The 144,179-nt window shown below is 40.4% G+C and overlaps 3 protein-coding genes across 9 annotated transcripts; 2 read left to right on the forward strand and 1 right to left on the reverse strand.

Annotated features, from left to right (window-relative positions):
• Positions 1 to 14,797: 14,797 nt before the first annotated feature.
• On the forward strand, positions 14,798 to 29,390 carry elapor2a (endosome-lysosome associated apoptosis and autophagy regulator family member 2a). The gene is made up of 22 exons (XM_044194743.1): positions 14,798 to 15,097; positions 16,600 to 16,720; positions 18,935 to 19,124; positions 19,202 to 19,349; positions 20,054 to 20,143; positions 21,104 to 21,209; positions 21,315 to 21,467; positions 22,588 to 22,676; positions 22,782 to 22,962; positions 23,051 to 23,179; positions 23,867 to 23,957; positions 24,056 to 24,158; positions 24,242 to 24,379; positions 25,582 to 25,845; positions 25,939 to 26,112; positions 26,225 to 26,411; positions 26,654 to 26,750; positions 26,841 to 26,942; positions 27,054 to 27,180; positions 27,576 to 27,754; positions 28,372 to 28,540; positions 28,641 to 29,390. Exons 1-22 carry the CDS (start codon positions 15,008 to 15,010, stop codon positions 28,707 to 28,709), a joined length of 2,997 nt encoding a protein of 998 aa, XP_044050678.1. The 5' UTR covers positions 14,798 to 15,007; the 3' UTR covers positions 28,710 to 29,390.
• Positions 29,391 to 32,595: 3,205 nt separating this feature from the next.
• grm3 (glutamate receptor, metabotropic 3) lies at positions 32,596 to 70,555 on the reverse strand. Of its 7 annotated transcripts, none has more exons than XM_044194746.1 (15): positions 70,407 to 70,528; positions 68,509 to 68,544; positions 65,229 to 65,298; positions 58,538 to 58,597; positions 54,348 to 54,911; positions 52,900 to 53,043; positions 50,108 to 50,377; positions 49,008 to 49,617; positions 41,504 to 41,746; positions 41,195 to 41,384; positions 39,881 to 40,190; positions 39,575 to 39,768; positions 39,324 to 39,456; positions 37,184 to 37,361; positions 32,596 to 36,231 (listed from the first exon to the last, which is right to left on the reverse strand). In XM_044194746.1, exons 5-15 carry the CDS (start codon positions 54,663 to 54,665, stop codon positions 36,155 to 36,157), a joined length of 2,667 nt encoding a protein of 888 aa, XP_044050681.1. In that variant the 5' UTR covers positions 54,666 to 54,911; positions 58,538 to 58,597; positions 65,229 to 65,298; positions 68,509 to 68,544; positions 70,407 to 70,528; the 3' UTR covers positions 32,596 to 36,154. The 7 variants fall into 7 exon arrangements, with proteins under 7 accessions (XP_044050681.1, XP_044050683.1, XP_044050680.1 ...); XM_044194748.1 differs by having other exon boundaries at positions 65,229 to 65,293; positions 70,407 to 70,523; XM_044194745.1 differs by lacking the exon at positions 68,509 to 68,544 and having other exon boundaries at positions 70,407 to 70,555.
• Positions 70,556 to 109,466: 38,911 nt separating this feature from the next.
• On the forward strand, positions 109,467 to 141,874 carry sema3d (sema domain, immunoglobulin domain (Ig), short basic domain, secreted, (semaphorin) 3D). The gene is made up of 18 exons (XM_044194756.1): positions 109,467 to 109,744; positions 117,497 to 117,754; positions 120,886 to 121,046; positions 123,269 to 123,331; positions 123,501 to 123,620; positions 123,702 to 123,795; positions 124,344 to 124,472; positions 126,523 to 126,659; positions 128,562 to 128,676; positions 128,932 to 129,001; positions 129,104 to 129,248; positions 129,877 to 130,099; positions 130,528 to 130,616; positions 130,957 to 130,998; positions 131,677 to 131,834; positions 134,029 to 134,093; positions 134,301 to 134,440; positions 139,562 to 141,874. The coding sequence occupies exons 2-18, from the start codon at positions 117,547 to 117,549 to the stop codon at positions 140,024 to 140,026; spliced, it is 2,424 nt and encodes an 807-aa protein (XP_044050691.1). The 5' UTR covers positions 109,467 to 109,744; positions 117,497 to 117,546; the 3' UTR covers positions 140,027 to 141,874.
• Positions 141,875 to 144,179: the final 2,305 nt, after the last annotated feature.

Below are 144,179 nucleotides of genomic sequence, written 5' to 3' on the forward strand. Positions count from 1 at the left end.
TGCCACAAGTGTTGCTGAAGTTGTGACCTCTTCAATATGAATTATTTGACGTGGTTTAAATTACAATAACTGAATTATATTTTAACATTAGTTTTTTAACCCCTTTACATACTTCCCTCCTTATCTTTCCCTTAAAGCAGCACTGTTAATATTTTTGTATTCACAATGGATCAAATGACTAAGTACAATGGGGTCTCTCTTAGTGGCAAACCTGTAGATAATTATCACCCATCTGCTGTTCTCCTCAGCTCTACAGGGTGTTTTAGCATCTTTCAGCTCATTGTTTTGGTTTTACGGCCCACACCTTTACTGTTTAGATTCACTCTCATTGCTCTCATGACCCTTGTTTCCAGCTGCGGTGTTGTCAGTCAAACAGCTCTGATAAACCCACTGTACGCCCAGCACCAAGCAGCAGACAGTCAAAGTGAGCAACTAGCCAGTGGACATAGTGCAACAATTAGGCTTAACAAAGTTACTTCTCTCTAAAGTTGATGGAGACCAAAACAGATCTAAAACAGTACATTTAGGACTTTTATTCATGTGATGGTTGGAAACAAAACTCCAAATGAAAGCTAATGTAGTTATGTGTCTTCTGGATGTGTGAATAGGCTAAAAACATATAACATGTTTGCCAGAACATCTTTATGTCAGTGTTATTTTTACGGCTTGTTGCGCTGTCCCCAGTTGGCCAAAACACCCCCAAAACAACCAATTCATGCTGCTTTAAGTAACTTTAAGCTATCATATCACCATCATATGTGTTCTCTTGTTTCAACACTTCATTGAAGCGATATCATGTTTAAACTGAGTGAAATATTGAAACCAAAGGCTCAGATTTTTATGGCTGCATCATTCCATCAAGTGGAAATATTCCAGATGTGCTGTGAATTATTTTATACACATTTCTACAAAATTCAGCCTGACTATTTGGTATCTTTGGTAAGTTTGTGATCTCCACTATTTAAGCATATTCTATGGGTTTGAACAATGTTTGGCTGCATGGCATTTGTAATTACTCAGGACTATAGTGTCCTTCAAAAATGATGGCTCTTTTTTTTTTTTTTTTAACAACTTAGGGGTGAAGTTTTCATTATTCCCTAGGGCAGATCTTTTCAGCATTCTTCACTTTGATTACAACAGATCAGTTTGCTGTGTGTTATTGTCACAGACTGAATATCCTGAGCATTCTTTGTGATAAAGCGTAATCTGCTTACTGATGAAGGGTCAGTGGATCTGCTTATCCACCATCCTTCTGCTAAATCCGCTCACCGAAACCCCTGGTGTCATGGTGATCTGTCAGTATGTGTTGCCCTGCTTATTTCAGAGGGCACACATCTTTCTAAGTTGTTGTACAACTACGAGAGCAGGCCTACTGGAAATGACAAAAAGAACAGAAAACGGCCCAAGGGTTGGGTTTGAAATCCAAACATGTGGGCAGTGGAACATCAGAGAAGTAAAACATTCCTAAGGACCTTCTCATAAAAGGGTGACTAAGAGTGTTGAGCTGAACAATAGGATGAGTCATGAGAGGGGTCGCTTCTGACAGAGAGGACTGCCTCTAGAGACCACGCTCAGAGCTCCCACCATACAGGAAACAGATGTGTATGCAGTGTATGTGTGTATGTGTATGCATGTGGTTGTGTATAAGAGACTAAAAGCTGTATGAAAGTCAGAGCAACAACTATCACTAAAGCTGCACAAGCCATCCTCACATGTATTTCTATTGCTTAAAGGAATAGTTTGACATTTTTGGAAATATGCTTATTTGAGAAATGAGAAGACTAAAACCACTCTCATGTCTGTACGCTAAATATGTAGCTAGAGCCAGCAGCCGGTTAGCTTAGCTTAGCATAGCATAAAGACTGAAAACAGGGAGAAACACCTGGCCTGGCTCTGTTCAAACGTAACAAAACCTGCCTACCTGCACCTCTAAAGCTCACTAATTAACATATTATAACTAACATACAATTTTTCAGTTTTACGGGGGATTATGTTTCGACTGTTTCTTGGCTGAGACCAGTAGCCAGGCAACCAGTGGAGACTCCAGGAAGTTACTGTTCACAGCCAAGAAATATTTAGATAGTAGCTAGTTAGTGTAGTTTGTATATTATCTCATCTATTTCTGATAGACAGGTTTGTCTAATTAAAACAAACACTTTCACTGCTATTTAAAGTCATGTTAAATTTAAAACCTTAACCACTACAGGAAGAAAGTAGGCCTCACTGCTATGGCAACAGGCGAGGTGAGTGAAGCAACTCCCCTTGTGATCAGCAGAAATATTGCATCTGTCAGTGGTTTCCGTTTCAGATGGTTTCAGAGAAGTTTCATACTTCTTCTTCCTCTAAACCACATCTAAGATAAAGAGATTTAGCGGGACAGTTACATTGCTGAGACACACCGTGATAGTGGTTTGAACGAAACCCCGTTTATTTCTCCAGAAAAGACACAAAATTTCCGCTTTAAACCACAGTGCTCTCTACCCTGATTACCTACACTTTTTGTTGTACATGTACACATTGTGATGCCAGCTCAAAACTTCAATATGTCCCTTCACCAACCCGTGTGGACACATGAATTAACTTGACCCTTGACTGTAAATAAATGCTGATTGGGTGATTTGGACAGGTTTGGACAGTGAAGGTCATGTTGTTACTTCTTCCATGTGTAAATGCAGGGTTTCCTCACTGTCACTTACTCACTGACAGCTTTACTTCCCCCTCCTCTCTATCTCACACTGCTGGTATCTGAAGACTAATTTCTGGGACACATGTTTCTGTTATCATCCCAGGGTTTCCCACAATTCTTGTGTGTGTATGTGTGTATGTAGGTTTGCATGTGAGGCCCCTTGTTTTTTCTTTGTCAGGCCTCCAAGGGCCTCCACTTTAAACAGGATATGGCAGTAATCTGAAAACCATGGTGACTGAGAGGTCTTCCTGTAAGCGAGGGCAGGTCTTAAAACTGAAAATAGTGAATCTTTTTTGGCAAAGGTTTGAGGAATATTCTTTTCTGGGCAAGATGTAAACATAAGATAAGCATGTATACTCATATCAAATTAACTGAAGACCTTAGTGGTGCAATTTTTTATGCTCAATTTTTGTGCATGTTTGTTGCTCAGTGGTGAAAAAAACTGACACAAAATGAGATGCAATAGCATTTGAAAATTCACAAGAAGAAAGTAATTTATTCATTGCTGTTGTGAAGAATGTAAAGCCATACTTAACACACCAGTACAGGAAAGGAGTAGATGGTAAATAATTTCATGTAATTGTAGTGTACATAAATACCACCCCCATGTGTGTGACCTACTTCTGAATGACTGGGGGTTTACACCAGTAGTACACCCACCATATGCTGAAGCAGTGTATGTTCAAGAGCCCTTGATTACATTTGAGATACTTGTTGAAATCGTCGGCCCTTCTCTTTTAACACCAAGCCACCATTTTCTTCTCTTTCTCACTTGTCCCAAACAGACTTATTGCATTCTTTCCACTCTGTTTTCTCCCTCATGTCTGACCCAGCAACAGTTTAGGGCATATAACCTCAGTGCACTGGTGGAGAAACCACAAGATAAAACTCTGTACTGAAGTAATATTCCACATTTATAATGTGTGTTTTGGAAGAAATTGCCAATTAGGTCACTGTAAGCGACTTTGCGAGTTGTGTGTTTCTGGGCTTGCACGCATGGGTGCGCATGGGTGCCCAAAGAGGGTGTGTGTAGGCTGTTTTTGTAGCTTTAATAAAGCTGGCTGATTTTTTATTAAAATTTGAGTGACGCTCCCACTGTCTGTCTCTGAGATGTGTTCACCAGTTCTTGGGGTAACGTAATGCATTCAGCTAATCCTGCCTTTCCCTCTTCTCCCTGTGAGTGTTCAGCCAAAGTTCAGCTAATTCAATCACTGCTGGATGACTCACACCACAGTGTCCCTTTCTGCACAAATGCACACACACACACACACACACACATACACACACACCCAAACACATGCACCATGGTGTCTGGCTGGATGAGGTTTGTGAGGTCAGTGCTACGTCAGCCCCTCAGCACACTTGTGAAGTGATCTCTTCTTCCCCAGCTTCATTACCCACTCAAACTCTCCCTGTCTCTGTTTTTTATCTGCTGATGCACTGTCTTGCTTTGTCATTCACTGTTTTCTTATCTGCATTCTCTATTTCTCTCTCTTTAACACCAACCCAGACATTTCACTTGTAATGAATATATAGCAGAGAGACATAAAATGCAACAATAATTCCTGTGACAAATAAATCTCACTTTTTCAGGGCTGCCTCCCGGTGGTCCTTTGTTTTTGTTTTTTTTACTTAATCAGATATGGCATTAGAAAGGTTTTTGCCACTAGTTTTATTCTTATGCATTATTACAGTTTATTTATTATCTTATCTGTCTGTTACAACACATAGCAGCCATATAGGGTGAATTTGACCAAAAATGTATTCTATTCAAATGAGAAATGATTCACTCAAGTGTAGCAAATGAGCAAATTGAGAATACATGCCATTTCCTGCATTTGCATGCCTGCACATGTGTTCGTGTTTGCATGTGTTTGAATGTCATGCATGTGAGCACATGCAAAATTATCATGATACAGTAATTTAACTGCAGTCCTTGGATGTTGTCGCTGAGACTGTTATTACTGGTCAAGTCACCCAGATTTATTGAGCTTTACTGTACAGAGCCTTTCCACTTACCCTAATGACTGCCAACAGGAATGAAAGCAGATGGCTCTGTCATAGTACAGTGAGGATGAAATGTCCACAGAGTTGGACAAAAGTGCTCACTACTTACATGTCTATTTTATCACACAGACCGCAGACACAGTATGTTTATGTGTCTCTGGGATATAATTCTCTGCTGGACATGTAAGAAGTGATACACCACACATATGTTGAAACTATTAGGAACACTGACTTTTTTCATGGATACACAAATGAAGTAATTCATTACTCCCTGTACAATTTCTAAATGCAGGCATGAAAAGCTGTTTTTTTTACTTTGGCATGTGCACACATACAGTACAAATACCCAAATACTTAATCCTAGTTGATCATGAATGGTATGGAAACAAATAGACATAAAGAATTAAGGTGGAATAGCTTGGCCTGAGCTGGCCTGGGTAAACCCCTACAGGAAACACAAGCAACATAATAGAGGACCAGGTATCTGTCTGTCTGTCTGTCTGTCTGTCTTTCTGTCTGAGTGTTTGTGTGAATAAGCTGGATTTTCAACACACAGAGCAGGAAGGCCCTTACAACAACAACAACAACAACAACACACACACACACACACACACACACACACCATGACCACAGGAAATCAAGGTCAGTGTGACAATTGTGTGCATGTGTGTGAGAGAGAAACAGAGGAGGTTCTGTACTTACATTACCCCCTGGTGCATCATAATATCTCCCATTTTATCCTCTGTGCAGTGTGTGTGTGTGTGTGTGCTTGTATTGTTTCAATTTCTCTCACTGGAATAAAGAGACCTCAGTTGTCAGGCTTACAGTGCTCTTTGTGTTGATATAACAACTCTTAAAGAACCACATGTACTGTAGCAGATGTTCTCTTGTTTTCTCTTTCAGTGTGTGTGCGTGTGCTTGTGGCACAGAGGCATAGTTAAAGATGTTAATCCTTTAAAAGCATCTAAAACACTGTACTGGGTGAGCAAAGCATTAAAGGTAGTGTAGTTCGGTTAACCTGATCTGCCGTTTTTTCCACTCTCCATACAGGAGAGGAGTGCCTCCCTTCATTACATTAAATACATGTAGGGGGTGGACAAAATAACAGGAACACCTTACAATATTATCAAATCCAATACAATAAATCCACCGTTCAAACTTTCAAAATTAGTTTTTTTTTTGTCAGATTCTCACATATTGTCATTTTTGAGGCCGTAGTTTATGGTGTTTTTGCTCTGGACTGCATTATTTGGTGAGATGTTTTTATCTCCCAACCCCCACCCCCAAAATCCATTCTTTGTAATGTTGTCAGATGGGGTTAGAAAACAAAAGACAGAGAAATTGACTGCAGATGGGGCAGCCTTGGTTTGTGCATGCCAAGGCTTTGTTACACACCCTCTCTTGTAGGTCTACTGGCACACACGACTACACTCAAATTCACACTTACATTTGGCCACGCATGTAGACACACAATGTACACACTCAATCACATTATTAATCAGCCACTCAACTCCATCCTTTAACCAATTTGTATCCCTCCACCCCTCCCAGTGCTTTGCCCTAAAACTCATCGCCAAGGTAACCGCCAGCACTCAGTTCCTCCCAGACATCCTGGCAAGGTGAGAGAACACAGACTGCACACGCACTCTCTCTCTCTCTCTCACACACACACACACACACACACACACACACACACACACACACACACACACACACACAGACACACACACAAAGTCCTTTCCTCTGGATCACTATTTACTACAGACAGACAAAGAGAAGTCTCCCTAATCACTCACTAAACAGACAAGTTATGGAACAAAAAGTCTTTCATAATGACACGTTGACACATTGGGGGCACGACTGCGTGAACCCGTTCGTTCCCTCACACGCAGCTTACTTCTTTTCACAAATATGTTCCTCTCCACACAAAAATCAAAGTTGTTTTTCCATCAGCAGAGGATGGCTCCAGCCAGAACTTTTTCCATATCTGTGCCCAACAACTCCAGCGTGGAAGAGCTAGAGCTGGAGAAGGGAGCGGAGAGAAAAGAGGAGGAAGCTCCTGTTGTTTTCCGTACCTGATAACCCTCCATCCTCTGTCTCCCTGCCGTCCGACCTGTCAGACGCCGTTTCCTGGAATTCTGATTCCTGAGGGGAAGGGAACACAAAGGGATACTGTCAGTCACTGTAAGGTCACTTACACTGAATAACAAACACATTAATCTTATGGGCATGACCAGTCACACACCAATAGGTACATGCCTGCATAAGGCTGAATAAAGCAAGGTGTAATTATGGGGTAACAAAAAGTTGAAGCCAATGATCTTAGTACAATGGCTAATTTTAGACAAAAAACAATAAAATCCCATTTATGGGCATATTTAATAACATTGTGATTTAGATAATTCACAGGTCTATGGCATATGGGGTCACACATAGGCCGACAGCCACAGATGCAAACGGGTAATAGCTTAGCCTCAGCTTAAGTTTAATTCTCATCTGTGAAATACTGAACCATACTTTTTCAACCCAATATAGAAACAAAATGACATCACACATGATGTCACACATTATTGCAATGAATCATGCCAAGAGGAGTAAATTTAACATGCAAATAGTGTCTTAATATTGCCATAGATGGTCACTAACAACTAAGGTACAGGAATTCAGGGCTTATCACTCTTTTATTTACTGCTAAATGTCTGTATGCAACACAACAAGAAATTACTGTCAGATATTAGTACATGTAGAAGTACAGAATGATAACAGTTTGAAGCCAGTGTTAGGGTAGACAGTGATTGTTCTATACAGGAATATTCATGTTCTTTGCTCTCTGTATTGATTGTTTATAGTTGAACATGCTTTTATGAACCATATAATCATTGTTCCTGTGTGTGTGTTTGTGTGTGTACTGTGCCAAATGATATGACAGTAGTTTCTGCTCTTGATAAAGGAAGTGTTCCATAAACACATCCGGCTTTTAAGGGAGGGGTCAGAGATAAATGCAACAACCGTATTATCACACAGCGATATGGACACATACACACACGGGATATCTTAGCAAAAGACACTAATGACTAAGTCAGAAGAATCGCACACTGTGGAATGACATGCTGGACTGGCACTTAACTCAAAAAGTCACCCTCTGTTAGTCATGCTCACACACTCCTTCTCATTTCTCTTACTTGACATACTGTACAGTCTTTTTACATTATGCCTGTCATTAATTGCCAGTATTTTCACATTCATCAGTCTCTTAAGCTCTACAACAGAGGGGACATTCAGGCTGTGATTTGTCTGTGATTTGTGAGCGGTCAGCTGATAAGGAGGTGGAGTGCTACAAGGGTTAATGCACATGATCTGTTCATGCCTGTGCTCCAGTGGATCAATGAGCATTTTTTGATCCTGCTATCAAGATTCAAAGAGGAAGCAACCCTGGGTGTTACACATGATTCATATTTGCTCTGCTAAAGTAAACATTGTAAAACCTCTTTCCTGTTTCCACAGAAAGTGAGAACCATATGTTTTAAAACACTGCTACAAGTAAAAGGCGTTTTTACATAAATTGTTGAGTAATGGTTGGCTCAGTGTTTTAGTCGGTCAACGAATTTACTAAGCTTCTCATACCAAGCTTGGATCTGACTGCCACAATAAATCAACCATATGTTTAATACTTTCACGGCACATTTCTTAACTTAGACCGTATCAAAACTGACAATCCTCTGGCCTAAAACGATCAACCCAACAGATGTCTAAGCATCTGCTGATGAGATGTCTAATCAACAGTGTAAATTCCAGGATTCCTATTAAAACCCGCCCCTCCTCCCTCTCATTCTTCTGCAGCTTCCATTGCTGATCAGCATTATTGATCAGAGCCAGAGGAGCCATTGCTTACATAATGTGTCATCCCCCTCTTTGGCCAGTTTTAGTGAAGATAAATAGCAACAATACTCACACAAATAAGCATGTACGAGCACACACACACACACACACACACACACACACACACACACACACACACACACACACACATGACAAAGGCACAGAAGTGTGTTTTTAGAGAGATCAGGAGACACAGATCATGTTGAACAGGAGCTCAGGACACATTTCACTGACATCCTATCTGCAGTTACTGAGCACTCTGACTGCAAAGTGGGTGTGTGAGTGTTCATGTGTGCTTTGAGTTTCAGAGCTTCACATCTCATTGATAAGAGGATTTGATGGTATTCTGATAAGAAATTAATCAATTAAACCCAAATTGAGGGAGATCAGTGTCTACTTACACCCCATAGTCAGTGTACTAATAACTTCATTTGGGTTTTATACCCCCTTGTGGTGATACAATGCCTTACATTATATCTACAACTGCAGAAGCAGTTAAGTAGAAAGTGTACAGTGCACATCTGTAAAACATGAAATGAAATGATTTAAAAATAAATGATGATTTTAAGACACAATTTGCTTCCTGTCAAAATGATTGCTGTCATATTGGCATATTTATTAAGTAAAAGTAGCAATACTACACTATAAAAATACTCCATTATGAGTAAAAGTCCTGCATTCAAAAATGTTACTTAAGTACATACAGAAGTATTAGCAACAAAATGTACTTAAAGTATCAAAAGTAATATTACTCACTATGCAGAATGATAACTATCAGTTTTATGTGATTATATAATTGCATAATTAATATTGATGTATTTAAGCAATACTTTAATGTTGTAGTTGGTCATGGTGGGGCTAATTTATGTAATTTAATTTTAATTACTTCATATACTGCTGGGTAGTTTAAATTGTTATAATACATTATATGTTATAAGCTGATCATATGTTTTATGAAATAAATGTAGTGGAGTAAAAAGTATCTTATTATTATTATATTATATAGTATTATAATATTTCCCTCTGAAATGTGGTGGGGTAGAAGTACAAAATATCATAAAACAGAAATACTCAAGTAAATTAGAAATACCTCAAAATTGTTCTTACTGTAAATACAGTACTTGAGTAAATGTACTCAGTTACTTTCCACCACTGTTGAAAACAAAGTTTACTGACCCCAGCCTTCTTACCTTAGGCTGTCTGATAATAATGGAGGGCCTGGGGATTTGAGGATATTTCACCTCCAGCTCCGGACTGCAGTCCAGCTCCAACTCATCATCCTTTGAGCTTTGGGAGAGGCTACGGCAGGGTGGAGGTGATTCAAAGCATGGGTCGTCATCTGTGTCCTGCAGGTGGCAGATAGAGTTTGAGTTGGTACCATTTACTTTTCTGGTTCTGGTGGATTGGGTGGAGATACAGCTGACAGTCCTCTGAGGCTGTTTGTGCTGCTGCTCCTGTGGGCTGCCTGGTAGGGCTTCTGGCTGGGATATAACTGGGTCCGCTGACGGAAGTCCGTGGTTATTTCCACTTTGTCTGGAGTTGTTTGGCTCTTGAGCTGGTGCTGGATCAGTATTAACATCAGTTGAATTACCAAAACAGTGGCCCAGAGAGGAACAAGGTAGTCCGTGCATGCTGGGGGATTCAGGAACGACCAAAAGAGACAGTAAAATAAATCCTAATTGAACTGACATTTGGTTAGTCAGTTAATAGATTCTTGTACATCATTGAACACTAGAGCAGAGTATGAACAATAACCAGTAAGGAATATACATCATTTCCTTCGAGTGGGATTGGCAAATGCACTACATATGAACTTGCCAACCGTTTCCACACTTGTTAATCGATGTATGAAAAAGAAATAGCTCTTCATCCAGGGAAGACATTCAGTTTGATCCATGCTGATAAATATCCTCAATAGCTGCCCTCCATTTCAGCATGTCTTCTTGTAATGTCATTGCTGCATTAGTTATCCACTTGTCCAGCAGCAGCTGTATCATCAGTTTATTCCAGACTTAACCTTAAAAGTCCAGACTGTGTCGGCCGTCTCTCGGTCAGTAGGTCGATCTGTCATCACATTATTCTCTCTTTCTCTCACAGAAAATAGATTCCCAACCAGTGGCTTCAAACACTCTTTACAGGCGAGGGTCACTCTTTCTTCAGCCCTTCATAGTCCCTTGTCTGCCTCCCTGTCAACCTATGTGTGTATGAGAGTCTCAGGGTGTGTGTGGTTGTGTGTGTGTTGGTGTGTGTGTGTGTGTGTGTGTGTGTGTGTGTGTGTGTGTGTGAGAGTTGCAGTGTGCCAGTGGGTGTCTCATTACTTGACCAGGTAGTCCCTGGTCTGTTGTGAGTTTGAAGGCTAAGGGTTGGGCCACAGGGACTCTGGTTACCATCTGATTCAGAGTCAGTTACTAATACAGTTGCCCTACACTTCACTACTATTAATTAACGAACCCATCTGATCACAGAGCAGTGGCCTAGAGTGTAAAGGTTATTGGAGTGTTACAGATGATTGAATATGAGAGTTCAGGTTACAGGCAAACACCGTGAGCGATAGGCCTCCGATGAGAAAGAGAAAGGTGGGGTTAGAGAGGTAGAGAGAGAGAGAGAGAGAGACCTGGTGTCCTACCTCACAGAATGAGTGAGACAGGAGAAATCCAGCTGACATTGGCTGACGGCTACTTAAATATTCATACAATCACATAAAGCAGACTTGCATCAATAGTTTATCCAGCCTGGTCTACTGGAGAATATATGTATTTTTCATAAGACAACATCATGCGTAACTTTATGACAAAAATACAGAGCATATTATTGGTCGCTAGGTTATGTGTGCAGTTTTGGATTGGTTCCCAGGATTTGGATTGGTTATTTAACCAGTACAGCAGACACTGTTTCGATGCAGGATCAACCTTTATAGGCTAAAATGATTGAGAACACAAATATATATACCAATAAAACACAGCTGATAGTCTATGCAGTAGCAGGGGGTGTCTGCATTTCAACACAATAAACAGGGTCTTTGACTCTGTGCTTATAAATACCATGTACAATTGAATTGCATGTGTACTTTTGGTCCAATTGATGTATCAGGTGGCAAGTCAAATGATTAGGCTACATTTTGGTGATGGCACAGAGATGACTGAGATTAAAGCAAATACTATAGGTGTCCAGAAATTGGACAATCAACAAGAACTGCAGAATTTACCAAGTTTCCTACAGTAAAATCTGTGTCTGAAAGGGCTAATTCTGTCAGGACAATTGAAACTGTATCTCATCATTTTTAAAGAATCCTGTATGTTGGCGTATCAACAAAAGGAAGTCAAGTGGACAGCTTCTGCAACCCTTGTAGTCCCAGGATCAGCTAATTGGACAGCGGCAACACTTTAATGCAGAATATCAAAATCACCACAAATTTGAATGAAATCCGTTTGTAAAACATTTTCAAATAAAACTGAACATTATAACCTTTATAAAGAAAGGGTTTATTGCAGGACTGTTGTATTCGACTGCAGGAGTTTTAGCTAGGTGTACCTAATAAAGTGGCAACTGAGGGTAAAATCACAAGTGAAAAATGGCTCCATCTCTCACATCTATATCTGGAATTTCAAAGTCTAGATACTTTATTTTCCCAAATTTTAACTTCCAAATTTGGAGGAATTCTGCATCTGGGACATTTACATCTCATTAGTAACTCTTAAATCCAACATGGAACATTCAAAAGTAGATTTTTAGAAATTGAATATTTAATGTTCAAAGTGTTGGTTGGTTCACTTGCGTTGTTTATGTTGTTATTTTTGGTAAAATGCACAAAAATGACTAAATAGGATTAACTTGTGTTTAACTAACATACGATTTTGAATACTGTAGTAAAAATGATAAACTATTGATTAACTGTCACAGTATAAATTCTGTTCATGTTGCCCGCTCTAATCTATAACCCAACACGTTTTGTTCTTGTGTTATACTATGATGATGTGACCACCATGCAGACCAAACATCTTGTCCTGAACAATGATCTGTTCCTGATGGCTGGGAAGATGTTGGTACACTCTTTCTGTCTGATAGTTGCAGCACTCAGTCTTGTAGTTGTGGATGTGCTGTTAGGAGACACACCAGAAACAACAAACAATGACATTAGATAATGTTACTCATGTGAAGCAAAGATAGATTAATGTCTGTACGCATTAAGAAATGCAATTAATTGATATGTTGGCAGAACGACATGCAGGGTGTCTGCAGGCCATTGGATATTAATAAAACACAAGACTGAACATTGCTTAGATAATAGACCTCATTCATAATCTCAATCTCAATAAACCCTCATGTTAACAAAGTCACAATGCGTGTTTTCCCTCTCTCTCATTATAAGAAACAAAATCTGTTATGAACACACAGAGCTTTCAGTCTCTCAGTCCATCTCTCCAACATACTCTCTTACTTTGGCAGCTGTGTGTCGTGAGTGTAACACATCCTGACAAATTGAACCACAGTGTGATTATGAAACATGCATGAGCTCTTTTGTCTCAGGACATAAACAGAGATATACTTTGCACTCACTATTTAAAAACAGAGAGGGACCATATAGTTGTGAGGGTATTTAATAAAAGGCATATGATAATTTTCTGTAATTCTATGTAATGTATACATTTTCTCCAACATGTTAATTCTGATAGATAGAATACATAAAGGTAACGTACACCATGTTGGATAAAAAGAAAGCTGGATAATATTTTCCTTATGATACAGCAGCCTAAAAGGAATGACTGAGCAGCTAATGGCCATATTCTAGAGGAACTGTGAATCTTGTAAAGACAGTGACACATTTTTACAGACTTGAACAGAATTTAATGGGATTTTCTTTAAGAAATAGAACAATAGTGCCCCACTAACATTACACTGCTGAAGAACCACCTTTGCACTACACTAAACAGGGTGGTAGATGTTGGAATACACCCTTTACCTTTTTGAAATTGATAACTATCAATGTCAGGAATTCTGGGAAGACCCCTCAATACTAATATACAGTTTAGACCCATACTGTATTCACTATCAGTGGATGTAAACAATGTAGCAAGCTTGGTTGAAATAATTGCAATTGTACTAAGGAAGTCTTTATAGAAGGGCCTTAAGTGTATTCTGGAGATGGCACAGTATTTTATAATAACACAATTCTTGTGTCACCATATTTCACTCTACCTCTGTATGATACTGTACTTAATGCATTAATCCTCATTGACACAGCTGTTATTGTGTTCATTGTGTTGTGTTCATTCATCAACTATTCACAACCTCATCATAAAACTGACCTCAGTTTGCCCTTCTCCATAACAGGCCACAGCAACAGGTTCTGGACTTTGCAGCTGAGTAAATTCTGCTCACTAACCCAGACCTTCATAGTTGCCAGTAAGCAGTTCATGTCTATGAAAATCATTCCCTTTAGGCACGAAAATACAAAATCAAATTTAATGTTCTCATTTTAAGCAGATACATAACACAAAGCAGAAAATGTGATCCATCTTGCAGTAACGATGAACCGCTGCAGAGCTTGGCCTCCCTCTGGCGGTCAGTGATATGGACTACAATAGCCAGGGTTTAGGAACAATATACTGCATCTAGCCAAAGCTGTTCTCAAGATAAGCACAAAATACAGCTTGGTCCTTTAAAAATGTCTATTCTCACAGCGACATTAGCCTAAACAAATCTGCAATAATGACCTCAATAGAGACTGTTAGCTTGCCTTTAGCGCTTAATTTTTAAATAATATTTCATGTAGCCTAACCTGAATACATGTAGCTTACAAATTGTACTGCGCATTATTCTTTCATCATTTTGTCACGATAGCTAAAAGACAACAAAATATATTTTTTTCCTGAGCGACGTCATAGGAGAGTCAGAGCCGGTGGTTAAAGGTACACACACAAACACACACATACACGCACACACACACACACACACGCGCACACACAGCTGCGTCAAGTCAGCAGATATAGCCAGAAAATACCAGACGTATTACTATTGTGCCTTCAAATTTAAGTGACAAAATGGTTCATGTCTAGGAAATTGGGGGCGTTAGTGCACAAAATGAACACTGGTTTGCACATTAACAAAATTATACCACAATGATTAGAGAAAAAAAAACGGGCACGAAAAAATAACTTGGTGACCGATCATCCCTTCATCCATGCGTCGCGAGTTTTACTTTGAAAACCTTAACCGGAAGTACTATTATTCTGTCCATCTTGATTCTGATGAGGCAGCCTTGGAGCGCACGGTCTGAGGGTAATCGCAGGTGGTTAGGGTTACAATCTGCCGAAAGAGGCGACAGAAGCAGGTGTCGATTTGTATCTACCCAATCTTTAATCTGGCTCAGGTTTATGATAGAATTATCTCTCCTGGATCGAGTTTTTTTTCACCCCCCCCTGTTGATGATCCACAATGCGGTCCTCGGCTTGGTTCGTCGCCAATTGCGCTCTCATCCTCTGCACGCTGATTGACGGGGCCAAAGGACAGCGGCAGTGTAGTGAGGTGAGCGATGCCACAGTCGATCAATAAGTGTTTGTCCTATGTCACTGCCTCCGCTTTTATTGTTCTAGCTTTCTACCGGGGGTGGCAATAAGAAAAACGCACTGATTTGGCTGCTATGGCTGCACACGCTGTGGCAGTGAGTTGGTAATCCTGTGACCATATCAAATACGATTAAAAATTGATGACACATTTCCAGACGGATTTATGGTATGATGTTTAAAATCATTCCCCTCATCATCATTTGCAGCAGGTGGGGAAGACAAAATGCACCTTAATCATTGCTCTCTTTTGTAAAGAGAACAAGTTTGAACAACATGGAGGAGCATGAATCTCTGATGAGGTCTGGTGTATGTTGCACTTCATCACTCAGTGCTGTTCAGGCTGTTATCAGTTTCCTGCATGTACTGGCCTTTCCTTCCCTCTGGTCTGGCTCAGCTCAACACCTCCTCAGTCCAGAGTGGCAGCACAGTCACATTCAGACAGTCCCAATACCAACCTCTGTTTTCACACTGGCACAGAGATTACTGCAGCGAGTTAAGATACATGCCAATATATAACAGCAGAGCTGATATCTTGGTTTAAATCTCATGAAATGCATCCGGGAGTTGAGGTTGTCATGCTGAATTATGCTGTGAGATGAGTGCTGAAAGTCTGCCATGTCAGTGATTGACCACAGCTCTTGTAGGAGTCACAAGAGATAATGAGGGTTTAGTGCAACAGAGTTCAGAATACAATCCTATTCTTAGTCGATTTCTCGTGTCTTGAATCACTGCAGCTATAATGTTAAAACATCTTTCTTCTTGTCCTTTTATCATCAGTGTGTGACAGAGCTCTATCACAAGGCACCAGTGAAAGTCATTCCACACACAGCAGCCTGCATGCGCCGTTGTGTCAAAATCTGCTTTGGCTCAAGGAGCAACATTATGTAAACTCTGACAGAAATTAGGCCACCCTCCTCTGTAGACAGAAAAGTTATGAGAAGCTCTGTGGAGGCGAAAACATCGAGCTAATGGTTTTCACTTCAGATCACAGAGTAAAACTACATTAAGTGATAATCAAATGTCTGAGTGTTCATCCTGAAAATGTGAAAAGTTGCTGGTAAAACGCCTCCACTTTTTTTTTACCAGCAGCCCACTGCTGCCATCACCCCTGTTCCCATCGCCGTGGAGATGGTATGTTGTGTATCCAGAGCAGAACAGTGGCTGTGGCTTGAGATAACACAGTAGCAGGCGGTCATGTTTTGTAAGCCTGAGCAGCTGGATATATAAGTTAATTTCTGCGGTGGTTGCTAATGCAGTAGCGCCATCCATTTAGTCTGCTCTGATGTGCAAAACATTCTCACCCAAAATGAGATGACTCAGGGCTCTGATTTGGGTGGAGGCCTCTTGCGGTGTGGTGTTTACTGACCTGCCTTTGGCCTACATTTGCTCATTGTTTGAGTCCAAGACTGTCGTGGCAACTGATTTTCTTATGCAGATGTTTTGCGTGTGTGCAATTGGCAGACGGACTACTACTATGAGTACACAGAGTGTGACAGCACAGGATCTCGGTGGAGAGTGGCCATCCCGCAGAGCCCTGGGGCCTGCACTGGACTACCGGAGCCAATACGCGGCACAGAGTGCAGTAAGTATGAGTGAGTGTGTGTGTGTGTAAGAGAGTGAGCGCTGATGTGTGTATCTCACCTTCTTATCAGTACCCTGGAATTTCCACCACTACAACCTGACTGACCCTGTTTGGATATCTTCCAACCAACCACAGAGCAAAGCCACAGGCCAATAATCTCACTGTCACATAATTGCTCTGCTGCTGACTCACTTCACAAGCCACATCATTAATGGGCCATGTTGTTGCTCACAATAATTGTATGCGTCTTAATATGGGGTGCAGTAACTGAGGAAATCTGTCCAATCAGAGTTTCTTAGGTATAAACTATTAAAATAAAAAGACAGTTGTTGCTTCAGCGGCCCATGTAGGTAATTATTACAGTATTTGTCAGTGATAATGTTTTGCAATGGAAAGTAAAAGGTGAGGAATAGGGAATGTTTACTAAGGTACTAGGTAAGGTATTCGCAGACCTTATCACTGCCTTATCACGATGGAGCCAGGAAGACAGACTTTAATTGTGTAAAAACACACTAATGTTCTACAAGGTGGTCATACAAGTTTGATCTTTGTTAGACCTCCCTGGAACAGGTTTGCCCTGTGCTGTTGCAACACCCTGTCACTAATGGCTGAATTGAGATTGTCACTGGTGTGTGTGTCACTCACAAAATAGGGTGCATGTTAATGGCCAGGTAGTGTTTCTAACTTTGATATTTTACATATGTATAGACTGCATAAAATGGAAACTATTCTCATTATAATAATGGCTTATTATTAGGTGCAATAGCTTGTCCTGAGGAATGTTAATTTACCTTCATTGTTAGACTTCAACAACAAATTGAAGAGTTCCTTCCACATTGCTTGTAGATGTTTGCATGCTCATGTTGCATACCTCTGTAAAGGCAAAACTCTTAACACCTTTTGTTATTGTGACATTTTTCTGTTTCCTTCTTCCTGTTCAGACTCTGACAAAATTCACTGGGAGAGTACCAGACACTTGTTTCCACATGGCAAACTATCTTAGATATGATATATCAATGCTCTCCATGTAATCAAGTTAAAGGCAGAATAGGTAGGATTTTTCAAGTGCTGTTTGCAAACACAGGAGTTGGCCCCTCCTCAATCGGTCAGAGAGAGAGAGAGCGAGCTAGAGAATGAATGAAGAGAGGGAGTGGCGTTGGAGAGTGAATCAGAGAAAAACCCCTGTTATTTTCTGATTGTTTCACGGCGATTACGTTCTAAAGCACAAATAAAATCGCACACACCTCCGCACAACCCTGCAGGAAGGAGCCACATTGAATGCATCCGAAGCCAGGCCTCGTCCTGTCCGCTCTGTGGCCTCTCTGCACTGTGAGTGAGTGTAGCTCAGCCCCGCCCTCGGTCAAACAGACACACAGCCCTGCATACACGGCAGAGGAGCGTTGGAGACAGCGATGTCGCTACTTTTTTCCCGACCTGTCCCGACCTCGTAGCCTGCACGCTGTTGTTGGCTGGGGGCTACACACCACTGCCCAAAGGTTGACGCCCTGTAACATCCCGAACACAGCAAACTAATAAGAAACTAAGAAAATACAGGCAGAGGGCAGGGTCTCTGCAGATACAGACACCGCCACACACTTCTAGTGGGTCATAAGTGATGATTGAGAGGGATTATTTTTATATGCGTCTATACATAGTTTTTTTTTTTTTTTTTTGGAAAATCCTACTTATTCTGCCTTTTAACTGTTACCAGTTAATTTTGTCACCATGAAAATTTGTGCCACAGCAAACTATCCTTAAATCAAATCACACCTCCAAGAACTTCCTGTTATGCACATTAACACACACTACTTACCCTCATAGTGTACTACACAAATTGCATACACGTGCACTTTTTTTTTCTTGCACTGGTTGCTTTGAAGCATAAAGAGGCATCACAATGGCATTTGACCAGCTCAGGTATGAGGAAAAGCTGACACAGGACATTGTAAGGTGGCGATGGCTCAGGGGGAAAAAAGCGCAGAGACAGACAGTGTGTAACAGGATGTAAGGATTAAGTTCCCTGATCACTGGGGCCACATTATACTGAGTTTGTGTGATTTTTTTATTTTTTATTTTTTTATTTTAACTTTTTTTTTTAATATTGTGTGTATTATTTTTGCAGCAGAATGCAAAGATGGTGGGGGAATTACTTTATTCAACGTAATAATCAAATTCTTCCCATCCCTCTGTACATCCTCTTTCTGTGTCCGGCAGCCTTCTCATGCAAGGCTGGGGAGTTCCTGGAGATGTCGGCTCAGGAGTGTACCCAGTGTGCAGCGGGAAGCTACTCCCTCGGCAGTGGTATCCGCTTCGACCAATGGGATTCCATACCTGCTGGATTTAGTAGCCTGGCAACATCCTTGGAAAACAGTCCCCGCGGAGACGACAGGCTCATCTGCAACAGGTGTGTGAGTAGGACGCAAGAAAAACTAAAAGCCGGATTTTAAGTGTAAAATTAATTTTACATCTTTTTCCTTGCAGTTCTTCCTGGGTGCCTCAAGGAAACTACCTGGAGTCCAACAGGGATGAATGTACGGTCTCTCTCATCTATGCTGTGCATCTGAAGAAACAGGGCTCTGTCAGCTTTGAGTACCAGTATCCAGACAACAACCTGCTGTTTGAGTTCTTTGTGAGTTTCAAACATTCATTAGCTTTTATCTTTATACTCCTAGGAAAATTCTATCTGTCTGTCTATCGATCTATCTGTTAAAGTGGATGCTGAGTGTGTATACATAGTGTGCTTGTGTATACACTGCCAGTAAAATTACACCCTGTAGAGTACTTCAGTATTTCTTTTGTTAAATCTCAAGCAATTCACTCATCACAAATGCCATAAATATGTAATGGGCACAATGCAAATTTTAATGCTAATGGAAAAAAGGTTGATCTAATTGGAAATAGCCCATGCATGCTGGCTCACTGACATGGCTTACTGCTGGGACACTTAGAACAGAGCCATAATTAACGTTATTAAATGATGAGTCTCTTGATTAGTGCTTAATTGAAGGCAAGTGTGCTGTTAAGATTAAGAGAATTTTGGTAAACTATAGTAAACTGAGTAAATTTTTTTATTTTGTTAACATTAATTTTCCATTATGAAAGGCAGATGTATTGCTTATTGTTTAATAAAATTGCCCACACAAAAATGTAATTCTGTCTAGAGACAAAAAGTCACATCAATACTTTATATACTTAATACAATACTTTAATACAATTTATTGTACTCTGTATCAGTGCATGAGTGTATATAACAAATATTATAGTTATAAAACGTTACCTTAAAAGAGGTGAGAGTTTCAGCTGAAGGACACTGATAATTTGTGTGTGTTTTAGATCCAGAATGACCAGTGTCAGGAGATGGATCAGTCTGCTGATACAAAGTGGCTCAAGCTCACCAATCATGGTGATTGGGCAACCCACACGGTAAGTGTTTCATGCCGTAAGATGAACAATAGCCACGGAGGACAGATCTTTGGCAGCTGGCCTTCGTCTCCCAAAATAAACGTGTTGAACTCAGGCTGAGCAGCAAGACGTGGGTGGATACAAGCAGGAAGCCTGTTAGTACACAGAGAGTGGCTGGCATCACTTATTGTTCTTGCCAGTATTTTTCCTGTCACTGTTTCTATGTGTATCTAGTTCAGTTCCTGCACTGCGAGTAAAAAATTGTTTAGTTAAATTAGTTAGTAATATTGTGAGGAGTCATAATACAGTATGTGGATCTTAAGAGCAAATACTAGTTTTCTTTAGTTTATGGTCAGGCTTAATGAAATAAATATTTATGTGGGCTAAAATGTGGTAACATTTTTTATTTATTTTTTTTGCTGGTTGCAGCCAGCTAGATTGAACTTGATGGGTCCAAGAAAATGATTTGCAATATAAGTTTAATCAAAGGAAGTTTAGCAATTCAGTCTGCATAGTTTTATAGCAGCATAATTTATTCAGTTTATGCTTTATACACAACAAATTAGGTTTGATCACAGGCTTCTCTGTTGAAGTTTGATTACACCATTTCGCCAGTAATGCACCTTGAAATAATAAATTAAACCATTTGAAGTAGAACTGAATATTGCTGAATACTTCAGTTACATAACATTATTCTCATATACATTAAAGCACCTTGCATGCATGACATTATTGCTGAATAGGTACTACTGACTGTTTTTTAGATTTTATTTTCAGAATATTCATTGTGCAGCTTTAAGTTTTTATTTCCTTTTTTAAATGACATGGCCATATGCAGGCTAGGCTCAGCTCTAGCATTTGAGCTGATCTCTTTAAAGTCATTTTAAGATGGCATATCTCATTAGTTGAAGCTACATAAAGCAAACCCAGATTTCTTTCTCTGTACTGGCCGTGTTCAGCTTGAAATCATGTGTATTCTAGGTGAACCTGAAATCTGGCACCAACATCCTGTACTGGAGGACCGGTGGGGTCTTGATGGGGACCAAAGTGGTGAAGCCTGTTTTACTGAAAAATGTTCAAATAGAAGGTTGGTAACAACCCCCCCCCCCCGGCTGTAATCAAAGACAGATCAATACACTAATTAGATATTTATTTTCCTTGGTATTCTTTATCTGTCATTTCCTTCTACCAGGAGTCGCTTACACATCAGAGTGTTTCCCATGTAAGCCGGGGACGTTCAGCCGTGTCCCAGGCTCCTCCACGTGTGATCCCTGTCCTCGGGATACCTACTCTGGCCACGGTGCCAGCTCCTGCACCTCCTGTAACACTACCACTCAGTATGCAGGTAGGAACACACTCTAACACGCAGAAAAAGATGTGCACGTATTCAGAATTTCAAATCTACTGTATGTTGAACAACACAATGAAACTGCAGTGCAGTATTCAGTGTAGCCTAATTGTTATCAGTGCTGCTCACAGAAGCACATAACACAGCCAAAGGATAGACCGAGAGCTTGTCCTATTTTCAGCCACATTAATCAAACTTTGAAGGAGAAACATGCTTGTTAGTTCAACGCAGAGGGTTTGTGTGATTGCAAGGGAGTTTGGTGATGTGTAGCAAGTATGCTCTTGTATTTTTCATAAAGCTCCTATATTAATTTTTACAAATTTGTTTTCTAATATACTATTTCTGAGGATAAAAGTAATGTGCTCCCTAGCTGTGCTATTTTAGTACATTTCTCAACAGCGATTTACTTGTATACATTTCCACATGTAAAGCAGTCAGTGTTTGAGAGGCAAGGCCAGCTCTTCCAAATCAACAGAAGCAAGTAGATGTTCTTAATTATAATAACAGAAATCTGGCTGACTGACATGACAGTTTAATCCATTTGTGATATTTTAACCTGGTCTAATGAAATTAAAGTCTAATGAAAAGACTGTTCAGTTGTTTATTGGCAGGTTGACATTCCTATCATATGATGCTGTGAATGCATGTACTGTTTAGTAAAGTCACTGAGAAGTGACTGTGAGAAGGCTAGAATATTCAGAACATATTGCACATTTAATTCAGTACACCTCTTCATGCATATTGTATGACCACTATGAGTCTCCTGCCAAAATGGTTTTCTTTAAGAGCACACTATTCTTTCCATTCTTCTATTATTTCTTGCATTGCATTCACATCTTGTATCACATATTTTACGGTTTGCTTTACTGTACTGTATTTCAACGGAATGGTTCTCTATTTCATTTGGATTCCTATGTTTTTAATAATTTAGCTTGATGTCCTTTATGCTTTGTAGTGTCTTTGAGAGGTTATCATTTATTAAAGTACTACAGTATTTGTGGGATTCTGGGTAAATTATAAAATGTATTCTGCACTTGCACTTTAAGTGACAGTTACTTTATTTTCTTTTGCTAATGGAGTTTTATTTAGCCTTTTATTACCACTTTTCTTTCCCAAGCTGAGGGATCTGCTGTGTGTAAGGACAGACCTCCATGTTCCAGGAAGGACTATTTCCAGATCCACACGGCATGTGACCACGAAGGCAAGGTGAGAGAAAAGAGGCCACCTCTAGATTAAACACCCCGAGATGTCCCATTCTGTAATCACAGTTTCTGCTCTGTTCCATCACCCTCCATCGCTGTGTAATTTCAGACGCAGGTCATATATAAGTGGATGGAACCTAAGATCTGTCTGGAGGGTGTGACTGGAGCTGAGTCGTTGCCTCCAAGTGGAGAACGAGAGCCCTGCCCCCCCTGTAACCCCGGTTTCTATAACAATGACACGGCCACCTGCTCACCATGCCCACCTGGGACGTATTCTGATGGGATGAAATGTACTGAGAAGTCTGTTGATTTTGTATTTGTCACTTGTTTTTGCTTTGTGGTTTCCTAATTGTGTTTTTCATTGTGTTCATCCCCCAGCGTGTAGTCGGTGTCCGGCAGGCACTGAGCCCACCTTGGGTTACGAGTATAAATGGTGGAATATTCTTCCTGCAAACATGAAGACCTCCTGTTTCAATGTGGGCAACTCTAAATGCGACAATATGAATGGTGGGTGTTTGTCCAGTAGTGCTCTCTCTCTCTTTATCTTCAGCTTGGCCTTTCTTAAAGCTATGTGCCAACATTGTGGTGTTCGCTTTCTTGCCGAAAGTAAGATGAGAGGATGAATACCACTCTCATGTCTGTACGGTAAATATGGAGCTGAAGCCAAAAGATGGTTAGCTTAGCTTAGCATAAAGACTGGAAACAAAGGGAAACGGCTAGCCTGGCTCTGTCCAAGGTTAACATATATAACATGTTATATCTTGGACTATTTCTGGGCCCGGTGCAGTAACTTTCTGGAGTCTCTGCTGGTTGCCTGACAACCTCACAGGGCACTCCAGGAAGTTACTGCGCCTGGCCCAGAAATAGTTCGGCACATAGCCCCTTGTAAAATCCCAATGTGTCATTTTTACACTTTGGTTTTTGTTTGGACTTGTAGCTATTTCCCCCAGTTTCCAGTCTTTCTGCTAAGCTAAGCTAACAGGCTGCTGGCTGTAGTTTTGTATTTACCATACAGACGTGAAGATGGTATTGATCTTCTCATATAACTCTCTGCAAGAAAGAGAATGATAGTGTTTCACAAAATGTAGAACTATTCCTTTAATGTGGATTGATGAGAGTGAAACCAGTCAATGTTATCTAAATGTGTATATTTCTTGAATTGGCTGAGTAATGTGGATTTGCCCTGTCCTTTAGGCTGGGAGGTGGCAGGTGATCATATCCAGAGTGGAGCAGGAAGCTCGGATAATGATTATCTCATCCTCAACATCCATGTTCCTGGCTTCAAGTAAGTACAGTCATGTTGTGTTTTTCAGTCTCCATCACTCTCGTCACTGTTTCTTTTTGCTGTGACTGATTCCACTCTTTGTCTGTATCTGCCATCAGGCTCCCTACGTCTATGTCAGGCCATTCTGGGACCGAGTTTGGTCGCATCACATTTGTATTTGAAACTTTGTGCACAGCTGACTGCGAGCTCTACTTCATGATGGTGAGAATAGCTCTTGACAAATGTTTGCTGCTACTTACACATTATTATGTAAGCGAGGTAAATGAAGTGAACATGTTTTTTAGGATGTAAACAGGAAGAGCACTACTGTGGTGGAGTCATGGGAGAGAACGAAAACGAGACAGTCCTACACACACATCATGACAAAGAATGCCTCGGTTTCCTACACATGGGCTTTCCAGAGGACTAACCAACCTTCAGATGTAAGTATGAGTTAACTACTTTCATTTATACTTTCATTTCCACCCTGAAATGATTTCTTAAAGGATATCACCTAGCCTAAGTTCACATGTATAATAGCACTCTGGATCATAAATAAAGACAGATACAAAACACTGTGAGAATACTGTGTTTTATCATGTTTTAAAAACATGGTTTCTGCTAAGGATAGAGGATGTTTCCTCCAAATGTGGCAGCTGCCAGACTCCTCACCACCAGTCTATGGAAATTATACAGACTAAGAAGAATAAACACAAGCAATCTACTTAGTTTCGTCTTCTTAGTGAGTTTAGAGAGCTTGGGCTTTTTGGGAACCACTGACTGTTGAAATTCATGGTCAGGATGCAAACGCTGAGGAGTGAAACTGTAAGATGTTACATTTACAGTGACAATGAAAATATTACAATGTCAAATTTGTCGCTGTATAAGTGACAATATTCTCCTTATTGCCAAATTTATAAATTTGCAGTAGGAAACCATGATCAGCAGAAGGAAGACAAGCCTATATCCAAGTAGTTTTATGTTGTTGCATATCCACAATGAACCTCGGTGCTGAGCTGTGGAGGTCAGGCCACTGACCTAGGATTTCACTTGGTTCTTCAGAAGATCAGGAAACCTGGCCTTCTGTCTTGTGGTTGAACCTTCATATTCATTGTCTTACGTACAGAAACAAGAAAGCTCTGAAAGCCTTTTAGTCTTGTAAATCCACTCCACATTTGGTACACCTAACACTCCCTTCTGTTGGGTATTAAAGATAATTTCTGAGGTGGTGTTAATGTTTAAACCAAACCACAAATCAAACAGACTACTTTATCACAGTGCTCACTTTGTACCTTGCACAATGCATGAACATTTGGAAAAAAGGTGTTTTTTGGGGTAAGGCATCCAGTCCAGATGGCTCCAACTTCATTGGCAGAAGTAGAGGTGAAGCTTGCATCCTTAAATTGCGCTTTTTAAATCACATGCTTTGCAGGAATGTGGGCATTTCAAGTGAGGGCTGAACTACATTTTGTACAAAGCACCAACACTGAATGTTGTGATCCACTCATGTGTAGGGTTGGTGCAAAAAGTTGGTTAGATTTTGTATAAACCTCTTGAAACTCTCAGCACCTATTAGCAACAGGCATACTGAATCAATGCTTCAGTTCATTTTGTGCCTGTTTGTCTCTCTCCGGTACTCTCTCAGGTACGTAGGAATGTCAACGACGTGGCGCGAATCTACTCCATCTCAGTGACCAACGCTGTTGATGGGGTGTCCTCTGGGTGCCGGGCCTGTGCCCTCAGCACCCAACCCTCCAGCTCTGCGTGTGTGCCGTGCCCACCTGGACATTACATAGACAAGCACACCAGCCAGTGCACAGAGTGTCCACGTAACACATACCTCGTCTCTCACTCCACACCGGGCCCAGACGCCTGCAAACCCTGTGGACCAGCCAGCAAGAGCAACAAGGTTTGTTGGTGTTGGGAAAGCAATCGAGCTATTCTTATCATTCGTTTTTGTGAAACTTTTTGATACCTGTATTTGTGTTTTTGTTGTTTACAGGACCACAGTTTGTGTTACAGTGACTGTCACTTCACCCACACAGAGGGCAATGTCACTCTGACTTATGACTTCAGCCTCCTTGGGTCTGTGGGATCACTGATGAACGATCCGAGCTTCACCTCCAAAGGAACCAAGTACTTCCACCAGTTTAATATCAGCCTGTGCGGAGGACAGGTGTGAAGAGATAAAAACACACATACACACACAAAAATATAGAATATAGTGGCCTTTTAAAAGTTTGTGTGTACGAATGCAGTGCCTTTGCCATTTGCGTTTTTTCTTTAAGGGTCCGTTGGCAGTATGCACAGACAATGTAACAGACCTATCCATCACCGACTCCCAGAGAGAGAGAGGCGAAGCAGCCAACACTGTCAAGACCTTCATCTGTCAGTCAACAATAATCCCCGCCAACGGACGAGGCTTCCACACAGCGCTCTCCTCTCAGTCCATTAACCTTGCGGACACATTCCTTGGTTAGTGAATATAAGATGCAGACAGTGGTAGTTTGGAGCGATGCATTTGGTATGTTCTATACTTTGGTCATTGCTTTAAAAGATAAAAAGAAAAAATACAATGACAAGAATAGGTCTGGTCATGTTGGTCTGTTAATGTTAAATTCATGTTATAGAAGAGAGAAAATAAAGACAGACAAACAAAGATGCATTAATTGTACATACACACATTAAATCAGTCTTTCTTTGCATATTATTAACAGGAGCGACGGTAGATAATACACTTGATGGAATAAGGGCGAGACCGGAGCTGTACCCTCGGACCTCCAAGAAAGTCCCTGATGTCAACTTCTACTACAGGTACCTCTCTTATTTCAGATATTTCTTTCTACTTCAAAAACATTTATTGCTCTAAGGTTTTATCTTGCTTTCTGTATTTTTGTTGTTAAGGTCCTTGGAGGTGACTTCATCTTGTGAGTCAGGTCGGAACGCAGTGGTGACACTTCGCTGTAACCCAGAGAAGAGCACTAAAGGAGAGCGCTCAGTTCCCAGGTACTACATCTGTAGCACTGTTTTCTCTGGTTGCCTGTCTAATATCACATGTGACCTTTATCTATGCTGCGATGTGGTGTAGAAATGACAGCTTGTGCTTGGCTATTACAGTCAGTGCCCTGCAGGAACATGCGATGGCTGCACCTTTCATTTCTTGTGGGAGAGCTCAGGAGCTTGTCCCACATGCACAGAGAGAGACTACCATCAGATAGAGGGAGCTTGCAAGGGAGGACACCAGGTGTGTGTGGACATAGTTATTCCATAAGTACTGGGATTTGTTTTGGTTCTTGAGTAAAGCACATTGGATCTGAAATGAAATGATGTGCTGACTTTCAGCTTTAATTTTTGAGTGTGTTTATGCACACATCCTATGGACTGTGTAGAAATTACAGCCTGTTTTACCCCCTCCCCCTGAGCATAAAAAGGTTACGATTCCAGCACTGTTCACCCAATATGGATGCAAATACCCTTAAAGCTGAAAGTCAGCAGTTTAACAGTCTTTGTTTCACTTGAAATGCAGTGTGTTAGAGTAAAGCCAAAACAATTTAAAACACTCCACTGTCCAAATAATTACAGACTGCACATATGCTCACATTCGTATTTAGTGTTATATATGTGTATGTTTATCCTCAGGACCTGCTGTATTTGTGGACTGAGCCGAAGCTGTGTATGGGAGGCATGACCTTGCCTGAAAAGAAAACGTTGCCATGTGAGGGTATGGAATTCTGGGTACGGCTCGGTGGAGGGCTGGGAGCTTTCACTGCAGTGCTGCTTGTCTCCTTAACCTGCTATTTCTGGAAGAAGAACAAAAGGTACAGTGTCCTCTTTTCTTCGTACATGCTTTTCTTTCGATCTCCTTCCTTCTTTCCTTTCTTTTCCTACTCCTCTGCTTTCTTCCTGTATTCCCTCTTAACTTCATCCCTCCTTATCTCTTTTCTTCCTTCCCGACTCCCTGTCTTCCTCCTCACTGTCCTTCCTTTTGTCTTCCCATCTTTTCTTTCTTCCTCCCTCTCCCTATCACTTCCTCTTTTCTTCCTTCATGCCACATTCATCCTTACTAATTTCTTTTCTTTTTTCTTTTCCTACTCCTCTACTTCCTTCCTTATCTCTTTACTTCTTTCCCTATTTCTCCTCTTTCTGCTTTTTTCTTTCTTTCCCTGTCCAACTTTTCTTCCTTCCCCCTGCCATTCTTCCTCTTCACCGTCCTTCCTTCCTCTTGTCTTCCAATCTTTTCTTTCTCTTTCCTTACTTTCCCAGCCTCTTTCTTCCTTTCCTACTATATTCTCCAAACTCCCGTTGTTTGATCCCATCCCTCCTGCCGTTCCTTCCTTGTCACATCACAGTTTTTGTCAATATTCATGAGGACAACAGTATTCCTCTTCTGTTTCTTTTCCTACAGTATTGATTCTATCACTTGTCTCTTTGCTAGGTTGGAGTTCAAGTACTCCCGGCTGGTGATGTCTGCTAATAAGGAGTGTGAGATGCCAGGAGCTGACAGCTGCGCTGTGATGGAGGGAGACAACGAGGGAGACATGGAGGATGAAATTGTGTACACAAAACCTTCTCTACTTGGTAAACTCAAAGCCATAGCATCCAAGGTGAGAGTCACAGCATCATTTTACTTTTACAATAAGAAAATCTCACTATGGTAAAAGTCTTTTAAACTATTGCAAAATGAATGTTTGTTGTTGATTTTAGGGAAACGGAGAGAAGTATGAACATGTGCAGTTAAACTCATCTCATTCGAAAGCGTTGGTATGGAGCTAGAGGCGGTGTTAAAGTGAGTGGGAGTGAGGGGAGAGATCGGACCCTCAAGAGACTTTCCACTGCACAACCCCTTTAACCAACCACCCCGATTATGAGCTGTGGTACCTGGAATACCAACTGTGTGTACATACACGCATATATACACACACACACACACACACACACACACACACACACACACACACACACACATCATGCACCTAGAGCCAGGTTCAGAGAAGTCACACGAACATGGTGGCCTTAAAGCTTGGTACGACAGAGCCTAGTACTGTGAAGCAGGTGTGTGTGTTAGACACGTCCTGGTAATTCTGATTCAAACTGATGTCAGAAAGGCTGTTCGTAGAGCTCAGGGTAAGACAAGGACCTATTTGATTTATTTTTTGTTTATATTAATTTCAGTCTGTGTAGTGTCTAATATTTCTTTAGACAGCTGTGGTGTAATTTGCCATCAGGATCACCATAGTAAGTGTGTGTCCATCTCCCATAGACGTCTACACAGACTGGTATATTCTGGCCATATAAAGCTTCTCATCTGTTTGTTCTGTTGCTTAGTTAAAATTATTGTAATGAGGGGAAGTGTTCTGCTGACCAATTGCAAATGAAGATGTCATATTATGCGGATGAGGTTGTGGTGTTGACTGTCCATGTATGTCAAATAAATTATGATGTATTTATGTATAAGTGGACCCAGTTTAATTGATTCACTTGTCAACCAATTCTTTTGAGAAATCCACTGAAGGGCTTGGAGACAGAGGGGTCTAACTGGCATTGTGGGTGAAAAATAGATTTCAAGCAACATAATTTAATTGTTGAATAATTTTTAATGCAACACTTACAGTGACAGCGAGATGAATATTTTTAATGGAGCTCTCCTCAATCACAGAATGGTTTCAATAGCAAATTGGCAAAATAATTTAAATCTAATAGTGCAAAACTTGTGATTACATATGCTTACATGTCAGACATGTAGAGTAAAATTCCATCATTTTGACACATGTAGTTACCATTGTGTAATTGGTGTTTTAACTCTGTATGTAAAGCTATTCTGTGATGCAGCAGCTGATTTATACTACAGTACATTTCATGAATTGGAATTATTACTATATACACCCCCCCTTAACTTAGTGGACATTAAAAAGATCAATTTCTCTGAGCTTTCCTGAGAGCTGAATAATGCTTGTAGTTTTAAGCTCATAATTTGTCATTTTATTAATGAAAAATGATTTAACTCCTGATACAGTGTTAAATATTTATGACCGTATACGTTTAAAGTTTTTTCATCATTCCAAACATTTGTGTCTTGTGTGGCCCAAACTCAATGCTTCAAAAGCTTCACTTTGCTTACTAAACCATTTTATCAAAGTACAGCACTTTGGCCTGCCTTTTATATAACAGCTGTGCTATGTCAGTGGCCTAAAATGAGCTAGCCCCTGATATGATATCCTACAAGCTGAGCGCACAGCAGTTTAGCATTATTTTAACATGATGTATTACTTTTAAAATGATCATAACAGGTCAAACCACCAGTTCTGGTTCAGAATTAACTACCTTTTAAGGGGTTTCTTGCATTTGAAACAATGTGACCACATGATAAATGATCATGACGTAACCAAAAGATTTTTGTTCTGCAAACATGGATATGTTTACTACCCAGTGTCATAGTTTGAGTTTTTGATATACAGTATGTGGATGTTGTATCACTTTACACAGCTTAAGTGAAAAAAGTGTAGTATGAATTTCACATTTAAACAGGAAAGTGAGAAAAACAAATCTTAGACAGCATAATAATATTCATTTGGTGGCACACTCTGACTGATTAAATATCAGGTTCTCACTCAAAGTCCGAGCAGCACTTTAAGTGTGAATATTTTGAAGAACCAGTGGGTTAAAAAACCTAACCAATTACTTCAGTATCAGTCGCTATTTTGACCCTTGCCACAACATGCACAACGCATCTTAAATCTGACTTGGCAAGATTAAAGGTATTTGGGCTGTCCTTTTTCCTGATTTTTCTGATATTACGACTATATACTGTATATTTATATCAATTATTTTTGTTACAAGAGTATTTGAGCCCCTGTGGCTCCAATACCTCACATTGCTCAGCTCTTTACTGGCCTCTCCTCTAGAGGGCAGTGGAAAACAGAGAGATGTTGAGAGAGAACTTCTTACCTTCTTTAAACTCAGTGTAATCTTAGATTGTAATCAGTTTTTTATTTTTTTGCTTCCCTAGAATCAGAAATTAGGAGTCCAAGTGTTAACTAAACTGCTACTGGCCAACAGTGGTTAACATTAAGTACATTTACTCAAATACTGTACTTCAGTACAATTTTAAGGTACTTTACTTGAGGATATCCATTATATTGTACTACATTTCAGATCAAACACCCCCCCCCCCCCAAACTTTTTACTCCACTGCATCTATCTCATAGTTATTAGTTACTTTTCAGATTAAGATTTTAAAACACATGATTAAATACAATGCACTGTTAACGATTAAACCAGGGGTTCACAACCAGTGTGTAGTTGGGGCTCATTGTCATGTTTCACATGTCTGCATAGGACTGGGGGGAAAAAGGGGACTGAGTATACAGGGCCCTCGTGTGAGGAGGGCCCACAAAGGTACTAGAATGAATAGCCGTGGATGTGGGGAGGGGCCCACAGAGAGTGCCTACTGTATGTACAGGGTCCAGAATTTTGTGCTACGCCCCTGCTATGAGGTATTAGCAGTTCTACAAAATTTGTGATTTAAAAACTCTGTGAAATCCAAAGAGGTAAAAGTATACAACATTTCACATAAAAAAGCTAAGATTATTAGAGAAAAGTCCAAAAAATTTATACAAATTTGTCTGTTAATGTATTTGTACATTTGTCACTGTAATGCCATATATAATAATATATCAGTCACAGGACCTGATACTTTATGTACATTTTGCTGACAATACATCTGTAATTTTACTTAAGTAGGATTTTGAATTCAGGACTTTTAGTAGTAATTGGGTATTTTTACATTATTGCATTGGTAATTTTACTCAAGTAAATGATCTGAGAACTTCTTCCACCACTGCTAGTCAATTAAACATGCATGCTGCCTAACAGTTAAATGGGGATGAAAATTGGCTGTAGAGTTCAGTATATGTAAGTTATTTGTGCAATGACCTGAGCCTACCACCAGAGAGCGATCATTGCCTGGCTACAAGAAAAGAGTGAACATCTACAATAGTTCTGCAAAAGTAGGAATTGCAGGCAGTGTGATGTCGCTAGAAAGAGACAGGAGCAGGAATGATCTGCAAACATTTAGTACCTGCAATGTCTGTAATATTTTCATGAACTGAATCAACAACCTGACGTGTCCCTTGCTGTACTACAAAACCCAACTCTAGCACACTGTCAGACTGTTGCTGAGGGCAACGTAAGACAGAAAACTACTGACAGACGCTGCCCTAATGGTTTCTTTCTTTCTTTATTCTTTCTTTCTCCATGTTTATTACTGTCTTATTTAGAATTTATTTTGTCTTTCTTTTTGTTTTGTTTTTTCTTTCGGTCTTTCTTTTTTTGAGGAGGGTGAGCATACACACTGGAGTGCATTGTCCTAAGGCAGGGAGCACTCCAGTAGATGGTTTAATTGGAGTGCCATCACTTAGGGAACAGATTAGGTAGGAGTGTTAGAGACATCTTTCAACATTTGCCAACACGCTATGAATACAACCTGTGTGTGTGAAAGTGGTGGTGAGGGGCTGTTAATGTTGCTGAAGAGACAAATTTATCTACATTTGCATTCGGCATTTAGATTTCAGCTGAGATTTATAGACTATAAGCACAGACACACTGAACTACTTTTTCTGAGCAGGACAGACGAGACACAGAAGGACGAGCAGACAACAGCTGTTTGCTTGTTGTTATTTATTATGATGTCATCACAGCCTCTTTATTGCACGTATTATAAACATGGAACTATTGCTTTGCGATTGGCCAGTTCCAGAGTTCAGCTTGACCTCAGCTTCATTTCTCCGCAGAGATCCCGTCTTGTTTCAAAGCCTAGAGGCCAAGGACACATTCTGTTTTATAGTGGGGGCTACAGCACAGAGACCTTTGCAGAGCACATGGCAGTTGGCAGAGGCTGAATAAAGGAACAATGTCCGTAGCGGATGGCATGCTGTTTGAAAGGGATATTCATGAGTAAAGCCACAGTGAGAGTTAGTGGGTACATGAGATGAAACACTGAGTGTAGTGTAGTGAGAAAGGTGATGTATTTCAAAGTGATGCATTTTCTTTACATCTGAGTCCCATTTTCATTTCCCAACTCCTTTATCTACCTTCCCCTTGTCCCTTTTCCAACCTCCTCAAGGCCACCTCATTGGCATGTGCTTCAGTGGGCACCCAGATCTGAGTGCTTCAGTTTAAGTGTGGGCTACCAATCTGTTGGTCTGGCTTAGGTGGTCTTGGCTGAGACCGACTCAGCAGCAAGTTTCACACACAGAGTAGAGATGAGGTGGACACTGGTGGCTGGGGGAAAGGTTGAATGGGTGAGGTGGATTCAGAGAGAGGGGGTCAGAAGAAGAGTGTGAGACTGTTGTCCGAGACTAGTCCCTGGACTAAATGAGGGGAGAATCAGGGTTAAGTGCTCTATTTGTGCGACCATTAAAAGCTGGGAGTAGAGTACTGGGCCTTGCTGAGCCAAATCTCATCAGTCACTGCCAATTTGAATCAGCACCAGCGACAACCCGTTTTTTCCTCTTTCTATTCCTCTTCTTTCGCCCTCCCTCACCCCTCCTCTCCATGCAGACAAATAGACATTCCGGCAGCGGATGTGGCGGTGGTTGTCCATAGCAACCTGCCATGCGGGGTGTATCTTGTGGGAGCAGGACCACTGAGTGAATGGCTTAGCCTTCTGCTAACAAAGACTGAGAATCTCTGAGATGCTTTGAGCTTCCTTAGAAGTGCTGTGACTTCTGGGCTGTGGGAGTGCTTTACATAATCCAGCAGCAGCTCCCCTCTGCTCTGCCACATCGCTCTCTCCTCCTGCTCTCTGCACCTAACACATGCCCCAATGTAGGTCGGCTCGTCTTGGCGCATCCTCTGAAATTCTTTCAATCTATCATTCAGTGTGATAATCACAGGGTGCTGTTGGAGACTGGCTGTGTAAAGGTGTGGACCAGTCAAGAGATGAATGTTCAACAGTTCTGTCTGTACCGACTATATGAATTCTAACATGAAGAAACTAGATTTAAAATGCTTGTCTGGGGAAGCAAATAAATTATTCTGATCACAGATTTTGTTAGAAATATCAAGTATAACAGTCACATTTTATTTTAGACAGCATTATAGTATGTAACCATTTATCAGTTTATTAATAATTTACTATCATCCTAAATGCAACAAATCCTTGCATGAGAGGCCACTCTTTAAAATGAAGTATACTGTACTGCTAAATTAGTCCACTAATTTAGGCGATTTTCTTAGAAAAACTTTTTTTCATGTTTTTGTCATTTATTCCCCCACCTCATTACTGTCACCCACAAGAGAGTCTGTCATATTTGCAGCCACAAACAGAGAGTTCGATGGGTATGGATGTTTTGATAAATGTTATGTATGTTATGTATGAGTTCTACTCTAAAATTCAATTTTGTTAGATCTGCCAGCAGCTGACATTGTGTGCTCTGCTTCCTCTCGTGAGCCTCTCTGGGACTGCCGAAGCCAGCTGCTCCACTGTGCCTCTCAACGTCAACACATTTAACACAGACATGTAAACTGCACACTTCAATAAGTCGGCGCATCAACGACTTCATCTTAATGGTATGTGAGCTTCTCTTCCCCTTCCTTCTTTTATTGGAGCCCCTAAGTAAAACATGTAAAGTAAAATCCGTGTGCTGGGTGTCTATCAGAAATATCCATTTCATGTTTTTTTAATCACAGACTGGAGAAAGAAGGGGGGGTAGAGAGAGTCGTTTCAACCTAAGGATTCCTCAGATTAACTGTTTCAACACTTCAGGTAAACAATCAATGGCAGAAGGCTTGGTAGGGAATAAAACTAACTGGCATAGTGTTGCCCTGAAACATGTACTCAATACTGGGGTCACTTTTACATTAACCAAGCAAGGATTTGCAGCTGGTAATGTAAAACTGATCTCTTACAACCTCTACCTGGAGCACTATCAAACATACATTAAGGCACATAGCCATATTCAAAACATCACCACATACTGTATCTATGGGGCACAAAAACATAAGCTACCACTCCCCTATAATTGGAAAAATTCAACATGTGCTCAGCAAAGCAGACAGTTTCCCTCCATGTGTGTTTGAGTCATTTGCGTTTGAGTACAAATTCATAATTACCGGGTAAGACACCAGTTTGTTATTGCTGACAGAACTATCGCAGAACTGTCTGTATTGACAGTTTTGAGGCAGAAGAAATGCATTTGATGTACTATATCTTTTCAGCCCTGCTATTAGTTATTATTAGCAATCCATTACAGCAATCCTCTAACGCAACAGCAGTTTGAGAGTGGGAGTGAACATACTGCTGCTTTGGAGAACACATGTCTGGAACTATGGCCATTTAGATAAAGGGATTCCATGATTAGAAATAGAAAAATGAACATTTGTATCAAAAGCAAAATATATTTTCCTGCAAAAACAGCCACAATGGGTTCTTTATACGGATCTAGGATGCAGAGCAAATCTATCAAGATGTGAATAGATGAATTCTCAAACTGAAAATTGTGTTCTGGCACAGTGTAACTGTAAATCGATGAGTTTGATGGATTTTTGTACATGTCCGTTCCAGCCATCTTATACTATCCAGTTTATGCTTTTGTCCACATTCATTCTAGGGTTACAAGACTGTCAACATTGTGCTGTTTGAACCATCAGTAGTATAATATACAAATGTACAGATACACAATAGAAATGCATACATAATTGGTTATTACAATGAGACCTACAAAAAAGCACAAGAATAAAAAGTCTGTGGGATATTGCAGGTGAGGCAAGCAGAGCCACAAATGTGCATCCAGACTGAGGGACACACACCCTCCTACCATGATTAAGCGCATGTCTATTTACACCGCATCATAACAAAGCTATCAAAAACAAAGGCTCCAAAAATTCCTCCTAAAAACTTTTTTTGTTCTTTTGTTTCTCTACTTACAACAATGTCGATTCCATGTATGTACATCCCTAGAAAATAATTTAATTATAGTTACACACTTTCTACATTTGTGAAACAATACAGTTCTAGTCCACAAGGAAGGTTGTTTTGCTTGTTTGTGCGTGTATTTGTTCGAATGTGTACATATGTTTATGTGTGTCTGAGTGTGTGTGTGTGTGTGTGTGAGTCCATACAATGTGCATATGAGCTGAGAAATGATGGTTGAGGGGGATAATGTTTATGGATTGGCTAACAGTCGCAGGGGCAGATTTAGAGAGTGGACTGGATGTGGTCACAGAGAGGAAGTAGTGGAGTCGACAATTTCTCTCCCGTTGCACACGGTGGGGACGTGGTGGGCGCTCACAGAAGCTAGAAAAAGAGATAGAATGAGAAAGAAGAAGGTAATTACATAGAAAGACAGAAATCAAGCATTCATCATCAAATCATGTAACAAAAAAGTTACAAAAAATATCAAATAATCATAATAATGATGGAGGTCTACACATTAGTGTGGAGAGAGCATTGCCCCTATAGGCAAATTAAATGTAGTGTAATGAGTGTCACATACATGATGCAAAAGACATCCCCAAGACATCAAGATATAGTTGCTAGATGACAGTGGCTGTTTAACCATGGTGCACACCTGTGCAGATAACAAACTGCACTGCACTGCGTTATATTGATATTTGAGTCAGAGCATTTGGAAAAACTTGCCTAGAATTGCACCCAACCCTTTAATGAAATTAAAAAAATTATTTTTTGTGAGGCCAATTAAGCACTGTGATTTTGTATTTATTCTGGGGTGCAATGTGTGCTACATATACAGTTAATATATACATATTTTTAGTTGTCAAAAAAACTTTAAATATGTTAGTTAAAAATTCCAGTCACTTCTTAGGGGCATGCTTCTTTCTTGGCATCTCATTGTACTGTTCAACACTATAGCTCTGTCAGCAGGATGCCATTCTTTACAGTCTAACTAGCTCATGATTGAACCTCAATCCCATAACCATAAATGTAACCCATTTGGAGTAATAGTGGTTCATATTTGGAGACCTTCCAGGTTTAGGTCATAGCATTAAGACTATTCAAAACTGTTCTGTAGCTGTTCTATAGGAACAAAATACAGAAAAATACAGAAAACAAACATCTAGATACTTTAAAATTCAAGATTTTGCATCCCCTATATAGCAAAAGTGGAACACAGGGCTGTCCATTGTGCTGAATAATAATTTGACAGAGGCATACTAAAAAAAAAGACCAAGAGAGTGCTGCTCTAAATCCTGTCTCTTTAAAAATGAGGTAACTGCATGTAACCTACCGTGAGATGCGTATGTGGTGGCAGCCCCACTGACACTGAAGCGATTGAGGTTAAGCCTGTGGGTGGTCACATTCTTCTGGGGCTGGAACATGATGATATGGACCTTGGGAGCAAACATACAGCCAAGTACCACAAAGCCACTCAGGCTGACTGAGATACACATGGTAGTGGTCTGAACCTGCAGAGAAAAAAAGGAGACAGTAATTAGTAGCCAGACTTTGATGGATAAATCTTATGCTAATGTAGTTCAAAGTAATTGCTGTTAAGAGCTAATTTGATGATAGTAATCTGTAATAATGAACATTTTTCAAAGGCAATTTTTGAATGAGTAATTCAAAGTGCTTAACACAAAACAATAATAAATGAAAGCCGATTCGATAAACCATAGCTATATTTAGAACATAAAAATGCCTAAAAGTAATTAAGCCATCTCTTTGCATACACAGAGCCAGTGAGGTCTGTAAAGTGAGAGTATAACTATTTATTGGCAGACTTTGTTACCTTGCAATAGTCCAGAAGATAACAATTACATAGAGGATAACAATTACAGGATGGATCAATAAAAGACTTAATCAACTGAGACCACAGAGGCCAAACTTAACAGTATCTCAGTGGTAGCTTTAACATCATTCTCTGCGATTTATTGAACGAAATCAATTCTAAATACAATCTTAGGTAGATCTGGAGAGGTGTATGCTGTGTGTCCCTTTCAGGTTGCCATTTCACTGCTGTGTCTAACTCTGTGTGGCCGAAAAGTGTTAGAGTGAGTTACAGGATTGACTAACAGCAACTCACAGTACAATCACATTACTGTACAGAGAAGCACATTAGTAATCAACCCATCAACATTTCCTCTGTGTTTGTGTGTGTGTATATACTTTTGTGTGTGTGAGTGGGTGGTTGTGCAAGGCCAAAGAAATGCTTAAAGAGAGAGAGAGCTTAGAGAGAGAGAGAGAGAGAGAGAGAGAGAGAGAGAGAGAGAGAGAGAGAGAGAGAGAGAGAGAGAGAGAGAGAGAGAGAGAGAGAGAGAGAGAGAGAGAGAGAGAGAGAGAGAGAGAGAGAGAGAGAGAGAGAGAGAGAGAGAGAGAGAGAGAGAGAGAGAGAGAGAGAGAGAGAGAGAGAGAGAGAGAGAGAGAGAGAGAGAGAGAGAGAGAGAGAGAGAGAGATTTTCTACAGGGATCAAATGAGCAGCCCTGGCATCAGCACTCCTCTCTTATGCCCTTTGATACAGTGCAATGTGTGAGTGTGTATTCTTAAGATTTGTATGGATCAGGTGAACAACCATTCCCTTTTGCTGTTAAATCTGGACATGTGTCAGCAGTTTGACAGAGTCTGTCTCTTTGCCATCCTAATACTGCAGAGCTGGGACATTTGCCAGCAGGATTAGACATTGTTTAAGTTGCCACAACACCAGTGTAGTCACCCGTTTGTAACCTGTGTGCATGTATTAATCATGTTGAGGGGACAAAAAACTGCTCACACATTGACATTTTAGAGAACCCCCTCCTGTTTGAGGATTAAAAAACTTGAAGGTAAATCATAAAATCTTGGGGTTAAAGGAATAATTTGACATTTTGGGAAATACACTTGCTTGCAGAGAGTTAGATGAGAAGATTGATACCACTCTTGTGTCTGCACAGTAAATATGAAGCTACAACCAGCAGCTGACTAACTTAGCACAAACTGGCCAATACAGAGTTTGGTACATAACCCCCCCGTAAAACGACTTATTGTCATTTGTACACTTCGGTTTTTGTATGGATTAAACAAACAAGATACAAAGTATTAATTAGTGAGCTTTAAAGGTGCTGGCAGGTGGATTTTGTTGTCTTTGGATAGAGACAAGCTAGCTGTTTCCTCCTGTTTCCAGTCTCTATGCTAAGCTAAGTTAGCCAGCTGCTGGCGGTAGCTTCATACTTAGTGTATGGACATGAGAGTGGTATCAATCCTCTCATCTAACTCTTGGAAAGAAAGTGAATAAGCGTATACATATTATTTGCTGAAATGTTAAAGTTTTCCAGTAAGATTGTTGTTATATTTAGTTGGTTTGGGGTTTAGGCATGTAGCAGTTATTTAATGTGGGTCAGTGCAATGTCCAAATGAGACAAGTATTTGTGTGTGTGTGTGTGCAAGAAGATACCCTGTAGTCACTGGATGTAACATAGAAGATGGGAAGAAAGGCCAGCCAAATTATACAGGTGGTGTACATGGTGAATCCAATAAACTTGGCCTCGTTGAAGTTCTCGGGGCACTTCCTGGTCTTGAAGGCATACCTAGAGGGAGAGAACCATATTTCTAATTAAACACCATCTGGAAAAATCATAACATAAAGCATTTTAGATGGAACCTCTAACTATCATGGCAAATCGAAATTAGCTATGACACACTTACACAGTACACAGGATGACCAGGAGCACGTCATATCCCAGTGACAGCAGCATGCTGGAGTCGCGTACGTTACACTTGAGGATGACAGTCTGTCGTCGCTCTGGCAACGTGAAGCGCCTTGTCCCGGGAACTTCCAGCAGCAGCCACACTGACACCATCACTAACTGGACGGAGATTAAACTCAGACAGATGAACACCTGAAAAAGAAGGGGGGAGAGGTAGGTAAGTGCATTAAGATCCACTGTCTGTCTCTCCATCCAGCCATCCCACTGAATGCAGATGGATGGACATGATGCTGCAATCACTCACCTGAGATGACGGGCTAATGAAGCGTGGCCTCACTGCACCCGCTCCATCTTTCACACCATTGAAAATCCTGGCGATTCTGTTGGTTTTGGTAAGGAGGGCGGAGTAGCAGACAGCGAATGATGTGCCCAGGCCGAGGCGCCGCAGGGCACAGATGGCAGGAGAGGGTTTGGCCAAGAACAGGAAAGTCATGGCGTAGGACATGAAGACTCCCGAGAGGAGGATGTAACATAGCTCTCTGCCTGAAGCTTTCACCAGTGGTGTGTGGTTGTGTCTGATAAACACCCAGAACACCAGACCGGTGCACATGAACCTGTGGACAGTGGGGAAGTTATACAGCCAAAGGAGTTTCATGAAGTCACTGCTTATATACTATTACACAAGTAGGTCTGAGTTTTATATATATATATATATATATATATATATATATATATATATATATATATATATATATATATATAATATATATATAAACAAACATAGCACCATAATCCAAAAAACTTCAAACTTCCAATATCAGTATAGGTTCATATCATAATACATGTTTAGGTATGTAAAAGCACAAGTAAAGTGGTATTATGTATTATTGAGCCTCAATTGACCGTTCCCCCCGTTTGTCAGTTTAAGCTAATATTAGCTCCATGAGTTAGTTAAAAAAGATGATTTTTTTAAACATTTTTTCAGTGGACTTTTTTTTAAAACAAGAATCTTGCTAAAGGGGTCTTAAATATACACGTGATGGCTACATATATGATATGCTAAAAGACTAAAGCTGTATGTCCATGGCAAAAAGTCAGTATCCTCACCAGTTGATAATCCATGTAAAGAAGCAGCATTGTTTTTGTATTGCAGTGTAGAGTATTGTTATTGTTAGTATGATAAAGAAAAACATATGATCAGACTTGTATTCAGTTCTAATGATACAAGAGAAAAGGCTTTTAGGATGAGGACAAAGTGATGTGTTTGACAAATGTAATGCTATCTTGGGTAATATTGGTTGGGGTTGCTGGAGTGTAAATATCCCTAAATCCAATAAAAAGCAGGACAGAGCTTCTAACATTATCCTTAACTGCCTGATGTCATCCAGGACCGGCTAGTGGATAGATACTATAAAATTTAAAACTAGCCATTAAAAAAAATGTATGATTGGACGATCACTGTTTGGGGGAGGGGTTTACTGAACGGTCATTTCCCTTCCCCCATTCCAACATCCATACAAACACACACCAAACACATACATACACACACACACACACACTTCCACCTCTAAGGACCAGTCAGAATCTTACATCACGTTGACAGCCCTTTATCACTCACCCTACACAGGCGATGGAAATTGGACCAATGGCCCAGACATCTTCCCACATAATATAGTCCTCAGGAAGGTCGTAACAGGACGTTAGGTCATCAGTGGGCCACTGGCCAGGAGCACAGGGTGAGCAGGTGAACTCATCAGCCAGGTATTCATGAGGCTCACAGGCTGTACAGATCCAGCAGCAGTACTCACCTGGGAAACAGGAATATGAACAGCAGAGAGTGACAGCCTGAGATTTTTCAAAAGGCACTGCTGCTTGGTATGGTATGTGGTATAACAAAAAAGAACATTGTTGAAATTCAGTCTCCTACCTGCCTGCATTTTTTTCATCTCATTGCGTTCACAGGGGTCGCTGCACTGCGAGGTGGGCACCACCTCTCTGGGCCAGTGAATCAGATCGCTGCTCAGACTCAGAATCTCTGCCCATTCACCTACTGGCACGTAACCATAACGATCGGCAGAACGCTGGTAGCTGAAGATGTTGTATCGGCCCACGCCATCCCCCTGGGAATCAAACTTCACTGCTGTCTCACTGCCTGGAGGAGAGAAAGGGGCTGGAGGGGTGAGGTGGAGACAAAGAGTGGAATAGAAAGTGATAAGACAAGTGGAAAAAAGAGATTAAAGCTAAACAATCACAAACAATCATCCCATTGATGTTTCATTGATGCCTCTTAAAAGCAGCAGTGAGAACACAGACAATAAGCCATGGTCAGTTAAGCCTTAGGAGTCCAGAACAGACAATGAAGGGCATTACAATGGCGTTTTCATTACTGAAGACCAGCCAGTCACAAAAGTATTTGCTAAGAGGCTATAAATGCCTGGTATGCTTGGTGATGTCTGTGTGCATCAATGACCTCCCATCCTTCCCTAAGGTCACATATGGACAAAAACGCTGCTCTAAATTTTGATCTGACAACGTTTATTACCAAATGCATCATTAACAAACTGCCCATAAAGTCATATAGGCATGAAGGCAGAGGACTGAATCTCTGGGCAGTGCTATAGCTACCCACACATTGATAGAATTAGCCTCTGGGTCTCTTATGTGAGGGAGGTACACTGCTGAAACTGCCAAACTGGTTTGTATACAAGTTGTTATGAAAGGATTACCATCTACCCTGAGGATGTGGGAACAGAAAAGATTGTAAAATTGGCAGGATGCTGAAACCATTAAAAAAAACCCCCATGGAATAAAAGCAGCCATGGACTGGGAATAACTTCTTGGTGCGTTGCAGGCAGTGTTGGACCTGACAGTGCTGACACTTGGTCGTTCTGACACAGACAAAGTGTATGTCACTCCTACAGTGCCACTTCTGTCCTTACAGTGGAGCAATCAACTCTGTGCTGCTGATACACTGATCAGGGCTGAGTGTTATACGCAGCTGCCTCCCTTGTCAAATGATGATGTGGCTAGGGATAGTGCAGCGTACAGTGGGTTTATAAAGCATCTCACTTCAACGTATAACAATACACTTGGTCTTCAGTGCACAGCAGCATTGATGATACTGTGCTGCCTTCCTCATATCTCTGTCATTGGGTAACTGAAGAAATCACCGGCCAAAGTCTTTCTCCAAACGTACAGCTTGGGATCAGTGGAATGAATCAAATTACAGATTGTGAATAAACTGCTGGGCTGAAACGTGTGTATGTATGTGTGAGGATGTGCACGCACACACGCCTGTGGAAGCTCCATTAGGTTTTACTTTACAGTGTGATGGTTAAGGTATTGCTCTGAGCGCTGTGGGAGGCTGTGCTGACAGAACCAAAGCTCTGACCCTGCTGTTAGTGGTGTGTGTGTCTGTGTGAGAATCTGTGTGTGTGTACGTGCTTGCAACACTGACAAGGGCTAAAGCTGTGCTATTGTTGTGAAAGCTCAATGTGTTCAGAGAAGAATGGCGTGTCAGATGGCAGCAGAGGGGGTTAGGGTTTATGAAATCCATAAATCACAGAGACAGCACAACCCTCTATCTTTCTCCTCTCTCTCTCTGTCACAGGAAATTCTAAGTGTCAAGTCTTTGGATTTTCGGGCTAAATGTTTAGGTGACAGCTAAATGAAAATTATTTCAATAAGAAGGTGCTGATAATATCTTCAGCATCGTGGCAGATAATAAAGTCTGCTAATAACACTGAGCAATATGACAAGCTGGGCCTCCTCCTCTTAGACACCCATACACACTCACAGAAACACTTTCCCACTAGCTAATTATCATAACTGCACCTTATTAGGACCTTAGATGTGTGCTGAAGCCTAATTAGCTATATGTGGTAATTACGTGTAATACAGACTAAAGAGATAACGGCATTAGCCTACAGACCTGTTTGAGGACGCTGTATTGTCCTTGACTTCCCTCTAACAGATGACAGTCAGAGAGCAATAGACTCAGAGGACTAGTGATTCCTCCCTATAACCAACACCAGCAACCCTGCTGACGTGACAGAGCGGCTTATCAGGAAAGTGTATGAGGGTGCAAGTTAGAGCTGGTGAAGGCCACCAAGACTCCTCTGGTGATGGCAGAGAGCTGAGACAGGCAGCCCAGGTCCTTGATTGACTGTCCTGGGCTGAATTTAAAAGTTTGGTGAGCTCAGAGTTCCAGTGGCTGAAAGATTTAGATTCTGACTAAACAAGACTAAGGTTCTATAGCCATGCGGCAATGTGAGGATGTGTTTCAGCTAAATGCTAAGGTCAGCATGCTAACATGCTCACAATGACAATTCTAACATGCTGAGGTTTAGCAGGAATAATGTTAACCATATTCACCATCTTCGTTTAGCTTGTTAGCATGGTAACATTTGCTAATTAGCACTAAACACAAAGTACAGCTGAGGTTGATGGGAATGTCATTAGTTTTGCAGGTATTTGGTCAATAACCAAAGTACTGGACAAACTGAAAATTTAAAATGATGATTGTGCTACATGATATTAAAAGTTAAGGGATCACCAAAGACCAAAGTTATTATAATTCATCCTGAGGTGAACATGAATGTCTGTACCAAAGGTAATGGCCATTCATCCAATAGTAAAAAAATTCAGGAGATCACCAAAATCATTAGGCTTCATCCTCTGGGATGTACAAGATTTGGTACCAATCCATTGGGTAGATGTTAAGATATATTATAGGAAGTGAAAAATTTGATATATTCCAGGACCAAAGTGGTGGACCAACTGATCAACAGACTGTCAGACTGATGTTGCCATCAATAGAGCCATGCCGCATGGCTAAAAAGCATTTGAATTTCAGCAGATGTGCAATAGACAAGTGGGGGGTAGAGCAGCTAAAAGGACGCTTGTCCCTCAGCTACCTTTCTACAGCTTGTTTCTGTGTGATGTAACTGATGAATCATGAACTGAACCAATTCAGACTTTTGAAGACTTGAATGTGGTGACTGCTTCCTAACAGCAGTTTGCGGGCTTTCTTGCAGTGGCACAACACATACTATGACACAGCTTAAGCCCTAAAACAGTGATGACTGATGATTCTGTGTGACCTCATCCATACAATACGTCCTGCTGGCCCAGTCCAGTCTTGCTGAGACCCAGAGCAGGCTCAGCCCTGAGCACTACTCAAAGCTCTGAGTGACTTTCCATGCGTTTAAGGTGTCGCCAGCATCCAAATGTGTAAATGTCTTCTCAGCGTCATTCTCTCTAAATCATTCATGTTGTACAGCTGAGGTGCACTGGATACAGTGTATCATGGAGTTAGGTAATTGATAAATTGACATATTTTGACTCAACAAAACAAAGTGCCCTTTGTGCAGACCAACTGTGAATATATTTCATTGCATTGTCAATTAAAATCTGCTCTTCATTTTTGGTGTCAAACAGCTGGGGCCACAGAATATAAAACAAATAACAGTATAAAAAGGGTAAATAAAGTTACGTGAGACAAACTCCTGTTATAACGCAGCCTAACCAGATCCATAATTTTTGTAATTCTAGCTTAATTAGAAGCATGGTGAAAACAGGCTTTTCATTCAGAAGCTGTGAAATTAATTATGTTCTCGACCATGTCGGGCTAAAGCGAAGCCCAAAGGGGATTGTGGGTATTAAAGGCAGGGAGAGAGAGAGGAGGCAAAGGGGCTTGGGAGGAATAAGTAGGAATAAGTAATCTAAAAGTAGAGAGAGAGAGAGAGAGAGAGAGAGAGAGAGAGAGAGAGAGAGAGAGAGAGATACAGACTCAAAGAGAGAGGGCGAATCTTTGCTTTTTGTGAGCGTGTGACTAAAAATTCAAAAGCTGGCTGTTGATTAGTTGTTGGTTAGGGAATTGAGAACTGTATTTCCAAGCATCAATTCACCTGAATCCCTGATTTAATCCTGATTTAGGCTTTACAAAGAAAACACTGCGGGTCCATGCACAGACTCTCTGTTCCAGGTAAAATATATAGATGCAACGGCTCTGCATGCTAATGATGTGACCAACCTCTCTTGTCCCTCTTTTTCTTTCTTCAGAGGGTTGATGACCTTACACATCTGTGCCCCACAGACACACACACACACACACACACACACACACACACACACACACACACACACACACATATCCCTGAGCACATACAGATATGGACTCAGTGATGCACTCACATGTCACAAACTCACACACAGACAGATCACATTAGCTATATTTGTTCTCCCTGCAGATTCAGTCCCTGGGGACGGAGGCGCTGCCTGGGCCACAGACCAACAGGCCACAGGGGAACAGCGGACAGATAGGGTGGAGAGAAGGAAGTCGAAAACAAGGGAGAAAAATGTATAGGAGGAAAGGTGCGGCAGCAAAGAGCTGAGGCTTGACTGAAAGAAAGGTGGTGAGATAGGGGGGGGACAAAGAAAGAAACGGCAGGCCAAAAGCAGGAGGTGCTGGGAGGGAGGATGAGCCAAGAGACGAGATAAGGGCAAAGAAAGGAGGGAAGTGACAAGGGAGAAGAGGGAGAAGAATACGAGAAAAAAAGAGAGGAGATAGCAAATGAGAAAAGCAAGAAACTGATGTGACCGCAGCAGAGATATAGGTGGATGGAGGAAAGCCTTTAGACAGAGGAATCAATAGAGAAAAGGTGAAGGATGGATGGAGGGATGAGCAAAGTGAAGGAGTGGAGGAACAGACCGGCGCAGAGAGGCGGTGGAGGCAGGAGAGCAACCTTGTGAAGTCTGAGTGGGATGTGCTGTTTTTGAATGTAGAGAGAGTAGGACACTTTCTGGGTGAGAAAGAGAATGAAGACAGAGAGAGATTTAGAGAGACAGAGTGGCAAAGAGTGAGAGAAAGAGACAGAGAGACAGAGAGTGACAGAGAGAGAGACAGAGAAAGAGTGTGAAGAGAAAATGAGGGAGAGAAGGAGTGAAGGTTGTTCTCTATCATCTAAACGTTGCAGTAAGCTCTCTGCTCAATATGGCCCTAAAGGCACACCGCCTCTGCTAACACAGACATATCACACACACACACCACACACACACACACACACACACACACACACACACACACACACACACACACATAAACACACACAAACAAAAGCATAAAGAAGGGGGAATATCACATCTATCACCACTATTTGAACAGAAGACAGAAGCATGTGTGTATATACTGATATGTTTGCTGCAGATCGGGGAGGTGGGTGGGTGGGAGTTGAATGATGGCTTTGAGAAGTGTGTGGGTTGGGGGTGTCTGCAATTTCATGCTGTAAAAAAACAAGCATTTCAAGCTCCCTCTTTGTAAAAAAGCTGACTGTTTTGCACGTGTTTGTGTATGTGTCTCTTGCGCATACGTGCACGTGTGTTTTGTGTTCGAAGTATGTAGCAAGACCTCATAAAAATGCACAAATGTGCCCCTGTGTATATTACTAGTTGGTAGGGAGCAGTTCCCATGATCTACCAGATCACTTCAACAATTGGCAATAGTGTCGGTTTCATTACCATAGCAACTAGAGAAATGAGACTAGATGAAGTGAGCGGCATGTGAAAACACACTCCTAACCACACAACATACTGCCTTAGTGTACCACATATGCTGTCAGTAACACACAACAAAAACAGTTAAAGATACAGTCTGCTGTGTTATGAATGTAAAGTTAAGGACAGGGGATAGTAATTCAGTGTGTTGGGAAGCATGAAGATGTATGTGAGATCAAACTTTGACACAATGTAATGGGTGTATAATGAACATACATGTGTGTGTAAGCGATGGAGATTGGAGAGAGAACAGTGTTGGTTTTCCGTCTGCTACAGTTCAGACTGAGAGCACTGCGGATGGTGATGCTGCAGTATTTATACCCCACATTCAACCTCAACTCACCTCAGCTCCCTCCTTACATACTGTAGATGAAAAAATGTATATGTACAGCAGTGTGAGTGCGTCATTCAGGGCTATCCAACAACTCAAAACAAACACTGCCACAGTTCCCAATTTAACTGTACCGCCACCTTCAACACCCTCGACATCTTATCAACACAGATTCTTTGACTACATTTTTTACCGATACAGTTGTTTGCCATGCTGTCACCGTTGTCACTGACACTGAGATGTAAAGAACTCAAGATCCTTGCACATGCTGTTACTCTTTCCCTGCTGCAGAGTAAAGACATGTGCCTCATGGACATACATCAGTAGTGAAAAGAAGGAGGGAGAGCGGGAGAGGAGAATGTGAGAGAGAAAGATGATCAGACATAGAGATGTAGGGAAGTCACAGCGGGATTCACACCTTCTCTCATCTCCTCTCCAACTTACTCCACAGCATTTTTAAACTTTCTATGTGTGCATCTGCATATCTATTCCATCGCTCTCTGTATGCATCCTTTAAGGGAGTGGTTATCATCTGTGCCAACCGGAGGCTGCGACTGCAATCGCCTTGACTATTTCCTCTCCCTCTCTATCTTACTCACACTCTTCCTCTCTCTTTCCTTCTTTCTGTCTCCCTCATCTTAGGCAGAAATGCTCCAAGTCCTTTGATTTGTAGCAGAAATGAAGATGGGGAATTTCAAAGAGAATCCTCTTCTTCTGCTGACACACGCTGTCCCACTCCGGCATTGCCTCATTGCTCCCTTGTTCCTTCCCTCCCTATCTCTTTTTCTGTCTTATTCCCTTTTACCTTACCCCAAACTCTCTTTTCTCATTTTAGTCTGCCTGTCAGTCTTATCTGTAAGCTTCCGTCCCCCTCCCTCCATATGTGATGCCATTCTTTCGTTCTCCATCCATCCCTCCTGTTCTCTCCCCAGCGTCCCGTGGCAAAGCTTCCGTGTTAGTGCTGTTTGTTTGGCTGTTTTGATGTCTGCTCCTGGTCACGGTTGGTGGAGGAATAAGCACCTCTAAACCTGTGTCAGTCCCCGAGACACAGCAGTTTATTTATAACGCTTCCTTTGTACACCATCTGTCAGTCAAGCCAATCCTCTGTCTCTTCTCTCCTAACTCTACAGAGACTGACAGACAGACAGGCAGCCTGCTATAGGAGCTATTATAACACACACAATCTCATTAGTGCAAGACAGAAGAATATGGCTGACGGATTAACTGCAGCTCTCATTCCTCAAAGCAACTTTGTAGTGTCGTATCAATTACGCATGGGTAATAGGTGTCAATGGCAGGCTGGCTCTGACAATACATAGCAATTAAGCGGATTTGTCTCAGTACTTTTTATGTTCTGTGGTTTGGCTGCTTTGGCTGAGGAGAAGGACAACATCCCTGTGTTGCTCACATTCCTGTCTATTCTTTGCTATCTTTCCCCTTTCCTCCCCAACTTCCTCTCCAACATTCACTTCTTTTCACTCTTCATTCACCTTGAACACCTTATCTAGGACTCCTCACTCTCTTCGTCATGCTCCAGCTTTCTTACCTGTGAAGCTGACATTAAGAATGTAATCCCTGTAGAGTCTGCGCCCATCCAAGGCCTTCATGCTGTCGCACAGCTTGGTGGTGTTGAAGCACAGGCTCCGCTGCATATTATGGAGGGCATAAGCCATGGCGTACACCGCGTTCACCACAAACATGATCTTGGACTCTGGTTCAAAGTTATTCTTGTCCATTGACAAGTCCTTGTCACACGGTGGGAGAGGCGTCTCTCCCAATCCACCACCTCCCCCTCCTCCACCACCCAAGGAGCACTGGAACCGCTGCTCCCAGAATTCCCTGTACCAGGGATTACGATGGTTTTTGACTGGGTTCAGGCTGAGGAAGTAGCGATTGAATTCTGGTAGGGGATTGGCTGCAAGCTCAAGTGTGATGGCTCCTTCAGCTGAGATCTCATTTCCCTTGACAATGCTTTCCTGTGCACCCCAGCCATCACTGGCCACCCAGATGAAGGAGGTGTTAAGCCTGGCAGCAGCTGCCAGCAGCTCTCTGGCATCATCGCTCCGCAGGAAGAGGACAGCCACACGGGCATTTGGCTTCTGGAGGAGCTGACGGATCACAGCTTCATAGGACTTCTTAGCATTAGAACGCCCCACCTGGACAGAAAAAAGACATGAATGCAATGTAACATTTACTGTAAATACTCCTTCTACTCACAAATAGGTTTGTGTTCCCCATTTGTGATTATTTATCACCATCATTCATAGGAAGAAACAAGCAAAAAATGTTTATTCTATACTTCCGTCTCACACCATCATGCACCTCCGTAGCAAATGAGCTGAAAAATCTGTGTGGAAGTACCCAGAATGAGTTATTGGAGATAAGCTTTCATTTTCTGGTTCACAACTGATAACACCAGTGTAATATAAACCCCATTTGTGTGTAAGACAAGATAAGACATTGGAGACAAACTTTATAAGCTCACAAATTTAGTGCCCTGCTCATTGTTACTGGTGCAGCTTCAGGCCATACATCAGTGTGACACTGCTGATTAAAGTTTGGGGATTTTGGTATCTGGCTTTGAGCAGTGGTTGCTTATATTCAGAAATAAACTCAGATTGTTTTGGTTTGTATTCCATGCCTTACCTTCTCTGAAGTGGCGATACAGATGTTCCTCATGCGTGCCTCTTGTTCGAAGGCCTCTATACCGGTTTCACCGTAATCACCCTCTGATGCCACAGTGGACACATACGTCCAGTTGAAGAACCGGAGGATCTCGGCCATGGCTTTGGCCTGGTAGAAGTCAGGCGGCACCGTGCGGGCGAAGTAATCATAGCGGGTCTTATCACTGAGTTTGGCACTGGTTGAAGCATAGCTTATCTGAGGAATCTGGAAGAGCCTGAGAAGATTGGCAACCTGAGGAGCATAAAATGAGACATAAATCAGGTGAAATAATTCCAAACATACTCTTGCTAAATTAAACTATCACAACTCTTTAATAAGTAGTGGGAACTTGAAACATTGATTGATTGATTGCTAACTTTTTTTTATCCAAGTATTTCTGATTCTGATTCTGATTCTGATACATTTGCCACTGCTGATCAATACTTAGTATTCCACACATTAGAAAGTAAATAAGATAGTGTTTGAGTTTGTAGCAAGCTTCTGTCTCTAATATGGTCCAATGGGGCAAAGGATGACCAAAAAAGTCAAACCCAAAACTAACCATTTGCAACACTCACTGGGGGAAAAAAAACTTAAGTGTCTTTTTAAAACATGATTCTTGGTAGCTGGCAAGTCAAGATGCCTAAAGACTGTCAGCCAACACAGAAAATAACATGTGTGAGTAATGCCAAAACATATCAAATACAATATTATTAACTGCAATAAAACAACTATTTAAAGACATGCCTAACTGTCAAAAATGATTAGCACATTGACAAAAACTTGGAAATAAGACCCACACAAATAACTGGAATAATCCTAAATGTATTTTTTCACCAAAGGAAAAAATAGAACATATTAAGAAGGTTACTGCTGATAGGAATTGCTTCATGCATAATGTGATTATTTGAAGATAAAAGACAATGCAGCAACTGTAGGCATATATGCACATTAAGACACACAAAATAACACACACGCACACACAAACACACACACACAGAGGTTCAATAAATCACTGACTCATGCATTAGTGATGGACATCATCTGGGGTCTACTGATGTCCATATAATATTCCCTTTTACTGTTGATTGGGTTTTGGTCATGTTCTCTTCATTACAATTTTAGTCACAGATGCCAACACAGTGGAAATATAATTGCTACATATTCTCATGGTCACAACAACATGTAAACATATACAATCAAACATGCACACACATGCAAATAAACATAAACTACACAGCCATTCTGTTCTTGCCTCAGTTTAATCCTTTTAGAATGCATCACTCAGGGCTTTTCTATATTTCATTCATAGCTCAGTTGATGAGCCGTTGTGACAACATGTCAGAATCTCATTAGACTAATAATGTAGAAGATTAGAAAACACACTCATATACACATATGGATGTGCACAAGGACATGTCGACACACACACACACACACACACACACACACACACACACACACGGATGACTGCTTGTAGTACTTCGGGCAGGTTTTATGGTTTTAAGATGGCAGTTGACTTAAATGTCAGGGAAGGTCACGCTGCAAAATGTAACCGCATTGCTCCATTACCTGCCACTGAACAATGACTACAGCTAGCTAAGAGGCCTGTCTATAGGGACACGGAGAGTTTACTCTGCTCCCTTCCTGTGAGAGAGAGGGAAGGGAGATGTACTGTAGGAATGGGTTGAATATGAGAGACGAGCAGAAAAAGGAAGGAGAAAAAAATTGGTGCAGTAGAGGGCTGCTGTGTGTTTTCTGCTTGGAATGCAAGTCACACATGCACACAGACACACAGACACATACACACACGTGTACGGACAGCAGGGAGGAATGCCTATGTAAATGCCTTCAAAACATTTAGCTGTGCATGGTTAAACGTTAAATAATTCCCTGTTACTTCATTTAGAAGCAACAGCCAGACTGGCCAAGTAGAGAGGCATGAAGGAGTAGTTGGATTAGCTTCACTGGCAAGAGATCAGAAAGCAGAGCACAGTTCGGGTCTCGTAAACAGTGCTGCCCTCGAAAAAAGACAGGTAAAAACAACAGCAACGGCAACAAAGGCCAACAAGAATGAGCTGCAAGAAAACAAGGGGTAATTATGTGTGTTGAAGGACAAGAGACAGAGCAGATGCGTTAACAATGGCTGCCCCAGGAAGGAGGAGGAGGAAAAGAAGGGGGCTGAGGTCAGCATACACTGAGCTCTCCCCAAATAGCCGCAAGGGGTGCCTCTGAATGCATATAAAGAAGAAGAGAAAAAAGAGAAGTAGGCAGTGATGAGAGGGAAGAGTTCAAAGATTTAAGGGACAAAAAAAGAGAAATACATAAAATGGGAGAGAGAGAAAAAGAGAGGGCGAGAAAGAGAAGACAGAGACAGTTGCAGAGATTAGGGATTTAAGGACTGATAGGAGGATGCTTTTGTGCAGTCACAGAGGAGTAAAGGAGAAGGAGGTTTTATGCTAAACTATGCAAATTACCCAGCTCTGTGACAAGAGCTACAAGAGCTAGGGAGACACACAAGAGCACACCATTGGAAGACTTGATTCTAAGAAAAAAGTACACACACAAACACACACACACATGCGGTGACACAGACATAGACACACTTGCACTGCCATGTCACTGGAAGTCAGCTTTTGCACACTTGGTCATGGTACTTGTGCAAGGACGAGCAAAAGATGAGAGAAGAAGCCACTAAGGATTTTAAAGTTAGATGATGATGATGACAAAATGTGTTTGTATAAATACTCCTAGACCTGCATGCTCTGTGTTACCTGTATGGAGACACTGCTGAAGGATCCACCTATGACTCCAGCAATTGCGAGCGGGCTGTCGTCCTGCAGAGCGTAAGATCCGTCTGGACAGATGAACTCTGTGTCGTCCACCTTGGTGAGGGAGGCTCTTACAAACTCCAGAGCCTAGGAAACACACCCACATAGATATTTTATGTCAAATGCTGTGCAACATACTGGGTACCATATGCTCTATATAATCTATTTATTCTTAATCAGCCTTTGAAACACTTTGAATTGTGTTCTTCATAATAATAATAAGCAACATAAATAAAGAATAAATAATCTTTTTGAAGGGACTATAAAAACCCATTGCTTTACACTAGGGGCTCTTAAATGCTTTCAGTACAGGGTCCAAACTGTAAATTAACTCCTCTGAGACCAAGGCACATTATAACATATTGCTGTTCTGTGGACAAACAGCCTGTGAACCTGTAACCCATTTAGGGAAACCAAACGTCAAGAATCCAGTGTTTATACACTCAGTCAAAGAGAGTCACTAGACGCATCATCCTCAAATAGCTCAGCAATAAGATGCAATATAATTTTTTGAAGATAACAATCCCTGAGGGAATGTGCTGTCTTTTTTTATATTCGGCTCATTTCCCCATTGCACATAGCTTGCTGTTATCATTTGAGGCAAGATCCTTTACCTGTAGTGGATAAAATAGAATTTCGAGGTACATTTACTTTACCTGAATATTACCTTTTAATGAGACCTTATAGTTTCACTTGATTTAAAATGGAAACATTGCACTTTTTACGTCTGACACCACAACTTACTTTGCAGAGCAACTTTTTAAATATAAAATGTAGCGAAAGTTCAAGTCGCCTGGCAGCACAAGAGAACAAACAGCTAATTAAACAAACTATCTGAACTGTGCTGTATCTTAAAAGTTGTATCAGCACTCACAGGTAAATGCAGATACAACTGAACACTCTACAATGCAAAAATAGGAGACCGTCTTAGAGAATAAATGCTCTAACTGAGCTATTATTTCTGTGATGTACTTCTAGTCTTTTGTTGAAGATTTACTTTCACCACTGTAATATACATAGACAGAAATGCAGCAGATAATAGTTATAGTTATATTATTACCAGTAGTGAAACAAATGCAAGAACAGCTAGAAACACTGTTCAAAGAACACAAAACTAACTACCAGAGTGGTTTCTTGTAATTTGAAAATTTACCAGTGATACAGTATATCTTGGGCACATATATTTGCATTTTATTATATTTTAACATCTTGTGCAAATGACAGCTAAAGTGATACACACATGTGAACAGTGTTTTATGTGGAAGGCAGGCAACATAAACTTAAGATGAGAAAAGTATTCCTTTGACAGAAAAGTGTATTTAAATACTGTCCGGAACCATCTCACATTGAGAAACATGCAGAGTTTATGTACAGTGACCATGCCCACCCACCTGCTCCAGTGCATAGGTATCTCTGGAGCAGGTGTCCAGAATGTGGACCCCGAGGGAGACCCCAGGCAGCAAAGTGTTGTCCATATTGATTCTGTCTATGGCAAACAGCATGGCCTCCAGCCTCTGGATCCCTCTGTCCTCGTTCACACGCCCACACTCCTCCATCCCAGCACCTTTCTCGTGCACCGGGAACAGGCCGCCAAGAACCAGATCTCCCTCGATGCGGATCTCCCGGCGGGATGGAGGAGGGTCTCCGACAGAGAGCAAGACACCCCGACACATCATGACCAAGACTAGAGTGGGAATGCGGGCCACCATGTTGGGCTCAGGGAGGGCTAGGATTGTCAAAATGTGAGGAGAGGCTTGACAGAGAGTGAGACAGAGGGAGGTGGGAGGCTGAGGGTGAAGGTTAGGGGTGAGGGGTTAAGGGTGAGGCGTACAGTGCGCGGTGGGGTTGAGTCAAGCAGTGGCCGTGGATACTTGGGTCGGTTTGTGGCCCATGAAATGGTCAGGGAGAACTGAATTGGACCACACATGGAGGGGCACACCATCTGGACATCAGTCCTGCTTAGGGAGGAAGAGGAGAGGAGAGGAGATATAGCTCAAGTCAATCCACGTACCACAGGACAAATCACAAAGCTGTCAGGAGCTACACGATGAAATACTTTTCTAAGAGTTACTATAAAGTATAAAGATAGTGGAGTTTGGGGACACTGTTAACAAGGGCTCAAAGTTGTTTCTGCTTCACAGCTAAAGCCAGGCCATGACTAAAAGGGATATGGAATTGTTTGGAGATTGCCCCCCCCCACACACACACAGACACATCACCCAGTAAACTTTCTTCTTGTAACTGTGTGTGTGTGTGTGTGTGTGTTTGACCCTGCTTGTATCAGAATAAGCCAGCTTAGATGGCTGGTTGATACATGAGCCCAGCCTTCTCATGCCACAGATCAGAAAAGCTTCTCTAATCTGATCTCTGTTCCGACAATTCTCTGCTCGTCCATGAGTTTATACGGCTAAATATATGTGTGTGTTGTGTCTGTGTGTGTGTGTGTATTATCAGATTCATTGCTCCCCCTCTCCCTTGCATAATTACAGTGTGAGGACTGAATGCATTTTACCATGAAAGAAGCTATCTGACAACAATGAGGCCAACAACTGATGCTACTTATCATAGTTTACAACTCAATTAAAGCTATCACTGTGTCTTGACTGTCTTGTTCACCAACATTCTCCACTTCTATTTCACTCAAATATAGCCTGAACTATTTTCATAGACAATATAAAGTATTTTATCTTATTTTTAAAGCGGCATTCCACAGATTTGTCAAAGATGTCATCAGGGTTATTTCAGCTTGGGATTGGAGACTACATATTGTTAGCAGAAAGCACTCTTTCGATTTTGGAAGATGTGGGAATTTACCAGGTAAGGAAGTTATAACAAAATGTGCTATTGAGGGTCATTAAGGAAAGTGTATGATCCAGGGTATTTGGAACTCTACTAGGGACCCCATTTACACATGGTATTAACATGCAGTCTGTATCTGGATATCTGGATAATGACATTGGATCACTGACCTTTGCATTTACAACTGGTATTAATAAACTTTTTCGCTACCTTGATTCTTCCACTATGATCTATTTCAAAATGCAAATGAAAAAGGTGGAGCTAGTGAACTTTTCAAAAACCATGCTGTGTTCAACGTGAAGGGAAACAATGCTGCTTTGCTTATTTTTCACTTGCAGAGGAAGGGGTTGTTTGTAGGTATTTGCTGGGATAGGTGGAGTTAGGTGACCTTTCAACTTGATGGATGACTTTTTAGCCATGTTAGCGGCAGGGCTCTAGGGATGGCAATTTCAGTTTGTCGGTCCACCACTTTCATCCAGACTTAAATCTATTGAATGGATTGTAATTGTAATTTGCTACAGACAATCAAGGCCCCTATAGTCGTTACATTCTAATTACTTTGGTGAACCTCTGACTTTTTTAAATACAGTGTATAAGATACAATGTAAGTTACAATGCGAGCCATACCACCTCCAGATGTGGTCTGTCTGAGCTGTTAGCAATCTGATTGCAATTTGTTCTGTGTGCATTATACACCTTGCATTAACATGTATTTTTCTTTATTCAGATAAGATATCCAGATATACTGCATGCTTATACCAGGTGGAAATGGGGTATTAAAGTCAGCATATTACAGGCCCTGCTGCATTGATTTTGACCTTTCTTTTCTTGCAAGTTCCACAACTTTATGCAAATGCATTACTAGATGTCCAAGGATTCCAAGATTCAGCTGTAAGGTATAATAAATAACCTGTTCTTACTCTAGTCTCTCTCTCTCTCTTTCTCTCTGTGTCTATATCTTTTGAACTATTTAACTAATGCAAAGTCAGTAAAAGCCCTTAGTAGGAAATAGCTTTCTTCTTTTAAATTCTGTCACTCATGTCTCCCTTGCAGTCTCTCCAGTCCTCAGGAGAGATAAGACAGAAGCTGGAGGTTGATGTTTTGACTATGAAAATCAATCTAGACCAAGGAGCAAGCTTGTAGTGAAATTTCTGTTGATTGCTGGCATGTCTGGCCTAAACCCTGTTTTGTGTGTGTGTGTATGTGTGTGTGTGTGAAAGAGAGAGAGAGAGAGAGAGAGAGAGAGAATGTCTCCCCTCTTTGGTGGGCAGGTAAGAGGATGAAAGCTTCTCTTAGATGCAGTCAGCTCAGATTTTTCTGCAGGCGGCTGCCATACCTTTACCACTCTGCTCTGTAATATGACACACACGTACAGACAACCACACACATCCAGACAAACACCCACCCACACACGCACACTCAGACATACACACTCACACACATGCACAAACACACACCTCTGCTTCTCTGAGGGGTTGACCTAAAAGCAGACTTTTTTTTAAGTCTTAGCTCCCTTCTCGCTCCCAACCAACAGAGATCTGAATCAGTGTGTTCAGGAAAGACGTAGGAGACACACAGAATCAGATATATGATAAATGATTTTTACAGAATGAATTGGAGTGCTTATACCCCATTTGAACAGCAAGTTAAATTTGTATGATGTACCCTGATAAGGTCTTTTAAAGTCACTCTTGTACCTGATCAGTGTACTTTAAGAAGTTGTTGAAGGAGAGACTACCTGACATGTATTTGAGGGATATATCATTTAACTTATTGCCTATTATTTTTGGGAAGGACAATCATGGTGTGTATGAAAGATTTATATCCATTCTCCAAGCTGTGTTTATGCTTCTGCATTGGGGATAAAAGTAGAACCTCTTTGAATGATTTCCAGTATTCCACTGAAATAGCTGGAGTTCCTGGAAATAAACTCTTTAAACAAACTTACATCATTATTAGAGGCCACTTTGAAACTAACACAAAGGGGAACTTTGTAATGAGCTCAGTTTTGAGGACAACACTGCAACAAGGCTGCTGATGTGGCTGTGTGTTTGTTTTGAGTGTGTGTGCATTTGTATGCAAGTGCATACATGTGGATGTGTGTGTTGTGCCATATAAAATTGTATATTTATGGAGCTGAGACTTGAAAAAAAGTTTCATTCAATGTCTTACTTTGACAGTATGCTTTAATGTAATTGGCAGCTCTTGAAGTCAGTTTCCTAGAAATGTGCCAAATAATATCTCCCAGCAGTTTTACACCGCTCTCATGGTGTACACTGAAATTGAATGTTTGCTTCATTATAACCTCTTGGAAAGTGCCCAAACCCAGCTTCCTGTCTCAAGAGCAACTGGGCGAGCAAAGCACACACTGTGAAACAGATAATATTTCCCTTTTTGCCCCTTCTTTCTTTATCACAGAAAATACTGCTAAGCAGGCTAAAGCACAAGACAGTGCACTTGACTTATGAATATATTGCATATATTTTAGAAGTTCTGGTTTGCGGCTTTTGTTAACTTTGGACAGAGCCAGGCTAGCTATATCCCCCTGTTTCCAGTCATTATGCTAAGCTAAGCTAACCAGCTGCTGGCTTCATCCTTACACTCAACGGACAAATACGAGAGTGATATTTATCTTCTCTAACTCTAGCAAAAAATCTAATAAGCATATTTCACAAAAAGTCAAACTATTCCTTTAAAGAGAGCACTTTCAGATTCTACCAGTACATTCAGTAATGAAGAACACATTTGCATATATAAATGTTATAGGCATTACATGTCTTACCTGAATAAAGAAGGATAAGAGCAGATGGCAGCTGGCACATGGCAACATCACCACAGACACCTATTAAAGAGAGATGGGGGACATATATGAGGTGAGTAAACAACAGCCTGACTGTCAATAGAAGATGATGAGAGAGGATCAGATAAAGGAGGAGGCTGAATACTGACCCTTCTCCCTGGGAGCTATGATGCAGAGTAACATCTGACAGACAACCCCATTTCACCCCTGACCCTGTTCAAATCTAAAGTCAGTGAGTAGGCTGCATTCGCATCACCACACTCCTCTTTTGCGTCTCGTATTTCATCCCCTGTTTCCTCCATAGCATCGCCCCTGCATCCTTTCCTCTTCTCCACTCTCCCCATTTATTTCCACCTCCCTTACACCCTCCACAGCCCTCGCTCTCCCCCTAACAGGCAGGGCTGCTGTGGATGACACGTATCCAGCTGAGATCAGCCATGCAGGGTCGATGGGCCGCAGTACACAGTATAGCCCCGCAACTCAGCCCTCTCTCTGTGTGTTTTCTGTGTTTTCTTTCCTCTGTGTGTGTGTGTGTGCGTGTGTGTGTGTCTGCTTGTTTATCTGTCTATTGTGCACCTAACAGAACCCACAGCTGCACCAATGACACAAATCTCACAGTATGGGGAGACACTATGTGCATGTATGTGAGTTCTTTCATTTTTTATTTTTTTTGGAGAAAGCGAGATGGGTGGTGGGGTATCAGAAGCTTTGTTATTACAGAACAACAGACCCCTTATTAGACCTGTACACTATCAGAGGTTTATCAGTTAATTCATCCAGTTACTTTGTGTGTTTCGCCCGCTTTCAATTTCTCTCTCCTTCTGTCTCTCCCTCTCTATTTGGGAGATTAAGGCCAAATAAGTACAGTGCTGCTCATTAGTACTGAAGGAATATGAACTGAAGGCGCATGAATTGTGGGAGACAGTGCTTTTCAAAATGTGTGAAAAGTATACTACTTTTATTTTGACCCTCACATAACAATTACGTGCGTGTGTGTTTAGACATGGTGTCCCAGACTTCTGACAGTCTAACAGGTGCAATGGGCTGGGACCATTAATTATTTACGAAGTGCGTTTCAGGCAAGAAAGACTGATGATCCATAAATAGGACAGAAAGATATCACAAAATACAACAGCCAAACAGCCAGTGAGACATAATGTACATCCCTCGATCCTTTTAAAGCAAGCACACCAATCCATGTGGTTTAAAAAACACACCAGTGCAGGTTCTGTCCATTCACTGAAAACAGATTTTAATCTGGATAAAATGTATGTACATCTGTGTAGGGTGACAATGGCTAACTTGGGTTAAATCGCCTTTATCACCAATTACCAAAATCAATAATCAGGTACTCCGATCTCAGATGACTATTGATAATTCACACAGTCAGATAGAAACCAGCCTTTCCGGTATTGATTAATCAGTCCATTTTGTGACCTGCATTAGGTTCAAAGGTTAAAGGCCGCATCATGTTAGAAACATAGAAATGAATTTCCTGGACCTTACAGACAGCTGAAATAAAAAAGATTTAACCGCACAACCATTGATCTTTGCTTAACAAAAGAACTGCAGGTCCATGTTTTGTAGCCCGCAATTCACATGCTGTAATAGATAAAGAAGTACATTTATAATGAAAATTCAATTTAACCCATACAAGAAGTGCTGCGCTTCAGGGACACAGAGACTAAACTGTGCTCTCATGTGCAGTGGGTACTCCAAAGGGATTCTCCACTAAAAGAGCTTTTAACCTTTGAGCACCACACAAAGTCTACAGTGGGAGAGCTCAGCATAGTGGACTATTTTACACAGAACATTTACTACAGTGAGACCTCCAAAAATGGTTTGGAACATGGGGACAATTAATTAACTGCTATAATTGATAGAAAATGAATAAATACTTTTGATATAATTTCAATTTCATCGTTCCTTTAAGTTATATACCAATAAAAAATGCAAAAACAACTACTGGTTCCAGCATCTCAAATATGGGGATTTTCTGTTTTTATCATTATTAATTGAATGTATTTGGATTTTGGACTTGTGGTCACACAAAAACAAGCAATTTGAAAATGTCACCTTAGGCTCTGGGAAATTGTGATGGATTTTTTAAATGTTTCTCTGGCATTTTAATTGAGAGATTAATATACAGCATCATGAAAATAATTATATGTAGCTGTTGTGTCTTCCAATTGAGTTTCAGTCAGTTGTCTCTGTCTTCATAGTCTTCACAGTGTGTTTTGGTGGTCCACAGCTCATCTGACGTGGCGTGATTAAAAATGGCTGTTCAGCCTAAAAACAGACCAGGGTTGGGTAATGTGTGAAAGCATTCATCACATCCGCATTTCATCACTGTGGAGGGCAGCAGGCCTGTCAGAAGGAGAATTACCTCTCTATGGATGGCATCTATCAACTTAACTGTCATGTAATGACCCTGGGAGTCATCATGGAGCATCAGTCAACCTCTTCATGGCGCAGGTGCATCCTACTTAATTCACGTTCACACCCTGCCAGTCTGTCGTCACTGCGGTCTATACATGAGGTGTACAGAGCGTTACAATGGACAGGTAGAGAGTAATGGTGAGTACTGACCACAGTATACCTCAGAGGGTTAGAAGAATACATATAATTGGTTTGGACAGAGACACATGACTCTTAGGTAGAAGTAATGTTGATTGGTTTTGGTTGATTCAGGTTAGGTGGTGATGTGTAAAAACCAATTACTGCAGTCATTCCTCACTAATTAACAGAATTTAAGTGATGTACTAACTTTTCGATTTGCTCTCACACATTAGCCATGGATTTATCGTCATCATAATTGGGAGAGTAATTGTTCCCACTGCAGCACAGCGCAACAAGGCCAACCTATTGTACTGAAACACGGACCCTAGTATTTCATCTGTCAAAGTGACAAAACCGTTTTATTTGCCATTTTCAAAAAGGACAAATGTGTATAATTTCTCTTGAAAATTGTATCTAAGTTGTCATTCATTTTCTGCTGTCTTGTGTCAGTGTATCTCAAAAACAAAATTAATCATGATATTTCTCCATGTTTAAGTTGAGTTTAAACTTGAATGCAGCTTTGATGTCTATACTGTTTTTATACATACGAGTTCAAGCACAGCCATCTGTGGACTCATTCCTTTTACTACACACACACACACAAATATATATATATATATATATATATATATATATATATATATATATATATATATATATATATATATATATATATATATATATATATGTGTGTAATAAAAGGAAGGAGTCCATATTTTAGTTTTAGTTTGTTTCTGTATTTATGCTTTGCAGAAACCCAAACTTTTCAGGAAATTAGCAACAGCAACGACAATTTTTTGTGGAATACTACATACACTATCATTTATTGATTATTTTTCAGTGACATTCACAGCTGACATGTAGTTCCCAGGTGTGTGGCAGATGCCCACACAGCAGTGAGCAAGGAAAAGCTGTGTGGTCAGATTGATGCAAATTAGGAGTGCATTTCCACAATAGTTATTATACTGAATGTATCCATAACCTGAGAGAGAGGTTATTTCAATTTTTGCAAGACACTGTGTGAAAGAAAGCTTTACATTGTCTGATTACTTGGGAAATATGTGGGAATTAAATCATTTTTTGTTGTAAATATTTATCTTTTATGAGTAACACGTTTTAGTTTTTTCCCCTTTTGATTAAGAACATATGTGGTACGCAGCAATGATTTGTTTTTCTTTTGAACGTAAACCGGAAGGCTTTATTTGTATTGGATATTAATGTGAGTCATGTAATCCCTTGTGTGGTGGACCATTTCAGTGGTTATGATGCAAAAATAAACAAATTAATTCATGCGACAATTATTTAGCATTTACATTGCAATGGATAAAACAATTTAATATGTAACATTGCTGACCTTTGACATTGTTGAGATAAGGATATTGACGTCCACACTCTTGGTATGTGCACTATTCACTGTTTTAGTGATGTACCGTGAGCCTGAAGTAATGGATGAAAAATATTCCAAATGGGAGCTATAATGGAGCCCCCTAACCCCCCATTTGTTTAGTGTAATATCACACATATACTCACACAAGTGTAAAAAGCTCCATCACCAACACCACCATCAAATAGGATATATGCCACTAGCACTCTCATTTGCATAGATTTGTATTGTTAATTTCTATTCTTTGATTGCTCATCCCAAAATTATGATTATTAGATATCTCACCTTTCTCACCAAGTCAGTTAAAACAGCTGTCATCAGATATAGAATGGCAAACTTTATAATTTTAACAGACAATCATTTCTGGGTGTGTCGGGGTGTGTAACTTTCAGGATTTCACTTTGTATTGATAGTAGCCACTGTTTGACTAGTAAGCTCTCTCTCTCTCTCTCTCTCTCTCTCTCTCTCTCTCTCTCTCTCTCTCACACACACACACACACACACACACACACACACACACACACACACTGCTTTCCTCCTCAAGCTCATCATTTATTTAAGAGTCTGATCTCTCACTGAGACACACCATTACAGCTGTACATCCTACTACCATTTCACTGCCTCATCCCCTGGATGTATGTATGTATGTGTGTGTGTGTATGTGTGAATGTCTGTGCATGTAGGGAAGGATGGATGTCTGTTGACAGTGCTAACATTGTGTGTGTGTGTGGGTGCTGTTAAGTGTGTGTGTGTGCAGCTCAGTTTGTGTTGTAACTGTTGTTGCTGATGAGAGGTGAGCTGTGGGAAGCAGCAGTGATTTCCAGACACTTCCCTGTTTCCTCACTAGAGCATAACAGTGTAAGAAACATGTGGAGCGGAGCAACAGTAGTAATAAAAAAAACTTGAAAAGCCAAGAACTTCAGGGAGCCTTCAAGGATAGAATGAAGGACCTAGTCTCTTGTAGTGAATCTCAAACTAAAACATTAGTTGTATTTCAGAATTGCGATTAACAAAAGAAAAATAAACATGCTGCCCTGGTTAACATGGAGATCTTTTTCAGGACAGCTACAACAGACCACATATACCTGTTGCTATAACTGAAAATGTAGAGATCCTGTTGGCAATTTCAGCTGTATGTAACAATATCAATAGTTACACAATTATATAATAGTGCCTTACTAAAAATACTGTAACCACAAACTATTTTGCGGAATTGCAGGTAATGATAATGTTCCTCAGGTCTTAGTTCAATCCTCTTCTGTTTGACATTTTACAGAACACCACAGGAGTTGAAAATAAGCTTTCATGGAATGTAGCTTTCTCCTCAACTTAGACACAAATGTGTCACGTTAGCAACAGCAACAACAACAACAACAGCAAACACTCTTCTTTTCCCCTCTTTTTTCAATTCCACAAAAACAAGCAAGCAACTTAGGTAACTGTTACAAAGAATATGTCCCTCTATGTCATTTCCCTGTTACTGTCTTACATCCAATTAATTATGCCCGGGAAACATTTGAATATAATTTTCTGGAGATGCTAGGTTGTGGAAAACTATACTGTAACTATAACACCCAGTGTGAAATATTGTATCTTATGGTGTCAAGTGAGCCCTTTTACTAGCCTGGGAACCAGACGAATCTGCCGAGCTCATGTTTTATTTGCTCTAGCAGACACGTCTGGCCCCCCTCCCATTCAGACAGATTTCCACCCGCAGTGGATCTGGTCGGGCCAATCACAACTGTTTATCTAATATGGGGTGGGTTTGATACGATGACTGACAGAGGAGCATCACCGGTCCAGATTTGAAAAGTCACACGTCACACATTTTGCTGCTTTGCAGGTCCGTCCAGCGGAACCAGGCTCATGAAACTCAGATCAAACTGTCAAACTAGTCAATGCTGATAAAATATGAATCAAGATTATTTTACTGCATTGCCTATTTCCTGCCTCAAATACTTTCAGAAATACATTTTAGTATACTTTAGCTGTAATTTGAGAAAGTTTGTGACCAGGTCGCCATTTTTTTCCTGGCTGAAAACGGACCAAGCATCGCCCCAACTTGCATGTGTCACTCAGCGCTACGTCACACATTTCGTTACTCTGATTGGTTGTAAGTCTATCCAATTGTGTCCAGAGGCAGTTTGGTCTGTGCCCATTGATAATGGCCCCATGGAAATCGAAAAGGATTCCAGACTAATATGCATTTGTGAATTAGTCTAGTGAGGACTTGCAAGACAGTAATAATGGTCAAAATCAATGCAGCAGAGGCCATGTAAGAGTCAAAATTCAAAAATACAATTTCCATGATTCAACTCAATGTCTTAGACCCTCCATGCAAATTCCCACATCTTTCAAAATTGGTGGAGTGCCCCTTTAAACCAGGTTGTTATGAACTTTTGGCTGAAACCCTGATACTGCTGTGAAAGGTAGAAAAGTTAGGAATGGGCACATGTTTGAGCATAAAAGACCTACCAATGCATGAACAGTACTACTGTATGACACCTTGTCAGGAAGTTGATAGTGCTAAGAAATTTTGGAAAGACATCACAACACAGTGAAACCTCAATCATTTCATATTGATGGTGTGAGTGGCACAGATAAAATCGTTATGGTGGAATCTTTATCATGACTTTTTAAAATTGTGTGAAGGACAAAAACGTTCCTTTACGATTACTTAACTAAGGGCATGAAAGTGATAGTGAGGTGTGATTATGATCTGTTACCTACCTTTTTTTATTAGTGTATTAGACTTCTTTTGACTCTACTGAGATTAGATCCTATGTTGCCATCCACTGCTCTTCAGTGTTGATAAACACATGAAAAAGAAAGAGAAAGAATAGACTGAAAAAAGAACAATTCATCATCCATTTTTTATAACATAGTCAGTGTGACCATTCTAAGAATAGAGTTTAATGTGATGTTAATATAATTTATGATTTGTATTTTAATGTAAAAACTGCTTCCAAAGAGTTAAATCAGTCATGTTTCTTTAAAATGAATTCAGCACCATGGACAGCAACATTAGGAAGCTCCTACATGCTGTGCTCGGAAACACCTGTAGAGCTTCAACAGTATTCATAGAAACACTCTTAGAATACACAGTTAACTTATAAAATTGATTATTAATGTGAAATAGGGCACAGAACGAAAACTGGTAATTCAGTGTCAATGTCCAAGGTAAACACAAAATTGGTTTTGTATTTTTGCCTTGTTTTACTTAACATTTGTAAATATTTGTAAAATGTTCTTGCAAAACATTTAAAATGCTGAACAGATACATTATCTTACAAATAATGAATTATTAAATAATAGTAATAGATAAATTATTATTAATTAATCACAAACTCATTGTTTACTAAGGGCTTATGAATACTGATGTATTCACCAGCATATTTAGACACATACTTTTGTATAGACAGCGTTCAAAAATATAGAAGCCACTATGTAATTTGAAACAGACAGCACTGCACGGCACTACTGTGATGACTGGGCTAGATGGCAACACATAGACTGCAACATTTTTTCTACAAACAAAAATTCATGCCACTAGAATAATTTGAAAGATGCAGTTTCTCCAAGATAGTGGCTTTAAGGTAAGTATAAGTTTCAGTATACTTTTCAATGGGGCAGTTGTGACCTAAAGATTATAGAAGCAAGCTGGCAGGAGAAATCTGGGTGCTGAAAGTGAAAAGGCAGCGCTTGTCCCTCCCTCATTACCCACACTGAGGTGCCCTTGAGCAAGGCCCTTAACCCCAATTGCTCCAGTGGAGCTGCTCAGTGGCCAGCAGATTAGACTGTGGTTCTACTGGGCAGCTTACAGGTATGAATGCGTGTAACAGTGTGAATGTGATCATTACGTTCCTGCAAAAAAAAGCATTGCTCGTAGTGAAACTTCCCTGAATAAAAAGAAAAACAAATTGCCACTGTATAGTACTACATTAAATACACTAAGTGAAATTAATATTGCAAAAGTAACACTCTTTAAACCATACCAAAGCATATCCTCAAAAACAACAAGACTTAGTGTACTTTTCAGAATTAAATTATAGTACTGATAATTAATTAGAATACACTGAGTACAAATTAACTATTAAAAAGTAGTACATAAACTCAAGCACTTATACAAGTTTACTCTAAAGTAGCATGCTTTCAGGTAACATGTAAATCTACTTTTAATAAATGCACTTTAGATTACACCGACAGCATATTAAGGACTGCCAAACTAAAACTGTACATCATAGTATATGAAAGTACATAAATATAATGAATATATATATAAATATATAAATGGTAGAACATATTTCTAACACACCTCATATGATAAAAATATGCTTTCAGAATGTAAAAAATATACACATTTTCCCACATGATTCTCCCATCAGTAGTAGAACACAGCTTTGGCATCAACCAGGCCATAGTTTGTATGGGGCATTAAGTTGGTCCTTACATATCTCCATTTATTCATTACATTGTTTTATCTAGATGATATTACACTTCACTCCTTTAGTGACCATGCCACCTTCTTGCCAGATCTACACTACACACTTGCACTCTACACTCTACACTATAGTAGTTGTAACACACCTCAGATCAAGATGTGTAAACTGAAGCACAACCAGTGGCCACATCAGAGAAATGCAAAAAAGGGCTCTTCTCACACCACTGATCTGCTATTAAGTACGCCACCCGGATTTTTTTGAAATAGCAACAGCCCTCTGTAAGCTTGAAAGGTTTCTGTAAAAGGTTATGTCCTTAATGGAGCATGCACGGTGGCTGTGGTCAGCTGCAATTTGTGTTGTTTAAAACGAATTCCAATGGTGACAAAATACCAATAGAACTTCAGAATCCACTTTTTTTGCTGTCTATCTATATGCTCAGTAATTACTGTATGTTCCAGACACTTTTCACCAATAGATGGTTAAAGACACTTCCATCGTGAGCAGATATGTTTACATATGTTAGAGTGCCTTACACAGCATATGGATGGAGAGCAGAGAAGTGGATTATGCTGCAGGTGCGGTGTCAGAAATGTCCACTGATATTCAGATATGTTTTTTCAAATGTGAAAACAGGTCACTATTGGAATTGACTGCAAATGACATGAATTCTAGCTGACCATAGCAACCACTGTGCTCCACGAATGATAAAATAGCAAACTTTTTACAGTTACTTTTACTATTTGATACTCAAATATGTTAGTATGTTAATAGTATGTTAATGTCTGTGTCCAGAGAGCTCCCTTGCACAGAAATATGTGGCCTTCACATAGACATTTTTTATAATGACCAGAACTGACTGTATTTTTTCCTTCCTTAACTTTAACTCTATGCGCAGGATTTAGTGCTGTGTGTAGTCAATAAGACATAATTTAACTTATCTTACTGGGTGATGTTGAAACAGATTGCCAGGTTTTGTTTGGAACTTTCCATTTAAAGTTCTCTGATTAATCAAACACATTGCTAAACAGATAAAAATCGATCACAGGAAACATGATTTTCTACAATCAGCATTGCTTACGCTTCCAAAATCTGTCACATCACACACTTACATCCACACATAACTCCTCTGAAAATTCACATATCCAATAAAACTAGAATACATCACTGTTGCAGTGGCTTCCTTTTCCTATGCACTGTGCTAGTACACTGCCAACGATGAGGTTCTGTACTGCATGCAGACCAGTGTGTGGTGCTGTGTGGAAGGCCATTTGTGCACACACACACACACACACACACACACACACACACACACACACAAGGATACACAAACACAAGCTCATGTAAGCACATTTACCAGCTCAAAAATGCTGAAACTCAAGGCTAAATCCATTCACTGACAGACAATTGTCTCCTGACTCGCACATAGATGCACATTCTCCTAACACACATGCGCACACACACACACACACACACACACACACACACACACACACACACACACACACACACACACGTACACACATATACATGCATGTTTTTAAGATTTATCAAGGCCACCAAATACCTACCCACACTTGCGACCGCCTCCCACATCGTGTTTGACCCTTCAATGCACACAAACAGACACACAGATACTCACTGATGTACGAACTGTACATATTGTACACGTGTGAATGAACACATGTATGAAATTGCACTTAATTATGCGACAAGTAACACAGACACTAGGGCACGTGAAATCTGCATATACACACAAACACAGGTGCATTGTATCAGTAAAGCCAAAAAGTCAACCAACGTAATATACAGATATTTCAACATTGTAAAATATATTAAACATAAATATTTTATATTATTCCACAAAAAGAAAGTAATTATCATTTTACACACACAGGCACACAAGTGCATGTACGCACACACACATACACATGCACATGCAACATGTTGACCCGCCCCTAAAGAAAAGAAAAATCGTGCAAATTCTACTTTCATTCAGTGCTTACATTCCTCACTGCTGCACAACAAATGCATTATTATTATTATTATTATTATTGTTATTTGTATGTCTGCTATGGGACCAAGCCTCTCAGATATCTAGTTGCACAGACATTGCCCACCCCTCCTTTAAGTAAATGTTTGTTTTTTCACTCCTCTCTAATAGAGCACATAAAGAATAAGGTTAATTTAAATTTCTCATTACTCTTTCTGTAGTAAGCCTATCTTCTGATGTTGATATTGCAATTCCAATACTGTTATAGACATGGTAAGACATGGTAGACAGAGCAAAATAGCACCATGATTTTGTAAAATTATGTAACATATAATTCTAGTAATAGTTTTCAATGCAAATATTTGACTCTGATAAAATGAGAATGTTATGTTATCCTTGTCTGCTGCGTGCCATTTCAGTAAAGTTTTACCTTTTGATAGGTTTGGTAGGAAATATGGTATCTTAACACCATCTGAAGTGTGCATAAAAACCATGCCATTGTGATCACTAAGGAGATATACTATGACACTAAACATATAAGCATGACTAAATGTATTGATTTTTTAAAATAATAATAGGAAATACTTGAACACTATGTAAATAAGGTAAGGTCACTCTAAGCTTACTGTAGATTGTTACAAAGAAAAACCTGCCTTCATGTTTAGCTAGTCTTCAGAATTCAAATATGCTATTTGGAGTTGGAGTGCAAAGTAAAACCATTTTGGGGACAACATGTGGCTTATATGCAGGAATTATGTTCCATCCATTAACTGAGTCCAAGTTCTATCACACCTTAAAGCTTGACTGTCAGTGAAAAATCTGAAACTGCTGGTGCATCAATATGTCTAAAGTCTGTGTACGTAACATCTTATGTGGACACAGACGTTTTGGTCCTGATGTAGCGTTAGTACAGGTCCACGCGCCTCTCCTCTGGCGCAAGGTGTGGAGTGGTTGTTTAGAAGCGAACGGAAAGGCATTGCACTGATAAACCGTGACCGGTATTCGGTTAGATCCACCTGTATGCCTGTTTCCAGAGACACACTACCCGCCCATCTTTTTTCCCCCCAGGAAGCTTAAAGCCGCGGGACATGCTTTGGTGCGGTCTATCTGAACCCAAATAACTTCTCCACGCAGCGTAAAATACCCAACTGCAGATACTCTTTGTTTCACATTCTGTATCTCTATCGTGCATCTGGTGCAGAGATAAGCTACCAGGGCTTTTTTCTTTATCACAACCCGCGATCAGTAGGAGCATCTGATTAAAAGAAATACATAGGCACCACATTTATGCAGTGCAACTGGGTGTTTAAATTCTGCGCAAAGTTCAAAGCAAATTGTTCCCCACCGTAGGATTGGCTGACGTGCGCTCGAACGGTCCCGGACTGACAATTTTTCACTGCACTCTGTCGCCTAACCCGAAATCTAAGACTGCAACACATTTGCCCACCAGAAAGGAATATGTTATATTTGACCTACCTTGACGACTTGGATCCCTCAAAGGTTGCGTACAAATCTTAAACTGCTGGAAGTTTGACTTAGTCTACTCCTGATCCCTCGGAGGAGTCGCACTGAGAGAGAGGATGGGCGCCACTGCTCTGCGCGCCAGCTCCATGGATGTGTGTGTGTGTGTGTGTATGTGTATGTGTATGTGTATGTGAGCGCGCGTGCATGTGAGAGAGAGCGAGTGAGAGAGAGAGAGAGAGAGAGAGAGAGAGAGAGAGAGAGAGAGAGATACGGGGAGGGAAACAACAGACGTGGAGAGCTGTAGCCCCTTGCCAAAGGATGCTTCAGTCTCCTAGCAACAACAATCGATCTGGCAAGGAGACATTTTTATTGGACAAAAAGAAAACTTAGCCATTCACCCCCCCTTAGCACATGTTTACCACTCAGAACAACAACTCCAGCTTCACTGAGAGAGGGAGGAGAGAGAGAGAGAGATGATTCCAGATGTTTTACATGTGTGTTTGAGGTGCAGAATGATGTACATAATCCCTCTACATCCATCTGTCTTTGCAATCTGACTCTAAACATATATAGTGAAATAGACAGAATTTCACATCCTTTTTTATTTCATGCAAGCTCCATCAATGTTTTAACACAGTATTACACTCTATGATGTCAGTGGCAAAGAAAAATTGTGAGAGCAGCACCAAACATGCTTCATCATGTTCAGGCATATTTGAAAAACTGGCACTGGCTGCATGGTTCAATTGTAGAAATACAGCACATCCAAACACCCTTAGAGCTGTGACTAGAGGTCTCCATCCGAAGCCTTTATCATGACGTGATGCATGATACATGGCAACCACATACACATACACTCTATATATAAGTTAGGTGTCTCTCTCTCCCCGTTTCCCCCTATTGTTCCATCATGAGAACAGAAACAGTGGCACTCAATGGTGTGTGTGTGTGTGCGTGTGTGTGTGCATGTACATGTACACATCTGTGCATCAATACTTGTTTTTATGATTATGCACATGGAGTCATTAGAATGCAAGTATGCAAGTGTGCAGCTCCTATTGAACAGAAAATCCTCTTCACGCATGATTGAGTCACACAGGCCTCTCTCTCTACTCAAAACACACACACACACACACACACACACACAGGCGCTTAGTCTAGAGGCCTGATTTCTGTATTGTAAAGTTAGTCAAGTGCATAGAGATACACTGTCTGAGGGGTTGCTTAAAGCAGTTTTTTGATTGCAGCTACAGGCACAGCATGTTGTTTTGCCTGTTTTGTATGCAGATGTATGACGACGGGAGGCTGACGTTTCTGACTAGCTCATATGTTTTCCATGTTCAACTGTGTGACACCACATGGCATAAGAATACTGTCTCTGAGAATAAGCTTCAGATGGGCAGAGATTGATTAGTTGACTGAAGAAGTAAGCGTAAGAGCATCCACTTCACACCTCTGTGACACACATGCATGCACAGGCATGAGGTGGGAAGTGCACACACACACACTAGCGCCCAGAGTCAGTCACAGCTTTCCCGGACTTCATCCCTCATCCCTGCCGCTCCAGCTCAGAGATGCTGGCTACTCTAATAAAGGCCTCATTGTCTACATGGCTTGCATATATGCAGAAAGCCCAGAAAGCCAGCTTTGTCCCATAAGGGTCCCTCAGCGAGAGAGCTTTGTGCCTTTCCCCATAGACCAAGGCACAGCACAGCCGAAAAGCAGACAGAAAGAAAGAAAGAAAGAAAGAAAGAAAGAAAGAAAGAAAGAAAGAAAGAAAGAAAGAAAGAAAGAAAGAAAAGAATGACTGGGGGAGAGAGATAGATACCAGTGTGATATATGGTAAATATGGACATCTTGAACCTCACTATATGAAACCATCTACAGGCATTAGGCCGTGAGTTTGTGTTTTGATATCAAGTGCAGGAATTTAACATTTTGCTTCATCATGGTGAACTGCTCCAGCTTATGCAGCAGGAAGTGGGTCCACTGGGATTATGTTTCCTACTTCTTTGATTCCCCACAGATTGTTTGTGTCCCCGTGCTAATAGAATTAACCATGCTTCATTTCCCATGGTCTTCTGTCCTGTCTTGGCCTCATGATGGATGGAGCTTCACACAGAGGAGTGAGTGTGCTTAGAAGTGTGCCCAGTGTTGGTCAGACAACGTGGCTAGTTACAACCACAAGCTCACAAGCTTCCATTTGCTTTGGTCAGTGTGGTCACTTGTGATGTGGCCAAGTGGACAAAAAGACTTTTAATAATGTGGAGTTTTGACTCATTATGACTATAATACACACATATACAGCCTATATTCGTCAGTTTCGGGGAAGTACCTGCGCAGTTGTGCAGCCAGCTCGCTGAGGTGCGTTGTTGTGTCGCGTTTGACACTGTCTATCACACCGAGTTGACTGCAACGGCGGCATCTGTTTTGTTGTTGTTCATGCAGTCTAATCAGAGCTTCAACTTCTTTATGATAGCCTCAATTTTATCCCGTACATTGAATATGGTTGCGGACAGCCCCTGTCATCCTGTTTAAGTTCATTCCAGCTAGAAAAAATAGCATCCAGATAAGATAGACGTGTAAGAAACTCTTCATCATACAAATGGTCAGACAGGTGAAAATTATGGTCAATAAATACAATTTTAACTATAACTGCTATGACTATAATCTATAATCTTTAGGTTAAAGTGACTTTAACGTATATTGTAGTGTATAATCTACTAAAAAATAAAATCCACATGCCTGCTTGACATCCCTCTCTTTGGTCCATTAGACCTGTTTCAGAATTTCCAAATAGTGAATTTAGAATGGCCATAGACTAGACAGTCTATAAGAAAAGCAGAGACATCATCATGGTTTGATGATCCACAAAGGATCAAAACAATGGCTATATTTGGAAATTAAGCATGACGCATATGAAATTTGCCCTGAATGTGTTTTAGATGACTAGGTAAAAACACATGTGTGTTTGTGTGTGTGTGTGTATGAATATCATATGGTTGGTATTGTTGTTTTGGGCTGTTTATGGCTCCTAATGGGGGGTTGGTCTCTAATTATCCTGGTTACAGAGGCATGGCCAACAGACGGCAGGCACCACACACTTCACAGGACGTGCACTGACCTATCTCATGTTCGTCTGCTCGCCAGTCCAACACACACAGACACATGCACAAACACACACATGCATAATTACGCTCAAAAAATTAATGCTTCATTCATTGAGCAGTGACTCACCTCACACACCTTCTGTCCAGGGTGCTTTACACCCAAACTTTACTTGCTATGTAAGATCAGCTGGACAAATAGTTTTTTCTGATACAACTAAAAGTTTTGCTTTTCTTGTAACACGTTTTCACAATTTCTTTCTGTTTTATCGTTCACTTTTGTCTTTATTATTGTAAAACAATCTCACGTTTATCATAGTTTATTTTGAATACAAAAAACTGATGAACTTTTAATTTAAAACAATATAATTATACAAAAATCCTGAAAGAAAAATCCAATGCTGTTTTTTTGTGCTATAAATATTCAGTAGTTTAACCATTTAATGCTTTCTCTTTGAAGAACTCGTGCAAAATCAGGAGCTAATTTGCATTTCCCCATTTTTTTCTTTCGTCACGAGAAGTATTTTCTGAGCTTTCCTTGCCCAAGTTTCACATTTACTGTAAACAACAGAGAACTGTGCAACTTGTGACAGCAATCACAACAACCTTTGATTGTGTGGGGACAAAAAAAATCTGGGTGCTGTAAATCAATGTGCTTTAAAAAAATCTGCTATTAAAAATCAGTAAAAAACCAAAAAACGATGATCTACAATAATTGTAGAGTTGTTGTGTAATCAAGTTATACTTAAGACATGCAAATGCAGAAACACTCCAGGTGTGTTTGCATGTATATGTACATGCACACAACATGTGAATACATAAACAGACTGTGTACAGTGGCCTCTCCTCTGAGCTTTCCCACCATGACCACAATTCATTAGTAATTGACCGCAGCAGCCTCACTCATTAAACATTAACAGGCTACTGGTGAATAATTGATTAATGATATGAGGCGATCTGCAGCAGCATTCTGACAATAAGAGTGCATGGATGAGAGGAAGGAGAGGCCGAATCAATGCAACCGTAAGCAAAGGCCCTGACACATGACACACACACACACACACACACACACACACACACACACACACACACACACACACACAGGATCACTCACTCACTCACTCACTTATAATTTAATTAACTCACTGTAACCATACAGTACATAATAATTTTAATGCCGTTTTGGCTTCGGAAGCCAGATAAGTATTGACTTATAACCTCATTTGGAACTAGATGTCAAAGAATAATGTCACCACCTTTGTGCTTCTAAAGATTTCTATCAATCTTAGTTTTAGAGCCAATGTCAGTTTTTTCAGTTGGTTGATGCTCCCTCTCATTTTAGACAGAACCCTAACCCAATTTCTTAGAGCAAACACTGCAGTTTGTCACTCCCAACAGGTACTCGTGGAGTGTTTTTGTGATTATTGCGGCCTGAATATTGCAGTCCTATTTGCAACATTTCTTTGTGTGTGTGTTTTTGTGAGAAATTGTGGATGGGTTGCAAGGTTGCGACCAAAAAAAAAGGAGGATGATGGAGGGTCAATGCACAACCTCCACAACCCAGAATTACACTGTTTTCTAATCCAATACCTCTATCGCAAGGACATTTGTCAGTGCCTATGACACCGCTGTGGTTAAAGTTTGGTTAGGTTTAGGCACAAAAATTACTTGGTTAGGGTTGGGTTAAAATAACTACTTTAACTGGGTTAGGGGACCTTCTTAGTCATGGTTAAAAATGCCAATGTCCAATGTTTTGTTGACCCATCTGACCAAATATATACTGTATATGCATCCTATATGCTAATCAATAAGTTGTTGTCTTTCAGTACACCACGTCCACTTCCTGATCCACTCTCTACCACAAAGACATTTGAGGTTGTTCTAGTCTGGCCCCACAAACAGTGGACCTTGAGAATGTGGTAGCACATTTAGACACTGTCTTTCTAAATGAAAATGGGCTTTTTGTTGAATATATTAATATTATTTTAGAAAGGACGCAGCTGATGATTTTGGAGGGTGTAATGTAACATGGAAATTTTTAACAAATCACTGCTCCCAGGAATGTACCTTAATAGTTTTGAAATCAGTAGTTAGTAGTTTAGATTAATATATTTCAATTTTCCAGTGGCAGGACCCATTTTAAAAATACACATAAGACGAAGACGCAAAGTACGTACAGTATAAGTGTCTCTTAGGAGCTTTCTGCACGTTTAAGAACAGGACCAATCTGTGCTTGGTATCAAATTGGCCAATTCGAATACCATTCATTTGACCCTAAAAAGCCTTCAAGCATCCCTAGTGATGGGATTTTCTCATTGAAAGTGGTTAGACAGAGTTTCATTAAAACTATCTGTCATTTAGCTGATTGGGCGTTTCAAAAGAGACCAGGCTAGTTTAAAGTGTGAGAATAATACAAACAAAGTTTTAACTCTACCACGACAATGATTTAGTATGATACACAGTGCTGTAGTTATGTCTGCTGATATAGTATGATTACAACACTCATGCTGAGTGGTGAAAAAATCATTTCAACAAAACATTACTGCTAAATGTGATTCAGTGGTCAGCTACTGAAAACAAATAAATTATTTTCCATGTTAAAATTGGATCTGAAACTCACACAGGATACAGTGCATATATTCAAAAACACACACACACACACACACACACACACACACACACAGTAGTTATGCTGACACTCACGGAGTGAAAATTAGGATAATGACAGTCATCTAGCAGCAAAAATAAGAGCTGGATGTCTCCTTACTGGAGTCAGGCTGAGCGAGAGCACAAGCTCATCAGAGAGAGAATGGAGTGAGATATGTCCACTGTCAGTGCTGATGAAACTCACCAGGACTTGGCAGGGGCCAGTCACTGAGGTGCTTGATGATGAATAGGGGGCAGGCTCACCCCTTTAAATCAACTAATGGTGTGTGTATGTGTGTATGCGTGTGTGTGTGTTTGTATGCCTGTGCTCATACAAGTGTGTCTTGTCTGTCTTTGCTCCTGACACTCAGAGCAGTTAGACCAGTTCATTATCACAGGGTTTTAATATTTAATTTTACGATTTGATAGAAGATGATGTTTCATTAATGAGGTGATCCATCCCTGGATATCAAGAGTCATCTAAACCAGCGCAGCACTGTGATATTGAAACTTCTACATGGCTCATCCTGTTTTATGCTATGGTTTTCTTGAAGATGCAGCATGTTGTTTCCTATTCTTCCACATTTTTAGCTTATCTCTTAATCAGTATTATCTAGCGTGAGATTATGTTATCTGTTTGTGCATGTATGCTCTAAATAGCACAGAAATAATTTCATCCCTGTCCATTAATCTCCCATTTGGTTAATTATCACAGTTGCTAATTACAAACCTCTCAACTGAAGTAGACCTCATTCTGCCTGTTCCTTCCCCTATTCTCCCTCTCTATTCCCTCTCCCTTTTTGCTATGTTTCGCAACATGGCAACAAGACAGCTGCACAGAAAACTTTGAATAAAGAGAAAGTTTAGCTATGACGAATTGATCATAAATATCTGGGAACATGCCCAGAACTAAGGAGATCTTCAGTCCTGAGCAGACAGTGACAGTGGATGAATCTCTAGCACTGCCAGTAGATTACCACCCCCCTTTTTTAAGTGGATGCCTCGGTTGGTGTTGGCAATGTATCCCCTGCCGTCATGCTGCTATTTCTGCCCATGCCAGTCGCTCCAGGATGGCTGCTCTGAGAGGGGTGCTTTGAAGAGCTGTCCAGGTGAGAGCTTGGCAATGGCAGAGCTTTTTCTGCTCTTTCACAACACAGAGTGCCCTTCAGGGACTCAAATTGCCCTGCAGTGTAATGGATAATACTCAAATCCACACGAAAATCACACACAGACACATACACAAGAACTCAATCTAGAGCTTTCTATGCATGCCCAGAAGTACTGTGTACACAATGCATATGTGCACACTCTTTCCGGTACACACACGCACACACACTTACACTCAGTTCCTTCACATATTAAAATAGCAAGTTTGACCAAACAAAAAAGCAGAAGACAATTGCTCTGGCATTAAACTTTCCCTTGGTACCATTTCAAACACAGTGAAAAAAACAAAAAACTTAAGTGCTTTAACAGTTTATTTTTCTCTCTGGACTTCAGCTCTTCTCTCAGTCCACCTCTTTTTGTTTCCTCTTCCCATCCTCCCTTAATTTCACCTCCCCTCTTCTAATCAGTAAAAACATAGCCAGACTACAGATGAGACCGTATGCGCCTGTGTGTGTATGTGTAATTATGTGTGTCTAATTATGTGTGCTATTCTATTCGGAGACACTGTGGAGAGGCAATGGTGAGGTAGTGAAAAGTGAACTCATCGCTTGACAGATCCCAAAATGCGCTAAATGTTGATTCCAAGCGCTGCTGCTCTCTTCTCTCTTTCCGAATGCCTCAAAGGACAGATCCTTTGTGGACTGACGTTACCTCACAGGGCAACGCTGTGTTTTTCTTTGCCTCCAGTGTCTATCTGTCTGTCTGTCTGTGTGAGGGGAGGAGCTCAGCCACTAGGTAGGATCCAACTAGATCCATTTTTTCCCTCAGTTTTAGATGAGCTCAGAGTTAGTAAAGTCTTTCTGAGGTTATGGGAAGTATTGGGTCTCTACAACACATCCCAAGGTGTTTTCAGGCACATAAGCACACAACATACACATGCACATCCACTTCCAAACATACAACACATAAACATACAAATGCAAACAAAACCTTTCTAGTGACACACGTTCATGCATTCACATTCTGTATGTATGCACACACACACAAACACAAGCAGAGATTGCTATCACAAGTGAACCAAAGTTACGTGGGTAATAAATCATTTCCCGCACACATAATCTCACAGATGACAAAATACATATAGCTCAGAATGTTTTTTATTCATGAAAGTGTGTGTGCACCTGGGTATGCACATTTTGCTCATGACCATTTGAGATTTTTTTTCATTTCCGGTGTGTCTGTGTGTCTGTGTGTGTGTGTGTGTGTGTGTGTATGTGTATATCTGCGTTTGGGGTGAGGGGATATGTGTGAACTGTGTCATAGAGCCTTGGGGGTACAATTTCAAATCGCAGCCTTAAGGTGGCCTCCTCACTGATCAAGTTAAACAAGCCAGTTACTGTGGTGCACCAGATGAGCCAGTGTGAATAGATGATATCATGATTTATTGGCTGCCAGGCATTGATAATGGGCCTAAATTCTGAATAGATGGCTAAGTTTGGACCAATGACGTAAAAAACCCCTTTTATTTACTTGTAAGCTTGACCATTTTACCAATTTCTACCGAACACACGTTTGTTTTGAAATAATTGAATTTTCCTTGACTCGATACACCCAAAAGTTGCAAGTTACAACTTAAGTTGATTTTTAAAATCCAATATTCACATATTTATAAATATTAATATGTGCTACGGCATATTAATGAAAATCAATGCCACTTCTTCTTCCTTATGTAGTCCATTTTGTGTGGTTCACATATGGTGCATGTGCTTCTTCTTTTCATTCGTCCTCTTCTTCTACCGTCTGCAGTCAAAGTAGCAAGTGGACGATTTGTGGTTCAAGCTGGGCTGGGGCATAAATCTGTTTTGCATGCTGGTGCACAGTTTGTAGGAGCAGATCTGAAGTCAGTTTCATGTCTAAATTAGAGCACTCAGTAGCAACACATTGTAAATGAGTCTTAATGAGTTTCCCAGCCTTTATTTTCTGCACTGTTAGACAGCCCTATGGCAGCACTGAGATGTCAGCTGCTCCTGCTGGGGCTAATATCCTCCAACCACCATGATGACACTGCCACCAGTCATTCACATACACACAGGTAATTGCATGCTCCAGGCATATATATATTTGTGTGTAAGTTCTTGTGTGTGTGTGTGTGTGTGAGACAGCTTGCTGCATTCACTTGGAGATACTGAAGGAGAGTGTATCCAACATAGGGGAAAGAGGAATAACATAGTTCTCTCTGACAATGACTGTTTACAAAGGACAAGACCTGAATTATACCTCAACAGTGTGACTATGTGCCTTCATGTAGCCCAGTATGTGATGGTGCATATGTGTGCTTCAGTGTGTGAAAGATATTTCAAACCCATCTGTGTGTCTTCTTCTAACTCATGTTAATGACAATGCATTTTAAAACACCATACGCTGTTATATGCTATCCCAAAGAAGATACACACATGTTAAAGTGGAACATCCTTTTAAGTGTGTAGGGTGTGTGTGCATGCAGCATTAATCATCTCATGACTCATCTGAATACTAAATCTCTCTTTTAGACTTCCATGCAAAACACCTCAAATCCTCATGTATGCCACTAAATACAAAAACAAAAATCATGCTCGTTTTTTGCATTTTCATCAAACCGCTGGCAGCATCTGCCACAAAGACTTAGAGATCTGTTAGCTGAGTATGTGGGGCAGCATACATTAATCATAACGATATTGAGTGGAGTGACAGATAGTCATATCAGAATTTACATAAACAAGTGGAACAGGGTATGAATCCAAATGATGTACCATAAAGTATGGATGATATCAGACAAGAATTGTACCACAAATGCTGGAGAGCATGAGATTGTAGGTGACAGGCAATCCAAGGAGCAGGGATTGTAACCCAGTATTAGCTTGATAACAGAACACAGCAGTCACCTTGTCTTCTGCGGGTCAGTCTAACAACTCTAATTGCTTGTGTCGGAGGATGCTCGTCTTCTGATGTTTTTGTGCGTCTTGTGAGTGTAAAAAAGAGAGGGTTTCTTTCGTCTGTGGATTTAGCATGTCTGTATTCACAGGGCAGGAGCTGATCTATGAATAGAGGGATGAGTGCCAATCTAATAAGGCTGCTAAGGATATGATGAAAAGAGCACCACAACAACTATATGCACTGTAATCCGGGGGTGTTGCGTCACCTCTCACAGCTAATCTTCTTATGGGAAAGCAAAAAACAAGAACAAATAAGCAAGCAACAAGGATGCTGCTTAGATAGGCAAAGAGGAAACAAATGCATAAAGGAATCTGAGCCTGTGCGAGTTTGCCTATCTGTTGATCTCTCTTTGTCTGTTTTTTCTCTCACGCTGTCTGTCCATCTGTCCTTGTCTAGCATGCACTTCCTCTTCCTAAGTGTCTCTTGGACTTTTGGTTGAATGGGTCAAACAAACCCAGGACTTTCACCCAGGAGACCGGGGTTTGTGTCCCATGTGAAACCAGAAGTTAACGTTGACTTTAAAGTTTAAAGAATCTGTGGCAGTAGGATCTGTGTTCCTACTGCCTAACCAAGTGTTTTTTTCCCTAAACCTAACCACACTTTTAAGTGACGTTACATCGTTTCTGAAGGTGTCTCATCTTAACCCCAACGAGTACATTGTGTGTGTTTATACATCAAATGTTAGCATGCATTCTAAACTAAGATGGTTAGATATTATCGCTGCAAAACATCAGCATGTTAGCTGTCACTGAGAGCATGTTAGCATGCTGACGTTAGCATTTAGCTAACGTCAGCATGCCAGCTAACCACTGTGCCTGAGTACAGACTCACAGAGCTGCTAGCTTGGCTGTAGACTCTTAGTGTTATTTAAACAATGCAGGTGGGAGAGGGTGATGTATTTTTGCTACATTACAACTGTGTTTGTGAGTGTGTGCATGTGCGTGCATCTGTGTGTCTTTGGGCATGTATTGCCAATAAATGGGTTGTAAGAGGTTGTTATCTGTTTTTGTAACATTCAGTAGTAAATCCCTCAGGAGAATGTTTACTATCATGGTATTACACACTGAGTTTCTCATTGTGCTTCATGTGAGGGTGTGGGTCTGTGTTTGTGTGTGTGTGTGTCTGTGTTTGCGCATGTGTTTCTTTATAGCTTGAGGGGAAACAGGCAAATTGACGTTCAAGTGCAGGCTGGATAGAATACACATAAAGCATCAATATTTGTCAATGCAGAGGCAAAGATGCAGTTTGCAAGGTGTGAAGCACTGATAAGTCTTAAAATATCAGGAATCAGAAACCAAGGGTATCAATACATACAGCTCCTTCCATCCTTCTCTGAATTCTTCCAGGTGTTTTTATTTTATATAAACACACAAACCCACACACTTACACACATTTGCTATGTGCAGCTCTGACTGTACTTTTATGCCAAATTTTTAGGCTGTTCTTTTTTTCCCTCAACATACAGAAAAGCTCACAGAAAAGCATCACCTTGTCTTTCCCTCCCTCTCTTCCCCACCTCTCCTTCACCTCTTCCTACCTCTGCCCCAGCTCTCATTCTTCACTCCCACCTTCTTCCTCCTCCTCACTGCGTACAGGGCAGGGTAGCAGAACTGTCTTGTCTTTGAGACGTGAGGAGTTTGATCTTCAGAAAGTGGAATCTAGATAGCATGTCTTGCTGTGCTTTCGGGATCTGTATGTATGTGTGTGTGTGTGTGTGTGTGTGTGTGTGTGTGAGCACGCATGTGTGCCCACATGTGCGTCTACGTTACATTCCAGAAGAAGATAAAAGCCCTTACCCCGACATTGCTCAGTTCTGCTAAGTAAAGCAATAAGAATACTTCACACATCAGCTGCATAACTCCAGCTTTGGTTTTATAATTCTCACAAAATACAGTCATGAATCATATTTATAGTATGTCATCACCTCATTACATGGACATCTACCTGCCCTTGCTGTGTTATTTTCAGACTGAAAATGGTAAATAGACCTTATTAAGCTAGCAGACATAAAATCTAAAGATAGATAGATAGATAGATAGATAGATAGATAGATAGATAGATAGATAGATAGATAGATAGATAGATAGATAGATAGATAGATAGATAGATAGATAGATAGATAGATAGATAGATAGATAGATAGATAACTTAATTTACAGGTAACCAAATTTATTTTCATTTTCACTTGAATTTCATTGGATTGTGCTAGCAAACATAGGTTTTGCTGCTCTTGAAAGAACATTTGTCATGTTGTGCTTCTATTGATGAGCAGGAAAGTTTATTAAATCAAATTATACAAGTGTCCCACAAACATCTCTGTGCTTTTTCATTCTGTGAATAACGTGATAAATCAAAGCCAGTGTTTGGCCTTGATTTTGTCTTTTCAAAAAATCATTTCTTTTTGCTGTCCATAATGTAGAGCTCTCAGCGCCCTCCTCTGTGAATCCACTGCAAGGATGTCAGGGCTTCACTGAAATTAATATGTGTTTGTGTGTGTGCTTATCCATTTGTATTTCCTGTATCTGTACAGTGTGTTTCTAGTGTCTCTTTCTATCTTATGATCTGCTGTAAAAAATATTTCCAGGAGACCATGACCTGACCGATTGACCACCACTCACCATTTCATCCTGTCAAGCACATGACAACATTGTTCTTAAAGCCTTCCCACCCACACAGTATGAGTAGGGATTAGATAACCAATGTGTCTCCTGCCTCACTGTAAGACATACTTCCAAACAGGTGTAACTTTCAGACAGGAGTCAGTGTATTTCTGGGGACTTTTGTGTGCACATCTGTATGTATCTTTGCATTTGTGCGTTTGTGCCTGTGCACATGTTCAGGGAATAGGTGATGTGTGTTTGAAGTGCAGAAGCACCAAGCCAAGTGTTGCATACTGTTGGAGGCTTTGTTGCCAGATGAAACACAGAGAGAGATAGAGAGAGAGCGAGAGAGAGAGAGAGAGAGAGAGAGAGCTGAGAGACAGTGCTGAACTTAAGTAACCCTCCTAGTGTCTCACACTTTAAATTTAGCAAGAATTGAACCGAAGAGTTTAACTTTCTGATTGTCACTGCCTGAGCTTCTGCCGAACACTCAAGCCGTGTCAACAGCAACTTTCTGAGTGCTTTAACTCTAAAGTCTCAGATAAACAATGCTGTTAGTATGCCAAGCTAAAATACTATGCTTAAAGAGCAATGCACAGTTACAGTGTGGCATCTGAATGATAAGAACAGTTTATAATCTTTCTTTCACAGAGGCTGCTTTCCTTGTCAGTGAATGCATAAATGCTTGTGTGTAGGAATCTTTTTTGTCCATGTGAAGCCTTAAACAGTGTTACTAAACGTGTTCTTTCCAGTGCAATGGTGCAGTGAACAAAAAGGTCACCATCTTCACACACCCAGACAACTGATAATGTGCAACCAGTGTTTCATCTGCATATTACCATAAATATTTTGAATGTAGCCTAATCGTCATCTGTTAAGACACATCAAGATACGTACAGATACAGGAAGAAGCTCCAGATATATGTCAACAGTATTTTATACTTCAGTTTCTGAAACATGAGTCATGCACTTTCTGTAGTTTGAGTTTATGAAAAAGATTCAGGTGAGGGGGACATACTCTCACATTCAAACTGATTTACTTTCCCCACATGCACTTTTATGCACAGTGGGGCTCTTTCAGCATAACCTTGATCCATGATTGAGGACTGACTTCACTCCACTGCTAAAGGTGTTGCATGAGCACTTTCTTTATCTAATTTTACCACATATTCTTCTCACCCTTGTGCAGGTTTGTAACCCTATTTTGAACTTAAAAAGTAATTCATATTAATAACTCAGGACTGATAGATCAATTTTGTAATAGATGTGGAGATTGTCAGTGATTTTACTTCCATTTGAATCCACCAATGCATTCATTTAAAAAGTAAAAGTTCCAACACAAATTAGCTTATTATATTATCTTTTTAACCTATTAGCTATGCTAATATTTGTAATTTAGCTATAATTTCCATTTGGTACACAATTACTCCAGATGTCTGGGTTTTTAAAAGATGTTTCTTATGATTGTGATTTCGCCTATAGTTAAAGGAATTGTTTGTTCGTTTTTCATTTCAGTTTTTGTTCAGATTAAACAAACGAAATATGTGTTTATTAGTGAGCTTTAGATGTGTTGGCAGATTGTTTTTGTTATCTTCGGACTGAATCACACTATCTGTTTTCCTATGTTTCCAGCCTTTGTGCTAAGCTAAGCTAACCATCTACTGGTGGTAACGTCTCATCTTACTCTCCACCAGAAAGCAATAAGCAATATAAAAAAGGACTAATTTTAATATTCCTTTAAGTAAAATTATGGCATATCCAGTGAGGATTTTATATTGTTATTATTTATCATTTTATATCCAATGTTTAGTTAATGTGTTGAATACGAAATGGGCAGCAAAGGGGAGATGCTTCTTTCAATCCATACTGGTCTCATACTTGTCCAGTGTTGCTGTGTGACCTGCAATATCCTGGTTTACACACACACATTCATACACACTTTGAAATGACTCCTGTGATGTATACGTGTGCAATTTTTTTAGTCCGTGTTACCTCTGTTGGAGTTTGTACTGCGATTGGTGTTGCTGGTGACACACACACACACACACACACACACACACACACACACACACACACACACACACACACACACACACACACACACACACACACACACACACACCCACAACCTGTTTTTATAAAGTAATAGAGTTACTTTATCAGTCTCTCTCTCCTCTGGTTTTTGTAGTTTCCTTCAGTTGGGTGGATGCTAACATGTGGACATCTACAGTGGTGCAGATGAGGTGGATGAATAAATCTACTGGTTTATCATTCTCAGCATGTGGTCCTGTTTATAAGCAGCCTGCAAGGGAATTCAAATCGACTCCGCTTGCTCTGACTCTGGGTTTCTATTGTTAGACCCGAAGAGATTGGGTACCTTTCTTTTCCCTCCATTCTCCTGACTACATTTTCCTAGTTTCTCCTCTCCTATTCTCCCTCCCTCTCTGCTCATAAAAGGCTGTTAAAGTATATGGCTTAAAAATCTGAAGTAGCTGGAGAGCACTTGTTTTGGCCAAAGAACAGCCTCAAAATGTGCTCATATAAAAATTATAGTTGACAAGAATTTGAAATGCATTACTGGTAACTGTTATTTTGCATATTAGCAAAACGGCCTTTTTCTTTGTGCAGGTTGCAGTTTTGGTTGTTCATTTCCTTTTTCCCAAAACCCAAGAAACAACAACAAATGTTATCTTATGTGTTCACTTCTGCATTCGCCATTCTTGTGCATGAATTAAATCTTTATATACCTATTATTTCAAAATTGCCAGTGAGAAAAGGTATGAAATATTAAACCTGCATTAACTGATTTTTTTGACCACTTGGGGGCAGCAGAAATAAGCTATATGTAACACCAACATATTATCACCTTATAAAGCAAATATAACGCATGTGTTAGCACACAGCCAATCTCGGAACCCATTGAATATCGTCTGACGATTTAGCCTCTGGTGGCAGCAGCCAATGTTTCGGGGCTTCCGGTGTAGCCAGCGGATATCTGGATAATGGATAACGGATATCCGGGCCAAGACTTTGTCTTCCAATTGGACCATTGTTTACAGTCCAATTAGCAATCTTGGAACCCATTGGCTATCATCTCTTTAAAAAGCTAATAAAAAGCTAATCTCTAGGCTTCCGAGACGCTAAACCGTCATCAGACGACAGCCGGTGGGTTCCGAGATTGCATTTTGGCCAAAGCATTCAGCTTGCTTTGGCTTCTTTTGCTCTCCACATGGACTGTTTACCTGCATGCAACCAAAGCCTGCTCAAACATGATTGGTCAATACTATTCAGACTCCAAATGGACTACAAACTGAAACCAGAACAGTTATTAGTTTATCAGTATTATCTGTCAGTAACACAAATATATCAATTAGAGCAGCTTGAAGGATTCACAATTTGAAATGACAGAGGGATAAAATCTTCATTATCTCATGTTTTCTGTTATCTCTCCTCTCCATTCCTCTGCTGACCAAAGGACGTTAAGGGGACTGTTAAAATTCTGACCATGGTGAAGTAACAAGGTGACCGATCAAATGAAGGTAAGGGTCTGTCACATCATTCATCACAGAGAACTATCAGAAAGAGAAGAGGGAAAGGTGTTGTGGTCAGACGACAAGGAGACGTCACATGCATCCCAAACAACACTGGGTTGGAATACAGATACATAATCTGTCCCAATAATCTTAAAAGGTCATCACAAAATCCTCAAAAGCCTAAATTTATACTTCACTAATTTATCATAAACTTGGTGGATTCTAATATGAAGAGTATAATACAAGAGCTGTCCAGGATTTTCTTTTTACAGAAATGGGAAAAGTCTGAAATGATATGGTCAGTCAGCGACGTCATCAGTAAGTGACAAAGATGACTTGGGTCCTAATGGGGAACCGTATTGTATGGCCTGATTCACATTAACAATTTAGCCCTGAATATCTATTAATCTGCACGATAGATTCCACAAGTCAAATATTTATTAGCTCTGATTAGGAAATTCATATTTTAGATATGACTGTGTCTCATTCCTCTCAGCTCATAAATATTCACATCGTTTCAGATGATAACCTCAGAAGATTTCAGACTAGACAGAGCTTCTCTGTCAAATATACTGCTGTCCAGACTGTATCTTAAAAAGTTTCTTTGAACTTTACTTCATTAAATGTGTAGAAGATTTGGTGGATGTCAAACTACAATCTTGGTGGGGTTCTGCCTTTTGTTGTTAGATGCTTGATAAATGCTGGTGTATATTTTGTATATTTTCTGTGTGTGTGTGTGTGTGTGTGTGTGTGTGTGTGTGCATGTATATTTGAGCAGTGCAGATGAGTAGGCCTGGGAATTCTCTCAGGGACAGGATGAAATCTTCAGGAGCAGCATGAAAAGGGAGCAGAGATAGAGAGCATGGTGTTTGCCAAATTAGCCTGAGATCAGATTGAATTGACTGAAACTGGTCTGTGTGTGGTCACATTGTGTGCGTGTATGTGAATGAGTGTGATTATGTGTGTGCACTCATTGGCAGAGTGGTGTCTTTACAAGTTGAAGAGACCTCCTATTGGACTATACAGGTCATGGGAACCTGCTCTCTCAGGGTCTCCATTGGCCATCTCTTCACACACCCCCACTACACCCACACTACACCCACACGCATACACACACACACACACACACACACCAGAGGTTGTAGTGTGACATGGAGCTTCTCCCAGTTGCTCTGTTTCCCAGTATCAACACTCCCCTCTAGAGCAGATCAGCACCTCTTGCTTTTTCCAACTAGTTAACAGCTATACATGCCTCAACCTGTATTTGAGACTCTGAAGACCACTGGTCCAACACTTTGTGCTACATGGGTGCAGTGGTGGAACAAGTACAATACCACAATGTAAAAATACAAGTAAAATTCCTGCATTCAAAAGTATTAGCATCAAAATATAAGTAACAAAAGCAAAAGTCTTCATTATACAGAATGGTCCATTTCCGAATCATGTATATCACTGGATTATAATTAGTTATGGAATTGAGGTGTAAGCTTACATCACTAATGTTGCAGCTGTTAAAGGTGGGGATGATTTCAGCTACTTCATACACTGCTAGGTATCTTGATATATAATTTATTAGTTGATGTATATTTGTATTTATAATCTGAATCTGCAAAGTAACTAGTAACTAATGCTGTCAAATAAATGCAGTGGAGTAAAAAGTACAATATTTGCTTCCAAAATGTAGTGGAGTAGAAGTATAAATTAGCATAAAATGGAAATACTCAAGAAATGTACAAGTACCTCAAAACTGCACTTAAGTACAGTACTTGAGTAAATGGACTTACATTCCACCACTGCATATGTGTCTGTAACACATGTCTTTCCATATCTGTGTCCATAGGTGGCAGATTAATGCTACCTCATATCAAAACACTCAAACTGGGGAAACATAATTACACAGTCTGAATAAGAAATATATAAAATACGGACTGATCAATCATTTCCCGTGACATAGCTCAATTTACACATTAGTCTTTGATCCCTATTTAATGGAGTGTATTTTCTTTAATTGAGTTGTTTTGTATTTTGTGTTTCATAGTTGGAAACTGCATTGTAACATTTCAGTGAGGGCACTCCACACCTTCAAAGACTTTTTGCACAGTGTAAACAAACGGCTAAGAAAAAGGAGAATATTTGAAAATGACATCAAAAATGATTATCTTTCTTAAATCAGCCGACAATATGATGCATTACCTCAATTAAGCTCATTTTGGGGGGTCGGATGATTTGCAATCCATTAAGCAATATGCAAATGGCTGTGTTTGTTTGGGGAGGTTGGGGAAGGACAGAGGCAGAGAGAGCGAGTGAGAGAGAGAGGGGTGGGATGGACGGAGAGGGAAGAAAAGGAGAATTCGGTGTAATTGGCCAGGCTACTATATGCTGCTGTGGTCCTAATGAGGTAGACACACACACAAAGACACACACACGCACACACACACACATCACATGAAATTTCCGACATCAACTGCGATGGCTGTTTGGTCTTTAGTATGCAAAATAAAACTTGACAGGGCAGATTTTGAGGGGTTTGGGACATGTTTTTGCATGTTCACTCCTGGGTTTGTATCTTGAATTGTGAGAAATATTAAAAATTGTGTGTTTGTGTGTATGTATGCGCGTGTAGGTGCATTAGGTGTAAGTGATGGGGACTTAGAGCAGCACACTTTGAGGCTGACTTCTGTGTAATAAATTAATCACTCCATTGATGCCTCAACAAAGCGGTACAAGCAACAAAGAAAAGAAAAGAAAAGAAAAGAATCAAACTGATTTGCAAATAAAAAGGTCCCATTGAGAACATCACCTGGCTGCCCTTTGGACTCCCTCTCTGCCTTTGCACAGAGAAAGTAAATGCACGACCTGTAATGAGCTAATCCGTGTGCAGCCGTGGTCAGGCCTGCTCAGGGAGACTGTGTTCTCTCAGGCTGAACCATCACTGCGCTGTCGCCTCTCCAACACTTAATGACTTTCTGCTCCGTGGACAACTTGGGCCAGAGAGATTACATGTAAAAAAAGACTGAGGGAGAGAGAAGGACAGGGAAAGACAAAGAAAGCGAGTGAGAGAAAAAGAGGTTGTGGGTGAGCAGTGAAGCATGCCAGGTTCTCTAAGGTGGTGTAAATTGGTTCAGACTGGTGGTGATCTTGATTACTGATCGGTCCCGGTCCTGTTCTGCCCTGCACTATCCAGCCAACAGTAGACAGAACATCTGGGCTAAACTTCATCCTGCCAGCAAATCAATATTTTGCACTGGTGAGTTTTCAAAAGCAAGACAGAAGAGGGCTGAGCCTCTAATGGCAGTGGCTCATAAAGGTCAGTTTATGAGAGTATGTATATATATATATACTCTTCTATATTCCAAAAGATCAGGCATTGGTGTTTCTTGGTGGAACACATATTAATACTATGGCTATGCATACGTCAGGCCAAACAGCTGACATAAATACGCGGGTGACTTTAGGGTGACATTTGTATGGATTCAACAAACAAGATACAATGCGTTAATTAGTGAGCTTTAGAGGTGATTTTTTTTTTACCTTTAGACAGAGCAAGGGTAGCTTACTCCCCCTCTTTCCAGTTTTTATGCTAACCTAAACTAACTGTCTCTTGGCTGTAGATTCATATTTAATGGATAGACATGAGAGCGGTATCGATCTTCCCATCTAACTCTCGGCAAGAAAGTGAATAAGCGTAAAGATTCCTTTAACAGAAATGACACATTTTCAGCAGATAAGTGTAGCAAGGCATAATTTGTCACTTCTGCTAACACAAAATACTTTTGTAATGTTGCTGTCAGGATGATGGACTGCCGCACAATGTTGCCTTGACCAAGGTTATTACTAAAATTAATATGGAATACAAGGTGCGACATCTTTGAGAAAAAGTGAGAGTGGTGTAAAGGTCAGGATTTAAGCAATTTCTTTCAACAGCTATGTGTTCTGTCTATTTAGCATTTGAGTTTTTATTATTGAGAATGACAATGAACTTTCCACAAACCGTATACAAGGGGTTTTAGTTGCCTAACCTTCACCAAACTTTAAGAATCTCCCCGTCCTTCAGCCGATGTGATCCATAGAGTCTGTAAAATGCAGAAGGCTAGATTACACCAAAAGTTTGTTGACAGGAAGCAGGTCAAAGTCAACAAGTGTCTTATTGTAGTGTGGAGATGTTGTAGATGCACTGCACTGTGGGACGGATGTGTAGGACTCAGGGCAAAGCAGAAGATGTCAAACCAGCCTTAATGAATCTCTGCCAACAACAGGATGCCAGCTGTTCTCAAAGTTACTGTTGTCAAAATGTTTTCTCTAAAGTTTGCAAAGTAAAGCTAGTTTGCAATTCTCGCAAAGAAAAATCAGATTTTCTGAACCGTAAGATGCCAGGGCCGTGTGTGCATTGTGTCAAATCAGAGCCCATAACCCGTCGCTGATGCAAATGTGTCACCCTACCTGAATATGAAACCCGACTACTGTGATTTCAATATCAGATGGCCCAGTCTAATAACAATACCTCTATTAAGCAAACAGATGTTCCTTACAAAAATTGATCCAGATACAGGCAGCACTGTAAATGTAATGCTTATAAAATAAATGAAATAAATCCTCTTTGCCTCATCCTCCCTCGCCTCCTTTCTCCTCTTGGGCCAATTACAGGCCGAGTGGAATTTGTTCTGTCTCTGTGCATCTCTCTTCCTGTGACCCCTGGGCTCATTCTCATGCTAAACTACTTTTCATTTGCTAACGACGTGGCACGGCTTCAGTCAGCCCGTCTGAATATGTATGGAGGCTGCGAGAACAGGTTTTATGGAGATGCGGATCCATCACTGTCGCTATCGCTCCCATAGTCTGCTCCATTACTGATGACCCTGCACTTAGCGCATACAGTAGACGACGAGTGTGTTTGAGTTTGTTGCTGGTTGTGTGTGTCTGCCAGTGTCTATCTGTATGAGCACCTGTGTGTGTATATGTGTGTGTCGGTGTGTGTGAACGGTAACCCCTCATTTAGTCGCCCCTCATTCTGTCATTACATCCACTAATGCAGAGTATGCATGGTTCTACTCATAATAGCACTTCTCTGATATGCAAAATGAGCTCTCCATTGCACCTGGCATCCAGACACACACTTCTCATCAGCAACAGTCTCCTCACCCTAATTTGCTTCCTGTTCAAATGTAATAGGAAACCACTCATACAGGAAAATGGTTTGTTTTGTCTGCCTTGATAATAATGTGTTATGGGGTATTGCTGAATGTGTGTATTTGTGTGGAACAAAGGCTTTGTTAAGGTGCAGACAACAAGGAACTGGAAAATAGGAAACAGGTTACAGATGGGGATAATAGTGTTGCTACAGGTGTGTCAAATGTTGCATATACTAACATTGGTATAATGATTTTTCTTGTCTGCACCAATGCTGAACAAATCAGTGTTATCATCATGTAAGCCACGTTATACAGGAGGATCTTGACGACAGTGTGACTGAGTGTGTGTGTGTGTGTGTGTGTTTACATGTTTGTGTGGACAGCAGATAGAACAGAAGGTGTGAAAAGCGGATGTGACCACAGGCTGCAGATAAGACAGTCAAGCCTGTCTATCCACACCTCTCTTTTCTCCCTTCTCCTCTCCTTGACTAAATCTAAACAAGATCAGTTGGGTTTTTAAAGTTTTGGCAGCGGCCAAGTCCTCGTTTCCCCTCCTAATCGATTACTAATGCCTGGTAGTAAGAGTTCTGCACTGTTAAGTTGCACCTTAAGGGGTGGAGCAAGGTGAATTTATAAAAGAGGACAGTTCAAATTAAAAGAAATGTGAGTTAGGAAAGCCTACACTACTCAAAATAACTCAAAGGGAGATGTTATTTTAAAATTCAAATCCCTTCAATGTTTGTTTAGCTTTAACATTAGGTCTAGTATAAGCCTGGGTATAAGTTTAGCTTGTCCTCATGAATTGAGAATAAGTATGTTTTGAATTTTGGTGCATGCTGTCTACTTTTTAAATGCGTTTGTAATACGGTATATGTTCATGGTAGCTCTGCTGTATGTGTGTCAGATTGCAAAGGAGGAACAAACTCTGCATACCTATCTAAAAAAAGGTTGGAAAGGGACACATCACCATGACAACACAGGGAGGAGTAGGACGTACGCCATTAAAAAGATGGAAGCAATGTTGTGTATCCTGGTATCTCATCCCCATGCGGGCGCAAAAACATGCATTTGTGTGTATGAATAAAATGAAGTGTGCTCACAAAAAATGCACAACCACATGACACACATGCTCATACACTTTTTCTTCCTCCAACACACACACCCACCAAGCACACACATTTCTGCTAATCCATTTATTCAGTCCTTGCCTAATTTGCTACAGCGATGACAAACTGAAGTAATTTCCTCCACATCTTTTTATTCCAGTTCAATGAACTCTTAAACAATTCAGCTTGAACTTTGATTACTTGCTGCTCATTTGCATACTCTTAGTTCAAACCAATATGTTTGTACGCCGGTAGAGTTGAGGTGACCTTAGAAGAGATGTGAACAACACAGGCACAAGTTGCACATTTATCACATTTATCCCTTCAACAAATTCCTCATGTCTTTATGAAGGGTGTTTGCAGACATGCCAAAAGCATCAGCTGCTTCGTAACCATTAAAACAGTTTATCTTTTTAACAAATGTTTAACTAAGGGGAGTGTGTTGAAAACAACAGTGTAATGCTGCGTAGCAAATTGGCAACTGTTATCAGTGTGAGTCAAACATGTCAGCAAGGGTAGTGTAAGTGAGATTTAACACACAGATAATAGTGACATCTAGTGGTCACCCAGGATAACTTTGAGGTGCGTGATTATGTGGATGGCAACCTGTGCTGATGACAAACAATAGCACTGCTTATTTCTCAGTTTAACAATTTTGCTCCCAAAGGGTGTGCAAGACTTTCTCTCCAGCATCTCTGCTTTGATTCTACTGTTGTGTTTTTTTCCACTGGCAAGGCAAGCCAATAAACCTTTGTCTTGTTTCTCTACATCTTTCTCTCTTGTGTCTTTTATTGCTGCATGTATGCACATGCATGCACAAACATACATACACACACACTCAATGTCTCTTGCTCTGGGAAAAGGCTGGTTTTCCTCTGTGACATCAAATGTATTTAATCAATCCACCACAGCCCCAGCTGTCCAACATGAAGTGTTTCCCAATTATCTTAATGTGATTTGCTCCCTGCTGTTGGCTGCTACACTACTGATTACAATGTAATAAGATGCTGAGTGTACACACACACACACACACACACACACACACACACACACACACACACACACACACACACACAAACATACAACATTTTTCTGTCTTCTCTGCTCTCCTGTCATCGGATAGCCAGTGTGAGTAATGACAGGACAAGCTGTGACAAAGGAGGGGACGAGGATACATAAACCCCAGGAGAGGAGGGACGGTGGGATGGAGGGACAGGATGGATGGAGGGATAAAAAGGCAGGCAGACACAGAGTCTTCAGGCCCCAGCGGAGCATACAGCAGTGGTTCCACTGTCATCAAAACCACAGCGCGTCCTGCAGAACGGCAGGGCAGACATCATCCTAACTACGTGGTGACAGGGTAGACAAGACGTTAAATACACATTAGGAGGTGTGTCACAACCCCTACAGGGAACAGACAGACAGATGAAATAGAAGAAGACAGAAAGGGATGACATATCAGTATATCAGTGCCTGGGCCTCAGAGGTCTTATGAATCCCAGGAGACAACGCTAACTCTGTCAGTCCCTCCCTTCGGTTTAATCCTAAAAAGTAGTATACAGCAGAGGTAATAGTTTTAGTGACTTTGTGATGACAGTGTGAACTCAGGTCACATATAAAAGATAGTATCCGGAAAATAGTGGGTCAGAGTTGTGGAAAAGTGAATATACAGCACAGCACCTTTTGTGTGTAGAGGATCACACAGCTGACAGTGCGAGCAGTGCAGTGGGTCTGCTGTCAGCAGAGTGGCTCCATGACAAACGAGGGGAAGGAGGGTTAAAAGAGGCAAAAAGTTGTGGTTCTCCTGGGTATTCTTTGAAGACCAGAGCCCAGGAGATGGCCTGACCCCTGGTGCTGCAACCACCCCTTCGACCCCCCATGTAACCTTGGCACAGGAGAGAGGATGGAAATTTGTCGATGCTCTGTTTTTGGAACCTTGAGACTGCAGAGAGGAATAAGCCAAGAGCGTTGGATTAACACCGGAAAAGTAGGAAAACAGTAGGAAAATTAAATATGAAGAATGAAAGAGTTCATCCATTATGTATTATTTACTCTAGTTTATATGGTTATTATGTGGATTTACAGCACGGTATTATTAGTACAGTACTATTATTTGATCACAGAACACAGATTAACTAATCCCAGTACTGGGATTAGTTAAATTGGGGAGAAAGGAAAGATTTTTGTTTGTGTGTGTTGTCCACACGGTGCTGAACCTCTGCAACATTATGAGATATGACCCCAACCTAGGGGTCTATTGAAATCCATGAGACACACTCCTTCGCTCTGTTTATTCCTTTTTCTCTCTGCCCTCTGTGCCAAGCCCTGTAATCCTTTTTCTGATTTTGTCAAAGAGAAAAACCTCTTCAGTCTTTTTCATGACTTGAATTATTTGTCTAACTAATTTCAGGCCCCCTTTTCAGTGGAAACTCTTATATTTGTGGTTAATTACTACTGCAAGTTTGTCTCAGCAACAGCTTTTTTTGCTTATTAATATCAACCACTTGAACTTAAGCCGCACCATTTGGACCATTATTAGGGTAATTACCTCTTCGTTTAAGTATCACATATTGTATTGCCAAAAATTTGTTCTGCAGCAGTATACATTACATAACTGTCCAGAACGTTCACATTTCTACAGTATATCTTACACCAGATGATGATGATTTCTTTGTCACATCATCTCGCAGCCGGAGAAAACACTGATTAATCTTTTCACAAGTGTTGATTTGGGACTGGATGTCTACACAAGGACTATCTGATCTTATGCCGAACTGCCATTATGAAGTTAAAGCACTGAGATTATAATGGCGTTCCTGTCCCTGTTTTCAATTTCACACTCAATGGATTCCATGTGGTAGAGCTTAATTGGGGAATCATCAGGGGAGTCTATGAATCTGTATGTCTGTGTGTGTGTGCACATATAGGCATGTGTGTGTGTCTGTATGTGTGCGTGTGTGTGTGTGTGTCTGTGTCTGTGTGCTATATACAGAGCCCCACTGCTTTACTGTCAGAAGAGCTTTGCTAAGACACTTTTATGACAACCACAAAAGCAGGTCTTTTACAGTGCTTTACCCTTAGTGAGCACACATAGCCTGCTCTTAAAAAACAACATCATTGAGTTTCTGTATCAAAAACAGAAAACCTCTATAATGAAGTAAACATCTGGAAGCAAAAACAACAAAGCAGCATGACTTCAATGGTGGTTTCTGCACAGTTTTGAGTCCTGGGTTATCAAGAATAATGGGTAAATTCAAAAACGTATCAAAAACAACAAATATAATAAATATCTTAACAAAACCGCAGTATGTAGACTATATAATCTATTTGTGTGATATATACACTGCTAATAAGATCTACTAATCTACTGCAGATCATTCTGCAGCAAAAATACTGAGTGAAAGATTTCCAGTGGGAGAGAAAACAAAGGGAGAGATAGCTGACTTTAGTGCTGCTGCTTCAGTATTCTTTGACTCTTTTTTAAAGTGTTTATAAAGAGTTAGGTTTCCACAGCTTTTCTTTCACCACAGGATGAGTGAGGTTGATCTGCAATTATAAAGAATGTTACAAAAGGTTGAGTTAAAACAGCCCGTTTCTAATATTCCAGTAAATTTAGGATCAGTAATCCAACAGTAATCACCAAAAGGCTATCAATGCTAATAATCAAAACAATATGATTTGAATACGTGTGGAGACAACCTTTTTCAGAAAACTGAAATATGTGAGCTTCATTGTGTATGGATTTGCAGTACCCTTTGATAAAATACAGAGTTTACAGTATTCCAGGTGTGTGCTGAGTTTGACTGTTTGACCTGCCAGACTCAGCCCAGCTCACAGACATCAAACACATCAACCTGAAGCTCTATCACTAACCACACATCAAAGGTCTCAGTTCTTTCTGGCTCCATCTGTCCTTTCGTTCCTTCCAGTCACTCCCCAGGCCCAGAGGGACAGTGTGTCAGCTCTTTGGGATAGGCTGTCAACAGACCATTTCCTTATAAAGGTAATAATAAAATTCACTGGCCTAAAGAGGAGTGACCTTTGCTGATAGAGTCTACACAATTGCTGCAGCTAAAGTCAGCAGGGGTGCCGCTTAGAGATTTTGTCAACAGCCCAAAGACAGCTCTAACACAATGGAGAAGTATAATCCTTGGCATGTCCAGCTCGGGGCCCTGAATCGTTCAAGCGCTCTTCCTCAACGGCATCCCTGAAAGGCAGTAATCAACCATCACTAAATTCTTTGTACTGTACAACATCCAGTGAAGGCTCATACAAGAGCATCATCTGATGCCTATGTTTTCAGCTTTTAACAGGGAGACAATGTTACAAAACACAATCTTGATCATTTTGTTATCATGACCAATATTTTACTTTTATGGCTCAATTTTAAGAAAGCAGAACAGATGTAATAGATAGACACTGACCATATGGATAGCCAGGTGGCTCAAGGTTTATACTGCAGCCAGGGCAAAGAGCAAACAGCTGTTTTTGATGTCCTTTAAGCTTTGGGATGTCGAAGAGTGCAAAAGTGAAATGCACCAGGACAAAAAGCTTAAAAGCTTAAATATTTGTCTTTAAGTCTGCTTCTCTGTTACTACATCTCTCCTGTTTATACAGTGTATGTGAATGCTGAATTTCATGAAAATATGTATAACATTTAGTTGATTTCATTTGGTGCAGCCACAAACACATGCTGGGTTTTAAGATTTTGCTCGATTTAAAGAAATACTTTTTAGGAAGTATCTTTATTCACTTTCTTGCCTGACTCTGTTTGAAGTAAAAACAAATCCCATACTCTCACTAATTAACATATTAGATATTGTTTGTTTAAAACAGAAGTGTAAAATCAGGAAGTCACTGAACTTAGTAAGCTTTAGAGGTGCTGTTAGGACATTCTTGTTACCTTTGGACAGAGCCAGGCTAGCTGTTTCCCCCATTTTAATCATTTTGTTAAGCTAAGCTAACCCTCTCCTGGCTGTAGCTTTATGTTTAATGTACTGATATGTCTTATTTCATTCTTGCCACGTAAGCGATAAAGCGAATTGTCCCAAATTGTCAAAGTATTCCTATAAATCTAATATATGCTTATATGCTGGAACAAGCTCATAATAATGTGTGTTTATGCAGTATATGTGACATTGTTGCACAGGGGGTTTAGACAAGTTCAGACAAGATGGCTTTCAGGGCATTCACCCCATTAGTGTATGAAAAGAGTAAGTGTCTAACATTTTATACATTCACTGTATTTTGGACGGTTGAATTGACAACATGTTCTACACTTCCTCAGACCTGTACAAGAGCTGACGGTAATGGAGACGTTATGAAAACAATCTGCTCCATGACTTGGATTCTATCACATTAAAACACATAATGTACACACATTTGCTGTTCGGTAAAGAGGTATGATGAAAGGAGGATGTGTCACATACGGTGATACGGTCCATTAACCATAGCTACCAGCTATATCCGTTAGAAGGGCCTGACAAAAACAGCTTAAAGAGAGGGACAGAAAAGCAGACAGAGGGTTAGAGAGTAAAGTTATAAACAGCAGGGGAATGTGCATTTACAGACCTGTCCTGTTCTTTCATTCAGCCAATGTGTCAGTAGAACAGGTGTGGTGTATCAAGCTGCATATGACTTAACATGAACACTATAATAATTTCCAGAGCTTTTCCCTGAAAAATGCAAGCATCTTTCCCTGCATGTAAGATGTGTATGAGAGCATGCATCTGCATGTTGTGTGTGTGAGTGTGTGTGTGTGTGTTTGTGCACATGAAGGCAGGAAGCTAATCAAATGAAATACATTTCATATTAATGTGATTTATTACTGCTGTGTAGCCAAAATCTGATCTTGCAGACCATCAGCAGAGGGAATGAATCTATTTCAATTCTAACTAACGACACATACCACAGGCCCCAGGGCCCAGGATGTGTTGTTTTCCTCTTTGCTGACAGCCTGTGTTCTTCTGTTTTGCCCTAAGGGATTGTGGGATTGAAGAAGTCTGCTCTAGTGTAGTGTAAATGTGAACACATAGTCTCTCGTTAGAATAAAATGTGTTTTCAAAATAATTTTAGCCTCAATCAGATATGAATCTGGTGGTCACATCATATGAATGATGAAACTGAAGGGATAAAGAGTAGTTAAGTAGTATAGAAAAGTAAAAACTAACAATGCCAAATTTAGAAGATGCTGGAAAACAATACTGAAAAAAATCTTTTTCCTCTGTTCTACTGTCAGAGGGAGAAAAAGGTTGTGAAGCTGGGAGAATAGCAGCGCTCTTACTGTCTCTACCTGTCAGTCAGAACATTATCACTAATTGGATGGTGCCATGTTGTAACCTTGGAAACAAGGGGTCATACTAAATTCACAAACCACAGCTATGAATGTCATCTCACAATCATAATCTCAGCAAGAAGGGTTGCTGAAAAACATGTTTTTCATAAAAATATTTTTCATGTTATCTTTTAATAATGAGGTTTCCTGTCAGGATGGTTCCAAATTTCAGTGAAGCCAAAACTGAGCTGGTGGTTACTGTGGCAACATAAATGTCTTATCCCATTGCCTTTGCTATTTTACAAAGGTTGGGCAAGATCATATTTTATGTAATGGTAGTTCCCAAAGTCAGAGATTATTTATTATTTATTTATTATGTGAGACCTTGACACATATTACAATATGTTGGAAACAATTAATGCTTTAAACACACACTCACACACATACACATGCAGGTGACCTCACGCCAGACATCTCATGATTGATTACCAGCCTTGGGCTATCCCTCTGTCTGAACTTCCTGGTTTTTAAGTCTTGTTTCCTGCAAGGATCAGTGCATTTTGTGATGTGATTAACTCACCAGAATGAGGTCATGATTCATGCTGGGGTCTTCAAACAGGTAGAGGCTAGACCAGAGGCGAGAGACAGTTTCCCAGGTGGCCTGGCTTAGAGGGTGAGGGGGCTAAACAGTGGGGTTGAGGGGGCTGGTGGAAAGCCACTGGTTATTTGTTGGGGTTTAAGGTTAAGGTCTGGATTGAGGCCAAGTGGTAGGTTGAGCTTAAAGGGACATCCTATGCCTTGAGGGGGCAAATGGTTAGTACAGATTTAGGACTCTTCAGTTTATTAGTTTCTTAATCAAGATAAGAGGATGCAATTTTGTAAACAAATTGTATACGGCTGGAAGCATAAGTATATTGTATAAGGCTGGAAGCAGAGTGAAACAGATATCAAGGCTGTGTCCATAGGTAAAATAAATCCTCCTACCAGCACTAATTGTCATGTTATTTCTCGTTTGCTTAATCCATTCAGAAACTGTGTAAAAATGGCATTGTGTAGTTTTACATGTTAATTAGTGAGCTTTAGAAATGCTGGTAGGCTAGCTTTCCCCCTGTTTCCAGTCTTTATGCTAAGCTAAGGTAACCTTCTCCATGCTGTAGCTTCATATTCACTGTAAAAACATGAGCGTGGCATTGATCCTCTCAGCTAATTCTCAGCAAGAAAGTGAATAAGTCTGTTTCCTAAAATGTCTCTTTCTTTGAGCTAAATGTGTTGATCCTGACAGGTATAAATATATTCAACATTGCCTTACTTATTGGCATTTTGTTTCTTATTTCTGACTATATCCTGAAAATCAATGAGAATCACTTAGCTCCCTATGTTTCACCACCATAGCTTTCTCTTTTCTGTCAGTCCATCTCGCTCTTGAAACCCATTGCCCTCATATGACCCTGTTAGCTTGCTAATTGAGTTTCTTCCGTTAACAACCATATGGTATTGGTTTCAGTTGCACTGCTCCAATCTAATGAGCTATCCCATGTGGAAAAAAATAAAACCCTTTAGATTTATAACCGGCTCCTTATAGTGATTCTAAGGAATGACCCCGTGATTTGAAAGGTTAAATATTTACTGCAAACTAGCCCAAACTCAGCTAATGACCATTACCGCAAATGAAAAGCAGAGAAAGGGTTTCATTTTCCAAACTTTATCATTGCTTTACCCCTTCCTCTCCTCTCCTCTTCTCTATTTATTGTCCATTTCTTGTGTTATAGGTGTCAAAGTCAGGCAGCTTAGGGCCCCAGACTCCCAAGTGCTACCAACACACAACCAGTCTTCACTTACAGCAAAGAAACATAATCATACATCAGGATTACAATAATATGATTACAAAACAAGTAACAAGTAAGTTCTAAAGATTTGCATTGCCATGTAAATAAACATTGGATTAAAGTGGCTTAAATTTAGTTTGATTCCATATCTCATGTTGCATGTTGGAAGTGCTGAAGCTTTAACTGTTCAGGTTTATTCACACGACATATTTTCTGTGTGCTGCAGTACTTCATCTGTATTCATGTAATCAGCCATTAGAGATTATTGTTGCATGACACAATTAGGTGTTACCAGCCTGGAACAGTGTTGAAGAGGGTGGTGCGCTAACATGGATCAATGGGGAGAATGGTGCCAGAAATGTGCCAGAATGAAATTCCATATTTAAAACACTGGGCTGTTACTTTTATCAGTCCCATACGCAGAAACACACACACACACAGACGCAAAGGCTACAATTTGCTTCCTGTTTCAGCACCAACACCCTACAGGTTAATAAGCATCACAGTGGATGGAAACCCTGCCACTACTTCTAGCATATATCCCTGGCTTGTCCCAGTGCCACTTTCACTTCACAGTGAGTCATTGTACCAGTCACTCCTCGTTTCCTCTCCAGTGATGGCTTGAGTTGTGTGGTAGCAGCCAGAGTGCAATATCAAGCAGCCTGACACAGCACTCATTATGGCCTAATGGAGGTGAAGGTGTTTTTATGGCTCGGTCTGGCCCATTCAGCCAGTCAGGTGCCACACAAGACTCTCTCTGAGGGCCTCATTACAAATGTCCTTACACGAATACTTACAGATACACACATACACACATTCCCGTAATTACTCATGTCTCCCACCTTGCTGAGACCCTGGGGATATAAAGAGACCTGGGGTGCACCCTTCCACCTAGTGCTTTGTTATGTGCCTCCATTATGGGCCCCTACCGAACCACTCTATAAGTGGCCTTACTTTTATTGAAAGTCCAAACTGCTGCAAATTGTTTCCAATTAGTCTAAATCGGTCAGTTAAATCTTAGGTTTATAGTGGAAGTAAGTAACTTACTGAATCACCTCAGCATGGATTGTGACCATATTAGCATTGAACTTCTCTGTAATGATGCTGACGTTCCTCAATAATCAGAATGTGTTGGTAAGTGGGTGGTTAACTGCTCTTAATTGTTCTCAATTGTTTGAAATACTGTAATAGAGTGATTTATGGCTTCCAACAGGCCAGCCAGCACCAGACATGAACACTGAGTGTTCCCCAAAGTGAAGCCGTAGATTAAAAACACACTACAAACAAATGTAGACTTTTGGGATATGGAAGTCATGCTTCACTGGCACGCACATTATTGTCAATACGTATTCCTGAGACCAAATTAAAGTCTTGCAAATGCATTCCATTGTTATAATGAATAGGTGCAGAAATACAAGCCTAATAATAACTGGCTGAATGGGGGAGTCAGTGATGCGATAAAGAAGATTAGAAATAACAGCAGAGTTGATTCTCTATCAGTAATTTGATCATATAGTTCGACTTTGGCAGCTTTATAATCTTTATAATTTTAAAAGAATCACGTAGTTTCTGGTATTTGTTGACAGGATTCAACAACGGGGACAGCAGAAGAAAAAAAAACCAGGGGAATTCTGCATGCTGATGGTCTCCAAACCTGAAAGTTTACAGTACTTCAGTAAGAACAGTGAGGTTATCGAAGATTCCATCTCCCTTTCTATTTTGTGCTTTTTCTCCTCTGTCTGCCCCTCTCTCTTGCTCTTTATGCTTGAGTGACCACAATTACTAGCTGAAGCCAACACAGGATGCGGCAGTGATTTAAAATGATTCATTTAGGGAATGCAGAGAGCTGACACACTGAAACACATACTCCCACTGCAGCCCTGCATCCCACCCACATACACTAAAAAAAGACTAAATGTAAAGCTACACTAATACTGTAAATATCCAGAGCAGGTATTGATTGAGTACACACGTCCTTTTCCAAATAACTACGTTAAAAATGTCTTTTTCATTCTGATTAACAATGAAATGTGGTTTTCTTATATTCCAAAATATTTTTTTTCTTTAGGGTTACCACACACAAGCGTACAGCCAGCCTTTGCTCACTGGAATCAGACCTAGCACTGTTTACTCAGGCATGTCAAATCCCGACTCCATCTTTAAAGGTGACCTGTCTCAATGTGGGACCACCTCAGGGAATGACCCCCCCCCGACTAAGTGAACTGTGATTTTTGATAAGCTGTGAGAACGCTGCAGTAAATTCAGCCTAGTTGGGCCACAGGCATTGCTATGTTTCTATCAGCAGTCCTCTCTCTCAACCCTTGGGCAGTCTCTATCTATCCTACCCCTGCTATTTGATGGCCTGAAAGTGTAGATATGAATCACATGTCAACAATGTAGCAGTAATAAAAAGCTTGTGGAGATGGAGAGAAGGAAGGAAGGTGAATAAGAGAGAGAGAATGAGCAAAAAAATAACTCCACCATCCCCACAGGCACACAACAATTAAGCCTTCTGACAGGAAGTTGAGTGCACATGCCTCCTGTCTCCACTTCCTTTCCTTGCTGCCAACATCTGACCCTCTCTGATGACAACACAAGTTGAAACCCCCACATGACCAGTGGATAACATCATGGCGTCAAGTCTATTGACTGATCTTTGTGTGGGTTCTGTTTTGTCCTGTCTCTTTATATCTGGTTCTGATTTGTCCAATTCATGCAGTGATATATCACAAAAGGCACATACTTATTTGTTATTCTTTTCAATTCCTACCTCCTCACTGAATTCATCTTTGTTAAACACTTAACAGTGAAAGATAATGGGATGAGTAACTGAACCCCCCCCCGTGTTTGAACCATTACTGTAGATTTTGAATTTATTTTACACAGTGAGAACAGCTGATCGCAGGAGGAGAGGTCTCCCCGATAAAATTACACATAACGCAGCTGTGTCGTATCACACAGACACATACATACACTCACAAACTACACGGGGGAGGAGTTGTTAAATGTGTTTTGTTCAAAGACTCGCAGACCATCTGAGGCTGCATGTCAGCCTGCTCCCCTGAAGGTCTAATTTACACTCTATCCTTCTATCAGTCTCTCCTGCTGTCTTCTTCTCCTTCTTCTTCCTAAGAAGTGCTATTGGCTTATCCGATGAGATCCGCAGATGTTTATTTCACTTGAGAGGAATGTGAAGGCCTATCAAGATCTCAGACAGACGTCAGCCTCAACTATTTAGTCTGGATACCATGCCAAAAAAATGGACAGTTTTACAGAGTTTGTCTGGATTTGACTTGAAGGAAAGAACCTTTTTTTGACAGGCTGAAGTGATAGTAGAGGCAGTGTTAGGGTTAAAAAAAATCCCCATTGTCAATGTTTTAGAATATGAAGCTCAAGTTAACATCCATGATCCATGAGTTTGGATTTCTGTTACACCCGTTTCTGCTCATGATTTTCCTTAGAATAACATTAATTTTACAAGTCATGGCAAGATAACAACCATCCATTTCCTAGGACACTCCCTCCTTCATGATTGGTACTTTCCTCCCCTCTCCTGCACAGAAGAGATAAATGCTTGAGAGAAAGTGATGCTGATATTGGCAGCTCTTCATTTGGAAAACATTTGGGACTACCTGAGTGAGACATTTGTGGTTTCCCTTTGGTTATTTCCTGCACAGAATAATTTCAAATAAAGAATGGTTTCAACATGCTTCTTTAACTGTTCACAGTGGAATACCCTGTTCACCAGCTGGTATCCAGCACAGACCTGTGACTGCAGATAATCAGGAAGAAGAGATGCAACAAGAGAAATAAAGAAAATACTGTACAAGTCACTGGTGTTTTTCTTTCACTGTGTGTTTTCCAACAACTTCACCTATAAAATAACTTAGATCAAGATTTATTCATGACTCCATTCAACAGGAAGTTATCTTTTTACAACACTTTCCATTTTATTCTTCTAGTATGGGTAACAAGGAATGGTTTTCCAGCATTTTTGTGCTTTAGTGTTTGATCTTTATTTTTTTCTTTCTCATCTTTTTCTTTTGAAGCAGACCTTTTCTTTTCATACAATAACATACCTATTAATGTGTCGCATTTTCTCTGTCCTTCTCTTCTCCCAGCTGCTGTACATCCCACCTGTTTCCACTTTCAGGTCACTTCAGTCCTACTGTAGAGCTAGTTGCTCTGTAAGCCACAAAGCTGCATGATCCTGCTGAAAATAAATAAATAATCCCATGCTCAGACACTTGACAATCACTAACAAACTCAGAACATAAATAAACAAAATGGAGACATTTTCTCAGCGGGTGCTCACTTTCTACCTCTCTGGTTGTATGTTTTTGCTATAGTTGCAGTCTAATGCCTACATGTTTAGTGTTTACCTTTGACAATATGGCTTGGTGAATTTTGAAATGTGTGTGTTGAAGTGTGTGTGTGTATTTGGAAAATGCATTTAATTGGGCTGTGGGTTTACTGTTTAGACTGCCTGAGTGTGATGTTTGAAGCTGTGATTGCTTGCTTCCCATCTAGTCAGGGAAATGCAGTCTGGTGGTGTTTTGTTTGGGTCACTGTGTGTTTATTAGAGGGAGAGAGAACAGTCAATGAGTGGCGACACAGAAAATGATTTTTCATGCCTGAGATGAGCCAGTGTTTGTTTAGTTATAAAACTATTGAGACGTAACAAAGGTTTTATGGGAAGTTACAGGAAGAAAATAAGCAAACATGAGGTGATGTGTTAATTGGCACTGCAGCATGTTTTCCTTCCTAGTAGTGATTGAAAATGTACTTAAATATTTTACTTAAGTAAACATGGCTGTTTGATTTATTTAAAATGTATGGTCAGTAAAATGTATGTTGTGGTTCAGGTGGTACAAGGTCTATCTGTTTACTGTTTGATAGTTTCAACTTTAAAACCCATATTTTATCCAACTATTTAATGTTCAGCTTGCAAAATGTCTTTACAGTGAATTCAGTGGATTTTACAACAAGCAGAGAACATGTGGTTCACAGAGTGGGGCACCTCTAAATTCATGTTATACAGTGAACTCTCTCCATCTTACCAGCCACACACTGCAGAGAGGCAGTTACAGTTGGATCAATAAGTTACAAAGTGACACCCATAGCGTGAAAAAACAGCCAGTCTTCATGTTATATATGCAGCACTGTTGATGCCATCCCAACACAGCCATAACCTGAATGTATGCTGACAACTGTTTGAATGTTGGTCATATAGTTTTATTGTGTTTGCTGTCATTCATCACTTTCACAGAACATTAAAGAGCTTTATGGTTACCTGTCCGGGAATCAGGGAAGAAGAAGCTTATGGTAGACTATGTGAGTGTGTGTGTATGTGTATGCTGAAGGTGTCCTTAGACAATGAGGCAGAGAATATGGATAAATAGATATATATGTATGATCACAACCAATGATCCATTTGATTCAGTTTACTACTCATATGCAAGTAGCCAGTAAAAGACAAACCAAGTAAATAAATCCATATATTCACCTATTGATCAACATTTATGTTTTGTGTGTATTTGAAGTCTACTGCATTCTGTATATTTGAATTGGGGATCTGGAGATACTCAAAGTGTTTCCATGTTTGTTGACATGTCTAGTTGATATCTAATTAATGATCCTTATCCCTAATCATCGATAAGTAACAATCACTGATAATTAGCTCTGCTCCAGTTGTTTTAGAGCACTACAAGCCTGGTGGTAGCTCATGTAATCAAGATTAGTTAATCAGTTCAAGTCTATTGGTACTAAAGCTTGGAAGCCTGCATTTGTGTGTGTGTGTGTGTGTGTGTGTGTGTGTGTGTGTGTGAGTGTGTCTCAAGTAGAGTAGGAGCTCCCTGGGTGACCAGGCCTGGCTGACTGCCCTCTCGCTGGAGATCTTCACAATTACTGTTAGAAATTACTCACAGATTGCAATGGATTCTGTACCCTACACTATTTGTGGCCCTCTCTCACATGCATGTAAGAAAAGCTGTTTCTTTCTCTAAACAACCGAGGACTGCAAACCTACTAATGGAACATTAATGCCCAGGTTTCTAAGAATTGCTTTTCTCTCACTTCATTTCACAGAGCATTTCAGCCTACTGGAGACTATAACTTAACCTTCAGTGTTTTACCAACTGCCAAGTGCTAAAGCAAAACTTTAAGAAAATGAGACAGGGGATATGAACCAAACACTGTGAAGTGATATATTGGCCACTTACATATCCCAAACACGTAATGTACTAGTGAAAGTGTTTCCAATTTGTTAAGAGTTAATCCCTTCGAATGAGAGAAGCGTTCACATTTTTGCAGATAAATTTCTGCGCCTCTATGACTGTCTATGAATGTCCATGATCTTCTCCTGTTTACATTTTAGCAATACCATCACAATTTTGCAGGAGAATAATTAGCTTTATCCAAGATGGTATATTCTTCTGAAAATCACTAACTGCTGATCTCACATTTCTGCAGCTTCCCACCTCATCCAGAGTGAATGGTTGATCCTCCTTAATGGAGGATCAACTGGATAACAACACTGTAGAAATGACTGGGGATTAGGGAGCTATTCTTTGGTTTGCTTCATAATATCTTGCATTGCCAAATCCTCCCACTTCACTCACACTCCATATATCTAGGGATAGGGATAGAAAAAAAAAACACAAAACAAGCTACCATTGTGTAAGTAGTTCAAATGGGGAGAAACACAATGAGCACTTGTGTGTCTATATGTTGTGCACACCAACACATATACATTCAAACACTTTCAATCTATATATAGTCTGAAAATTCACTTTAAAATGAAATCCTAAACCCAAACACTAATAATCACAATTGTAACCAGAGTTTAGTCACAATTTTCACTTTGCTGTATAACTCTTCCACTTTATATGGCAAGACTTGGCATACATTTGCTTGGAACAAATGTCTCTTCAAGGAGGCTGAACAATAGCTGATCGACAATTTTGTCCTTCACTAAGACATTTATTAACTGCTCCTGCTGCTAATTGGACGAATGGGCCACTTGCTGGGCTGTCATTAGTCTTTGCTCCTGATTTTTAAATAACTTGGCAGCTGTTCTGGGAACATTGCCAAAATCCTCTTGAACTATCCACTGTAAACAGTTTCTCAATTAATTTGCAACAAAAAGTAGTCAATGTTCTGCTGGTGGCGATGTGCATAGCTGTCAGCATCACTCTCTTTTTTGAGACTAGGATGTTTTAGAACATTTTCAAATCCTACAAAGGGGCTACAAACCATGACCTGCAACATCACCAGTTTGAATCCGACCAGACACCGTTGTTGCCCAGCTCTCTCCCTCATTTCCTGGTATCTCACTACTACTAACTAATTAAGGCATACTTTGACCCTAAAAATAATAAATAATTGAGAAACAGCAAATACTGTATTTTACTGTATTGTTTAACATGTGTCTGCAGCTTGTGAAATGTATTCCAGTTTGTCACACTGAAACCTTATGCTCCTTTGCCCATGTCCCATAATTCAAATTTTTGCTTTCATTTCTGTGGAAATTTGGTCCTCACATGGTCCTAATGATACAAGTACAGGAACACACATTCACACACACACAAAAACACACGCGCATACACTCAATGTTTACCACAACTCTCAGGAGAATGGGCAGGGATGGGACGGACACTGGACAGTGTACACTGTTTTACACAATTTATGTCATCAGTGCTGCTCATAACTAATGGTTTTACTCTATTTGTGTGTGTGTGAGGGAGTTGTCCTGAGGAAGTGCACACCCTGACACCGAACCTCCCACTGGAGAGGGAGGACACTGTTTTAACCTGTTAACCTTTAACTTAATCCTCTTAGGCAAGTTGGACCCAGTCACATCTGCTGAAGATACACACCCAGAGCCGGAGCAGCAATAGGTTAATTACCACCAAAGTGCAAAAACAAGCATATCCAATCTCACTTTATGAGTGGGACTCGGTGCAACTCTCTTTTCTGGGCCCAACATTACAGCTCTCATCTTGAATGAATGTGAACCTTCTGCAACTTCTGCTAAAGATTAAAATAACAATTTATTTACTAGGAAATAAGTCGTTCAAGGCTCTTTATCTCTCCACCCTATAATATTCTAATATTCTTATACTTCTACTCAAATCATTCAGCTCATTGTAACTTACGATATCTATCTCATTTCTATCATGTTTTGGTACCTCTTTCTAATAAGACCTCCTTCATAAAGGGCTGTAATAAATGGCTTTATTAATGTTTAGTCAATTATTTATTAATGCTTTATATATCTGTTATAAGCTATTAATTGGAACAACTTTTGTGTTGCCAGGTTGTGGAAAATCCTCCTCCAGCATGACACCTGCTTTGTCTTTTTAGCTAGCGCTTTAATTCTTCTGGAAAAGGGCTGCAGAACATCTGGACCAGAATCCATTTGTTAACAACTTTTAAACAACATTTACAAACGCAGACTTGATGGATTATGGTAAGAATGTTTTATTAATGCGTTTCTATAGGCCTACTCCATTTTACTGTAATAACCTATATGCATATCTTATAGAATATCCATATTATTCTACTTTTGCTGTTTTGTTTCTATTGTATGCACTATAAAATAAAATACACAATTTTACAAAAAAATACATGAGCGACAAACACAGGGTTTGAGTAAAATTTAAGCATGTGTAGTGACCAAGTGACCTCAGTCCTGGCTGGCAGTGGTACAGATGCTGAGGGCCCCCCCCCTCCAGCAGCAGCAGCATAATTGGGAGATTGCTGTCTGTTTCGGGGCGAACTGCTACAGAGTTAACAGCCATCCAACACACGCACACACAGAGTGCACCAAGAGTTCAAGAGCGCTAGTGTGCGTTTAACTACAATTAAGGGGAGGGTTCAGTTCAGTATTCAGTTCTTCCATTTCTTTTCTTTTGGTCGGGACGAGGTTGAGCGAGTGTCATACTTTCGCTTACTTTTCTCTGTGCGTCAGGCAATTAAGGAGAGTGACGCTGCTGTGCACCGCGCGCGCATGTGTTGCTTGTGAGAGGAGACGGGGTTGAGTGCGCAGGTAAGACGAAACAAGCAATAACAACAGCAATGATAACGTAAATCATGTGCAGGTTATTCAAAACTTACTTATTTACTCGGCTATTACCTTTTCTGTCTGTTGCATTAAAGTAATTAACCGAGGTTATTTGATGATGTAAGTTATTAAAATGGGTCGATAGCCGATTAGAGGATCAGTACAGGTTTTCGTTTAATTGAACTTCATGTTCTTATATAATGTTTGACACAATACAGTTTGTAGATTTGGACGTTTGACGTCATGCCTTTGTAGACCTTTTTCCTTCCTTCACTTCCTTTGTGTCTGTCTTTGATATTTGATATTTTCGACAACTTCTCCAACTTTAACTTCTGCAGAACAGCTTAAAAAAGTTTATAAATTCAACCCTGCAAAACCACGATTTTAACTCCATGTATCTCCAACATGTCAACGTTTAAGAAATTCTGAACAGCTTTGTTGGTGACAACTAACTTTTTACATAATGGATATTGAAAAGATTTTATGATCCTCTGAAGAATTTTATCAATCTATAAGGACCATGTAATCCTTTTGAATTACTGGAATTGTAAAAATCGCCAATCTCTATGGTACATGCTATTTATCAGACAGCAGTGATGTATTTCTTAACTGTGCAAACAGTAATGGGTTGATAGTGTTTCAGTGAATAAAAGCACTTTTGAACTTTTCATTCAATGCAGCTGGATTTGCAACCTCAAATCAATGTGGCACGATGCATTAATGTTTTATTTTACACCACTGTGAGATGTATAGAGCTAAAGAGGTATAGATACATTTAGTTATATTAGAAGTTGCGAGTGGCAGAATGTTAGAGTACTAACTGTGTTTGGACAGTTTTTTTGGGAGGGGGGCGAGTGTGGGGGCTCCAAATACCCTCAAATTAAATGTGACTAGGTGCACTTAAACAGCCAAGTCCCTTTCCCTGATCCAAAATGTTCAAATTGCGGATCTACAGTTCACTAAACACTTCTGCAGTGAACATACTTGCTTTACTTATAGAGCTCACTGCTGTCTGTGCATTTCTGCGGTTTACTGTGCAGCATAAAGAGGATATATATATATATATATCTAAAGGGTGTTGTGAGAGAGGCAAAGAAACTGTTGAAGGGAGGCAGAGAGAGAGGGAGATGGGAGTTGTGTGGGTATTGATTTTTCTGGCAGTGTTTCAGGGCTTTCCATCAGCATGACTGAGGTAAATAAATTATTTCTGCTTCGGGCCACAGGAAGACAACTTAGAAAATCTTGTCTGATTTTCTCCTTTAAATGCCGTCCAATCGTTACGTCACTGAGGTGGTGTCTGCCAGGCATACTTAATGCAAACTGCTGTGTACACAGGCAGTCACAGGTTCACTCGACTGGAGATGGGGCAGGCTGAGGACTGCTGCTGAAACCACAGCATGGAGATGTACATTTGTGAGTTTTGAGGGCTTTAAAGGGACTTTTGAAAAGTGACAACACACTTTGCAGATTAAACTGTATCCTAATCTCATTTCTGTGAGTGCTCTGGTATGACTGGGAAAGTGGATTTAAGTTATAATGTGTGACTGGTTGAAGGGTTTTGGTAGGGTATGTGGGTTTGTTCACTATATCAATCAATACAAACCCATGCTGTGTAACCCCGAGCCTCCTGAGTGCTCTCATTCACTTTTGTTCTGCATGGTGTGTCTGGACTCATCCAACATTGCCCTAAAACAGCATCAATATTCAGCTGTGTTTTGAATGGCCTACAGCACCATTCCTGCACTCTGTGACAACCTCATGCAGTTCATGCTGAGGCTTTTTCCTGGACGGTGATGAAAACTAAAAACTGAAAGAGTGCTTTCCCAAAACTCAACAGGTTTTGGGTGGAAGGTGTTATTAAAACACACTTGTAGCCATGCTGCACACTAGCCTAGCCTTACATGGTCATGTTTCCAGAATCCTTCGTGTGAACAGACAAAGCAGCTAGGGCACCTTTACTGCAGTGGTGATGTTAGTATATTTAGAGAGTCTACAACAGCTAGGTGCCAAAGACTTGCAGGCAGACAGACCGGCTGGGTTTGCTCGCCCTGCAGCTCTGGCTGTACTGAACTGTACTGGAGCCGGTGTGGAGGTAACCACATAACAAAAGCCTTCCCAGGACTGAACAATAGAGCTGCTTCCCCACATTTGTAGAAGACTTTAATGCTCTTGAGAGGAGTTGTTGCATAGCATACATGGGTGTACCCCGTATCCTCAGGACATAAGGAGACAAGTGAGAGCGCTTACAACTGTCAGTCACTGTTTTCATGCCCTGTTGCTCCCATCTGCCTACCTCAGGATGGTATTAGCTTACACACACACATATGTTCCTACATGCAGACACGCAATCAGAGTTGTACGCCCGGGTCATGCCCCGTTCAGCATGTGTAGGGTTACTTGTTTTGTTGTCCCTTATCAACAAACCTCGGCATGTTTATCTATATGCCGTTGTCTCAGTTACATGGTTGCTTCTCAATTTTGAATAGCCGCTCAACAATCACTTCTCGCCCCCACTCACCCACCTTTCCATTTACCCATTGGTGTGATAGTAGACCTGAGCTGGCACAGTCTCAGTTGTATGTAGTTGAGTAGTGGAGCTGTGATTGGAAATGACAACATTAAACATAAAGCAAGTCTTTAACAAAGGCAGCACAATCACTATTATCTGTATTTGGTTACCATACCAGCAGTTGCCCAGAGTATTCTCTTACCACTGTTTTCAGATAACAGCTTAGGGAGGGACAAAACAAGGACAGACAGGACCTCAGGGTTGGAATTTTATCCATCTTCTTTGTTTTTTTCCCCACAGACATACTCTTCACTTCCAAAACGGAAGGAATTCCACTGGAATGTCCTCTCGTCTGGGAATTACCATTCATTGATTTCATGCACAAATGACTATCATGAGATGTCCGTCATTTTTAATCCGGTGTTGTGATGTGTTTATGTGATGCAAAACAGGACCTAAATGATTCGCTTTGAGAAATCCAATAATAAACTCTTTAACTAGGGCAGTGGAGTTAGGACTGTGAGAGTTTCTGTAATCAGACATCCTGTGGATTTCTGATTTATAGGATTTATTATAAGGTAAAGGGCTGCAGGAAATACAGACTTTCCTAATGGCAAGGGATCAAATGATCCCTGTTCTAGTGCACGGAGAGGTATTAGATATCCTTACCTAACATGTTTTGTACTAAGCATTCATTCATTATTTAGGGCTAATTTACTGAAGCGTTTTCAACTTCAAAGCCCTCCTCTGTCTGTATCACCATGTTTGCATGATTAAATTTTGTGCGTAAGGGGATATTTTGGTAATTTATTTTACATTCATTGTTTGGAGTAATATGTAATTTCCCAAGAGATACAGACATGCTGTGCTGATAGATACAGTGTTTCACTCAGATAAGGTGGGGTAATGTTTGTGTTTAAAATCTAAAATGAAGCACAGCTTGCTGCCTTGATGTTTTCTTTATAACCTGAGTAAACAAATTCCAGAAATATTTAGCAAGTGATACTATAAAAGTTACCAAAAAGCTTTAGTTTAATAGTATGTAGGTTGAGGTTTTTTATTTCAGTCCAGAATAATCTTACATCCCCACAAGGATCACATGTTTCATATTTACTTGTTCTTTGGTAACAGTTAATTCTCAGCATACAGTTAAACACAGTGAGATCTGGACTAAGTGTGTGAAGTATTAATGTTGTTAAGGCAAGATAGTGTAGACAGGAGTTAAAAGATACAGACGTTGGACCCTTCAGATTAATATTAGTAGCCTTTGGACACAGAGCTGACAGTGCTATTTTACTTTGTTTCCAGAAGTCTTTTAGCTTGTTATGGAAAGTGAAATAGCCCTTTCTCTATTATATATGCTATAATACAGCGCCAAAACATAAAGAGAAAGAGTGGTGCTTGTCTATATTTGAACAGTGTTGTGTTTCCTTCTTTACTACCACCTGTAACTGGAGTTATAGCTTGCAGAACAACTTTAAAATGTAATGCTCCTTGTATGTGCTTTATAGTTTGTGTTTAGTGAAAACACAAACAGTGTGGCCTGGTGGCTGTCCTATATTTTCCTTAGAGACATGAGCTCTTACTGACTCACAGTGGAACTAGATGCTTGCTTAAATGCAAGGTTAAAAAAAGATGATTGACTGTTGCCAAGAAAAACAACTAATGTCTTGAGAGCTAGAAACAATTACCTATGTTGTTCTGCCAGGTCAATGCCTGTGGTCAGGGAATAAAGACAAATAGCCATGCTAATGCACTCTGTCCTGTGGAGATGGAGGGGTTTGATAATAGTGCACTCTGCAGGGCACATGGGTGTTGCTAAATGCCTCATTAGGGGTGGTCTCTGTGTGAGAATGCCCATGGCCAAAGCACTTCCACCATCTGCTCCTTCCTCATGTCTGCTGACAACTTCTACAGTGAATATTGTGTCTTTTAAATGTTCAACTACTTTAAACTTCTTATATAGCATCTTAATTTGTAGAATTTGGCAGCTGGTGAATGGTTGTTTTATGGCACATATGCGCTGTATTTGTTTGATGTTGAGCTCAAACTGGAAAAAGCCAGTATATTTCAGGAGGTGATATCTATAAGATGGTACATGTTGGGCTGAGTTCAGAAGCCAGCAGCACCATATTGGCTGCTAGCTTTAAATCTGTCACCATCGCCATCAGGATTGTTTCCCATCACCCCCTGCACCGTGTGCCGGCCATGCTGCCAAAGACAACAGGGACTCTGGCCGCCAGGAAACAGGGGTGTTAGCTTTACTCACATGGCACAAGCTGTCTGTTTCTTCTCTTTCTCACCTCCCTCTCCCTCCCTCTTTTCCTCTATCTCTCTTTTCATTTCTATTATTCACTCTTTCCAAAGTATTGACTGACTAGCAACGCATATTATGTCATTCCCTGCATGACGATCTCCTGTTGTCATCCCTTTCTCAACAGATGGAGAGTTTTTAATGCTCCACTTGAGCTTTCTCCTTTGTTTTGGGTTGCATTCTTCTATAGGGGTGCTGCAAAGGCCTGTACTGCTGATTGATGTCGGCACTCAAGCAGTGAAGAGAGATACATTTCTCAAATGCTACTCACATGGGTGAAATCGTGTCACTGCTCCCCTGAAGATACTGTAGTGAGGATGAGCCCCGCCACCATCACTATCACTGTCGTTCACAAAGAGTGCAAATACTGCACAGATTTAGACCTGCTCACTTTCTCACTCTCTTTGCTGATTGTCCATCCATCACACACAGCTCCATATCTGTATTTCTAACCCTGAAGGTGTGAAGGTGCCTCAATTTGTCATCTTAGATAAACAGCAGTCTGTTTATCAGGGTCTAATCTATCCAGTTTAAAGATACAGGGCCCTTGGATGAGTGCCACTCTGCCCTGATTCTCAGAAATGAACTCAAACACCAAATGACAAAACTGGACAGGGAAAACAAATGAAGTGAAATGAGTTGTACTTTAACAGCTTGTATCTGTCTGCCAACATGCCATTTTACATTTTAACATGCAATGCAAATCTGTGTACATAGGCGTGAATGAATGCATGTGCTCAGAATGTCACCAAACTCTAAGAGACAAGACCATATCACACCCATCGTTGCAATGTGTGTCTACCTTTGAAGTACAGAATTGATTTTAAACTTTTATTAACTACTTTTAAAGCCCTACGTGGCCTTGCTCCTCCCTGCATTATAGATTTACTTGCTCCATGAGCCTAGCTGCTGCTTGCGCTCCTCATGTAGGACCCTTTAACTGTTCCCACAGCCCGCCTCGCAACAAAAGTGTTTTCTGTTAGAGCCCTGCAACTGTGGAAGTCCCTATCAAGAACTTAGGTTAGCTAACTCAGTAGCTTCTTTTAAATCACTCCTCAAAAATTACTTTTCTAGGAAGGCTTTTTTAATAGTAAATCTGTGGTCTGTCTTTTATCACTTGCATTTGACCTGTTTTATTGCACACTCTGTTGTTTTATCAGGTTTTATGTTTAATATTGTCTTTGTTGTTTTTATCTTGACTGTGTTTACTTTTTTCTGTAAAGCATTTTGTAACTGTGTTTTGAAAAGTGCTATAGAAATAAAGTCCATTATTATTGTTATTATTATTTTTAGATAATTTCCTAGGCGCTGCATGGACAATATTTGTCGCAAACAGTGATTGTGTCTCCCCTTTGTGTATGTCCAATTCCTCCAACTGGAAGCAACATGCTTGGTTTCAGTATTTGAGATATGTGAGTGTGTATGCTGCATTGGATCTATTAATCTAATTTGACATTGTTTATGTTGTCACAAGACAGGTTGATGTGTGTTATCTGACATGGGGGTGGAAGGAAAGTAATGAGAGAGATGTAGCAATAAGGTCTAAAGGCGGGAGGCATTCTTTTGATGCATTCATTAATTTCTTCATCGATTGTCTGGTTAATTAGTAGCTAGATGGTTGTGGAATATGCAGGAACGCAGGTTTAAAAACTCTGTCAATACTGGGTACCTGGGTAGGGTGATGCACTACATATACAACAATTCTAATTAAGGGTAAGGTTATCATGAGGTAACGATGCATTCCAAGTAACAATCTGATGAAGCACCACTTTTCTTGCGGTGGCACACACATACTACTAATATGCATGTAACTGTGCTGATTAGCACAGGGTAAATCAGGAAGAATTCATTAAGAAAGTATCAGAATGAAGATTCATCAATATCTATAACTCAGTGGATATTTGTTCCTTGCATTAGTATCTAGCTTTTGTGGTTTTCAAGTATCATTGTCTGCAATATAAGTAGTTGGTCAGGCCCTACTTGTTATCAGTAATCATTTATTAAAGCTTAGTTCCTTTTTTTTTTTACTTGTCTTAATATATAGTGTTACCAAAGAAAAGAAAATCCTCTCTGCACACTCATATTGGAGTGTAGTTATACGCACATCACATGTAGGTTCAAGGCTATTGGAAATCAGCATCAATGAAAATAGCAACGCCTGCCACTAACTCCAAACCACACATTTATTTTAAATCCCAGTTGGATCTTTGTCAGGTCAAAATGATAATAATCCAATGTTCAAATGTTAAAGTTCCCTATTGAACATAACCGAAACAATGTCCAGTCTCTGCCACAATGATTTCACTTTGTCAAATCTAAATAAGTACATATCGCTCAAGTTCTCCTTGCCTATTAGTGACAGAAAAGCTAGTGAGTGTTCCCATGACTCATACGGCTCACTTTTCATTGACTGTTTAATGTCTGTGCTACAGGCCTCTTTAATGCACTGTGAAGTCCTAGACAGGACATGGCCCATTTTTTTACAGGACATAAAGGAGGAGCTGACAGGGTCATCAACCAATGCTAAAACTCTTGGCAAGTATCATTTAGCTAAAGAATTAAATGAGTTATCTACATCAAAAGAAGATGGAGGACAGAAAGAAACTGAAAGAGGCATGGCAGAGTGAAAGATAGCAGAATGTGTCTGTTTTGTTAGCCTGACCTTTGTTTTGGGCAAACAGATTTAAAGGCGACACAAAAGGAAAGCCAGTGACAGGCAACAGCTGATGTAGGATGGGTAAAGAGAGCAGACATGCCTGTAGGGCTCCATGGTGAAACAGCTGAATAGCCACAACAGGGTAAACCTGGGTACATATGCTGCATGAAGTTAGATGAGACTGCACACACACTCATGCACACACACACTTATGATTGCTCCTCCCTAGCTTGACTCTTTTCTCCGGTCTTCCTCCAGGGTTGCAGAAAAGGACAGACTGAAAACGGAACAAGACCACTTCATACACCATGAAGACAGAGGACTCTGTTAATCAGAGTCTAAATGACATTGGGGCTGTGCACTACATGTCTGGCAGTAGTTATGGCAGCAAAGGGAAGAGGATTAAGGTACTATCCTATCCAGGGGTCCCATTAGTGGGATTGATGTTGTTGGCCACCCTCCCTTTTGGAGCAAGCATCAAACAAAGTGTCCCCAGGGTCAAACTCAGCCACAGGGGTAAGGAACTGAAATATTGTTGATTTGTCTTTAAATGTTATTGTTGTTACATATTTACATTTGCTTTGATACTTTCATATTATTACAACGTGGGTCCAGGGCATTCTGAGAGCAAAATAAAGTTTGGGTAATTTGAGGTAATTTTGGATGTTTTATCCCATGCCAACAAACTTCATCATCAGTGTACTTCCACTAGCTGGGGTTATAGTTAAAGCTACATGAGATATATGACTCTGTTGACAGACGCCATTCAGTGTGCATCTTCAAAGGCCATGTTTGTCTGTCTCTCTCTGTGACATTTTGTCTCCACTTGTTATTTCTCTTGTGGTTTTGTGCACATGCACAGGCAAGAGGAAATGTGAAAAGAGAGATTAATAGACTCAGTTGCACTGTTAAAGTAAATGGTCTTTGAAACATAACTGTAGAGTGAGAGAGTTGAGACTCACTTACTGATCCATTAACCCACTTCATAATTCACTGTTTGTCACATTTGATGGGCACATGAATGTTCCCTGGTCACTTTTTGTGAAACACGAACACAGTGTCTTAATCCTCTCATTTATGTGTCCTTATTACATAAACCTGCAGTCAATTTGAACAAAATACAGCATTGTAGCAGTCCAATCCTATAAGTCTAATTCACATGCAGAACATACATTTCATGTTGATGCTCTTGGTTCATAAAAGACTGTCATTCAATCTGTTGTGTGTATATTAGCCAGTCCTGGCAATGTGCACCGTGTCCATGTGTTTAGTTTTGCGTCAACTGAGTCTGTTTGCTTTGTGCCACCGGGGGAAAGCTAAATTATTGCTCCCCTTAAAACCCATTTAAACTCCAGTGCAAACTTTACTTCAAAGTCTCCATCCCTCATGCTATGTATCAGCTACAAGAAACCACACAAATGAACTTCAGTCTTGCTCCATAAAATTGAATCCCCACTGTGACCTAAAAGTAAACTCACTCTGACTTCAACCTCCAAAAGTTCTCTTCTAGTCAAAGGCTTCCAAAACCCAGTATGGCTGGAAATAGATACACATGTATGTCCTGAGTGTCCAACATAAATATATGTAAGTAGCTGCAGGAATAATAATTGCTAGGGACAGTGTTTACTCAGCAGTTAGGCTAGTATTTAGCTCTGCAGTCGGTTTCATTTTATGTTTGTTCCAAACCAGTTGATAAAATAAAGCAGTTTATCATTTCATAAATGACTGCATTTTAATGGGGCCATATTTATGACTTTTGATACTCTGTTAGGGTGTGTCTCTTGGCTTTGCAAAGAAGAATCTATCAAAAGCAAAATCACTTCCAACCCAGTGCACACGTCATGCACACATCTTGTCATCATCTCATCAGTGCACACTCTTCAAAAGCAACACCGCCTAGCACTGATCACTCTTCAAACATCACATCACCCCAAGAGAACAATCAACGATCAAAGTGAAAATCAACCCTGATTGAGTGAACACCTTCAAAACAACTGCCTTCTACTCTAAACTTACAGACTTTCCTCTGAAAAACACATCTTGAGGCACAAGTTTCTTCTAGACTCACAACATAGACGATGAGGCCTTCTGCCAAATGAAAAGTCAATCTGGTCACGATTTAAATATTTTTTATATGCTGCACATTCACATTGTTATGCCTTTGTTCTTAATGTGCGACCAGAGGGATGAAGTCACACCACATGTATTGTATCCTTAGTCTTGTGGCCTGTTCAAAAGCTACAGTTTATTAGTCATATACAGTAGAAAGACAATTTATAGGACATTTTCCTTCTACTTGTAAACACTTGCTTAACACCTAACCTCCATTTAGTGAACAAATTTGCTTGGTAACAGCAAATCAAAACACAGTTGTTTAGGGGGTTGTGGGCGCTCTTCTTTGGAGAAAGGTGTTGAGCACTATGCTAAGCGGCAACAGCCAAGCAGGCTGTTTCAATGGCCTCATAGTGCTGTGTGTTTACAGAACAGATTAGCGTTAGCCAAGGGCTAGCAGGCCTAATCTCTCTGTAAGGTTTGCTGGTGGCATGGTGTGTGTGTAGGGCTGAGAGATATGAGCATGTGGGGGTGCTGTGTGTGTGAGCTTGTGTATAGGAGGAGGTATTAAGCAGGATTGGGTGGTTTGGAGAGGTCCTAGAAGTTCAAATATTGAGGGTTGGTAACCTCTCCAATCCTTCACACCAAGAGGGTAATCACAATGTCAATCCTTTCAGAGTGACTCCCACAGGACTCCCCCGCATTGAGCCAGTGTTTATTCAAGGCATGTTGCTATACTGGCGCACTGAAAAGAGCCTGGTGATAGAAGAGATTTCCTCAGCTCAAGGAGCTCAAGGACACAGTACTGAGCTGAGAATATAGTCAGTATTCAGCTCCCAGAAATGGACCTTAGAAGCTGGAAGTCCAAAGACTAACCAATACTAACAGAAACAGTGTATAAACAGTATATTTTAACTCTTTATATACAGTTTATTTAAAGTGTTACCACTGTAAATCATATAAAGGGTAAACAGCAAACTATACCATCATCTAATGGATGAGCAACAGGTAATCCACCTACTCTTATCATGATCTAATCTCATTTTGCCCATGACAGGCATGTGCTACAGCCACAGCTCATGGTTAAGAAGCTGTTCAGTCATCTACAAATGAAAGTCTGGTCAGGAAAATACTGGTAGTGAGACAAGTATATTTTAGATTAAATAAACCCCTCATCTCCTTTTAAACAGCTTCCTTTAAACGGAGAGATATCTTCATTGTTAATGAGGCAGCTATGAAAATACCCTGACAAAGATATCTGATTATGCATCCACTAAAGTAGTGTATCGTCGAATTCTTTGCTACTATATCTCTTCTCTATGAGCATTTGTAGCTAATGTGTTGAACCACAGAGGATTAGGCAGTTTCAAGTCAAGCCAAGACAAGTTTTTCTCTAGAAGACGAAACCCAGTGCTTGTCTTTGGGATTTTGGTATGAGTGAACTGCAGAGAAGAAACTAAGCTTGACAGCGTACTCCTGATGAAATATTTTCCCAGCGTACTGTAATTGAATGCTAGATGGTGCATTTTTAAATGCAGGGGTTTATTAATATCTTTGTTTGTCTCTATGTCTGTCTGAAACTCTCTCTGGGCCAGAACTGCTGCAAGCCGGCAGTGTATCTCTGTTTTTGGGCCCCTCTGATGGCCTCCACTCCCACTCGCTGCTGTTGGATGAGGAAAGAGGTCGTCTTCTGTTGGGAGCCAAGGATCACATCTACCTGCTTGACCCTGACAATCTGGCCAGAGCCCCCAGAAAGGTACACTATGCTGTGAAGAGCACAGAATTACAATGTCCAAATTATATATTGAAGAGCATAGAATGGAAAAATGAGGCCTAGAATGAGTTTAGTGCAATGAATAAACAGCAGCTTATGATTTTGTAGATCATTGACTATACTTGAGAGGTTATTTAGGTAGACTTTGAAGTGCTTACAGCAGTTTTAAGAGTCCCTACACCTCCTGACAGAAAGATAGTGCTGGAAGAAATTCAACTTTGAACAGGAGATGTCGTATCTCCTCCACACACAGTAACCGGCTTAATCCCCAGACACGCAAACTCATGCTTGGAGTCACTTAAGACATCCTAATAACCTCTGTTATTTGCCGTGAACAGCTCATTATCAGAGAGACAGTCATTAAGCTTCAGCTCATGTCACATATACCTGTCTTGCCATTAAGTGCGGTGATGTAAGGTATTTCGATTTCATTACTGTGTTGCTAAGCTGAAATGCACTCAGCCATGTATTGCTTTAGAGAAGAGCTCACCTTTCAGTCAACAGCAGTCTGAAACTGTCTGCCCTGTGAGGTCAGGGTCATCACGTTGGAGGGCACATGCACACACACAAGTATATACACATTACAGAGTATGCACGCTTACACATATACACAAACACACAAATGCACTTGGACGGATACCATGTGTTAAAGTTTGTAGACGTGACTGTGTGTTTATGCAGCTGAGGTTGATACGCAAGTGTGTTTATTTGATTTTAATCTGGTTGTTTTAACTCTTAGTCTTGCTCTCATAGTGTTGCCTTTCTGTTGCCTCTCTGGTCAATGACTGATACCAGGGAGATATGCACCAAAAGTCTAATTCTCTCTGCCTTTTGGGACCAGCCCTTGACAGTCTAGAGACACAAACTTGGTGTTTATCAGTTAATGAAGAGGCATACCTGGAGAGGGACCCTCGGGCACTAAAGCAAGCATTCCAGTTCCATCTCGATTTTCAGGAGATAGCTGCTATGTTGTAAACTTTTTACCACAGTCTTTAAATATCCCCATATGCTGAGGTAAAACCAGGCCACTTATCATTTCATATTCTGTGTTTCAAAACCAGTTTAAGCCCTTATACAGGCCACACGCACTGTGCGTAGTCAACACATCACGTTGTAACACTGGTTCTCTGTATGAATTCCTCAGCGGCATGCAATGATTTGGAATCATGAGATGTTTTCATATTTGTGCCAGTGTTTGCATGCGTACTGAGGCTCTGTCGACCCATGAATAAGTTTGGCGATAGCTCTCCTTGGTAGGATTTAGGCGAGGTAACACGCTAAGCACATAAGCCTGTTATAACACATGTGTGAACATGGTGGGGTACTTTTAAGGGACACTGGATGTTATACGTACATAGCTCTCTCGTACCAGCACCTAGAGGTGTTAATTAATGTATAATTGAGATCAGTTGTTTAATAATCCCCCAAATTTTCCTGAGAGAGGCAAGGAGAATTTTTTTTGCCTATGCTCATTAATAATTTAATTTATATAGCACTTTTCAATAATCATAACACTGGAAAATGCACACACCAAACGTAAGTAAAATACAAAATGGAAAATAACCAGACATAAAAGTTCAGAAGGAAACTTGCAGTAATTACGGCAAAACCAAAATATTGTGTCGTTAAAAAGGATTTGACACAATAAAGAACTGGCTTGCCTGAACTTCTACGGCAGTTTATTCCAGAGTTGAGGGGCCCTGATGGCAAAGGCCCAGTCCCCTTTTGTTTTTAGCCTTAAAGAGCAACTAAAAAGGACCTTCTGGAGGATTTTGAACTACACTTAGGCGCCTGTCAGTTGAAGGGGTCAAGAGCTTACTTGGTAGTACCCTTTAAAGTGATCCATAAAGTTTGATATTCTACTCTAAAATGCACAAGTACCCAATGTAGAGATAGTAAAACAGGAGTATCTTCTTTCAGATATTGGGAGAAGTCTGGCTGATGGATTCTGAACCTATTGCAGCTTGAACACATTATACTGTTGTTTTATTGGCTTAAACAGGTTATAAAGTGCACTGCAATAGTCTGGCAGAGATTTAATGAAAGTGTCCAAGTTCTTTGTAAATAAAAAAAGTTCTAATCTTTAAAGCTAGAATTATAGTAGCATATAAATGGAACATAACTGTATGAAGCCTGTTTTATGATCTGTTAAAGTTAAGGCTCACATGCACATAATGTTTTTCCTTTTATTTATCTGTCATTAGATTCACTGGCCTGCTTCCCGGGACCAAGTCGAAATGTGCAAACTGGCCGGCAAAAATGCAAATGTAAGTGCTTCTAAAGAAAGACCCTTCATATATATATATATATATATATATATATATATCATATAGATTTTGTACATATTGTGTATGTGTGTAATATACAGTATACCTATTCAATCAGTCAGTCTATAATTGTTAATCCTTGCTCTTTTTCTGTCCCTGCTTGTCCTAGTTGGAGTGTGCTAATTTTGTCAGGGTCCTGCATAACTACAATCGGACACATGTCTATGCCTGTGGGACAGGAGCCTTCCACCCCAACTGTGCTTTCATTGAAATCACTGGCCGTAGACAGGTAAAGCAGATATGATTCTCAGCAGGAATAATTTTGGCACAAGTATATATAAGTATAATATCATCTTCTTTTGTCTCTCAGGATGGTGTGTTCCAACTGCTGTCTAGTACAGTGGAGTCTGGCAGATTGAAATGTCCTTTTGATCCCTTGCAGCCATTCACCTCAGTCCTCACAGGTAAGATGAGCCATCACACAACTCTGGCAGTCCTGTGCCTGCCTTATCTCTTGTGCGGCAGAATTTTATTGCTCCACAGCACCATTTACCCAGGAATAAATGTATCCACAAGTCTCCACTTAATTGTTTGAGTAAAGTTGTGTATTTGTGTATTTGTTTTCCAAGCACTTTTCTGCAAGTTATTTTGGTCAATAAAGAGGCAAGCAGACATTTCTCAGGCAGCAACAAACATGCCAAAACATACTTGGCAGAGAATTGTAAACAAGTGTTTTTGAGCCTTATCTCACTTTGTTTGTTTCTTGAAATCTTTCTCAGTCTGTGTTTTTGTAAATGGGTCCACTGAGGTAAGTCAATGAAATGGTACAAGCTAAAACATAATGTAATCTGTTTTCTGATATGTTTTTATGGTGCACGTACTGAATAGAACTGTAAAAATGTAAAACAAAGTAGCTATTGCTATTTGACTTTTCATGTACAATAATGTGCAGATTTCTTTTCTGAATATATTAATATCATGATTGATTGACCTGTCTCTGTAATTGGTTCAGATCAGTACCTGTATGTGGGCACATCTTCAGACTTCCTGGGCAAAGACACAACGTTCACACGCTCCCTTGGCCCTCCACCTGATCAGCACTACATACGCACAGACATCTCTGAAGACTACTGGATCAATGGTACACACATGCTTGCACATATCCCCATTAACACGCTGAGTGCACTCAAAACTTGTTACTGCTTTTTCTCCAAACTTCCAGTCTGTCTACTAATACAAAGACTCTCTGTGCCCTCAGGATGGTTATTGGCATTCCAGTGCAGAGAAAACAGCCCACTTATTCATTTAGCTGGAACTTTTATATGAATGCCATAGTCGAACAGGGACCACACCTACAGGGGAATTTACAGTGTGCCACAAAGTTCACAGTCTTAGTCACACAACCGCTTAGCCACACACACACACACACACACACACACACACACACACACACACACAAACACACACACACCCACACATGCACACATGGAATGCACAGTCATCACTGAGGAGGGAGTCTTCCCTCTCTGTATACATCTCCAGACTTGAGTGTTTTACAGCCACTGATGGGTTGTCGTGTATCAACAGTTGTCACCAGGATCTAAATCCTTGCACATGGTCTCCACATTTCACAACCACACAGTCAGAGATGTTTGGAGTAATTATGTCTCTCTCTCTCTTTCTCAGCGTGAATATACAACATGTGTTAGCACAGGGCAGGCAGAGAGAAAGAGCACATCCTTTCTTGCAGTGTTGCTGTTCCTGTGAGCCTGTGGAACATCTTTCCAGTGCCGCAGGACTAACAATGACCTTCTGTCGAGTGTGTTGTAGTCGTACATTAAGCTGTTCCAGTTGGGGAATCACCCTCTGGTGGTTGGCTCGGCTTCTAGGGGTTGAGCTAATGTTGATGTAATGTCACTGCAACACTTAAAGCTTTTGGACTAGTTCCCCATTGAATCAGAACACTGATGGCAACATGCTGTTGTCTCCTTTCCCCACTGCTAGTTCCTACATTGTATATAGTTTTTACTGTCCTTGTTCTAACACTATCTTGTTACACTGTGCAACATCATGAAATAGTAATTACTAATAATTCTTACCATTTGTTTTTCTGATGTCTTAATTCACATAAGATCATTCCAGAAACTTTTTCATATTATTGATATTAGTAAAACTTCTTCTTTACTACATTTCAGAGGCAATTACTATACTATTTACTGCACTACATTTATTTTTTCAGCTTAATTTTATTAGTGTTTCAGCATCTTTCAGCTCCTTGTGTTGGTCTTACGGCAACTTTACTGTTTTTGTTTACTCTAAACCGCTTTAATCAACCTCTTATCCAGCTGCAGCAGGCTGCTGTTTTCAGCAAAAAGCTCTGATAAACCCACTGTATGCTACCTGTCCAGCACCAAATGGCCAACAGACAAAGATAGCAACCAGTTGGTGAACATAATGGAACATTTAGCAGCTAAAGAGCTTGATTTATAACTTGTTTTTGGTGGAGACCAAAACAGAGCAAGGAGAGTGAATATTGGTCTTCAATCATTGTTTGTCCAGAAACTCCAAATGAATGCTAATGTTGCTCTGTGTCTGCTCGATTTGTAAATGGGCAACTGTTTGCTAACATGTTCAACTTTATAAGGCGGTAATATGTCAGTGTTGTGTTTACAGCTTTACAGCAGCCAAAATAATTAATTAATCCTGATTTAAGTAAGGTTTTGAATGCAGGACTTTTACTTGCAATGAAATATCTACTTTTAATTAAAGGATCTGAATACTGTTTCTAACACTGGGTACAAATGACTAGGGTAGATATTTGAGCCTGGGTGTTCCAGCGAAAGGATGATTTCTATGCCACACTGTTGCATAACAGATACTGCCAGACAGGTTGAAAATCATAGAAAAGTAAACAAAACTGCTTTTAAACTAAAGTAAATATTCTGGCAATCACTGTATTAGTCCATGTATCAAACTGTATGGCAAGATTTATGTGCAGCCCAAGCTTTAGCTTAGTAAATAGAAATGGTAATAATTCAGACCTTTCTGTAGAAATAGAGCAAGATTGTAAATAAACATGTGTAAACAAGTGTAGTGTTAATGCCACCTTAAGGCCGCAGTGCATGGCAAAGCAATTACCTGACTTATTTTAACACTCTCCCCTCTCTTTTTTTTCCTCTCCGTCTCTTTAGAGGCTAGGTTTATATCTGCTCATCCCATTGCAGACACCTACAATCCAGATGATGATAAGATATACTTTTTCTTCCGTGAGATGTCGTGGGAAGGAAACGACAAGAGCATCCTGTCCAGAGTGGCTCGTGTGTGCAAGGTGAGATATTACACAAAAGCAGTGTGGAAAGTGGGAGGTGTACAGAGGCATGGAGGGGAGGATATGACAGATGGGGGGACAGTTAGGGGAGAAAGAAGGGGATGGAAGAGTGAAAACCCCAATTAGGATACTGTACATGGACGTCGAGACCCAGTTGGTGATGAGAGAAATGGTGCTTGAAAGATGGAGTTAAAGTGGGTGTGACATAGTGGGACTAGAGAGAAAGAGTGCAAGACCTCTTGAGTCATAACTTATAAGGATCTTTGTGTCGGCCACTACAGAAGTGTTTTATGTCCCCCAGGAAGAGGCCTTCCTGATATATTCTTCTGTTTGTAGTTATCTGAAAGAGTCTGTCAGGGACAGTAAATCATGGTTTAGCCCTTTTGTGCTCTGCTGACAGGGCATTCATAGTGCTGCTGCCTACATTGTCACTGTAGTTGAAAGTTCTTTGCGCTATCTCTTTTTTTTTATTTGCATGTGTTGTCTGTTAAAAGGGTGATAAAGAAATAATATTACCATTACCATAGTACCATTCAAATCTCAGATACATACAGTGTAGTTTGTCTTTGTAGAGATTTAATTGGCATTAACATTACATTACATTAGATTACGTTAATATGGCAGATGCTTTTGTCCATTGCAACTTACAGTGAGCGCATTCAGCCTCTAATGGAACAAGAGCTAGAATTCAAAGGTCTATTGCTAGAAGCACATTGCCTAAACTGAATCATTTTGGCAATACAAACGTTCTCTCTGTTCAGTTGTTAGATGCCTCAAGACATTTGAGAACCACATCATGTTTCAGCGCCCATTAAGTTCTATTTGACAGCATGTCAAAACAACTGTAAGCTTGGATGGCACTGCACAGCTGACTGAGGACAGAATCAGGATGGATTCATGAATGAGGACCTTTTGTGTACCATATAGCGTGCCATTAGTCATTCCAAATGGGACTAGCCCACACAGCAGTTTGCTATTAGCATTCTGAAGTCTATTGCTACATTCTAAGAGAAAAGCTTTCAGCGTATTTATGACTTAGGAGTAAGCTGTAAGGCAGACTTCCAGGAGATTCCTCTGGATTACAGCCCTCTCTTTTTCCTTCTCTTTCAGCTATCTCTCTCTTTTGGTCTTTGTATTTTTCCTTCACTTTCATTATCTGTAAGTGTGCTTTTCCCTGCATGTAAAACGAATGAGGGCACTTTACTTCAATCCTCTTTGAAGATTATCACCATTGTGAAACATCCTCATTAAGTGCTTACATTATTTTGTCTCTTAAACAAAACTCAAGTGTGTTTTTGTGTGTGTTGAACCATAACGGTCTTTTCTACACCACTTAGTTAGTGCATCGGCCAACTTTAATAGGGAGTTTTCTATGCATTACAAAGAGGTGCACTTGAATGCTCTTACCAAAGCTCAATAAAAGGTTGCTACTTAAAACAGCAATTCATATGCTAAGATAACACCTGCATTGTCAATCAGCAGTCTCACTTGATTTCAGTACTCTCTTCCCACAAGCTGCACTTCCATTTGTTTCTCTTCTCCTTTGATGTTTTTCCCTCTTCTCGCTCTGTTTTACTCTCTTAGTCTTTCCTCTCCTTTTTCAATTACTCCCAACTGTCATTATGCTAACAACAAGGTCTCCTTTGTGCTGGTTAAATAAGCAGATACATACTAGAGGCATGTGGTTCACCTGTTTATTTTCCTAATTAGTGCAGGAAATCTGAGTCAGGCTGCAATGCGATGTGTTGTCTCGGTGTGCAAGTCCATTCGATAGATTACATTCGGATTGTGGTTAATTACAAAGTGTGTATTATTAATTATGGTTGTCTTTTGGCCACGTTGGACAGCTGCACTATGCTGACTATGGTTTTGTTACATAGTGTGTATGTGATTGTGTTTCAGAATGATGTGGGTGGGCTGAGGAGTCTGACCAATAAATGGACCACCTTCCTCAAAGCCAGACTTGTGTGTTCTATCCCTGGACCAGACGGAGTGGACACACACTTTGATGAGCTCCGTAAGTCGGAGAATAAAAAGTGAAACTCTAGGCCAATAAACCGGTGTTTTATCTTCCAGAAACTACCTTTAGAGTGCACTTTAGAAAGGGACTGAATGTCCAGTTACACCAGCAGTGACCCAGCGGTAGCAGTAGCCAATATTAGACTGTAGTTGCTGCTTCATGTAAATAAAAATGAAGATGGAGGTGCAACACAATCTTCTGTGCAGATAAAAGTAATAAAAACCTTTATGTTGCTTCACCTCTTTCTTATAGAGGACATCTTTCTACTCCCTACCAGAGATGGCAAAAACCCCACAGTGTATGCAGTCTTCACCACCTCCAGGTAAGTTTAGTATTCATCGCACCATCATCAACACCACCACCTGTGGTCTCTCCTTTTCTTCCCAAGCCTTAACCTGGTCTCTTGTTTCCGCTTTCCTCACAGCTCCATTTTCCGTGGATCAGCAGTGTGTGTGTACAGTATGGCAGACATAAGGGCTGTGTTTAATGGACCTTACGCCCACAAAGAGGGACCCGACCACCGATGGGTAGAATACGAGGGGAGGATACCGTATCCCCGACCTGGAACGGTGGGTTGTCCAGTGAAGGGCACAGAGACAAACAGACCGCTCATACTTGGTCACTCCTAGCTAAAGATGATTTTCTTTTTGCAAATTAGATGAATAAAATCTTCTATTTTCTTGCTAATTACAAAATAATAAACATGGCCTAATTTAAAAGTATACCTCTATGGATTCAATGGTGAAATGTTCAAGATGCTGTAGGGTATGCATGCTCACATCTGCACATGCAACCTCATGATGTATGACATAACCATGGCTTTGATGAGGTTACTTGACATGTTAATCTTGTTTAATTTTGTTTAAATAACGTAATCACGGGAGGAAAAGGTATGTATGGAGAATTTGATGTATGCTTCAGGTGTACAGCTGAGTGAGCACTGTGTTTGAGCTATAGTATACACAGAAAGGGGAAGCAGGAGTGACACAGATGTGCCAGATGTTCTTTGCCTCCTGCTGTTCTTAATTTGACCACCAGAGGGAGACATGCCCCAGTAAATTGTTAGACAGAAACCATTGGTCAGATAGCTGAAAAGAAATATAGGAAAAACAGTCACTAAACACTTTCAAGGAATTAAATCATAATGTGATTGTGAAACTTTTGCACAAGATCAACATTTTTTATTTTGTCCTCTAGTGTCCCAGCAAGACATATGATCCAAGGATCAAGACCACCAAAGACTTCCCAGATGAGGTGGTCAGTTTCATTCGATTTCACCCTCTTATGCATCGCTCTGTCTACCCTCTGACTGGCCGACCTGTGTTCACACGTGTGCGAGTGGACTACACCTTGACTCAGATTGTGGTGGACAGAGTTTTGGCAGAGGATGGACAATATGAGGTCATTTTCCTGGGAACAGGTGAGACACACACCTCTCCTCCCAGTTGTCTCTTGAAAATCCATTATTTGACCAGCAGAGGGCACTAGATCACTATGAGTTCAGCCGTAAACAGATTTCGCTGATGCTGTTATGGTCTTGCTGTTAGAAAAATTAATAAATGTAAGGTTGCACTTGGATCCACTATCCTGTCTTAGGTCTCAGCACTGACTCGCTTGTACATTTTAACACTTATATATATATAAAGTCTAAGAATGATCCAGAGAATGATCCAGTGTCGACATTTTGTAGATGGGTACTAAAAGTACTCATTTTCACTGGATATGAAAACAATACAGTACTCATACCTGGCTGGTTTACATTATTCAATTCTGAATGAAAAATGTTGTGTGGTTTGCTTGATTTTTCCCAATCACACCACCTCTTTCCTGTCTCGCTCTCTGTCGTAGATGCTGGCTCAATTCTGAAGGTGGTGAGCATCACTCAAGAGAACTGGTCAACAGAGGAAGTGGTGCTTGAAGAACTTCAAGTTTTTCAGGTTTTGTGCACAGCACAGCTACACACACAAATCCACAAATACAGGAACGCGAGTACACACACGTTCATTCGCTGCGAGCGTTGCTTTTTGATAGACAATGCCAACTGTTCTCCAGTCCTCCTCGGTGGGACAGTTGACTCATCAGACAGTGAAATATTCATCGTGCCTCTGTTATACAGACAAACTCAGACAAACTCTGCGACGCTGCTGGATTTTTCTGAACTATTAATCAACAAACTCATCTGTTGTTTTTACTCAAACCCTGCTCCAGCAATGTATATTTGGTATAATGTATATAGGTGTTAAAGTGGGTGAAGTAAGTTTGTTTTACTTTTTGCAGGTTCCCACTCCCATCCTCAGCATGGAGATGTCTTCTAAACAGGTTCAGCCTTCTCATCCATTCTCTTCCCACACTATTTCTGCACGTCTTCTCTGCTGTCTGCCTTCATGCCACATGCCACGTGTGTTCAGTTGTGTGTATATGTCTGATGTGGCACAAGGCATACTGTTTTTATCCCCAATTCATTCATGTATTCAATTTCCCTCTCTCTCTTTAGCCTGCCCCATTTTCTTGTGGCTCTCTCTCCCCCTTCTGCCTCATTATCTTAGGGTCACGGGTGTCAGTAGACACTTCAACCCCAATCACAGCTTCCATTAATCTACAGCAGTGTTTGACCTGTGTGTGTGCGTGTGTGCGTGTGTGTGTGTGTGTGTGTGTGTGTGTGTGTCTGTATGTACATGCTCGCTAGTGTTTTCAGTTGTTGACCTTGACCCCCGCTATTCTTGAGCTTAATTCATAGTAGAAAACCTGAGGAAATGTCGATGGATGAAGAGTATATATATGTGTAAGGGGGGGAAAAACTAAATGTCTCGACAAAACAACTTTTAGAACAAGCCACACAATGTACAGTTTTATGGACAGCTTCTGTTGCTTTCTCCATGTACATATTTTTGCACCTCTAACCAAATTAATTTCCTTTATGGATAATAAAGTTGAACTTGAAATTGATCTGTATGTTTACCTTCCCTAAAGCAGAGTGTGGTTTGCATTTTATTATAGCAACAGCTCTACGTCGGTTCAAGTCAAGGCCTGGCCCAGGTTTCACTCAGTCGATGTCACCTGTATGGTCAGGCCTGTGCTGAATGCTGCCTGGCACGAGACCCCTACTGCGCCTGGGATGGACACACATGCTCACAATACATCCCTGCATCCAAGAGGTAGGCTGAACTCAGTTTGCAACACAATTGTAGCCATTGTGTAGCATTACCCAAAAGCGTGAGAATTTGCCTCTTTAATATTTTTTTTGTTTAGAGCCTGTAGATGCATACATTCACAGTAAAAATTTAGGATTGTTAAAGCTCAAATCTGTAACTCTCAATTGTGTCTAGTGTTGATTTGTGAAACTGTTTCACTTCTTTGTTGTGAAAATAATGTGAAAATATTGACAGGACAGGTAACTTGTACTCAAATGTTTCATTTACCGAAATTAAATGAGGAAGTTACACAGCACTGGCATTGTCAACAAGGCCACACTCCAACACACAGATAAATAAAATATCAATAATAATTTAAAATCATGACTCATTAAATTAGTCAGTTTTATTTTTTAATATTCAAGGTAACATACCATGTCCATCCACTGTGTTATTTAGTTGTACACTACTTCACATCACCCACTATATCACCACTTAGAAACAGGCAGAGGAAGTAAGTTCAAATATCAAGAAAATACATTCTTCACACAAATATTTGCATCACATATCAGAACATTTATGGGGAATTACAAAATCAAACATGTAACCATTTGTAACCTGGACACACACATGCACACAGTCGTATGTAAATTAAATTTACTTTTAAATCTACTTCCTTTCAGGTACGCAGAGCTGGTGCATTTTATTGTCTTGATGCCATTAGGATTTTTGAAAGATTTTGATGTGGCATGGAATGATTTACAGCAATGAACTTGAAAATATGTGTGATCCAAAAAAGGAACAGAAAACTGACCCTCTGTGCCCTACTTTCCATGGTGTATATGTGTGTGTTCCCAGGCCTGGTTCTTCAGTCTGGGACTGTCAGACGGAGTTCATAGTTCTTGCTACATATGTTTTCCCTTTTGGTTTTCTTCTCCTCTTCATCATTTTTCCATGCCAGAGGGTATTAGTCCATTTGAGGCATTGATTAGAGGCGCTGTTCCTCAGCTGATTAATGCTACTGTCATTCAACACCTCTAGTGTGTAGTCCTTCATGTGCAAAAGCATGTGTGTCTGTGTTTATTGTTTGTGTGCTTGCTTGCACAAATCGAGGCTCTGCAGGATCCATACCCTACAGTTAGAGGTCACATTGCCATATTATTGGCCAGTGGGGATGCTGTTATGGTTTGTGGAATAGTGGAGGTCTCAAGGGCTCTTTGAAAGCTGATCCTCACAGTGTCAGTGAGTGTAGGCTGCAGATGTCCCATCACACAGGACTGACAGGAGGTGGAGGAGGTGAAATCAATAACAACTGAAAGAGCCCAAGTGATTTCTACTGTAACATTTATGTAGGAATGCGGTTGGGTAATTTCACTTTTACTTTTCCATTTAGGTTTTGTTCGTGTCAACCAGAGAAATACACTAAGGCTTACCAGTAATCAGAGGTCATCACAAATCACATTTTAAGTGGTTGTAAAAAATATGTTGCTGGAGGTAACTTCTTCACATGTTCAGCACATCATTCCTATTTTTCAGTATATGCAAATTTGACATTTGAGAAAACATACCCCAGTTTGAGATGTGTGAGAGGTCTACCTTTTATTAGCTTCTTTTCTCCACTCATTTTATGTGTAAATGTGTAAATTAGTTTCATTCTGGCTAAATTGAATAAAACAAATTTGAATGATGTTTTGTATGAGAAAATATGGTTGCTGGCACTGTCCTTTATCTATTTGTTCAGTAAATACCAGGCATGGTTTAACGTTAATATGGTTTCATGTTTTTTACATATTTAATTATTTTTAAAGTAATTTTACATAAGCTTTATACTTCATTTTTAAAAATTTTGTATTAGATGCAAAACAAAAAAAAGGATCACTGTTGCATTTATTTTCAGCTTGTTCAGTGTTGCATTCAGTTTGGCTATTTTTTTTGTGTTTGAACACTGAAGCTAAAATGCTAATCAAAATCATCAATTCCACCTTTTTACCAAATCAGAAAGAACTTAATATATGGATTGTGTTCTTACTAACTTGTCGCCTTGATAACCACTTTAATGTGCCGTGTATTGGGTGCCGAGGTTCTGAACTGTCATACTATACAGATGACCTTGTCAAGATTACTATCAGTATTGTATGACATATAAAAAAAACCTCCCAAAGCACACCACATGACATGAACTTGTAATCTTGATCAACTTTGTGTGTTTGTTCGCCAGGCGGGCCAGAAGACAGGACATAAAGCATGGCGACCCGGCCAGTCAGTGCTGGGACACAGAAGACAGTACGTAGACTTTGTTCTCTTAAGAAGTTCAGCCTGTATCTGTCTTTGTAAGAAAGTCAGTTTTTTTTTCTTTGTAAGCTGTAAATACACATCCAGTGAACAGATAAATGAATCACTTCACCAGTCATTAGAGGAAACCCGCAGGATATACCTTTTTTAGAACCAGAAAAGAGACTGTTGGATCAATAACAGTTGTGTTTTCTTTAGGACTTCTTGGAGGACCTGTGGAGGAGCGGGTCCTCTTTGGGGTGCGGAGTAACTCCACCTTTCTCGAGTGTATCCCCAAATCTCAACAGGCCCAGATCCGGTGGTACATACAGAGACCTGGATCTGAACGCATGGAGGAGGTCAGAGCGTGTGCTCATCTACACGTGTACACACACATTCACCACCCAAACATAAATTCTCTCATCACTCTTTCCTTCTCTTTCTTTCTCCACTCTCTCTGAAGTCTGAAGGTAGACCTTGTTTTTGCTTTTCTTTAGTTTACTGTACCTGAGGGGTTCCATTTTTTATGCCAGGTCACAAAGCAAGGAAGTAACAGGGCCAAAGAAAGGTATTTGCCACTGCAATAATCATTTCTTACCTAAGTACTTCAAAACATGAGCCTTGAACCCATCAGCAACTGTTTGTGCCACAAATCACATTGCTGCAGGTCCTGCTTATCTTGGGGAGGATACTGTGCACAGCTAATATACAAAGTTGAATTCCCAAAAGTTGTGGAATTATAGGCAATAAGGGAGCAATCCAGGGTCTCCTTAGTTCCTTGAATAAGGTCATTTTTGATGTTTATGAGTGTCCAGGGCTTTCTGAAAATTTCTGCAGCTGCTCTGTTTTTGAGAAAGGTGATAAATTACTTAAACCAGACCCACCCAAGAGGATGGGGATGAGACATTATCTATCTCATATGACAAATGGGGAAAAAGGAACATGAGAAATGCATTTTACCCTGCATTTAACTTTTTTTTTTGCATTTTCTCATTGAGTAGGAGACTGTAGATCCTTTCAATTGTGTTCTGGACAGCAAAATGAAGTGGTGGATCAGTATACAAATTCTGGACACTAAAGCTGTATAACATATGGACTTCACACAAAGCAATACTTAAAACAAAAATAAAACAACCACTTTAGCTGAAAACTCAATGTGATGTACTAATACTGGTAGCTCACCTGGTAGAGCTTGTGTCCCATGTACCAAAGCTGAGTTCTTACCTCAGCGGCCTGGGTTTGAATCCACCCTGTGACATTTTGCTGTATGTCAATTCATAAATGTAGTTTTTATTTACAAAACTGTTCAGTTTTGTCATTGCATGGGACCAAAATCACTTTAAAACTCAGATCCTGGGAGACAGGATGGTGGGCAGAGAAGGACATACAGGGACGGAGAGGTAATGTGTTTGTGTTTGAGGTGTTGAAAGGAACTCACTGATAATGACACTCGTCTCCTGAATGAGACAACAGACACCTGCTTACCCAGCCCTCCCCTCCCTTGTCAACATACCCATACCATTCCTCCACCCATTGCGAGTGGCCTGTTTACCACTCAACCCACTCACTCCTCTTCTCTCTCCCCACTTCCCACTACACTTATTTACTCCCACAACTGGTCCCCTGTCCTCTCTCTCAGGGCTGAATGTAAACACACTGACAGGTGCAGTGGCCACTAAAGACCCATGTGTTCCTTTATAGGCTCGCACAGCAGAAAGCCTTGTTTTTTCCTCTGTGTGTGCGTGTGTGTGCGTATATGTGTGTTTCTTTATGATCCCCTGCAGCAGAAATCATAACAGAGTGCTCCCTGGGGACAGCCATGTGTTTTGGGGTAATGAACACAACAGGGTATTTTCTGTGTTTGTGTATCTAGGCATGCAACGATATGTGACCTATTGTACTCTAGACAAAGTGATGAAGGAATGAATGCAGGAGTTCTTCCTCCCTCATGATTGTTATGTGATAGACACAGAAGCTAAACAAATACAGCAGAATGTGCAGAATATGATGGATCAACAGCAAGTTCAGTGGTGTTTATAATGGCAAAACGTGCAAGAGGTTTGGCTGTGTTGGAGTAGGTACATAAAAATTTGTAGGTGACTGAAATTTTATCTGTCTCTACCAATGCAAAGGTAGAGAGAGCCACCACCTGGTCTAACTGGCAGCCCAATTCAATGTTTTTTTCTGATACATTATAATTCAATTATTAAATAATAATTCAGACTCAGGCTGGGTTTTACAGCAAAATCTTTTACACAAGTTTGTCACACTGACAAATGTTGATATTTATCATGATATATAACTTAAAAATGCTGCTTTAGTGTTTAGTGAAGAATGTCCTGATAATGAAACCAGATGGTTCATTATGATTCAAACAATGTTTTTTGGGGAACAAAATTAAAAATTTAAATGGGCAAACACAGCTCTTTGGCAGGGCAGCCAGTGAACATCTCAGATGTTTGTAAATATAGATTACCCAAGACAAAAGGAAACTGCAGCGCAAATGCTTGGATTTTTAAGTAATTATACATGGCTGAAAAATAAACTGTTTCTACTAATGGGCTAATAAATTAACATTTAATTAACATATCAGACTACAAACATGGCTTTCAAACTGAATAGGAAAAATAAGAGTTTGAGAGAAATATTTTCTTAATCCTGGGTAGATGGTGAGGTTAATGCTTGAATACATTTTCTTTCTCCATTCTGCTCACAGGCAAAATGTCTTTAGCTATAAAATAAGTGCTAGTTAGTTTTCACTCTGTTTTCTTGGCCAAACCCCAGCAATGCTGCTGGCAGTCAACACAAAGTAAACAAGTTCAAGTGAACCACACCAAGCTGGAGGTCAAAGAAACACACTCTGATGGAAGAAATTAGTTGTGTGTGTGTGTGTCTTAGTTTGAACTGTGTAGCATGGCATGCTTTTCAGAGTGTTTTTGTCTGAGCCTTGTTACTTTGAAGCTATTTGACTTTTTTGTCATCTCTGTGCGGGGACATGACTTCACCGTCACTGTTTCTTTTGTTCTTTTCAGTTCTAGTCACTGCTTTCTCTCTTTCTTTGCCATTACCACCTGTCGGTAATGTTGCATTTACTGGCAGCTGTGTCAAGTAAAAAAAAGCTGCACCCTTATCACTAGCATTTTATGAATTGGAACTTGATTGGCTAGAATATTAAAACCACACCCATATCAAACAAATCCACCCAAAGTTTATCATTGTTAACAAAGGAAATTCTGGTTTTAAGTCATGAACAAGGTATGTATTGGTTTATTGTGTTCCATCTTGTATATAGTTGGGTTTGGTGATGTTGGGTTTCAACTCCTGCGGGACAAGGTGGTCTACCTGCTCTAACAGCTGGACATGTGGTGTTGGAGCAGTCGATGTGTGAAGTGTCTGGCTCATTTCAACCTCTCACTCCCTGTGCTTTTCTTCCCTCTCTGTTTCCTCCTGTCTGTCATCCCTTTTCCTCCCCTGTCCCTCAACCTCCCTCATCAGTCACACCTTAATCTCTCTTCTCTTAATTCTTGCCTTCATGTTCCTTACTTCGTCTACTTTGTTTCGTCATACTTTTCGTGTTCGTGTCCCACAGTCCCTTCTGCGTTTCTCTCCACACTTTCTGCCCCCTGATGGGTTTTGATAAAGGCATCCTCGACCAGCTGCTAACAGCACCTGCAGCCCACCCCAATACTCATTCTCATTATACACTCATACACGCACTCCCTCCTCTTATCCCGTCATAAAGGTCAGCTATTAAAGATGTGAGCTGGAAGAGATTTCTCTGTCTTTCTCACATCATGTTTGTGTGTGTCTGTTGGTGTCTGTGTGTGCATTCACCTCCTGGAGCCTGGAATGCTGGCCCATTAGAAAATTTGTAATACGAAAAGCATGGATTACGTTGACTTTCATCCACAGTGTTCATTAGAACACAGCCTTCCTGAAAGCATGGGAAGTTCTTAACCTGGTACTTACTCACACTTGTGATTCATTTAACTATTAAAAGCTGTGTTTCATTGAGTTGCTCCTCATGCATGCACACTTGTTCACACATACAAATATGCATGTAAGTGTCCCTACAAACACAGAACTCTGTACAATATGTTTAAAAGCTGCATTGCTATTCCTTGCAGGAGTATGTTGGCTTAATCGCATGCCTAGATATACACAGACACACACGCACACACAGGTACACAAATAAAGACAGACCATCTGGGTGAGTTTAAATGTCTGGCATTTGCCATTTAGTCACAGATGCCTTGATTTTGGATGACAGAGGCGGGACGGCTTCAAAGGCACACAAATAAACACAAATATACTGATTGATTTTAAGAAATTGCCCAACGTCTCTGCAGAGACTTTGCATTGGTGAGATTTTATGTTTTTAATATATATCCCATGTGTTTTGTCAAGTCAGTCAGGTGTGTCAGGAAATGAGAATGTGATAGGAGACAGACTAGTAAGTCTAATGTGGGTAAAGGTCAAGGTCCAAAGAGCCTCTAAGGCCTGTGGGTCTGCCTCTAGCTGGACAACACATCATCAGTGTCAGACCTAGAAACCACCATATAGACGCTGACACACACACATATGTAGACGGACATGGGAAAACAAAGCCACAACACACACACACACACAGGCAAATATTTTACACCCGTGCCTCCTTCTCTAACTTTCTTATCAGTTACACCTCTGGGGGGGTCAGAGCAAGGCTGTGGGAGGTATGCTTTTGAAGCATCCACACATGCGCGGACACACGCACGCACACACACGCTGGACACACACATGCTCATGCTCTTTCTCTTGTCCACTGAACACAGCTGTGTTGTTTTAGGCCCTGACAGCACCCATGCCACCTGATGAATCATGGTGGATGCTAAATGAAAAGAGCGGACCATAAACATTAGCACACTACTAACCCTTACTCCTTAACAACAAGCACATGCACTCTCCCACACACACACACACACACACACACACACACACACACACACACACACACACACACACACACACATTTTTGCCAAATACCTTCTTTAGCCTTTGCTTAGTGTTTACACTCATCAAGCATCTATATATCTCTCCACACCACATAATGACCCCTAGCCCCCCCATGCTGTGGGGGACCCTCACCACACCCAATTCAATATGCTTCCTGTTTCAGGGGTCATTACCATGTTTAACACACCTTGGATACAAATCAGGCGTGAAAATGTATGTGTGTAAACAAGGTTGCAGGTATCAAGCTGGTGTTTTATAATGTGCAGTCATTGTGATTGATTGTTTTGGAGTAGAGACACAGCATTTTTTGTTGTTTTGTAGTATAGCTTTGAATCTTGATTTATGAAAAAAATAATTTCAAGGGCATTAAGAAAGGAATATTTTCATAATTTTGTGTTGTATTGTGTACTAGCTGGTCTGATAAACGCAAATGTAGTCCCTTGTTTCCTTTGTGATGAAGCTCTTATATGTTTCTTTTTGTTTCCCAGGTCAAGCTGGATGACCGTGTTGTACACACAGATCGAGGTCTCCTGATTCGCTCCCTCTACGTCTCTGATGCTGGTGTGTATCTCTGCGTGGCTCAAGAGCACACACACTTCACCCACACTCTCCTCCGGCTCACGCTGCAACTTGTTACACATGGACAACTGGATGGGAAGCCCAAGCCCACTGAAACCCCCGTGGTGGAGCTACGCCACGGCGCTGAGTCCCGCCAGCGTTATAAAGACTACCTGAGAGTGATGAGCTCTCCCTTTGCCTCTCTGGAGGAGTACTGTGATTCACTGTGGCTGGAGAAGAGACCGTCAAGGGTGCGAGGACGAGGCTTAGGAGTTGGCAAATGGAAATATATCCAGGAAATGAAGAAGAGCAGGAACAGGAGAAACCACAGAGAGAGGGGGGAAGAGGGAGGAAAACAGGAAAAAGGGAGGGTGGTAAGGACAGCAACGCAGTAAGGGATGTGGTAAGAAAACATCACCGGTTCGATAGACGTGACACAGAACTGTAAAATTGCAATGACAGATCAAGAGCAAGCAAAATCTAACTCATGAAAGACCCCAGCACGAAAGACTAACAGTGAAATACAGTTCAAGAATTCAAAATAAATAAATATTAACTTCAACAAGCAATTTAAAATAGTATTGTTGTGAATATGTAACTTCATTCATCTGCCAGCTACAGTATGAAAGAAAATGTTTTTTTCAGGAAAAATATCAGTTCAGTGATTTTCTCTGAATCTTCCTTCTTAATTTTACAGCAAATTCCAAAAGGAAAATGGTTTAAATGATCTGGATACAACTGAGATCATTATTCTGTCCTGTTTGCAGATAACATGTTTCAAAGAAAACAACAAAATAGACTAAATAACAATGGTTTTTGCAACATGTAAAACAGTAAATTTTGCAAAGTCATCCATTGACTTCTATTTCAGCTACAGTGCTACTGGAGATGAGCTGACCAGATGAAGAATTGCAACATGGCTGGTCTTTCCTACAGCTTTCACTGGCAAAGTTTTATTTTCCCCAACAGTACAGACTGATGGTTAATAGAGGTTATCATTTGATGATATTAAAACATATGGTTGACTTGGTGAGATTGGGAAAATATACAAACACAAATTTGCTTGAGGTGACGACAATGCATTCATGTTGAATGACTGTAAATATTGATATAACATGTACAGGAGATACAGCATGCTCAATTTAGTCTTATTACTGATCTGTACGACTATAATGATAATCATGTATTATGTTTGGACCGACAAAATGACATATTTTTGTATAAATGTTTCACTCCTATGTACTGTAGATTCTTTTTTTTGCTGTTTTTGGAAGTTATTTAAATACATTTGTCTTGGAGCCTCTGTTCCCTGAATTGCTTGCTTACATTCTGTGAAGAGATAAAATCAATATACAGAAAATCTATTACTGTAAAAGTGGTCTCAAGCAGACAGCAGACAGGCTGAGAATGGGTTAGGGTTACTTCAGCTGAGCCTCTCCTGATATAGCAACACGAGTCCCTGTACACTGTATGCAGATGTCAGAATGATTCAGGACCAGCTGGTCTCTTGTTTAGTGTTAGTGTGTGTGTGTGCGTTTGCGTGCGTGTGTGTGTGTGTGTGTGTGTGTGTGTGAACGAGAGAGAGGAAGTAGACGCCTTCAGGAGAAACCATGCAAAATATGAAAGCTTGTGATCAAACTAAACATGTTACAGGTTTCCTAGAATAAACTGATAAAGCTGTAAAGGCATCAACATTAGTGGCATGAGTGTGAAAAGCAAGCATTATGCAACCCAATGTGTCTGACCTGAGTAGTATTTTTAGACTTACATAATAATTTAGATGATATTATACACAGTGCTTGGATATAATGCTGACAACAATATGACAATGATCTTAATGTCACAGACATTATCAGAGTCATTGGAGTACTCTGTTTTAACTGAGTTAGTGGTAACCTCTTAAATTTGATTTTGGGGTAGCTGCAGAAATACTGCATTTATCATACTGCATTTCTCCCATACTAATATAAAGATATAAAAAAACAATATTTCTCAATAGCCTTGTAACTCTTTTACTGGTCTCATATATGGGCCTCCCCCATTACACAACTATTACTGTATCTGGTGAAATGATCAGCATTTTATGGCCTACAGAAACCTCCATGCCTCCCATTTCATTATGTTTACTTGCCCTCTATATACATATGTACGTACGAACAGAATTTAAGTCTCCCATTTTGAGTTTCTCCACAGTGATTTCTCCTTGTTTCTTGTAACAAAGACAATAAATATTTCAAGCACTGCCTCCTTGTCTATAGTTAATTTATCAGCTGCAAAGGAAGCAGCAAAGGGACACCAAGAATGGAGTAGAACAGGCTTTAAGACAGCATTATTCTAGAAATATAAAACAAATGCTTGAACCCACTTTTGTACATTATAATCACCATATAATTTAGTGGCAAGCAATGCAAATGTTGTACCACACTGCATACTGTGCTGAGGGTGGCAACAGTCAAAAGAAAGGACTACTTCACTTTTCAGTGTTGCTGATGTTTGTTCTCTTACAAATCATTCTTCCTGCAGGTTATTTTTCCGGAAAGCTCATTTTTGCATTAATCCTTTGACATAAAATGTCTATAGTCAGATGTTATGCTTCCCCATAAGGAGCTCTTCACAATGTAGACATAGTAAGCGTCAGTCAGTTGCTGTGCACAGAGTTAACTTGACCTTCACATTTGGCTGGAGAAGAACCAATGAGTAAAGATGACTTGCTGCGATAGACAGGCAGACAGAGGCAGTGGGGGTTGAACAAGGAAAGAGAATTCAGGCAAAGAAACCAGATTTTATGGAAGGAAGTGCTTAATTTGATGTGATTGGTGTAATGAGTGAGCAAGTCAGCTTAGGACCCCTGTAGTGGCCTTACAGAATACACACACAGACAAAGGCACACGCACACAGTATACTCCTTTTCCACTGTCTCCATTTTAAGTGGTTTCCCTGTGTCCAGTGACCCTGGGCCTGGTTTAAAGTGGTTTAATTTCTTTCTGCATCAGAAATCTATTATTACATTCCTTAAAAACTATTACATTGGTTAGTGAGAGCTGTGTGCTATAATATACCTGGCTACTAAGCTGAGCAGAGCCTCTATGCCTCCATTATTTTGGATGCATTATTTGGCAATGCATTGTGGAGTTATTTAGTTTTTCAATTGAATTAAAATATACTTGTTATTCTGGGTCAGTTTAGGTGTGATTGAAGAACACATTTCAGTGTCTCTTTTGATTTAAAGGGGTTAAAGAGAGGCTCAAACTTCAAAATATGCCTGAATTATCGAGAGTGCAAGTGTCACATACACTTAGAGAGAGTTAGCACATACAAATGACCATACAGACTGCAATATATGTTGACCCGAATCTGTCATTCTGTCTGCTTCCATTATCTTGACAACAGTGAACACATATCGGTGTCAGTTTATGCAAGCATGCCCAGGTGCAAGAATTTAAAGCAAAGGTGTTTTCCAATAAACACAGTCCCACAGCAAACTTCTACAGCGGCCACGCCAGAATCAAGATATCAAACATCATGACAGGAAGACTAGAGGGAGAGAAAAAGGAGATGAGAGCGGAATTGAGATGTCAGGCCGCAGAGGTGTTTCTGGTTCTATATTACAGGGTATTTACAGCTGTGCAGATGTGTCTGTTTATCAGGCGTTGACGGTGAACTTCTGGGCCCAGGTGGAAGCAGCCAAGTGTTGTATGGGAGCTGTTGGGCTGGGCGGTATTGATGGCTGCCTGGGGGTATTGGAAGGCGAGAGGTATGCATGTATGAGCTAGAAACAGTTGTTCCCTTGGAGTAATGACTACCTGGGTTCCCTTTGCCTGATTTACGGACGTACACGATCTCTCCTCACTCCTGGATTTGTGGCAGGACAGGCAGGATGCAGTGAATATCCTAAACACACCTTATGATAGATGTTTTCATTTGTTGTGTAAAGAGCTGCTTTGAAAATCCATGTAAATGAGATGTCTCCTCTGAACGATCTTTGCCCTGTGGTTCTCCCTTGCTGTGACACATGCAATGTAGATGCAGTTTTTCCTGCGTCGGCTGTGGGGTCATCGCTGCTGATTGGATATCGGGTGTCATTTGGCTCTGCTTTCACAGAGGTTTTGATCAGGTCCGTGTTCTTCTCATGAGAGGTCAGGGGTCACAAAAGACCCCTGAAGGAGGGAATACTCCTTCAGATTTTATCAACAGGAGGCTTACTGGCAAATAAAAAAATTCAAGTAGCAGCCATTCTGATTGTACTTACGTGTTTTGAGTATAATCAGATATTAAACATATGTAACTTAACTTGTATGTCTGAATCTAGTGTCGTCTGTGACAGTTTAAGGCAGTTTGTCTGGCCTGTGGTTGTAGAATTCAGTTTAGTCTTTCCCTCATGGGACACGGGAAAGATACTCATTTCATGTGGCATAGAAATGTCTGTCACACAAACCTTGTGACATTTTCAAATCAGACATTTTCAAACATGAGAAAAGTTTCTGATTATATAACCACTGAATGTGTGTCTGTAAATGTATTCATTGTGATGATATCTTAACTGCTGCT

This window comes from Siniperca chuatsi, linkage group LG4 (assembly GCF_020085105.1).
Source record: "Siniperca chuatsi isolate FFG_IHB_CAS linkage group LG4, ASM2008510v1, whole genome shotgun sequence".
Classification (NCBI taxonomy): Eukaryota; Metazoa; Chordata; class Actinopteri; order Centrarchiformes; family Sinipercidae; genus Siniperca; species Siniperca chuatsi.

Bases quoted from the DNA above. Each gene is read 5' to 3' on its own strand.
- elapor2a (XM_044194743.1), top strand. From the start codon at position 15,008: ATGCGGTCCTCGGCTTGGTTCGTCGCCAATTGCGCTCTCATCCTCTGC. The intron at 26,113-26,224 runs GTGTGAAGAGAT...TTTTTCTTTAAG, and splicing joins TCAGCCTGTGCGGAGGACAG to GGTCCGTTGGCAGTATGCAC. The intron at 26,751-26,840 runs GTACCTCTCTTA...TTTGTTGTTAAG, and splicing joins GATGTCAACTTCTACTACAG to GTCCTTGGAGGTGACTTCAT.
- grm3 (XM_044194745.1), bottom strand. From the start codon at position 54,665: ATGGTGGCCCGCATTCCCACTCTAGTCTTGGTCATGATGTGTCGGGGT. The intron at 50,378-52,899 runs GTAACACAGAGC...TATGCTCCTCAG, and splicing joins TCAGCAGTGTCTCCATACAG to GTTGCCAATCTTCTCAGGCT. The intron at 41,747-49,007 runs GTAAGAAAGCTG...TCACCCCTCCAG, and splicing joins TCTTAATGTCAGCTTCACAG to CCCCTTTCTCTCCTCCAGGC.
- sema3d (XM_044194756.1), top strand. From the start codon at position 117,547: ATGAAGACAGAGGACTCTGTTAATCAGAGTCTAAATGACATTGGGGCT. The intron at 126,660-128,561 runs GTGAGATATTAC...ATTGTGTTTCAG, and splicing joins GAGTGGCTCGTGTGTGCAAG to AATGATGTGGGTGGGCTGAG. The intron at 129,249-129,876 runs GTGGGTTGTCCA...TTTGTCCTCTAG, and splicing joins CGTATCCCCGACCTGGAACG to TGTCCCAGCAAGACATATGA.